We start from the raw sequence: 136391 nt of genomic DNA on the forward strand, positions 1-136391 counted from the left end.
CCTCTAATTATCAGGCAGTGTTTTACAAGGTCAGAATCTGGGAATAGGGGAAGTTAGTTTTCACAGTACTTGTTTAGCGTCCAGAGAGCTCTCTCTGGGTCTGACCATCTAACTATTGACTCTCCCCTGTGGAAGCTCTCAGGCTAGAGCAGGAATCCAGGGACTGGACGTAGGCCGAATAACAGAATACTTTATATGCCTCGATTTTCACAAATAAGCCAACAAAGATATACATATGAGTTGTGTACTCCTCTAGTATCTAAAGATATTCCATTGATGTTGCCATCTTCAAAGTAATTTGGGAAGCCCTCTGAATTGCGTTCTTGAGCTCCTTAACAGTGGTGTAGGGAAAGGAAAATGTCTCCTCTTGGGGTCTAGGCTGGGCCTAAGAATTAAAAGGATATAAAATGGATTAACAGGAGGAAAGCATACAAATTTTAATTAGTAACTTTTCCATGTACTCTAGAGACTTCATTAGAAAAATGAAGACCCAAAGAAGCAGTCAGAATCCAAAGCTTATATTATAGGTTGGACAAACAGTAGTAAATTGTGAAACTATGAGAAAACAAAGGGCTTTGGGTTAGGGCCATTAATCGTGACAAGTGACTAGGAAGATAAGGGTTAGTTTAACAAAGTTGATTTGTACAGATATCTCTTGGCTTTGACTCCCTGTCTCTGGTGATAAGAATATCTTCCTCCTAGTACAGAGAGGGCCCTTTTCACATGGGCATTTTCACCTCCTCCCTTTAAGAAGAAAAAGGAAAATAAGAATGTTCTTCTTGCATCTACAGTTCCTTTTTTTTTTTTTAAAGTGCCTTTGACTCAAAATAATGTTTATGCCAAAGTGGCATATTTTGAGATAGCATATCCTACAGTGGCAAATCATCCTTTAAGAATTGATTGATTTTAGAAATAGTCATTCCAAGTCAACATTTTAGAAGATTGAGATCAAGCTGGGTGAGCCATCTATGATCAAAACCTTTAGAAATGAGGTTCCTGCTGCTTCCACTAAACCTTTCACTTCTTAATTACTTGCAATTTGGTTTTTATTCCTGTCCTCCCCCAAAGAAAAACCATTTTGAAATAACTTTAAAATGAAGATTATGATCCAATTATCAAATCCAATGTCTTCTCCAATAATCGAGATCATCCTTCATCTTCCTGCATCATTTGATCCTGTTAAATTAAATGAGACAGAGATTTGTACCTCAAAGTACCTAACGCTGTCTGGTAATAGATTCTCAAAGGGGAAAAAAAGCATTTTCTCTCTCTTACATGGGATCTCTACTCTTCCTTTTTTGTGACACAGATTCATGGTGAGTTTTCCTTCTTTAAATTAGCACGTTTGTTTAGTCTCACCCTGTTACATGAGATCAAGCCATTTCCACTTGTGTCCCATTGAAGCTTTGATCTCAACAGGGTTTTAAACTCAACTTTTTCCCCCTTCTCAATCCAGACACCTTTTGCTGAATTCCTTTTTTTCAGTTAATGGGAAGATTATTTTTGCAGTCATCAAGGTTCAAAATACTGACATTATCTTTCACTACCTCCCAAGTACCTTGTGATGGTTAATTTTAGGTGTCAACTTGATTGGATTAAAGGATGCCCAGACAGGTGGTAAAGCAGTATTTATGGGTATGCCTGTGAGGGTGTTTCTGGAAGAGATTGGTATTTGAATCAATGACTAAGTAAGGAAGATCTTCCCTCACCCAACGTGGGCAGGCACCATCAAATCAGCTGAGGGCCCCTGGAGACCAAAAAGACAGAGGAAAGGGGAATCTGCTCTCTCTTTTCTGAAGTTAGGACACCCATCTGTTCCTGCTATTGGATATCAGAACTCCAGATTCTCTGGTCTTTGGACTCTGGGACTTGCACCAGCAGCTCCCCAGTTTTTCAGGCCTTCGGACTTGGTCTAAGCTGTGCTGCTAGCTTTCCTGGTTCCCTAGCTTGCAGATGACCTATAGTGGGACTTCTTGACCTCCACAATCATGTGAGCCAATTCCCATGATAAATCTCCTTTCATAGATCTACTCATCTATCTTTTTGTCCATCCTTCCATCCTATTTAGTCTGTTTCTCTGGAGAAACCTGACTAATGCAACCCCCATCCTTTGGATTCTCCTTCAGTGCCAGCTATCTACTTTATCTGTCCTTTCTGTTTCAACTGCTAGATGATTACCCATCATTGAGCTGTTACTCCTTTAACTGGCCTCCTCATCTCCAGTCTTTTTCTTTCTATATTCCTAGATATTGGGTTTACAAAGAGCCTATTTTTGCAAATTGTGACATTCTAACTATGAAGCCCAGGTTTAAAAAAAATGGATAAGTTATAGTTATCTACAAATCCAAAAGTCCATGGCAGCAATCCAGTAATTTTTAAACACACTTGAAATTATGAAATAGCCTGGCAAGTCCAGCATATTATTATAAAAATTGGACATTCCAGGTTATCATTTATATGATAATTCCACTCTTTTGCTCAGATCTTTACTGAATATGTAATAGCAATCAATGAAGTACAAGTTCAACCCGGTATTCTAAACTCTCCCTAACATAGCCTTAACCTTCTACAATGCCACTTTATTTACCACTGTGTGTATATGTGTGTGTGTAGAAATGTGTATCATATATTCTTGACCATTAATTTTTCCCTGAGATTGCTTCATTCCTTCCTAATTACTTACCTTTATCCATGCCATTCCTGCCACCTGGAATGCCACCCTGCCTTTGACTGTCTTCTGCTTCTTGAAATCCTAAGTGCCCATAAAGGACCACTTAAAATGGTCCCCTCTTTTATGAATTATTTTCTGAGGCTTCCCTCTTTTGGACCACTATTTGTTATCTCTTATGACATTTACCATGCTCTGTCCAGTATTACAATTGTCCATGTATTTTTCTTATTTTCCCATACCAGGTTGTAAACTTCATGTTTACGAAGTAAATATATATACTTCATATATATCTCACTCATCTGAGTATATGCTGTGAAGCCACACATATTGAGCATGTGTAGATCTTTGATATAAAGTAATGAAACCATTTCCTTGTTTGATTCCTGTATTGGAATTGAAAATAATTCCAAAGCAATAGTTCTAAAAAGCTTTTGAGCAATGCCAACATTTTTAGAAAAATCATATAGTATGCAAAATCCTAGGAAGGATCACATTTATCTGAATGTATATGTGCTACTGAAGTGAGCACAACACATTTATCTGAATGTTTAAATGTAGGCTGGTTATTGAAAATCAGTTACTTTTCCTCTGTTTGCTTGTGTGTTAGTTTCCAAAAGGCAGAGCTGGGATTAGGGTGAGATGAGTTAGGACAGTACTTAGGGCACAAATTGAATGAGGCACTAACACTTCTGTCAGTGCCCTGCCAATAGGTTGCTAAGAATCCATTAGAGACTGATCAAAATTTTTCTCTCCAAACAAGCTTTTAAGTAGAGAGAAAGAGAATGTGCTCAAACACAGCATTCATTTTCCTACTTACCTGCAGTGAAAATAGGTTCATTAAAATAAGTTCATTAAAATGCATTTTACTCAAAGTGTTTTTAGATTAGATTATGTTGGTCCAATTATGAGCATGTTTCTAAAATATTTGTGTGAGCAACAATTTTCTTGGTCTTCTAGAATTATTATCCAGGATCAGTTTTTTCATTCCATTTCTTCCCTTGATTATATCTTTTTTGTCATTTAATACAGCCTGAAAGTTCCTTCTTTATGAGATTTCATATTTTGTATGTTAAAAAGATTCTTTTTTACCAACTATCTACATTTGAAATTTTATGAATTGTTTTCTTTGAATAAGGAGTGTTTGTATTATAAATGGGAAACATTTATCAACATATATAACCCATAATTTCTCTATATGCTTTCCTTACTGATTTATAAAAACTACTTAAACACCTCAATAGAAAAATGAACAAAGATACGCGATTAGGCGCTTCACAGGAAAGCAAAAACAAGCATTCATAAAAAAAAAATACTACTTAAAAAAATACTATTTATAAGTGGCAAATGTTTGTCTTCACTGATAATGAACAAAATGTAAATTAAAACAATGAGATAGGCAAAGATATAAAAGAACAGCAATATTCACTATTGGTAAAGGCATAAGGAAATAAGTGTTTTCATTATATTGTTGATGTAGCTGAACATTCTAACAACCCTTCTGGGGAGCATTTTTGTGTATACAGTATATCAAAAGCTTAAGATCGTGTGAATCCTTCGATTGTACTGTTTTCCTTCTAGAGATTTATCCTGAAAAAATAATTGAACAAATGTGAAATGATATAGGAACAGTTATTGAGGATTCGCTGACTTATGTTGTAAACCCATTCAATGGACAATGATGGTTAATTCTTGGCTATTGATGTGAAAATATGTCCACAATGTATTAAGTTAAAAAAAAATCTGGTGACAAACAGCATGGTTTTATCTCATTTTTGTTTAAAAATATATTTATTAGGAAAAAAATCTGGAAGGGAATATACCTTAATTTAACAATTTTCTTGGGTGAGGGTGAGGACTAGATCATGGCAATTTTTATATTCTTCTTCATAACTTCTGTACTGTCTAATGTTTTTATAGGGAACATCTATTATTTTTACAATTCAAAAATAAATTATCTCCATTTTGAAAAAAAGAAGACCAAATATAATTTTTTCAATTTTATTCTTAGTCAATACAATAAAATAATATTTTAGGTATAATTACAGAAATATTAGTACATTAAAATATAATCTTGTCAGGGTATAACAATATAAAATAATATATTTTAAATATATTTCATTTGGTTATAGAGTAAATATTAAATTAAGTTTAGTAGCAGTAAGTTACATTTGATACATAGAAAATCTTTGTAAGTTAGCAATAAAATTCAAATTTAAGCATTACTTTAATACTTTTATAAATAAGTTACTTAATAATGTTTATCTTGCAGAAAGACAGACCTCTGAGAAATCTGTTATTTTAGCACACTGTGAAATTCCAAGGTTGAAGCCTCAAATTAAAAAAAAACAAGTTTCTTACATTTTATCGGTAATGTTACATCCTCATAATTTTATAAGCCACTCATAGTTATCTGGAAAGTAATGCACATGAGTGATATTTTAATGCCGAAGTACTTCTAAGTGAAGTCTTAGAAGTATGACCGAACAACCGTTCATATGGCTTCATTGGAATTTAAGGTTTTAGCATCACTTGTCTTCCTCAGAAGGTAAATACTGATGAGGGGGCAAGAGAAGAAGGAAGCCTGGGGACTAGCGGAGGCCAGTCATTTGGCATTAGCACCAATCTAGGGCTTTTACTTATGAGTAAAAGTAGATTATCTTCAGGTCATCTGTGATTCTGGACTTTAAAAAGAGGCAAGGGTGGAGCAATTGTAGCCAGCCCTGCCTGGGAACTGCCTGTAGCGTTTCTTGGGTGTTTGCCTAGAGCAGTTTTTCTCTGTCTCTAGAGAGCATCAGAATCACATGGAAGGGTTGTTAAGACACAGATTTTGGGGCCCTACCCCCAGAGTTTCTGATTCTGTGGCTCTGGAGTAGACTGTGGAATTTGCATTTGTAACAAGTTCCCAGACATTTTGAGAACTACGGCCTGCAGAGGGTGTGTAGAGATTAGCTCTCCCTATATGCCACTGCAGTACAATTGGGACAATTGAACATTTTTACAGGAGAAAAGTTTTAATATTAGGTGAGTCTAAGTAAAATGCCGCACATGTTAGTTTAGATGTAAAAATGACTTGACAGCAATCACATGAGCAGTGAAGAATGTAAACCATGGCCACAGTCTGTGCTGTCTTCTGGCATCATGCATTCACTTACAAAGCAATTGAGATTGAAGCAATAGCCTGAATTTAAATATCAGCACCATCAACTCCACCTAGGTGGATCAAGAAGCATCCTCAAAGCTTTGTCTCATGATGCCTGGCCTCCAAGACTCATCCAATAGTGCTATCATCAAGTATAAATGGTTTTTAATGTTTTGTAGGTCCTTGTTTTCTTAACATTGTTCAGACCTTAGCTTCTTGGATAACTAAGAGAAGCTCGAAGTCCTGGGTTTTCCCTGGGCATAAATCTTATTTTTAAACTTTGACTCAGGCCTGCTGAATTATGATGATAAAATATAAAAACAGAGACAAAGGAAGAAAAAAGGGGAGGAGGGAAGCAACTCACATGTGGGAGATTCTTAGAACAATAAGTCACCTTTTCTGAGTTATTAAATTAGAAACAAGTCTCTTTTTTTCCCTCTCTCTCTCTCTTTGTATCTCTAGAATTTAGCACAGTGCCTGAGACATGGCTTGATGCTGAATAAAATTCCTGTTAAATTGGATTTAGTAACCTTGAGAATGTCTGAACATGAACACACTCAAAATCAAGTTTTAAGACATACAGCTGCCAAGTTATACAATTTGTACCTTAAGATTTTTAAACAGTGGACTCTTTAAATATTGCTTATAAGAATACATAACATAAAAACATGTTCTTTATAAAAGAAGAATTAGAGAAGTAACAAAGGAATATAAATCTGTGAAACCCAGAGTAATGAAATATTTAGAGCAAAGAAAAAATATTCTGAGCCTGATATGCCAAAAAATGCCTGAAGTTCTTTCATGGATTATTGAACTATTCAATTATATAAGGTATGCACCAAGATTTATGGGGATGGGGATAAAGTGCACATCTCATAAGTAATGTCCTTGTTATTTGTATGGGTATGCTGGTAAAAGAGAAGTTAAAGTTGGGATACATTTCATAGTATGTGTATAACAGCAGCCTATTAAAATTAATTCAGTGGGGGAAGATTTTTATCTACTTTGAATACAAGCAGGCTTTATAGCTGCAGTGAAATTAATTCAATAAACAAACAAAAATTTCTTTAAAAAAATACAAAACAAAATCATACAGTATTTCCAAGGCTATTATGGTTCCATTCAGGGACTCCCCCTTTTGCCTTTAGCCTTGGGTGTGTTTGAGAGTCCTGGAAAATCCGTGAACCTCAGTTCAATTCTGTGTTCCCTCAGACCTTCGCTTACTCAACAGGTGTGAGAGTCCAGTTCTATTCGTGATGCCTCAGTATTCCACATGCCCCCATTTGCTTCTCTACCCAGGGTCTAAAGTTTCAGGAAGGGGTGGCTGGGCAATCTAAGACTGATTTAGTCTCCCTGAGTCTCAAAGACTGGAAGAGAAGAGGACCTATGTTGGGGATCCAGTGAACCAAATAGTTCTTAACTTGTCGCATTCAAACTTTATATAGTCACCATTTTGAAAGTGCATTGGATACAAGAGGAATACGCCTTCAATAACATTTTGTGAAAAGTTGCTGCCTTGCTACAAGGAACTTTGAAATAGCACAGATTTAGAGACCAACATCACAGAACTAACTTAAAATAAATGCTTTGTTGTGTGGGGAAACAAATTGAAAATTTGTACTAAGCCATCATAGAGCAATGTTGTTTGATTAGAGAAAAATGTCTAAATAAAAGCATGTTCCGAGTCATTACTTTGTTCTTTTAGGATGAAAAATAGTACGGTTTTGTTGGATTTCTTCAATGTCTTTTCTTCATGCACACCTGACAGCGACTTATTATTTTTTCTAATTCTCCAGCTTTCACAGTGGATGGAATAGGCTTTCTGAAATAAAAACAAACCAGAAAAATCTCATTGATTTATAGATACAAAGGGAATACTTGCTGGGTTTGAGTTTTACTAATCAATATTATAGCTATCCTAAAATTTATTACAGCAATGTCTCCCTTTATGGAAGAGGAGTATCTCTGAAATAGCATATATGTTGGCATCTTATAATTTTACGCATATTTCAGTAGCACTAAAGAAACACAGGCTTTGATGAAAATGTATCATCTTTTTTGTAATAAAGACGACCCCCACCCTTTGAATAATTTAAATAATTTGCATTATTCACAAGTAAATATAGTAAATTAAAATTAGCAGGCCAGGCACAGTGGCTCACATCTGTAATCCTAGCACTCTAGGAGGCTGAGGCGGGAGGATCGCTTGAGCTCAGGAGTTTGAGACCAGCCTGAGCAAGAGCGAGACCCCGTCTCTACTAAAAATAGAAAAATTAGCCAGATGTTGTAGTGCACGCCTGTAGTCTCAGCTGACCGGGAGGCAGAGGCAGGAGGATCACTTCAGCCCAGGAGTTTGAGGTTCTGTGAGCTATGATGATACCACTACTCTCTACCCAGGGCAGCAGAGTGAGACTCTGTCTCAATAAAAAAAAAAAAAAGGGAATTGAACCTGCCTTCTCACTCTCCCCGCTTCTTATTAAAAACAAACAAAAAAGATTAACAGATCATTTCATAGTTTTATTCAGTAACTTACTATAAATTTATATATAAACATTAAGTATGTTTAGTGATGACAAAACACATTTTTTTCCCTTATTGGTACAGTAGTATAAAATCATGGCTACTCGTTAAATTCAAGAACACTTGTAAACTGGGAGTGCCAAGGTAAACAGGATTTTATGGGCATGGGGGATTTTTTAAATATGAGTACACCAACACATAGGTAAAGAAAAGCTAACATAGGCAAACTTGGAATAGTTCTGCAACTGAATCATCACATTAAACTTGACATTGAATAGTTACCTGAACATTCTTTCTGGGTTTAAGGAGGCCAGCCAGAAACTGTAGGAATTTGAATAGTAGTTGCATGTTCCTCTTCCATGACATTCTAGAAATGGACTGGCTCGGAATTCTTCTAAGCAGGAGCCAGGGGATGACAGTGCTTGCCCAGCACCTTCAGAGCCTGCACTTGTGAACTATCACAGTAAAACATATCTGAATAAAAATTCTGTCCATTTGGGGTTCACATTTTCAATTCTCTAGGTTTTTTTTTTGTAATGTAAGACAATAAGAAAATGTTAAAAATCCCAGAAAGCATTAATTAAACTTCTTGTACTTCATTAACCAGATTTGCTAATACTCCAGGTCTTTTCTATGTTGGGGGATAGTCACCAAAAAGGAAGTAAAAGCTGCTGCTTCTGCCTGGCGTAGTCCTCGCCCCCAGATCTGACGGGCTTTCCTGTCCTTCTCAGATCTGCTTCAACGTAACCTCAGAAAGGCTTTCCTTGGCCTTATCCCTGTCACAGTTTCTCATCTTATCTTGCCTTATTTCTTTCACAGTAACCTTCACCACCTGAAATCTTGTTACTGCTATTGTTATTTTGTCTCCTTGCTGCTTGTCCATCTTCCGCACTAGGATATAAGCACAATGAGAATAGGAACCTCGGCTCCTGGTATCCCTAGCACCTAGAACAGTCCCGGCACATGGTAAAGAGTAGCTACTATTCACCTATAATAGATGTCATGCTTTAGAATTTGAATACAATCTCCTCTGGAGAAAATGATTTTTTAAATGCTCTATTGTTTACCAGAAGTAACTGAAAGTAAAAAAAAAGAAAAGAATATTTGCAGATTTTTAAGCAAATGTCTACAGCATATTGTACATACTGATGTCAGCAGCGTCAATCCTGGGGGCCACATTTTACCCAGTAAGATTCCACAGGTAATCTTTACCATAAATTTCTGACTCCCTTTTCTTCTTACCATGATGAAAGAAAATCCTTTCCAGAGAGAAATCCAGCCTTGGGGACATGGAGGAGTATCAGTGGTTTGGCTGTGAACGGCGATGGCAATGGCCGGGCCTTCACAGACAGTGCATCTGTAACATGAAACAAAGACTGTGGCATCATCACCGCTTCCTGCAACACGATGTGCTGCCTGACAGTCCATTACAAGTGAAGCGATTCCCTTGATCCTATTGCAAAACTAAGGGGTTAGATTTTTACCTGCTAATATAAGGTTCGAGGGCCCTGCCAGTAATCGGAGCCATGTCCATTGGCATCAGAGCTGGTGTTGACAGCCAGTATGAATAATCATTTCGAGAGGCGAAACTACATACATTGTTGACATTACAGAATAAAAATGGCATGGTGGTAAATCGCTGCAGGCAGCTGCCAAGAGTTCCTAATAAAACATCAGACTGAGTATCACTTTCAGTGAGTTAAAGTTATGTTCAGGATCATTGCTAGACAGCGGCTAATTAAAACATAACCTGTGGCAAAAACTGGACAAAGACAACACAAAAGAGTTATTTGCAAAATGTAGTATTGAAAAGTTTTCACACTGATAGAAATTAAAGCTCCAATGGGCAAACAAATCCTCTTTCTCCCACCCTTAATACTTCTGTGGCTCTCTCTAATCAGTCTAGAACTTGGGGGCTGGTCTAGGTCAGTTGAGACAAGGCTTTGCTTCAAAGTATCAGTTACTCATATGAACATAATAGCTGATAACCACATAGAGCTTTAGAAAAGATGTTACTTTTAAGATTAAAAAGCAGACAGGTGGTTGAAGTGAAAATTGTTTGCATTGAACAGGATGAGGTAGGCTGGCATTCACTGGCTAGGCTCCTTCCAGCCTTTTTCATTCCAGAATAAAAATTAAGACATTAGGCCAGTGTCGTTTTATTTACTCTCTTTAAAACGTGCTGGAAAATACTCAAGGTTGTTTATACTTAACTTCAGAGGGAAGCACCCCCTGCTATTAAAATTTACAATCCACACATGGAACAACACAACTGGAAACCAGAACTGGGACATTACCAAGGTCTTGTCCATGGGCTCTTTCATTTCCTTGTACAAAAAGAAGGGAAAACCCGCTGTACAGTGGCTCCGTCCCTTCTGGACATGAAGGAATCACTGTTGTTTGACTATGTCGGGTGAAGACAAAGCCTCTCATTGTTGTTCTGGTGGCAGGTGATCCAATTTCTCCAGGTTTTCCTTTCAAACCTGGTAATCCCTCTAATCCAGGCGGTCCTTCAAGAAACAGAGTATGAGTATTGCAACACAAACAAAATATCAAATTTGTGTTCCCAAAGTACTTATTTAAATGTTTTATTTAAATTAGAAAATATAGAAAGGAGTCCTAGAGAAGAGTGGCTTATAAAATGGCCAAACAATATTATTAAATGTGAAGGTGTTTAACACATAGTGCTTATTATAGATATTTGTGTGTACCTTATGAGGTTTTTGAATTCTCCTGTAATGTAAGTCTTATATACATCTTTTATAGATAAATGAATGGATTCTCCTATAATATAATGGAAAAGTAAATCAAGTCAAATGTCTAAAACTTGAAAGTCTATTCAAGTGGGTAATAAAAATTTGCTTATGCTTTTGATAATTTCAAAAACAATCACGGAAAACATTGAAAGTTCTTTCTAAAGGTGTAAACTTCAAGACAGTTTTTAATCAATTTGTAAAAAATAGAAAGAAATTTTAGTTGGACAACTAAAAATATATAGAAAAAATTAGCCAGGCATGGTGGCACATGCCTGTAGTCCCACCTACTCGGGAGGCTAAGGCAGGAGGATTGCTTGAGCCCAGGAGGTTGAGGTTGCTGTGAGCTAGGCTGATGCCACGGCACTCTAGCCTGGGCAACAGAGTGAGACTCTGTCTCAAAAAAGGAAAAAAGAAAAAAAAAAAGTGGTTTATATACTTTGCTTTCTTTTTTTGCAGTTGGATTAGGCTAATCCACATTTGTCACTTTCTAGAGGAGGACCAGTGAGCAGTGAGCTATCCTTTGTCCCTTCCTCCTGATCTTTCCTCTCTTTTTCTTTATCCAACAGGTATTATTTATGATATTGGCATTGGCTACCACCTCCCCATCCCCTACCCATTTCTGCTGCCACTACACCCTGACTACTTCCCCAACTGACTTGGGCCATGGTCCTTTCAGTTCCTAAGGAAGAACAGAGAAGGCAGAGACTGTTAAACCTTTGGCCTACAGTGTCAAGGGAGATATTGTTCTTGCCCACAAACAGCCATGCCATGGGAGTCAGGCAGTGTCGCAGTTTAGTCCTGGCTCAGAAGTCAATACTTTTCACAAAAATTTGTAAAAGCCCCAGTATTATATATTTTTTTCAGTCTTCTCTGAATTCTGCCCACTCTTGTCTTCCCTATGGAACTTGACCTGTTCTTTGAAATTAAAAATAGGCCACATCCAAATTCTTCAAAGTCTCATGTCTCACTTGAAAAGTCCAAAATTGCCATAGTTTTAATACATAGGGGAGACACTCATTCTTAACTTTTTTTAACACCTGCCCTCATTCACAGGGGACCATAACTGGCCCCAAGCAAAAGATGCCTCTGGATCTTTGCACAGGAATTGTAAAGTGATTAGCTGAGCTGGATGGGAACTGGAGGTGAACTTCTATGCAAATGTGTGATATCCCAGGCAGGCTATTCTGCATCTCCAGGAAAGGGGCCGAGGCTATCAGTTTATGCCAGTGCAATCTGACTCCTACATCCCTTTATCATTCTTATGAGGCCTCTATAGCTTTGTACTAACTCTGCCTACCAGCTAATAATCCTCAACATAATTTATTTTGTAGTACACTTACTTGTGCTGTTGCCTCATTCTGAAACCTAGCCTTGGTCATTAAAATTTTTAAATTAATAGAATTATTAATAAGAGTTTTCTCTTTTACCACTTTGAAAAACATATTTTAAGGAAAGTTGAATGATTGCTAGTACTCTAATATGCACTGATGACAATACTAAATCATAAGTAATTATGCAATTAATATTATAATTAATACTATTAGCATCATATTTGAATTTTGAAAAACTTAAGTCTCTAGTCCTTACAGTTTTATTATAGTAGATCTGGGCATATATATGTCAATAAACTGGGAAATCACATTTAGATTTTTTTCAGAGTCAGCAGTCCTAAAAATGTAAGATTTGGACATCCAAGTATTTTCCAGAAAGGATGCTTTGAAACTTTTTGGAGAAGGTAGATTTTGATCCAGATATCAAACTGACACATACAGTTTATATTCAATATGAAACATATTTTAAGTGGCCCCTTTTCAGGACACACACGAATTGTTGACTTGTGTTCAAGAATGGTGTAGTTAAAAGATGGATTTCCTAAGTAAAGATATTAATTCGCTTTTGTATGCATATCAAAGTAATTTTTCCTTGACTCCGATAAGTAGTTATTAACTGAAGAAAATTAAAATATTTCTCCCTTAAATATGTAGAATTGTTGAGTTAAAGACACTAAAAATGTGAGGGGGACTCTCTTCTTGCTGCCCCCCACCTTTTCTACTTGAAGACAGAAATATACATTCATGTGGCTTGCCAGCTCAGAGACAGTGCCAGCTGGGCCAGGGGAATCTGCGGGCAAACTTTACTACTGTTCCATAGTTTCCCCACCTTTAGGAGCCTAATGCTGCTTGCACCTCTTTTTTGTCCCTATGCTAAGATTTATTGTCCTTTGTTGAAACACTATGTACGGCAGAGTTCCAAACCACTGCCTTGGGAGATACTTTTATACTGAGGTTTCTCTCTTGTGATGTACGCTGCATGTGTTAAAATTAATTTGCTTGTTTTTCTCTTGTTAATCTATCTTTGTTTCCGGAGAGTGTCTCAAATACAACCTTATGAGAATTGAGAAAAGATTATGTATTTTCTTCTCATCATAACTAACAACTCCTATAAGTTCTTAAAACAGTGTTAGCCTTTCTGAAAATAGAACACCCGCTAGTTCTATTTGTCCTCAGGCTAAACTCTGCATAAACTAAAGATTTAGAGCACATCTGCCCAGCTAAAAGGTAGGAAGAACAGTGTGTTCCAATAATTGTTGATTTTACATTTTCCAAATAAACATTTGGTCCCTGGCCTTTGTTCTATTATGAACAACACAAACTGGAAGGCCTAGATTACTTGTGCAGTCACCCCCTCAAACAAGATTTCTCAGTCTATTGAAACAGCACTTCTTCAGTGAAGGAAATAAGCTGGCTCTGCATTTACCTTGCTCTCCTTTAGAACCTTTGTTGCCTTTTTCTCCAGCTGGTCCAGGAGTTCCTGGTTTTCCATCCTTGCCTGGTTTACCTCTTGGCCCACAAGGTCCTAGGCAAACACCAACACTGCATTGCATATCATCATAGTGGGTGAAAGGTAAGGTGACCAACCATCTGTTAACCTGAGACTTTTCCAGTTTCAGCAATAAAAGTCCTGCATCCTAGGAAGACCTGGGCAAGCCGGGATGATTGGTCACCCAACTTGTTACCCCTATTTCCCAGAAAAAAAGACCCTCAAAAATGAACTACACTTATATTAAATAGAGCAGTTTAAAATTGTACTGCCATGTTGATTTATGTTCTTCCAGGATTCACTATGCCCATATATTGATCAAACTAATAAATAATATCTTTCTTATCTCCCAGGTGATTCAGACAAACTTAGAGCATAATAATTCAGAAGTTTTTTTATAATATGCTAAGCCTATATAGAGAAGTTAGTTCAATTTCCAAACACCAATATCTTGAAAAGATTTCAAAATCATTTTTTCTAATACTTTGCTGTACAAAGTATTAAAAAAAGTATAAATTCACAGAACTCAGGTATATTCAGGCAATCATTTAGAAATAGTTTTAAATAAAAGGTCTTTTATTTGCTGATTAAGAGTAAAATGAGCTTAATCCTGAAACTGATTATGAAAAGCACTGTAATGTTTAACATTTTCAGTGAGGTTGTATCATTTGCTTCCAAAGCACTTTACAGGTATTTTGTTTCAACCACTTCGTAGTGATCCAAGTCAACGCTGCCAGTCCCACACCTAAGCTTCCAGGTGGCCCTGGTGGCCCAGGTTCTCCTTGCATCCCTGGATCTCCAGGTGGGCCAGGTAGCCCTGGACTTCCTGGAAGGGAGATGATCTTAAGTGTGCCAGGGTCTCCACGTACACCTATTGATGTAAACAAAAGAAGAAGAAGACGGCTTCACTGATGAGCTACCCTGTCTTCATGGAGAGCAATAGTAAAGAAATATATTTACCAGGTGGTCCTTTTGGTCCAATTGGCCCTGGAGGCCCAGTTGATCCAGGAAATCCTGGATTACCTTTCTCTCCTTAAAAAAGAAAAGAAAAGAAAAACAGTGTGATTCCACTTAGAACAATAGGTTTCCTAGCTCTTCGGATTGATGATCAACTGTAAGGATACATACTGGAAGTTATGAGTTCTGTGACAATGGCTACAATTTAATTTTGTTCCTGTGGGTTTTGGCATTTCATTTGGACCCAATCTATCATGTTTAATCAGTCTAAAAATAGCATTACTATACTAAGAATTTGTATTTAGCATTGAAGGGGAAGGGTTCCTAAGAGTTCACTTTTTGAGTTGAGAAACCATTTAATATTTTAGGTAAAATACAAGCTTACCTGAAAACCTATTTTAGCACCTCCTGGTGAATTATATTGCTTGGTTATAGTTATCCCCTTTCTCAGGTTATTATCAGGAATTCTCTTGAGCTCATATAGAATATCTGTTTTGATGTAAGCTAATAAAATGGTAAGATTTCTTTCTCAATCATAGTCTTTGACACAAATAAAATTACCAAGAGCCATTTATTTGGAGAAATACTGTCTTTTAAAGAATCTTGAAATGGTGTAGATATGTTATCTGCTTACTTAGGAAGATTTTAGTACTAAATATGATATTAATAGAAGAAATACAATAAAATAATTGTAGTACCAAAAATTAGCAGGCTACTACACTGTAAATTACCCACTTGATATCAGAACTTGAGGAAGGTATTGATATTTATTTATATACACCAGAAGAAGCCTAAATGTTTTCCCCTTCGAGGATTAAAAATTGCCAAATAAAGTAGTACAAACTTGTCAGTAGTGCCAGCTGATGGTCTTATTCTGAAATCTAAGAGTATAAGTGAATGTGTTCCATGGAACATATGTTAGAAGAACTGATTTTAAGAATCTCCCCTCTGAATACCTCTAAATATGTCACTAGAATGTTTCTTTCTTCAGTGAGCCCCTATAGAGTTTTCAGAGCTTAGGTATTCACATTCTGAGACTTGAGCAAGTGATGGGTGTTATAGATTTTTCCCAGGCAGCCTGCCAGTCAGGATTCACCCACCCAATGTCTCATGAGACTCCTGGGAATCAGTTCTTTGATTTATTCTGAATTTGCTCCTTAAAGAGTCAGTGGTTGAAAGCATTGAAAAAGACCTCTTTTAAGTCCACCTTGTCCTCCTTGAAACCTGGAAAAAGTTTTTCTTCATGAAAATGTGGCTTTGTTCACATTGGTTGCACTTGTTATTTAGCATCTCTATAGTCTGTGATGATAAATTCCAGGCCATACAAAAATAATACCAGAAGAATTAATGAGCTAAGACAATGAATCAAATATTCAAAACTTTACTTAAGGTCATAGCACACTCACAGAAGACTTGAGAACTATGTGCTGAAACCTGAAGTTTGAATTTATGTGTGTGAATATTTTACCTTAAAACCTGCCAAAAATTACAGAGTTTTTCTTTTGGATTAAAAATATAATACAGGTGCCCCATAAAAATAAAAATGCTTATCCATTTTTATTTCTGTATATAAAAATTTAATTACTATCCCCCCACTAACAGTTTGGTGAACGATGTTTTAGACTTTTCAACCTTTTAAAAATTACGAAAGTAACACATGGACATGGTAAAATAAACAACTCAGAGCAATGCTATTAATATTGATGTTGTTTCCCATCCCCCATCCCAACACATATCAATATTCTCAAAGGTAACCATTTTAAATTGTTTCTGTTTTTAGTTTTTCTATAGTTTACATTCTTAAATTATGGTTTTAATTTTTAAGCTGCATGGGATTGGGTGCTGGTGTAGTCTTCCTTCTTCATTCATTTTGAGGTCCTATTTGTACTAACCCCAACTGTCTGTGGTGACTGTAGGAGTTCAGTAAACAGTTTTGTGGCCTAAAATATGAATCATGGTTATTTGCATGTAAAGAACAGTGCACAAAAACAGTACCTTTCATGCCTGGAAACCCATAGAATCCAGGATCACCTCTGAGCCCTGGAAGACCTGGGGTACCTGGTGCTCCCTGTATTTCAAATAAAAAGGAGCAGAACCACAGACAGATTTTAAAAATCACAATATTCATGGCAGTTTATTTGAAAGCAAATAGGATATAATATTCTGTTGGGCGAGAATGAGTTAAAGTTGACAGACATCACTTTTACCTTCCATCAAGTGTTTCAGTTACCTATAACTCCTCTGGCCATTTAAACTTCTCCTTAGGACTATCATAAATAAAATAAAATGAAATATTTAATAAAAAAATAATTTTAAAACTCCCCTTAAGCCCAAGAGCAAACATTCCTTCTAATGTTAGTATATGTTGTTTCAGTATTGGATGCAATTGGGTATTCTGTATCCTAAATGGAGCTGCCCAGTACTTGGAGATTTTTCAAGAATAGGCACCACACTGCCAGAATAAAAATTCTACTTTGTAATTCTTACAAAAGCAACAGAGTTTTTGTTGAGTCATAGCAGCCAAGCATTGTTCTAACTAAGCTGGCAGAACTATAAATTACTCTTGATCAGGGTGCTGGGAGAAGTGAAGTGTCCAGGGATGAGAGTGTAAGGGAGTCATCAGGAAAGTTTTGGCAGGCACATTTGGCGAGGATGCAGTGATCTGAGCCAGGAGGAGGTGTTCCCTTCTCGTGAGGCTCAGATGGGTTGCTCTTGTAGCCATGAGATGTTCAAGCAAAGCCATAGGAGGAGAGGGGAGGAAGCTATATATCAAAATGTATGTTAAATCTCCTCATCTCTTCTTATACTGTCTGTATGAACTGAAGCAATGCTATTACTTGAAACAATGAGCTGAAAGTCATGAAAAATGCCAAGAACAAAGCTGGCCTTTGAACCAGCTATCTTTGGAGCAAGGAGACCAAAGAAGGAACAGTCCTATTGCTTGGATAAGGCAGTATGAAGTTACAAAGGAGAGAGAGTCAGGCATGGGGGCTCATGCCTGTGATCCCAGTGACTTGGAAGGCTGAGGTGGGAAGATCTCTTGAGGCCACGAGTTTAAGACCAGCCTGGGTGACAGAGTGAGACCCCCCATCTCTCTCTCACACACACACACACACACACACACACACAAACTCTCTGGCTTCTGGCATCTGCCTGTTCTCTTGAGGCAAAGGTAAATGTGGAGGAGGCCCCGGTGCCAAGCCCCACCCTGGCACTAGGAGGCAGGTGGTCCATGCAAGGAGAGAGCTGTTAAGGGCACAGGGACAGTTGAGATATCCATCAAGAATTTTCTTTCAAATGCAAATGCAGACGTCTATGAATGACCATGAAAGTACCTGAGGATTTAAATTAGATCGTGTTTCCAAATCAGACTTTCCACATCCCGTGTCCTTGGAAGGACTTTAGATATTCTCATGGATCAGTGTTAGCAACTTTCAAAGAACCATGGAGAACATGAGAAGCATGTACAGACTGGAGATAGGCAAATATGTTATTTTTCAAAATGAATTTTTTAAAATAGTAGATTCTGGAACCAAATACGAAGAGAGCTTGAGAGCTTAACATGATTTTAAATAATAAGTCATGCCAAAGTACCTCATTACCCATCACTAATGGGTTAGTACAGGAGGAAATCAGAGTAACATCATAGGTGTTGTGTATTTATGTATGAACCGTCAAAGCACGGATCTCTCCACCATGTCTCTGTGGACAGCATGGCTGCTACATAGGGGAGTGGGGATGGATTTAAAGCTTGGTGAACTACCAGATCAAAAGGCAGTTCATTAAGGGATTAATTCCAACTTCCAGAGAACTCTGGACGCACACTGCTGCTTTGTAAATGTTTCTCAAATAAATAAATCATGTCCTGCTTCTAAGTCTAGAAAACCAGACCTCCCTGGCTTGACCCTGCTTAGCTCTCCAGCCTCCACCTGACGTTCCCTGCTCACCTCCAGTAACGGAGCTGTGTGTCGTGTCACTCACACACCCGCATCAGAAGGCTCCTTTCCTCCTGGCTCCCCCACCCCTACTTTTCTTGTTTTTCTGGGTAACCCCTGTGCATCTTTCAAAACTCCAGCCAGGCACCATCTCCTCCAAGAGAAACCTTTCCTGGGCACCTTCCCTCCGCAGACTGGATTAAATACTCTTCCTGTGTGTAGCCACGGCCCTTGCCATTCCTCTTCCCGCACAGTGTGGAAATGGCTTATCTCCATGTCTATCTCCTTCACCTTATCGTAGGCTCCTCCAGGGCAAAGGACTGTGCCTTTTTATCTTCTATCCGCTGGCACCAAGTAGACTAAATAATGACCACACTCATCTCTCTAACATGTGTCTCCAAGAATTTGATGTGAACAGGGCAATCGGCTCTGTGACCACACTGCTGAGAGAGAGCTAGGGAAGACGGCCACGGTGCTGAGGGAGAGCGTATGCACTGAGAGATCTCATGCTGGGCGCATGAGCCTGAAGGAACAAGATGTCTAAGAAAGATAAATGTGAAAGTTCTGCCCTTGTGTCACACATAAACAAACATCAACAACAAAAAGCTAGATAAGAAATACTGGAGAAAACTTAGTAGCTGTTCATAACGAAAAGGCACGTGGGCTTTAGCTGACCATAAGCTCAGTGTGGAGACAGGCAAGGCGGCCGGATAGCCCAAGCGGAATTTTAGGTGGGATTCCTAAAATGGTGATGTTCAGGCTGTGGATTCTTCCCTCCTCTAGACACTCGCAGAAGCACTGAGTTCTTGCTTCCGGAGGGTGTTCATCCCAGGGGCTACATTTTTAAGGGAGATATGGACAAACTAGGGTGTATTCAGGATAGAAGCAAACTGATGAATGGTTAAACTGAATTTTATATTTATCCAGGAAGAAAATAACTGGAAATAAATGGCAGCTATTTAGAAACATTGGAAGGTATGTGGTGGGGAGAAAATAAGTAGACCTTTACAGGATGGTACAGATAACTTTGAAAACATGTTAATGGAGGGGAAAAATGACACCATCATTTACAATGATTCTATCACTGGAATTGTTAAGATCCTAAACAAGCAAGGGTCAGGAATGCTGTAGAGGTGAGTCCCACCTAGACCAAAGTTTTAGAGGCCTCTGAGAGGCCAGATCTTTCTAACTCGTAAGACTCTGACTTCCTGACCCTTCTGAACTCTTCAAGCACACTGCACAGATGAATCAAAAATTGTAAATTTTTGCTGCCTCCAGGTACATCTGGTTTATAAGAGTATAATATTCTTGCATATATAATATTAAATCAATATTATTATATTAACAATATGCAATATTAGAACAATTATAATAAGTCAATAATTTTCCATACTCACCGGATGACCTGGTAGCCCTATGTCTCCTACAGTTCCAGGTAGACCTTTTTGGCCAGGCTGGCCCATAAACCCTTTTTCTCCTTTTATGCCTTTTACGTGACTCCCCGGAGGTCCAGGAGGACCTGGCTCACCTGAATTCACAAAAAGCCTGTCAGTATTGTTCGTAAGGGAGCGTAGAAGTTTCTATCAGTGATTCTTTCTATCTAACCAAGTACAAACCCTGCACCTTATCATTACCGAGAACATTCATCCCCTTCCCTTGGGGCATGTGACAGGATTGTGGTAAAGCCAGAGTGAGGTGAGGCCAGAGAAGCACCTGGTGCAAGCGGGAACTGCTTCTCTCTGATAAGGGTCTGTCAGAGCAGGGCTGTGCCCACTGCCCAGAGCCCAGCCTGCTTCCCGATGCAGAGTGGGAGCTGGGTAAATGCAGGTTGCATGGATGCAAATCTGTCTTTTAGGCTTGTTAATCTGGTGACTACTAATCTCTCAGACAGGCCCCGTGTCTCAACACCAGAGTTACTGCACTCTCTGTGGGAGCAGCTGGGTGTGGGAGGAATGGAGAAAATCAGAGGGAAAAAAGAAGGAAGGAGGTAGCGTGAGGAGGAGGTTGAGAACTTCTGAGGTCAAACATGATTTTCATTCTTTTATATTATTTAGAAGTAAGCCCTCTACCTGGGTTTCCTCTTGAGCCTGGCAGACCTCGATTTCCTTTTTGGCCAGGGATGACTGCACCGGGCAACCCTGGCGCCCCTGGGAGTCCTTCGATGCCAGTGGGCCCTGGAGGCCCCACATCTCCCACTGGCCCTTTCCTGCCGGGGGGGCCGGGCAAGCCTGGGACTCCCATGTCTCCTTTGGCTCCTGCGAAGAAGAAGGTTCAGTAAGTTTCTTTAATGTCCCTATAGTTGGAGTTACAGTTTGTGGTTATCTTTAATAAGGTAGCCACCTTTACTTAAAAGTATTAAGACTCAATATATATATTTTAAAAAGAGGCTAGTAAATGAAATACAGGTCTAAAAAACTGAGTTGAGACTCAGTCTGCCTCCAACTAGCCATCTGATCTTGGCAAAGTCACTTCAGATTCAGTTACTATTTTAAGTCTTGGTTTTCTTATTTTAAAAGTGAAGGTAATGCCTATCCTCTTTCAGTTCTACAAAGATCAAGTGAGATAACATACAGACTGAAAAGCATGGTCTGTGTTCTATAAATGTAAACCACTATCATTATTATCTGATGAACTTTAAATACAACAACATTATTTAGTCGCTGATAATTCAATAGAGCATAAAAAGCTAAATTGCATAGCACTGATGTGTGCATTTGAAGTGTGATCTAGTTAAACCCAGACAAAGAAGCAACAAAATTGCAACCCTTATTCTGTCCTCTGGTTAATTCTCTCCCATAACAGGAACACTAGTCTGGGAGGGACAAATGTGGCAGAAAGTTTGGATTTATCAAAGAAAACCCCCAAAAGATCATAACTTAATACTAATATTTTTTATCTAAAAAAAACTTCAAGAAACTGTACTTTGACACTCATGAATGAAAAATGTTGTAGGAATTGAAAACAATCTCTCCCTTCTCTCTCCCATCTCTGTGTTATTCTAGAAAGAGTAAACGGCATGAAAATAGGAGGCAGAAGTGAGGAAGGACAGGGAGAAGTGAGAACGAGGTTGATGGCTCAGGGAAGGGCTTGGGAAGTTACTATGTAGTAAACACTTAGGGTGATGATGAAAATAAAATTGATGAATATTGACTATCTAGCTGTTTGTCTATTCACATATTTTTTTAGCTTTTTAATGCCCGTAATTTATGCTTTTAAAAGAAAGTGTTCAGATGACTTCAGCTCACTCCAAGATCTGTAATGCTGTTTTTGTATGACAGTGACCTGAAGCCCCACCATGTCTTGGGTTATCCATTCCATGTTCACCAAAATGATTGTTTGCTCTGCAATATGATTTCTTTTTAGGATTTGGGAGAATAAACTCATTTAAAGGATTCATACCTTCCAAGTCTCAATGAACTCTTCTCCATATTTAGTTACCCTGGAGGGATTGAGGTGCATAATCATTTACCTACATAATTAGACTATTTGGTATTTTTGAGGCTTTATTAACTAAGATATGAGCATTTTTTATATCACATTTTATTTCCTATTGAAAGCTAGTGTTCCCATTCCAAATGGTTAAACTGCAAGCCTAGCCTAGGAACTTGAACAGCAGCTAGTCTGCTTTTGACAATTCTAAAAGCAGATTGTGGAACAGGAAAAGCCTTTGTGCTTAAGGGGAGGAGGGACTGGGAGACACAGGAACTCTGCTCTCAACCAGAAGGACAATTAGATCTTAAGAAACGAGTGGAAGAGAACAGCTCTTCTCTACTTTCACACTTCCGCTGTTTAGTCAAGAGACAGCTCCGCCCAGCTGATCTCTTAGCAGCATCGGCTACTCTTGGCTGGTTCTCATGAGCATCAGTAACTAGAGACCTTCACCGGGTCTAGGCTTTTTTGCTAACGAAACATTCCCATGCCCAGGACCCACGGCTGAGAGGAGTCAAGAAGAGGTGCAAACAATCTGACCTTTCTTCTGGCAGGTTTCTATACAAAATGGAAAATAGTTAAAAGAAGCTGCTTGTGTTGTAAAATACTGACGTGAGAAATGCAGATTTACAGTCTTGTAAACAAAACACTTGCCTATACTTTGAATGATGTGTTCAGTACATGGCTGTGTCTGAGATGTTGAGAGAGTCACCGGGTGGCCCTTAATAAACAATAGCATGAACCACAACCGGGGCTGGGAGTTGGAGGCAGACCTATAAGACAACAAGGTGGGAAAGGATCCCTCCTGTGTGCAGGACAGCCAGACGGGATGCTCACTGGGAAGGCAGCAATTGCACCTCTCACCTTTCAGGAGGTGATAGATTTGAACCATGCTAACAAGTAAATACATAAGAATCCTTTTTATGTTTAAAGATTTCATAGAAAGAAATTCCAAAATTGGATCATAGTTTCTAATGAGTTCCCTTTGTTGTGATGGTAATAATTAAACATTTTAAATTGATTACTAAGTTGGTAAATATCCTATATTACCACTGGGACTTCTTTAATTCACTAGGTGAAGTTTATTTTATATATCAAGCATATGAAACTGTGTATCATCAAGTCAGGGAAGGACTGCTTACCTCGAGCACCAGGGCTTCCTCTTGGGCCTGGGTGTACCCCCAGTAAGCCTGAAAGAGATAATCTTGGTAAATTAATATTTGGCTAATTTCATTACATTATGTATATACGAAGGAAGTTTAATCATCACACACCAAGAACATGTTAAAGATAATCAGTTCTATCGGAGAAGAATCTTTAGAGCAGGGAAGGATTACAATGTCACTGATGATTCCATCCAAAACAAAACTGGTGGATCAAAGATAATGAGCAAGTTGTACCTGTTTCCCCCTTTTCTCCAGGCCGACCAGGAATTCCATCGTGTCCTTGGCTACCTCTCATACCCACTGGTCCAGGAGATCCGGGGAATCCCGGAAGGCCTGAAAACAGCAAACACCATGGCATACAAAGAGGATTTATTTTCTACCAATGGATTAATGTGAATACCAGGGAGATTTGCGGGATTTTATTAAAGGTGCTAATCTTTTGGAACTGTAGTTATGTGACGCTAAATTCCCATTGAAAAGTATGCACAGATTAATACTATCATGTGGATTATCACTTTGGAATGTTTAGGTTGGCAGAGAGTTTAATTAGATAGAAATATCTAACCCCACTTTTCTGCATTTTTGTCTGAGTATTGAGTAACTGGGAGCTACCTTCCATAGAGCAGCAGGTGTACAGGGATTCTAACCTCAGCAGAAATGTGCCTCTCTCATGAAAAGGACACAGAGAAAGTAAAAAAATGAAACCTGGGAGGCCTTTTATTCCTGGAAGGCCCGGGAAGCCTTTGATTCCTTTATTACCCAAATCACCATCAAGACCCGGCTTTCCTAGAAATGAAGAGAGAGGGAAGGAAGAAAGAACACCTAAAGATAAATGATTACAATGTCCGAAATCATCAGTTCTCACAGTCGCCTGCGCTCAAGCTAGCCTTAAGGAGCCCTCTTTCACAGGTCACCCTAGGCTCTGGACCTGGCTGCTGTCTCCCCAGGGAACCACAGCAGAGATACATTGAATCATTTTCAAAGGTGTGTGCACACTAACCACATGGACCACTCAATATCTGATTTATTATTTTAATTGTGAGTTAACCGCAAATTTATTGACCTTTTCCATGTTTTGAACAGTTAAGTTTAAACACTATCTTTGAGTAACATCCAAAGCTGCAACCCAATAGTTCAGCAGTTGTTTTTAATAAAACAATACAAAAACTTAAACCCAAATAGGAAGCTAATAAGAAAGAAAGCCAAAGTTTAATCCAGAACTATGTCAGAAGAAAAGGTACAGAACACAGGGTTATAGGTTGAGTTTTGTTCCCTGCCCCCAGCAAAATTCATTTATTGAAGTCCTAACTGAGCATGTCCATTCTGAGCACCTCAGAATGTCTCTGTGTTTGGAGACAGGGTTGTTAAAGAAGTAATTAAATTAAATTAAAATGAGGTCGGCAGGGTGGGACTTAGTCCAATATAAGTGATGTCTTCATAAGAAGAGCTTGAGACACAGACACAAGAGGGAAGACACAGGGAGTGACACCAGCCACAAGCCAAGGAGAGGGGCCTCAGAAGAAACCAACAGTGCCAATACCCAGACCTGGGACTTCTTGCCTCCAGAACTGTGAGAAGATAAATGTCTGCAGTGTAAGCCACCAGTCTGTGGTGTTTGTTACGGAAGCTCTAGCAAACTAATACAAACATCATGCAATTGTGCGATGAACCAACATTTCATGTCTTTAGGCTGAATTTGTTGAGGCAGTACTTCAAAAGTTTTTTTTTATGGGAGCAGGTTTTGACATTTCAGTCCACCAAGTGGGCTGATCACAAAATCAGGCTCCTCCTGACTAATTCCCTGTTTGTTAGTGTCTTAGAATTTGAAGTTCAAAGTTGAATCAAAGCAACTACAGCATGAAAGCATAAATCGCTTTCTATTTACTGAGATGATTCCAGGAGGTGAAGGCCCTACTATGAGCAGTGAATGCTTTCAGCTTTCAGGACTGTAAAGCCAAGGCTCACCTGGGTGGCCAGGACTTCCGGGACTTCCAGGGGCTCCCTCAGGTCCAGCAGGCCCCGAATGTCCAGGTGGGCCAGGTGGCCCTCTTTCTCCTTTCTTTCCCATCTCACCTGGCAATCCTGGTTCCCCCTTAAATTTAGTCAGAGACCTTTAAAATTCTCATATAAGCAAGATATGCAATTAGAATTAAGTATAAACTTCATTCATTCATTCATTCATTCATCGATTCCTACTTAGTGTCTGCTATCTGCCAGCACCATGAGAGGAGCTGGGAATACGCTGGCTATGTGGCTCGTGGGGCCCTGCACAAAATGAAAATATGGTTCCCTTTTAAAATATTTTTTAAGAATTTCAAGATGGGAACAGCAAAGCATTAAACCAGGCATGGGGTCCTTCTTAGCATGGGACCTCTGTGACTGCACAAGTTGCATACCCATGAAGCTAGCTCTTACCAGGATGTGATGACCAACATTTACAGATATAGGATATATACAGCCCCTGCCTTCATGGAGCTTCAGAGACAGTAGGGAGATAGGCATTAAACAATGACATAGAGATATAATTACAAATTTTGATGACTAACTGGGGGTAAGAGAGACATAGACTAAATGAATATGTGTCCTACAAATACCATGCATCCAGATAAATGTGTGTCAATCACATGTTAAAAAAACTTTCAATGATTTAATATTTATTAAATCTGTACTTCAGTTTTATGATAAACCAGAACATATGGGTTTGACGGAGACTTAGAAAATTTCTACTGTAGCCAATTAAAATACACTCTTACAGTATAAAATAGACTCTTACTCTGATTTGTTCAATGCACAGTTCTAAAAATTTCTTCTGGTGGTTGCCTATGAAAACCCAAAATCTAAATGAAACTATTAATTAAACTAGATGTGAATTAACTCAACTAGGATTCCTCATCAAGAAAATATCTCAGTGGAAAGAATCTCTTCCTGAGACTCTTAAGTTTCTGAGAACTTAATCTAAATATAAAGAGAAAAGGAATTTGTCTGTACTTCAAGTAATACATGGTTACTTTCTTGTGTCTGTGTGGTGTCTACAATTTTTTCTTTCTTGTTTTAGCAATTACTACTGGAGGACATAGTTGGTGAAAATCTTTAGAAAGGTGATATTTTATTGGCTCAAAAGAGAGGGAGAAGGTTCCCTAAGTAATAATTTTTATGTTTTGGGGTCATATACTCTTGAAAATCTGGTGGAAAATATAGACTCTCCTCTACAAAAACACTTTCAAATATTTTGCATTTAATTTCAAGAGGTTGGTGAGTTTCTTGGGATCCTGTAGATTTTGCTAGGGGTCCATGGAATCCCAGGTTAACAACCTCTGCTTACAGGAATTTCTATTAATTATTCTCTAGTGGTCTATTTTTGGCTTTTAGTGTAACTGCTGTACACAGAAAGGCTGGAAAAAAATACACCTAAAAAGGCAACCAAGTCCCACTGAAACATTTGGTTGATGCTTCATATAATACACTAGCAAGGGCTTTAACATCTAACCTCAACTTGACAGAGCATAAACACCAAGAACACTGAAACAAGATAAAAATATTTTATGAGATGGAATGAAAATACTTAAAGTTCTAAAACATTTAAGAAAGATAAATGTATTTATCTTCAAAATTTGTTCCCTTTCTAATGATGCTCTAAAGTTATTTCATTTTGTATCTTTGTTATGTCTTAATGAGACAAGTGTTTTTGATTATAAAATTTGGAAATTTATTTTTCTAAGTCTGTGTGGGAAGAGTCCATACCAGAGACTGGCCACTTTGTATCACAAGGAAAAAACTCACTGCCCTGTTAAAGTGTCACTGCCCCCTTCTGGCAGCACACGTAAATTGCAGGGACAGTGTGAGAAATTTCTTGGTGGCTGAAAGAGGCTTTCAGAAGTGGACATCTGTGTGATAGTCAGGCATCCTCAGTCGTGGAGATAGGATTAAAAAATCCAAATAACTGCCTGAAAGTACAATAATCGTTTCCATTTTCTCTGCCCATATTGAATCTGGATACTTGTTATTTCAAGGTGCTTAATGTACCACCAAAACATGAATATTTCAGTGGCCTATATATACCGTTTGTCCTGGTGGTCCTGGCCTTGTACCTTCTGAATAACCTGGCTCTCCCTTATCTCCTTGGAGACCGTGAATACCTGGGAGGCCTGGTCTTCCAGCTTGTCCCGGGAATCCCAAAGTTCCTCTTTTTCCTTTAGAACCTGAAATTAGGGGAAAAAAGCAGGTAAAATAAGTAAACTTGGGGATCTTGAAGTGTTCCACTTTTGATCTTTGTGTAAACCACCCTTCTCTCAAGAAGTTGGTTTTTCAGAATCACAAATGCATCTGGTAGTTACAATGGATAATTCTTATATAGCATCAATATTTATTTTGTTCTTACTCATATTCTAGATGCACACAGTACATTTGCCTAAAAGCAAATCTAGTTGTTTTACATAAACTTTCTACCAAGTGGAAAACTAAAACAACATACAACACAGAATATCTAAAATTGCGACCCCATCATGAGCTTGTAGAAGCTCATAAGAGGACCTGATACATTACCTGGTACACCCATGTTCCCCACGCTTCCTGGCATGCCACGTGGTCCTGGTTCTCCAGGACTCCCAATACTGCCCAGATCTCCTCTGGGGCCTTGAGAACAAATAAATAGTCATATACCCTGCATAGGTGCTAGGCACAGTATATGCTCAGTAAATATTTGTTGCTTGCATAAATGAATGAATCCAGAACAGCCAGACCAGCTGGTTCAGGTACTTGTTTAGCTTCCCTTTTGCCTTCAGATAAGGAGGGAAGTGGGGATTCAGAACATGTAAAACTAGAGAAAGGTAGATTCCTGTCGGCAGGCCTGGATTTCAGACATCAAAATCATCATAGGACCAACCCCAGCAGGAAAGATTAGGCTCCTGTGACCATATATTAATATATTTTCAACTGCATGTTGAAGTTTTATTGCCATATTTTGTTACTGAAGTAGTGATGGAGAATAGTGGGCTACTTTAATTATTTAAAAAATTATTTTGCAAACTCAATAACTTGCGTACAAAAAGAGAGAGGCAAATCTGAAAACGTCTAAAGCATTATCTAATTTTTGTCTCTGACATGTGATATTGTGGTAAATTATAATTTATAATACATACCAGCAATTCCAGAATAAAATATTGAGGACAAAAGGGGAACTATGTGTAAGTTAATATTTTTTAGTTAATACATGCCTACTATAAGCACCTTCATTTTTAGTTTAATATTTATTTTTTAGATCTAGGAAAACTTGAGACATGATATTTTTATTCAAGAATCAGCTATACCTGGTGGTCCTGGTGTCCCATGTAGTCCTTTGAGGCCTTTTAAACCTGGCAACCCTGGAATGCCTCTGTTTCCTTTCTCACCTGGATATCCTGTAAATCCTAAAGTTAAAAACCGGGTAGTAAAAATACAGGTTAGAATTTTATCAGACTCATCTACATCCTGGTTTAAACTGATGGGATATGATTGTAAGACAGCGTAGCATATCTGTTAAGAGCACGGGCAGATGTTGGCTTCTGTCTTTTTAAGAAGAGGCTTAAATCAGATTATATGTGCAAAGCATTAGCACAGTGCCTGGCATAAGTTAGTCCTCAGTGAATACTAGCAATTTTCATAATATTTACTCTTTAAAACATTTTAAGAAGTAGCAGCCTAAATACCTCTTTGTTTTTTATATAGTAAAGACAGCACTATCTACTGCCCTGTTCTCATCTAGACTATTCCTTTCTCCATCCATGTATTAAAACTAACATTTATTAAGTATTAGTTAAGTCAAAGGTCTTACCCAAAGTCACACTGTCAATCAGCTATAACACTGGGATTTGAATCCAGTTCTGTATGGCTGGAAAGCTCATAAAAATCAAGGACATCATTCTACTCTCCCTAAAACAGGATTTTGATCATATTTTTCTCCTGCTCATAAATCTCTATCAAATATCTATTACCTACAGAGTAAATTACAAACTCCTCCGGCTGCATGAAGCATTCTACCATCTGCTTGCAGCCTGGCTTTGTGCCTTTTCTCAAGCAGACTCACTTCCTTTCATTGTTTTCCTGCTTATATTCCTATTCATTCATGCACATATGGATTAAGTATCTAATTAATAGACAGGTCTTGTGCTGAGAACTGAAGATATAAATAAATCAAGTCCTCTTTCTCCAACTTTCCAGTGTTTAACTGGGGAGACAGCCAAGTAAACAGCTACTGTCCAGTGAGATGGGTTCTGCAATAGAGCTGGGCACAATATGCTCCAGGGAAGAATTTCTGGAAGAAGGGATATTTTTGAGCTCAGTCTTGCTGACCAAGTGAGAGCTAACTGGGTGGAGAAGGCATGGAATGGGGCAGGATTCCCAGTCAGGAAAAGAGCATGTGCAGAGGAGTAATGAGTGTCAGAGATTAGATTGTTTTGTTTCGCAACCTTTGTTTTTTCCATTTAAGTCATTTATCACAATTTAAAAATAGACATCGTTTAGCATGTTGATTTGCTTCAGTTTTTTCGGGATTGGCAAAATACAGCCTTTGGGCCCAATCTGGCTAGGTTTTGTATGGCTTGAGAGCTAAGGATGGTTTTCACATTTTTAAAGGGTTATAAAAACAAAACAAAACACAAAGAAGAATATGCAACAGAGGCCATAGGTGATCCACAAAGCCTAAGATATTTACTAACTGGCCTACATAGAAAATGTGTACAGATGCATTAATGTCTCCCCCGCCCACCAAATTGTAAGTTTCATCGTGATTAGGAGACTAAGTCTGCTTTGTTCACCTCCGTATTCAAAACATAGTAAAATGCTAGTTCACAGGTACTGAGTAATGATTGTTGAGTACCTACATGTGATGTGGCTGGAGAGCTAAGCAAAGGCCAAGTGGTGAAGAAACTTGTATGCCAGTCTAAGAAGTTTGAATTCTTAAAGCAAAGGGAGCCTTGGAAAGATTTTAAGCCAAGAGTTTTATTTGCTTATCTGAATCCTATTCATAATTTAAGTTCTCTTTCATGGACTCTGACTCTCCTAGTCACTATGTTTTCCGCTTCCCTCAGCTCCCACAGGACTCACCGTCAGTGGGACCCAGCAGCACAGTGACAAGGCCGAGTGTGGGCTTTGGGACCAACCACATCAGTGTGAGGTCCATTGCTACTTCCTATCACAGCGACATGGAGTAAGTAACTTGACCTCTCTATTCCCCATCTGTAGAATGGGATGATAGCAACAACAGGACCTACTCCTAGAGTTGTTGTAAGGGCTAAATGAGTCAATATTTTGTAAAACTTACAACAGTTCCTCCAAGTGGTAAGTGCTACATAGGTCTTTGTTAAATAACGTAACAGTACTAATTTGCACCTTGTGTTATTCATTATCTTTATATATGCCTAAGTTTCCCATGCAGACTCCTTCAGGTCAGGACAATGACTGTGCTTATTTGGACACTCAATATCTCTTCCACATTTGCAGTGAAAATCGTTATGTCCGAAATTCAGATTTAACTAAAATGGAACATACTGAAATTAGAGAGGCCTAGATAATATGTGCTCTTGCTCTCTCTGTCTCGGTCTCTCTATCTCTCTCTTTTTGTTTGGTTCAATCTGTCCTCCTTGGCTATGCATTTGAAAAGCCAAAAGAAAACATATAGAGCAGCCTCGATACATACTGTATTTTGGGTGAGTAAAAGAATTTTGTTAGAAGCATAGAAATAGCATGTGTCCCTCTATAGTTTACAAAAGGAATTCTTTTAATTGTAAATTAGTATTCACTGTGAGAGCCACATTTTTGCCTTAGATAGGCATAGATATACTGTGCATATTTTTTTTCAAAATGTTTCTAACCCTGCTTAAATAACCTAGAATAGTCTAGTGAGGTGGTGTCTGTGCAGACAGTTTATAGGGACTGGAAATCTGTGTATTTTCTTTTTCATATCTTGGCTTAGACCACTTCCAGAAGAGTTTTATAAAATTCATATTCTTTTATTTTTCATTGCTATCCTCTGTCTGCACCAGAACTAAACTATGTCTTCAACACCAGGTTAAATGGGAACTACTCAAAAAGCTTTTCCTTTCTTACTTTCCAGTTAGTCTTTCTAACATGGTCTACAGCACCCTGTACAGAATTTTTAAAGCAAATCTTCACTCAGACTACAAATCCTTAAGTGGCAAGGATATAAATATTTGTGGATTCCAATCTCATTTCTCAAAATTCATTGCAAATTTCTCAAAGCTTGATATGGTTTTGCAATTGCAAACACATTTTTCTTGTATTCCTTCCCTGCTATGAAAGTCTACAGAGGTAACATTTTACCCAGTATTTCTCTGTTTTTCTAAAGTTACTTGGGATTAAATTTGGTCAAGAAGACTGCAAGGGAGGCCTTCTTAAAATCTGGTTTTGTATTGACTATATGATAATCAGAAAAAACACATCCTGGTAGTTAACAGAATAAAGTTGAATTTGGGGTAGAGGTTTCAATTTCAGCTGGAGAAGTTTCTTTTCTTTTCTTTTCTTTTTTTTTTTTTTTTAGAGACCATTGTCTCACTCTGTTGCCCAGGCTAGCCTAGCACTCCTGGCCTCAAGCGATCAATCTCCCAAAGTGCTGGGATTACAGGTGTGAACCACTGTGCCCAGCCTGGTGTTCTGATTCTAAATGTAAGAAATTCTTTACCTTTTAGACCTGGTTCTCCTTTGTCCCCCTTTAAATGGGTTATTTGAGAAGGCCCTGGATTCCCTTTGTCTCCTGGGTCCCCTTTTGCTCCTGGGTGTCCTCTGTTGCCCTTTACTCCTGGAATTCCAGGGCTACCTAACAGACAGGAGTAACAACATCAGGTCCTTGGTTCATAGGGATGCGAAAGTTAACAGTGATATCAATAAAACAGAACAAAACAAACAAACAAAAAGGGCTAACAGTGCTGAGAACTTGACAGTTTGCCCAAACAGGCAGCCACATAAGGGTAGTGGTATCAGTCTTCAGGGAGAAAACGGGATTCCATTTAGATGGGAAAAGGATACAGAAAACAGCAAAATAAAATACCTTGTTCTCTCAGAACTATTTTTTCCCCAAAGAATGAAATGTAACTTATTTTGCTGCTAAATAAATGGACACTGTTGATGCCTCCTGATAGCGGGAAAGACTCCGTCACCTACCCCTGTGCCCTGGGATCCCTGGGTTCCCAGGTGGCCCCGGGGGGCCAGTGGCTCCGGGATAGCCCACCATCCCGACCGCTCCATTTTCACCTGTGGAAACAAATTAACACCCAGCAGCACATGTTGTACAGAATGAGAGAAGCGAAATATTCCATAAAATAAAATAAATTATACTTGGAAAGTGAGACTGGGAGTTGAAAGAATGGTTTCTGTAAATAGGAAAATAACTGTATTTGTCTGGGAGATGAATCAGTAAATGGCCTTTTTTTACCCCATCTATGTGGATGTCACTGGTAGCAAGTCACATTTATGTGAGACTAGATGAGATGAGAATATGTTAAAGTTTTGGAGCATTCTACCCTCCCACTTTCTATATATATATCCCTTTATTTTATTTTCTTCATAGCACTTGTCTCATGTGGAGCTTGGTTTTTAAGTGTATTTTCCTCCACTATGGGCAGGGGAGACTTGTCCACTGATGTGTCCCTAGAGCCTAGAATAGTGCTGGCACATGAAAGTAGCTCAGTAATATGAATGAAAGGAGAATTTGCTGATTAAGTTGTTCTGGGCTCTTCTCTGGAGGGAAGATCAGTGAGGTCCTCATGTTATGAGGAAATTGGTAGAATATTCTTCCCAAACATGTAAACTATAAAAATAGCCATGAAATAAAAAAGGATTATAAAGGAATATTATGAAAAAGTCCATAGTAACAAATTAGATGACTTAGACCAAAGGGACAAATTCCTAGAGAAACACAGATAACCAAAACTGACTCAAGAAGAAATAGAAAGCCTGAAGATACATACAATAAGTAAAGAGACTAAATTTGTAATTTAGAGACTTCCCACAAACAAATGATGAATTCTACCAAATGATTTCCCTGGTAAATTCTACCAAATGTTTAAAAAATATCCATTCTTCACAAACTCTTCCAGAAAATACAAGGGGAGGAAACATTTCCCAGCTTGTCCATAGGGCTGGTATTACCTGGATACCAAAACCAGACAAAGACGTCACAAGAAAAGAAAACTACAGACCAATATCCCTTGTGAATATAAATGCAAAAATTCTCAACAAAATACTAGCAAACATATTATAGTAGTATTATAGTATATAAAAAGGCTTACAGAGCAAAAATAGCCACATCCTGGGTAATCGTGAAGTGTCATCATCCCCCACCACCCCATACTAACTGAAAGAAAAGCATAGAGTCAAAAGCCTACACCTCCGTACAGTTTACAGAGCCACCTTCAGGGGAAAATGTGGAAGAAGACATAAGAAGAAAAATTAAAACACAAAAAAGGATACCTGGTGGCCCTACAAATCCTGGGTTTCCTGGATATCCTTTTTGACCAGGTGGTCCCATCTCGCCTTGATGACCCGGCATTCCTGGTGGTCCAGGTGCTCCAGGAAATCCTGACCTATCCAAGCCTGGAATCCCTGGGTCTCCCTTTGGCCCTGTTTCACCTCTTCTGCCTATATATGGATAAATGGACAAATGGATAAATGAATTAACACACAAGTGCTTTCCCCACCAACTCCAGAAATATTTTACGGCTGTAGATATTTAACTGTGTGATTTTGGGTAAACTGCACATTTTCTATCTCTCTCTCTCTCTCTCTCTCTCTGTATTTATTTATTTATTCAATGTCCCTGTCCGTAAAATTTTTGAGATCCCTTCTGGCTTTTACAGTCTCTGTTTTCAATGACTCATGCAGTAATGAAAGTGTGGTATTTATATCCATTCCCTAATCCTGCAGGCACATTCTGGCACTATACTTTTTGACTGTGGCTCAGTCTTTAACCTGCAGAAGACATACAGAGCCACTCACTTGGAGATAAGCCTCTGGATGTTTCTGGAAACAATAATTGCACTGCTATAACAATTAAGGTCTTGGCCAAAAATTTATTTGTGAACATATAAGCAGTGTGATAGCCTGCAGACATTAACTGAATTCTAAAGAGTTCACTAGGTCTGGTTGAGAGGATCCAAATGACAGAGTAAGTTTCCCATTGTCTGGAACATCTAGCCTCCATCATTTAGATTTATTTTCATGTCCTTTCTTTCAAGTCATGTATAAAGCAATCAGCTACATATTTTAGTTTATATTTTTTAAACTGGTATCTTTGCTCTACATTTACTCTATTTTAATAATAAGGATAAATTGATACTGTACTATACTTATGTAATATTAAAGGTAAAATGTTTTCTGAGAGATTATAAGTATATAAATATATGTAAATACACACCTATCTTCCTCTCTCTCTGTCTCTCTATATATCTCTCTATCTAATCTATCTTCAGTGTTCACACCTTCTTGCATAAAGGCACAAACCAACTCACTATATTAACTTCCTCTATAGATGGTACACACTGCCATGTGCATCAAATCCTTGACAGCAAGGTTTATAATTTTGAAATAACATTTCTCCCTAAACAGTGGTCAGGACTTGTTGCTGGACAGTTCCCATGTTAAGCTGCAAAGTTCAGAGCAGGAGGCCCATGTCACCTGCCCGGCTCGTGACTGGTTTCAAGGCCCTACTCCTACCTTCTTGCCCTTTCAATCCATTTAATCCTGGAAGTCCTGGGTCTCCCCTGGGACCATCTATGCACCTTCCTGGGCGGCCTTTTTCTCCAGGTGGTCCAGGCTGCCCTGGATCTCCTGAAAAAGAGAGTCCAAGTACATACTCAGCTGCATAAACTAAAGGCTCTGGTATTGCTATACCAATCATTCTTCTGTAACGTTTCCCCCCTAAATCAGACCTATATTGGATACTATATTTAATATTATTAATTGTAGAGGGCACTGGTGAAAAAGGAAAGAAGGAAGGAAGAAAGAAAGAAGAAAGAAAGGCAGAGCAGTAACACAGAATGGGAAATTAGGTCCCACAGAGTCTATTGATTGAACTAGAAGTGTATTTGAGAAGAATTCTTCACCCCTAGAGCACCTACACGTTCAGTTTGCTGCATTTTAGCCGAGCTCACAGTGGAGAAAAGTAATCACACTTGCTATTGTACCTCGTGGTCCATCAAGCCCTTCATTTCCTGGAGTTCCAGGGAGACCTGGAAGTCCAGGGAGTCCAATTTCTCCATTTTCCCCAGAATTGCCTCTTTCTCCTGGAAAACCTGGTGTTCCTGGTTCTCCAGGCATGGCTAGTGCTGGTTCTCCCTATAGCACAGAAATTATGTTAGTTTTACTACATAATGCTTCCAAATCCTCATTGATACTGACTCATCTTTAGCGCTATTTACTTGAAAATAACCTCTCTGTTACGGAGGCTCTCAGTCCCTTTTGCACAGACACCACCATTCCATCAACTTGCTTTTTTCAACTGTAGTTGCAGACTTTTCTATAAAATTATGCTTAATAATGCTTCAGGATATGGAGCCTTCATTTTTTTTTCCAGAAGACCGTGGAATTGTGTGTAAATAGAAAAATCTAGATGTCTTTACTTTTGATAGCTTTTCTCATAGCTACCCACATTTCTTTCTAGAGTTCTCCCATTTTAAATACTGTTTATGAAGTTTTTAAGGAAAAAAGAAATGGAAACCTGCTTTCTAACACCTTCTATTTTCCTTTCTAAAAGGGAGGATGCTCCAGAGAAACTTTTAAAAATATTTGGTATCTTCATCAACTGCAAATACACAGATAATTTCTACATGCAGAGTGTCCTATTGTTGGGGGCCTCCTAACTGACCATTTATGGTCACCCCTCCATTCCCCTGTGACAGTCTGAGTTTCAATTCTTGCAGACCTTGGGTCCTGGGGGTCCCGGCTCTCCAGGTAACCCGGGCTCTCCCATTTTTCCAGGAGAACCCAGTGATCCTTTCGTTCCTGGAAATCCTCGGTCTCCTACAGAGAAAAAAACGAATGTTGCAGGTTTAGTCCTATTGAAAGATCCTGAGCAGTAAGTGTTTTATCTCTCAACTAGCCAGAGATATTTTTATGAAAGCTTGAATGATGAGAAAACCAACTGATAAATTAGCAGTTAAAAAAAATCAGTTCCAAGTCAGATTACATTGGTTCCCAATTTTAAAAAAATGACTTTTTTTCTCTATTTTTGTTGTTTAGTACAGCTACAATTTTGGTTCAGCAATTCTTCAAACCACTGATGCTGGCTGACCATCTGACTGGCTTTATTTTACATACAGCATATAGCTAAATGGATTTTTATCTGTGTATTCATGACCCAGACCAAGATATGGAGCTTTTCCAGCACCTCAGGTAGGCTTTCTCAATAGGGGTTGCTCAAGAGAATTAAGTCCCAATGCCCTATAGCATCCATTGTATGTAAGGAATTAACTTCTTCTTATGCATTTATATTAATAGTAATAACAGGATAATTGAGGAAAGAGTCACACATCATATTCTATGCTCTGTGGTTCAGAAGAAGAAACCCTGGTGAAGCAAGGCTACATTCAGAGAGTTCCTTTCTGTCCCTAATTTGACCAATGTTAAATTCACAGTTAGCTCGTGGGATTCATTGGATTCCATTGCGAAATTGTAAATCTCCACTTTGAAGGTGCTCTTAGGCTAGTTCTCATTCCCATAGTCTACACTCTCTTCCAGAGAGTGAACGCATAGAGTTACAAAGCTAGTCACTTATTAATGCAGGGTCCAAGAAGAACTAAGTAAAAATACCAGCTAGGCTCCATTAATTCTCAGATTATTAGGAAGAAATTCAAGACATTGGACTCAAAGACCATATAAGAAATGTGATTATGTTTTCCATTTAAAATACTCATAAACTGAAATCAGTATTCTCATATTTTGGCAGAATTTGTATATAATAAACATTGATGACTTATTAATCCAAGAGATGAAACACCAAAAGTGGATTATATTTTGACAAGCATTTTAAATAATATTGAAACCAACATTAAATTATCATAAAACCTTCAGTTCTGTGTGACAACTCAGGGACTGAGGTTATTCATATGTCATCCTGGGTGGGACTTAGATGTACTTGTCAGTGGGGAGCGTCAGCTCTCAACATCTGGATTTTTTTGGAGAGTTTCCTCTTTGAGAAGAAACAACATTTTTTTTCTAAAGGAAAATAACTTCCGTAATCTATTTGGGAATGTATGAGGAAATCAGCTATTTGTAATTTAAAGTTCCTTTCTTATTAAAAAAAGAAATATATAAAGTGAAGAAATGTATAAATATAAAAAGTGCGGACATTTATTAAGAAGTAACAAAAAAAAAACCTTATGATCTCACAATCAAGAAGAATCACTATTTACCTTTTTGGTGAATTTCCTTCCAGTAGTTTTTTATGCATTTTTATTTTATTTTATTTTTTTTTTTGAGACAGAGTCTCACTCTGTTGCCCAGGCTAGAGTGAGTGCCGTGGCGTCAGCCTAGCTCACAGCAACCTCAAACTCCTGAGCTCAAGCGATCCTACTGCCTCAGCCTCCCGAGTAGCTGGGACTACAGGCATGAGCCACCATGCCCGGCTAATTTTTTTCTATATATATTTTTAGTTGTCCATATATAATTTCTTTCTATTTTTAGTAGAGATGGGGTCTCGCTCTTGCTCAGGCTGGTCTCGAACTCCTGAGCTCAAACGATCCGCCCACCTCGGCCTCCCAGAGTGCTAGGATTACAGGCGTGAGCCACCACGCCCGGCCTATGCATTTTTAAAAATGCAATTGAGATAAGATAGCATAAATCAATGTGAATTCTGCCTTTTCACCTAACATTATTGTAAGATTTTTTTCCCCCTATTTAAAACTTGGAAATATAACATTTTAAAGGATATTATGGATATTTCTTATTTTATTCACTTTATATCATATATTATATTTATATCTTTATATTCTATTTTATTCAATTTATTTATACCTATACCTTCTAAATATCAACAATGAACCTTATGTTTTAAAATTTTTAAATTTACCCTTAGGTCCAGGTGGTCCAGGAAATCCAATTCCTGAAATTCCTGGTTCACCATCAGGCCCAGGAAGACCAGGATCACCACACCTTCCCATGGATCCAGGGATGCCTTAAAAACACAGACACATACCCCTCCGCATCAGCAACTTGCCTGCATCTTTTTTTTTTTTTTATTTCAGCATATGATGGAGGTACAAATGTTTAGGTTGCACTGCATCTTGTTTTAAAAGAAAATGTCTAAGTTCTCTGTGTCTTCCTAGCCCTTCTGGAAAATTAAGGAATAACTTTAATATAACCCCAACTGTATATTCACACCCCTATCCAATGAACTAATCATTAGGAGCTGCAAAGAGTTTTTAAAATATAACTTAATTCCTAAAAGGAAATATTCTAGATATCTTTTACTTTATAAGTCTCCTTCCATGCATGCAAAATTCAGTTTTAGATCATACTGGCAAAGAGATTAAGTTTTCCAATGAAGATGCTATGGGAAATATCCTGATTCATTGCCAATGGGCAGACATTGCTTTCTCCCCTCCCCACGACACTCCATGTAGATTGTTCTCCTCTAGAATTCCTCTTAAGTCATTATATCAGTTCTCCTTCGGAACTTTTATAGCAGAAGCACCAGCAGGAATAATTTGGAGAACCTCAGAGAATGCCAGTAAGCCCCTGCCTGTTTGCTTGTTATCTGGCAGGGCTCTGGCCTCTGCTCTCTTTTGAAAGCAATGAACATAGTTTTAACTTATGGTGGGACAGTATTTTTCCAGGAGAGTCAGGGTACTGTCTGATGTCATGCACGAGACTTGGCAAAGGGGATACTCACCGGGTGGACCTCGGGAGCCGGCACGGCCAGGGGGCCCTGGAGGTCCTGGGGGGCCTGGAACTGGCGTTGACACACTGAAATCTCCCCTAGGACCTTAAGTAAATTTGTGATCATAAGATCAGGGTGCACACTGAAGATTTCCTTAGATGATAGGGGAAAATTTGATTATACGGGGTTTATAAACATATCCCAAGCAAAATAAAAATTAGTCTCTGCTTCCACAGGCTTCGAAGCTAGCTTAAGGATGACCAGCACGGAGAAACTTTCTTAGTCAATTAATAAATATTGTAAGTATATACTATTGTCTAAGCCTTGTTTTAATTAATAGTCCAACATGCTGGTCTAGTGAAAGAAAGCCTATTCCAAAAAACTGATAATATGGAATTAAGTTTAAATGTTAGTGAATACTGATAGGCTATTTATTAGGTGACTAGTTTTCACAGGAAGTCAGCACGATATATTGAACAAAACAGTAAGTTTTGATGTGGTTAAGACCATGTGTGTTTGAATCTTGGCTCTGCTGTAAGATCTGTGAGCTTGGACACTTTTCTTAACCTCTCTGATAAATTCCTCATTCTGTCTTGGAGGAAACAATGTCTACCGCAGCAGGTAAGGATTTTAGATAATGTTCTGACCACAGTGGCCAACAGAAAAACAGTAGCCAACATTAAAAACATATCAGTGGTAAGTATTGTCCATATAGAAAATAAATAGGTTTACAGTGTGTGATGGGAAAAATTTAATGATATATTTCATGACAAGGGGTTCCAAAGAACAGAAGAGCATTTGATGATGGATTAGAACAGGAGTCAATAAACTTTTGCTATAAGGGGCCAGAGAGTAAATAATTTAGGCTTTGTGGTCCACATCTATTCAACTACTCAACTCTGCCACTGTAGCACAAAAGCTGCCAGAGACAACACATAAATAACTAAGTGTGGCTGTGTTCCAGTAAACTTTATTTATGAACACTAATTTGAATTGCATATAACTTTTGTATATTACAAATTATTATTAAATAATTTTTTTCAATTATTCAAAAGTTTAAAAACCATTCATAGCTTGTGGGCCACACAAAAACAGGTCATGGGGTAGACTTGGATTGTGGGCCACCATAGTTTGCTAATCCTGGGATTAGATTTATTTTTCTCTGCAGCCTCCAAAGTAAGATGTAGAGAAAAGTAAATAAATATATATATATTTATTATATATATAGTAAGAGTCATAAAATAAGATTTACAGATATAAAGACAGAAATGATACATACGATTTATAATATGAATAAGATGGGGAAGTACACTCCGGTTTACTGATGAGGGAGATACTAAAAAATGATTTGGTTCATGCCTGTAAGCCTAGCACTCTGGGAAGCTGAGGCAGAAGGATTGCTTGAGGCCAGGAGTTCAAGACCAGCCTGAGCAAGAGCAAGACCCCATCTCTACAAAAAATAGAAAAATTAGATGGGCATGGTGGCGCATGCCTGTAGTCCCAGCTACTTGGGAGGCTGAGGCAGGAGGATTGCTTGAGCCCAGGAGTTTGAGGTTGCTGTGAGTTATAATGATGCCACTGCACTCTAGCCTGAGCAACATAGTGAGCAGAAATTTTTCTTAAGAAAAGAAAAAAATAAAATAAGAAAAAGATAAAAAATGATTTGGATACCACAGATTTATTGGGTCTTACCCTTTGAAATGATTTGAGATGTAAAAAATGATCACAGTGGCATTGTTTGCTTAAACCTGTCGGTATCCTGCTATTCTCATCTCTTTCCATACTTTTGGCCACAGACAAACATTAAGGACCTGATTCCCCTTGAATCCAGAGCTATGTTCAGTTTATGTGCATCTCAAAAGCTACTTGGACTTTCTTTAAAACTATTACCAGACAACTTTGCATCATTTGTCTTAGACATAAATAAAATAAAGTTTTATTTATAACCTGCCTATTGAGTTGTGGACCAAAAAGACCAAATTTGCAACAACACTAGTGGGCTCTTGAGGCCTGGAAGAGGCTCCTCAAGATCAGTTTCGCAGGTTTTTCCCTCCCCTTTCTTCATTATGTTTATCGTAACTGACTTCCTCTCATCACTTAGGATCTGTTCATTCTATGTACTTATATCGGTAATAGAGATAGACTATCCTAGGAAATGTCAGTTGAATTGCCCAGTAACAAGTAAAAATAGATTTTCTCTACCATATCCTATACGTTCTTTCCCAGTGTCGATGAATTGACATTTCTATTTGTTAGAAGCAAGTCTCTATATTTTCATTCGTCTTGGAGGAGCTTCCTTAGCTCTAGGAACCATCAACCCATCCCACAGGAAAACAGGACTGGAAAGAAAACTAACCAACCGGCTTCTCCGGGTGGTCCAGGGGCTCCAGGAAGTCCTTGGGTGCCCTTTGGACCAGGCTCTCCCCGGGGTCCATAGCCAGGTGGTCCAGCTGGTCCAGCTGGTCCTGCAGGTCCTGGGGACCCAGGGGAGCCAGGATGGCCTGGAGGACCCTGGTCTTTCTTCTCACCACGTGGCGCCTGTGACGATAGGAATGTGGATAGTGTTTCATTCCAGCATCTTCTTACAACAGGTTAATCATACCCCAAGCATGAATGCTAGCTAGGATGTCATTGAGAAGAGCTTGAATTAAAAAGCAGTTGGCATTTGATGGGAATTATTATTATTATTATTTTTTTTTTTTGAGACAGAGTCTCACTCTGTTGCCCAGGCTAGAGTGAGTGCCGTGGCGTCAGCCTAGCTCACAGCAACCTCAAACTCCTGAGCTCAAGGGATCCTCCTGTCTCAGCCTCCCGAGTAGCTGGGACTACAGGCATGTGCCACCATGCCCGGCTAATTTTTTCTATGTATATTTTTAGCTGTCCATATAATTTCTTTCTATTTTTAGTAGAGATGGGGTCTCGCTCTTGCTCAGGCTGGTCTCGAACTCCTGAGCTCAAACGATCCGCCCACCTCGGCCTCCCAGAGTGCTAGGATTACAGGCGTGAGCCACCGCGCCCGGCCTGATGGGAATTATTACTAAAATAAGAGCACTGAAGGTTTTATGCTGTTTTATGCCCTTCGGAATTCGAACTTAGGTTTAGTGCCTGTTCTCCTATGGGAGACATGTCATTGCAGGATCTCTCAAGAGGGACTTAAGACAGTTCCAAGTGCATAAATTGTTGCTAAGTTCAAATTGGCCAAGAGTTCAAATGGCTTTAAAGGTGATATTCTTGCTAATGTTACATTTCTAAAATAAAACCTTTATTTGTGTGGTTTTCACCAGACATTTTCATTACAAAGAAGATATTCCACCTGTGTTAGTTTTTTCTCATGAAATATCTACTCTTTTTTTTTTTGAAAAAAATGTATACACTGTAACTTTAAAAATGAGCTATGTATTTTTAAAGAAGTTGAATTTGACAAAATTGAAGCACCTTCTCCCCAACATGCCCCCCAGGACTTGATTCACTGTTCAATATCTTCCTGGCTAGGTGGTGTTTCTCCTTTTTTTTTTTTTTTTATAATGACAGAGTGTAAGAGTCAAAAAATCACCTTCTTTATTTCCTCTCTTTTGCTGTCTAGGTCATCTTTATCAAAACTAATAAAAATTAGTGAGATGCAAATGGGGGCATCATATGAACTCTATTAATAGTAGAAAAACAGAATTCTAACACTGTCCCTTTATAAGCATGACTGTCACAAAGTGAACAGCCTAGGAGTTTGCCAAAGTAGGATCTGAGAAACTGGTCCTGCGATGCTCCCAGCCAAAATGTGTTCTGTCAACAGAAAGGTTTAGGGAAGACTGTGTACCATGTCTACATGTTGACCCTTTTTAATATCACAATTCAGATTCTGATATTAAAGGGTCTGCAAATGAATCTTGAAATTTGTTTACTGAGTTTCCCCAAACCTGTTTGAGGTGGGACACTTTATACTGGATAACACAGATTAACTCTGAGAAAAACTGGCATTTTGTAGAATAGTTTGGGCAGCATGCCTTGCAAACCTCTCATGGATACATTATGATGAGAGGTGTTCAACCTCTTACTTACTCTAGGACCTGTTAAAACAGATCCTGGTAGGTGTTACCTCTCAAACATGTGAGAAATTCTATCCTGTGAAAAGGGATTGGATCTGCAGAAGCTTATATACTTTAAAATTGGTCTCTTTATTTGACTACCATACCCCAAAGCATGCTGTCTTCATGCATTTATTTTTACATAAAAGAATGGACACTACACCCAAAATATTTACTAAAACATTCCATTAGTAGTTTTCTGAATTTCTCCATAAACTCATTTGATACAAATATAAAACTGTAACTTGTGCATAAGACAGGGTCATTATCAATATTGAATTATACTTAGGCTAAATCATTGAATGCTACCTATTTATTTTGTCAAAGTACTTATGAATATTTGCTTGGGTGGTTCCTGCTAATTTGAAGATGCCTCATTCTGCAGTTAGAGTGATAAACTGTGCTGAGTGGCCAACCATTTTTTGAAAGGAAATCACTTTATCTCTTAACTTCAGAGCACTTCACTTCATTTATAGGGAGGGTAATTTGAAAAAAAGCAGCTAAATACCAACCGGTTCGCCTTTAGGTCCTGGTAATCCTTTCACTCCCGGAGTCCCAGGAATTCCGTCCAAGCCCTTTCTCCCGGGATGCCCTCTGAGCCCCGGTTCCCCCAGGGCACCCACTTGTCCCTCAGGCAGAGGAGTTTCACCTTTTTCTCCTTTAAGTCCTGGGTCACCTCGAGCACCTGGGAACCCCTAGGGGAGTACAGAAAAAGACTCTGCATTGAATTATGATAGAGTTCTCCCTCATCAATCTTAGAAACAGTGTCAACAAGGTCTTTTGAACTTTAGGGAACGTGGATTTTTTTTAAACACACTTTCTTTGGCCCACAAATATTATTCCAAGCATTTTGTTTGTTTTGCTTCATTTTTACTTCCAAAACTGGAAAAGGATTCAGTTAGACAGTACAATTCAATGCAACCCACACAATAATATGATTCAATACAATAATCATCAACTCAGATTATGCTTGAATGTTGGTAAATTTTAACAAGCCTCTCTGAATAATTTGAATTAAGAGTATATCACCATGATAATCAAGATTTTAATTTTAACAGACTTACTGACATACAATCTACATGCCATAAAATTCATTCTTTGTAAGAGTAAATTTCAATGATTTTTAGTACATTTGTGGAATCAGGCCACAATCACCACAGTCAGTGGTTAAAGCTTTCCCATTGTTCCCCCAAATCCCCCCAAATCCCCTCAAGTCCAGGGAACAGTTAATCCCTGTTCCCACTCTCAGCCCCAGGCTGTCACTGATCTGGCTCTGATATCATTTTAAATGATTTATAAATTCATTAATTCATTTGCTTAATCATTTGCACATCATTCATTTATTCATTTAGTCAACAAGTATCTATTAAGCACTTACTGTTTGCCAGGCACCTAAGTGTGGTGCAACCATATTTGACAGTTTTTCAAATTGAAGCTAAAGCTTTAAAACCATGAAATCTTACTGGAAATCCTGGAAGACCTGCACTTCCTGGGGACCCCGGGCTTCCTTTCACACCAGCTGCACCTTGCCCTCCTGCAAAGCAATGAATAGTACCTGCTCATAGACACCATATGTGGAACACCGACCCCGAGCAGCCAGGGGAATGCAATGTGTGGAGAAAATTGGGTGTTTTCTTATGAGGAAAGAAAGATGATTTCTATTATAAAACAAACAATGCAATAAGAGAATGGGAGTAAATAACTGGAATAAGTGATAATGTAAAAAATAACTCAAATCTTAGCTTTTTAAAATTCACATCTCTGTAATTTTAAGATTATACATTTATTTTTTCTGAGCATATATTACTTGTAAAAGTAATTTTATAGCACATTTAAAAGTAATTTTAAAGAACATTATACAGAATGAAGAGACTAAAAATCACCCACAAATCTACCACCAGAAGGTAATGTTTGCTAAATTTTAATGTATATTAGTCATACATCTTTATATCCATAAATTCACAAGACTCATATGCACATTATTTTGGAATCATACTATACATATGTCAAAAAGTATAGATTTATAGCTTCATTTTAAATGGCTACATAGTAGTCTATCGTGTGAGGGAACCATCATTTATTAATACTTCCCATGGGTATTTAAAGATCTCTGTAAAGATAATCCCTTTAGACAATCTTTTAGATGGGTCTCCTGTTAGTTCACCAACAAATGTTTATTCAGATTCTATTTTTTGCAAGATATTGAGACTGGATATAGTAATCCAAACCATTTTACTGCTTCTACATCTCCTTTGAGCCATATGTGGATATGCCAAATGTAGAGAAGTTAAGGAAAATACAATAATGCAATTATCAAGCTGGTTCATCAGTATGCCGCTCACCTTGGGCCACAGGTGGACTCGCGGAATGTAGGAAAATAATGGTTTCTTATCTTTTCTTCTTTTTCTGCTTCTTTCCCTCCCTTCTTCCCTTCTTTTTAGTTTTTGTTTTAATAGAATATTTTCCCCAGAGACTTGGGCACTGAATAGGAGCTCGATGAGGAACAGCCACCTCTCTGCCCCTCCTTCCCTCTTAGGGCGTTGAGCAGTGGCAGCGATGGCAAAGCAGCAGAGGCTTTTATAAAGGAGAAGAGGGTGGGATCTGAGATCCCTGCCCAAGTATATGTCCTCCCTTGGTTGGCTGTGGTGCCCACAGCTGCCACCAGTAGCCTTTCTTCTTTGGACTGAGACCCAGCCTCCCAGAAGACCCTGAGCCAATGCAAATATCGACCAGATAGTGATAACATATAACCTCTCCCATCCGGTTGCCAGGTAGACCTTTGCATTAACTCGTCCCAAACAGCAGCCCCTGAGGGGACAAGCAACAGTGCAGCAATCAAGGGCCATCAGCGTGGAGAGCAAGAGCATGTCTCTGGAGGAGAATGTGCAGATTCGAGTCTGAGCTCTGCCATCTATGAGCTAAGTCATCTTATACGCCTCAACCTCCTCATCTGTCCCATGGGGTTGATGATGGCACTTACTTTTAGCCTTGAAGTGAGAACTAAAGGAATGGAGGCACAGAGGACACTTAGTGCCCAGCACACTGGCCAAGGACTCTGTGACTTGAACTCTTGTTAGTTAATGATAAATAACTCCGTGATGGTTTCTTGAGCCCAAGGTACTGATGGCAGAACCAACAGTGCGTGTGGTATCATGGAACCCAACCAATAAATAGAAACTTCTTGTACTTCAGGGTTCAGCCCATGGCCAGTCCTATGACCAAGGAAGGGACAGTTGACAAGCAGAGGCAGTGACAGCCAGGAGCACGGGGTTGGGGTGGAGAGTCCTGGTCTGGCACAGAGTTGTCAAGAGAAGGCCTGTGAGTCATGCTTAATTTAGTCCTCAGAACGTTGGCTATAAAATGTTGTTTCCCTTCAAAAGTTGATTTAATGGCTAACAAAAAAAATCATGAGATTTCAGATAAAAATTCAGATTTCTTTCTTCTCATGAAAAGTTGGAAGATTCATTAACACAGGGCCTGACATGCTGACAAGTAACCATAACCCTGCCGGTCCATCTAATTGTGCCTTCTGCCTGCTGCAGTCCTCACGTGTTGTCCCCAGCACTGAGGATGTTGTGATTTTTTATAGCACTTGTATCCTTAAAGAGAAAGGGAAGTACTGCTTATTCCCATGACTCCATTAAAAGTGGGAACATGAAAAAATGGACTGGGAAGCGTCGTGTCTTTTGAGGAAAAAAGGGAGAGAGTTCATTTCTTTATGGAAGAAAAAAGCGGTGTGTGTTTAGTACGGCTGCTTCACTGCTTTCAGCTACTTGCTGGTTCCCTGTAGGAATCCGTGTCGACAATTCCTGGCTAACACAATACTTTGCTAGAGTTCTGCAACTAAAATGCAACAGGGAAAACTAACAGCTTTTATTGGATTTGGGATGACTTTATGTTAATAGAGTATATGTTTTTGAAACTCTCTCTCCAAGTTCATGTAAACCACATCATGACATCCAGCAATTTAACACCTTTATTTTTTTAAATCTCCCACTATATTGATCCTTTTGTGCTTGCAAAAACACTTGTGTGCAAATTGTCCATACCTGGGATTCCTTTTACACCATGTAGACCTGGCAGTCCTGGGAGGCCGGGAGGCCCTGGGATATAAGGGCACTGTGTGCATGGCAGGCCCAGGTCTCCTGCAACAGAGCACGTTTGTGTTACTTATGAACCCACACTGAGTCCTCAGAAACGACAGATATTTTCCAACCACACAATCATTTATTACATTTAAATGTTTTTTATGCAGAGAAAATCATCTAAGACATTGTGCATATTAGTAATAATTCATCTATTATAGATCCACTTACTTTACTATACTGAACTGTAGAGTTCTGAGGGAGAAAATTCCAAGAGTCTAACATAAAACATTTATTTCAGTGTTTCTTTCCTTGCACCCAGGTGAAAACTCACATTCTAAGGATATCTGATAGTTATTGCATGGGTGCTAAATACGTTATTGATTTACAGATAAATGAATACTTTTAGATAAATTTTTTCGGAAAAGAAGCCATCCCTGACTGGCTATTGTTTGGGAATCATCATTGTTGTCTCATGGGGAAAAAACAGTGATGAAAATGGCTTATTCTACTAGAATAACACCATTGACTGAACCAACCTTTGGGCCCATCAACTCCTGGAATTCCTGGAGCCCCTAGATAGCCTGGCAGTCCCTGATCTCCAGGTGGACCCCTGAGAAAAACGATGTCACCTATAAAAACGCAACACCAAAGACAATGTTTATTTGTGTTTTCTTTTTAATTTATTATGTATTTTAACATATGCATTATTTTATATGCATCTCTCCCATCTTTGCTGAAACTTCAGAAGTTTATTTGCAACTGAGAAGGCTGACGCATGTGGACATGTGGACTGGCTCTTCCCTTCACATTACATAGATGTGTTACTTTCTGAGACCTATGTAGTTGCTTTTGAAATCTCATTATATGATATTTTTGCCACATAATCGTCACATTATCTTATTCAGTTGTTTCCAATTATTCCAAGACAATCTCTTTAGCATCTTGAGGCAAAGAATCAAATCTTATTCCTCTATGTGTTTTGGATACATTGTATATTCCCGATGTATTATAGATAATTAATACATATCAAGTGAAAAAATGGATGCTGACTTATGGTCTCATTTGTTTTCTCCTCATTTTTTGACCATATCAATTGAGTTTGTCACTCCTAAAGCAGCTCTCTAAGAAAGCTGTTTGAAGTCTTCCATGTTATCTGCTACTGAAATATTGCAACGAGCAGCTAATTCTCTTACACTGGTAAATTGTATTCTGTGATCTAAGTTTTGCTCTTGCCATTTTAAATATTAGGTTGAAGGCAATGCTGAGAAAACTAAATATTTAAAAACAGTGCCTATAGCTGCCCCAAATTTCACAGCAACAAGGTAATAGTGGAAATATTTAATTTAATTGGAACATGGTAAGAGTCATATTGTATCTTCTTGACTATGAAAAGAATGACTATCTGGGTTCTAGTTTTCTGTGTCTTTAAGATACCTGGATAGCCATCTCTAAACAGTACAATCTGATGGCAGTTTATTACTTAATGTAGGCCTATATGAATACTTATACATTTATACATTTGTGTGTATACTCAGTACATTTTCATATTCATTTCATGCTTAATTCAACAAATATTTGAGTTCCTACAGTGTTCCAGCCCCCATGCTACACACTGGGCTTAAAATAGTAAAAAAGACACAATCCGTGACCTCAAAGAGCTTTCATTCTTATAGGGAAAACTGAGGAAGACAAGGCAATATGAGGCCCTGCTGTACCTATGCACCAGCACAGAATGCTAAGTAGCTCTGCAGGGAGATGGAAAGGAACAGATGCCTGTGTCAGAACCTCAGGGCACCCTTCAAGTCTTGTGGGCCACAGCCCTGTGGTCTCTGACCCTTTTCCCCTAACAGGCACATTTCTGACTTCCTGCCCTGGGACTTCCTTGCTGATACCAAGGTATGGGCTGTCCTGGGGACCACTCAAACACAGCTTGGGTGTGTGTGTGTGTGTGTGTGTGTGTGTGTGTAGGGGGAATTAGTCCTGTCCTGTGGGGCAAATCTTCGACCCCTTTGGCCCGTGGGAAATGGGAGCTGGTGGATACATTTTTGCCTTTTTCTCCCCTGGAACAGATTATCCCGAGACAGGCTTCTTGGGAGCTATTCTCCAGGGGCTGAACAAGCAGTTGTAGTTGGCCAAAGCCAACTTCACAGCCACCCTGCTTCCCTGCTTCCCTCCCTCGGTCTATCCCTCCCGCTCTGTTCTCTGGAGAACGTGGGGAAGACTTTGCTACATTTGCAAAGTAGTCATTCTACCATAGTTTTCTTTCACAGACAGTTTTAGTGAAAGGAAACGCCATTGGAAAGACAACTCATAAAAACCACACAGACTCGTGGCCAAGCTGTGAGTAGAGTTCATCGGTCCTGATTTGCCCACATCTGTCACTGGGCACTGTACACAAAAGGGGCCCCATTACGAATCTTTACCTGGTGGTCCTGGCGGTCCCGGTGGTCCTGTACGGCCTGGTGAACCAGGACAACCCGGGGACCCTGGAGGCCCCACTACATTCTGTCCTGGGGGACCGCGTTCCCCTTTTCTTCCTTTCAAGCCTGGCCACCCAGGGGTTCCTCTGAGCCCAGGCCTTGATGGTCCTTGGAGAAAATAATAATTTATTGTATTTTAACTTTTTTCCTGACAAATATATATATATATATTTATTTTTTCAAGGGCAATGTGATTTATTCTTATTTTTAAAAGTTACACAATTGAGAGGTACATCAAGCATATAAAATAAAAAGTGAATATCCTTGTTTCCTTTATCTGTGGCCTTGTTAAATAACCACAGTACAGCAAAGCACAGAACACTCCATTCCCACAAGATAATTTATGTAACTTATTGCAAGGAACTGAAACAGAGTTTGAGATGCACTGTAGTCCTTTTATTAAAAGGATTCACCAGGAATGCTTCGATACATGTTTGCTTGGTAGATATGTTTTATTAGAGACTAGAGGATGCCTACCTTTCAGTGCCCTCAATGAGAAAGAGAGAAAGTTGTAATTGGACTTTTTCCCTGCCAATGTCTCAGGTATAAAAGGCCATGCTGGGGGAGGAGGCATCTCCTGGGAGAAGCCAGGCCAGGCAAAACAAAACCCATCCCAATCCTAAAATGGCAAGGATGTGAGGAGGGGGCAGTCTCCGATCTCTGCTTTGCAGATAGTTTAACTATTAAGTACAGAAATGTCACCACCAAAGGGCTGAGAAACCAGCAGGGGTAATATCTGATTATGTCTTATTATTTGAGCATAAAAGCAAATTCTTCTAATTGATATGTTTCAGAGCTTTGTAATTTTTATCTTATTTTATTTTGATACATTATATTCATACATATTTATGGGATACCTGTGGAATTTTGTTACGTATGTAGAATGTACAATGATCGAGTCAGGTATTTAGGGTCTCCATAACCTCAGTATTTATCATTTCTACATATTGGGAACATTTGAAATCCTCTCTTCCAGTTATTTTGAAATACACAATACATTGTTGTTAACTATAGTCACCCTGTTCTGCTATCAAACATTAGAACTTTTTCCTTCTATCTAACTGTACGTTTGTACCCGTTAACCATCTCTCTTCGCCCTTGACTCTCCCCAAAATTCTTGGAACCGATAAACAAATTCAGTAAAGTTGCAAGATACAAAATCAACGTATGAAAATCAGTAGCATTTTTGTACACCAATAATGAACTAGCTGAAAAAGAAATCCAAAAAGCCATCTCATTTACAATAGCCACACGCAAAAATAAAACACCTAGGAATAAATGTAACCAAGAAGGTGAAAGACCTCTACAAGGAAAACTATAAAACACTTACAAAAGAAATTGAAGAGGACACAAAGAAATGGGAAAACATCCCATGTGGATTGGAAGACTCAATATTGTTAAAATGATCATACTACCCAAGGCAAACTACAGATTCAATGCAATCTCTATCAAAATACCAATATTATTTTTCACAAAAATAGAAAAAACAATCCTAAATTTCTTATGGAACCAGAGCTTTGTAATTTTTTACTCATTTGCTTCTTAAAGGAGCCTATTCATTCGTTAGTTAGAGACCTGACAGGGGGAAGGTATTCCTTAATCTTTGCCTTGAAGTCTAAAATATCTTTTTGCCCCATTCCAACTTCAAGAGAATCCACTGTTACCAGTTTGATGTATATTTTTTCCAAGCATATACAGGTACATATGGTACTTATCTATTTCTGTATCTATTTTTTTACAGTGGGATTATATTATTCATAATGGTACTCATATGATTCTGTAATCTGCTTAACTTTAATTCATTTTCAAATTATGAAGTAATTTAATATACAACATTGTACAGAGAAAAATACAATCAATGGCAGGGCACCTGCCACACTGGTTTATCAAATCTTTGCTCTTTTCTCTCTGTCTTGTTTCCTTTAAAAAGAGCACAGAACAGTTACAAGAGATGGGCCCCTGCGGACCCATCCCGGTCTCGGTCTCTTCCCCCTCCTCTCTCAAAAGGTAAACACTCTAATGATTCACGGACTGAAGTTTCAGACTTACAGAAAAAGTATAATCTGGGTATCCTTATGCAACTTGTGATGAAAATTATCATTTTTAACCAACCTAATTACCATAACATTACTGTTTTCTATCTCTGTGCCTCCTCTGTGTTCAAGGCCTCTGCCCACACCCCCAACTGTGAAAATTTCCTGATGATAAGGCATTTATACTTAGTTAAAACTGCTGAAAAGTAAAAAAAGAGCATTTCTATATCACTTTGTATCAATTCTGCTTCCTTTTCCACTGTAGGTTCAAAGATAACCATTAAAAAGCTGGAAACACTTTTAGATCAATTAGGGAAACATTCGTCTTATGTAAATATTGCAAACTTCATAGGCAGCAGTGTATTTTCTTTTGTAATAGCATTTCTATTTGTACCCCAAGAAATATGGACCTACCGGGACTTCCAGGAACTCCGGGGGGACCACTAGGACCTGGGAATACATGATATTAATTAATCGCTCACAAAGATATAAATGCTACCTTATCCACTTTTGAGATCTTGGATGGCCACATCATAATAATTAATAATTCAGAGTTTTCATACTTTTTTCCTACTCTCACACAGATATTAGAAAACTTCACTTATTTAGACAAACTTCCAAGAGGAAACTAATCTTACAAGTCTAACACTCAAAAGTAAATTATGCCACCTTATCATTTTCACATAATTCAGCAGAGATTTACTAAGAGCCTGCTCTGTGTTCAGTATTTTGCTGGGAGTTCAGATGTAAGAAAATCAAACACTGCCAGAAACATCCAGGATTTGTAGTTTGGTCTGGTTTTCTATCTTGGATCACTTCTAAAGGTAACATTCCATTACATTCTAATTCTTTGAGAGAGAGATATATATATATATATATGATTTATAGTAAATATATCATATTTTTAAAAATTTATATCAATGTCTGTATTTATCTGTCATTTTATTCAAATATACTGGGATATTTTATTCTCTTAAGTAAAATTCTTCTTTGAAAATCTTGTTTATATTAATAATTTATCCAGATCAGAGTGGTTCTCAATCCTGGCTGCCCATTGGAACAATCTTGGGAATTTTTACAGTTTACCAGTGTCCAGGGCCTTCACCCGGACTACAAAATCAGAATCACAGCGTGGGACCTTGACAAGGTCATTACTTAGCAGTTCCCAGGGATTCTAATATGTAGCCAGAGATGGGTACTACTGGCCTAGAATGTTCAAATCTTTCAAAAGTGATACAATATAAGTGAATGTGATGTGAATTCATGGTATCAAGGACAGATCATTGTTCCAGGAGTCAGGAAACCAGGGCTTCAGTACCACCTGGTAAGCATCTATATGGATTTGTTCAAGTTACAGCGTTTCAGGGTCTCCATTTTCTCTAATCCCACTGAGACTGCTCATTCCTGATACTCCCTTCTCCTGCCCTCCCATGAGTTTTCTTGCCAGTCTTGAACTTCATGCTTTGCTATTAAGACATACAGATCATTTGATTATCTTCCTGGTAGGCCACTTGCAAAATGAAAATATGAATCAAAAAATCAAGCACATGCTGTTTATTCTTTTGAAAGAAAACCAGAAAAATATTCAGCAAATGCTTTATTCTCACCCTGTGGGCCTCGAGCTCCTCTGGGCCCTGGTGGGCCTGGAATTCCTTTATCTCCCTTTTCCTGGTATGCATCATAATATTCTGTCTTAAAGGAGAAAGAAATGAATAAAGAGAAAGGGTAGCTATTTATCAACAGCTCATCAAATGCAATTACTTCAATTTCTTCATTTTGGCCAAAAAGATACCTTCCTTATTTTCTTGAATTTATAGGTTTATATGTTAGCAGGAATATGGTAGTCATGTATATGTAGATGAATAAATGTAAAGAAAAAGTAGACCTTTCTGGTATCATGATATTATATATCTCACAGGCTTTCAATTAGAAATACATTTTATGATGTGACCCAGGTCACACACCCACATTTACATATGCACGTACAGACACACATACATATCTATGAAAAAAATTAAAGTTTCACAAAAGAGCGGCTTACCATTACACCATAGGACCAACCCTGAAACTTTTTATTCTATACTATTTCACTTTTTAAAAATGCTGGTCCTGATGGACTAAAGGTATTTCCAAGTATGGTGGGACTCACACATCAAAAAATACTGGATTTATTATTTCTTTAAATTCCAGGGCACCACTGACCCTCAAGAATCAAGGAATAATGTTTCCAGCACAGTGGACCTACTGCTGGTCTCCTTGACCATTTACGTCCTAAGCAGAATTTCTTTTGAAGTTAGTTGTAGCTGCAAACAGAGTTATAGGGAATTGAGCATAAGAAAACACACAACAAGTGAGGACGGCTAGTTCCTCTAAAGCGCAGATAGATTTTACTTAGCATTTAGTAGATTTATCTTGAAGGAATGAAGATGGGAGTCCAAAGGTTTTTTTTAAAACTCTTAGCGTTTTGTTTTGTTTTGTTTTGTTTTGTTTGAGACAGAGTCTTGTTCTGTCGCCCAGGCTAGAGTGCAGTGGCATCATCATAGCTCACTGCAACTGCAAACTCCCGGGGCTCAAGCGATCCTCCTGCACTCCCAGAGTGCTAGGATTACAGGCACGAGCCACCGTGCCGGGCCAAAACTCTTGTTTTGTTTTTTCATATGCTGCATGGGCCAACTACTTTGTTGACTTCTTTGAAGATGAGGTAACAAGAGCCTTGTGATTAAGCAATACATATAAAATCACAAAAATTAAAAATAATACATTACATAATAATCTCTACCACAAAGTCTGTAATGATGTGTGTGCACCTGCCAAGTGCTGGCGTTGTGCTAAGTGCTTTCACAAAATAGCCCCTTTAATCTTCCCTGCAACTCTATTAAAGCACTTTGGGACTGCTATGGTTTGAATGTGGCCCCTCCAAAACTCAGGCGCTGCCACTGTGATAGTATTAAGAGGTAGGACCTGTAAGAGGTGATTAGGCTATGAGGACTTCTCCCTTGTTGCTGGGATTAAGGTCATTTTAGAAGAGCAGCCTTGCCTTCCGCCCTCTGCCCAGGGAGAATGCAGCTAAGAAAGCCCTCTCCAGACCAAATGCCAGCATCTTGATTTTGGACTTCTCAGCCTCCAGAACTGCGAGGAATAAATTTCTGTTCTTTATATTAATAAATCACTTAGTCTCAGGTATTCTGTTGTGGCAGCACAAAACATCCTAAAACAGGGGCTGTGTGCATTTGAATCATTTGCTTTTCATGTACAGATTCAGATTTCCAGGCCCCGCCTCCAATTACTGAGTTAAATTACTGAGGCTGGAGGCCTGGGAACTGCATTTTTAACAAGACACCCCTTGCCCCCATGGCAGTTTTGCCACCACGGACCATTCTGTTCAACGTGTGCAGTCATACATGGTACTACTACTCAGCCCACTGAATGTGAGAACCAGTGTCTTTTGAGGAAGGAGATGAACAGATACCAGCATGCAGAGCCTGGGCCCCCTTCTCTCCTCTCCTTCAGCTTCAGAGTCACAGAATATGCAGTCAGGAGCTGACATCAAATCCATGTTCACGCTGGGAAGGGGACCACTACTGCTGCAGTGGCACTTGGGCTGGGATGATTGCTTTTTGCTGACCCTGCATTGAGCCCATGGTGAGCTTCTGCTACGTGAAAGCTCTGGAGTTGTCATACCCAGGCCCACGTGGAGGGAGGAGGAGCTGGCTCCCAGCTGTCCTCCCCAGTGGCCTGCTCCACCCCGAGGGCGCAGGATCACCTGGGGCCAGGTCTGATTAGACAAAGCTTTTCTTGTCCTCCCTATTCCAGGAACCAAATTGAAATATTTTACCCCTTGTCAAATAGAGGAATAATGACAACAGCTATTTTTTGCCCTGATTTGATAAAAAGGTAAATGTTAGGCTCTCTATCACAACAGGTAATGAGAGAAAGTGATTCAAAATTTCCTCCATACATTAAAGCACTTGATCAAACATGGCATTGATACTGTCTTTAACCACACTTACTGGACCACGAAATCCTGGAGGGCCAATGTCCCCTTTCCATCCCTACATGGAAAGACAGTTACAAATTATGTTAACCAAAGGTAGTCACGTATTTGGTATACTTAAAAAGCAAAATGCACAGTTGAACAATAAATTAATGCTAAAAGCAACGTTATTTAGATGTCACGTGCAACCCAAATTAAAGTTAATGAGACACTGACTTTAAATTTCTCCCAGAGAGCCTGTATCTGGGTCAGGAATCCTGTCTACAAGGTTGTAAAGAAGTGGTGGTTGCTTTAGTGGTTCCCCAGGTTTCCTTCATGCCACCACGGTCACAGATGTTCACACGCATCGCACATTCCTGTGTCCTCACACAGGAAAACCAGGCCGTGAGTTGTATGCAATTCTGTATTCCAGCGTTACCAACCCCCTTTCTTTCAAGAGGGCATCTCAGAATTCTACCGGAAGTAAAACTTAGTAAAGGATAAACTTTGACTCTACACATGTATCTACATACAGGGTCATATGCCACATAATGACATTTTAGTCAATGGTGGGCCCATACAATTATAATACTGTATTTACCCTGTATCTTTTCTGTGTTTAGATGTGTTTAGATGCACAAATACTTACCATTGTGTTACAGTTGCCTGTGGTATTCAGTGTAGCGACATGCTGTACAGGTTCATACCCTAAGAGCAATAGGCTACACCGTACAGCCTAAGTGTGTAGTGTGTAGTAGGCTGGACCACCTAGGCTTGGGTAAGGACACTCTATGATGTTTACACGGTGACAAACTCACCTAACCATGCATTTCTCAGAACATGTCCTGTGGTTAAGCAACACATGCCTGCACAAACTGTTTGAAAGACGTCTGCAACGTGTCGTCAGAAATGCAGAAAACAGTTCACAGCTAACGGAGCATAACCTTTCAGTGCGTCATGACGGGTTGAGATCCACGGCGTCCAGCCTATACTTGATCTCAAATGACCAGATGCTTCGTACAATTAGAGGCCTTTTTCATCTCCTCCGCATGGCAAGCTGAAATCTCACTGGGCCTAAGTCAACCAGCTTCAACTGCACAGAGCAAGTTTCATATCGTTCCCTCGAGAACACCGTTCAAATGTGTGTGTAAAGTTGCCACATCTCTCTTTTCTTTTTAACAAATATACTAAGGTATTTAAATGCAGTCTGCGATTTCAGTCCCTGTACTGAGGTCCAGGGTGTGAGAGAAAGGACAAGGACAGGCAAAATCTGACCTATTAAAAAGGCTGTAGGTAGGATGTTCGGAGGGGATTACCTTAATGCCGTCTTCACCCGCTAGCCCGGGGAAGCCCCTGCTGCCCTTGGCTCCCTAAAGAAGAGAACAAAAGGAAACGGGTCAGAAGGCACGCTGATCAATAATAAAAAACGCTGTGCTCAGATGCCCTCTCTTTGCACTGAAGGTGTGACACTATGATTCTCGAGTGTACTTTTCAAAAGCTATAGCTTTTTGTTTGTTTATAACTATGCAGCGACTCTCAAAAATCCGTTTTTGTCTAGGGGGGCTGACACTTTCATTGCATCCATGGGCCAAATCAAGTCTTTACCTCACCGCCAGGGAAGCCTGGGGCTCCATCTTTTCCAGGTTTTCCCTAAAACAAAAACAAAACAAAAATATGGATAATTTTACAAACATGGAAAACTTAAATGATATGATCATCTCCTCTTGACCTCAGGCAAGAAAGCCTGAGTGAGGCTCCCCTACCAGATGTTGGAAGGAAAAATTATTAATCACAGAACTCACAGCATCCCTCCCTTCCCAGGGAGGGCAGAAGCCAGGTAAGGATGGGAAATGAGAGAGTCAAAGGAAGGAAGCAAGGAAATTAACAGCTAAACCTGAACTACAGTTGGTGCTCCCAATCTTCAGCTTGGAAGGAAAATCAACGAGATCCTGAGCTGAGAAGTGAACGAGGAAGACTAGAAAGAGGGGGTGTTCACAGTCAACTTATTTATTTGAAATATGGGTAATTCCCTGAACCCCAGGTGTGTCTATATTTAAACGTAAGTATACAAGAAATACTGTGGTATCTAAGCAGACAGCTTTTGGGTTAACTATTATGGTGTTTACGCTTCCTGATAGAATTAAAAATCATGTTCATTAAACATTTTTTCTTAGGAAAAAGCCCCATACTTTTTCCCAATGTATAATTTTTAGAGTTTTTACACAATGTATGTGTTTAAATCTTTCCAAAATGGATCTGGGTTGGGTAGTGGGCCCCTGTTGCTTCATACTTCTGGGCACACAAGGCCCCATTTCTTTTGGGGAGCTGCTCTTCCCCCACTCCGGGTGGTTCTGGTGGGGCTGTCAATCACAGCCACGGCCCCGCTGGCCTGGCCAGTCATAGCACTTTTTCCAGCTGGACACAGGCATTTTTCCGGAGTGAGACATATGACCCAAGCTGGGCCAATCAGATTAATTCCTTGGGATTTTATATATGGATTCTGTCTTTCTCCTTGGATGCCATTAACCTGCAGTTGCTCTTTCTCCCCGTCTCCCCTGACATCTGCCAAAGGAGAGAATGAGGCTGATACACAGAGAGAAGCAGAAGTGGGATGGAGAGAGAGTCCTGCCTGTGTTTCCAGCTCTGAAGTCCTCGAAACCTGTTTTTAGCCTTGAAGTTCTCAGAACAAATAAATTCCACCTCCCAAACCTTAAAAAAAAATTTTTTTTTTAATCTAAGCTAGTTTGAGTTGGGCATCTTAATCTTGCAACCTAAAGAGTCCTGAATCCTGACTAATAAAGCCTGCACATGACACTGAATTTCCAAATTTACCTGTGGGCCAGGTTCTCCGGGAGCACCCTTTTCAGATCCATACGATTCCCCAGGCGGTCCCTGTATCAATTAGAGCACTGTCAAGTTTTATGAATTATTGATTTTTACTTACATTGCTTTTTACTAATTTGTCCCTGCCTTTTCCTTTCCTTTCCTTTTTTTTTTTTTTGAGACAGAATTTCACTCTGTCACCCTGGCTAGAGCGTAGTGGTGTCATCATAGCTCACAGCAACCTCAAAGTCTTGGGCTCAAGCGATCCTCCTGCCTCAGCCTCCTGAGTAGCTGGGACTACAGGCATGCACCACTGTGCCTGGCTAATTTTTCTATTTTTAGTAGAGATGGGGTCTCGTTCCTGCTCTGGCTGTTCTCAAACTCCTGCCCTCAAGCAATCCTCCCACCTTGGCCTCCCAGAGTGCTAGCATTACAGGCGTGAATCACCGCGCCCAGCCTAATTTGTCCCTTCTGATTATTCTGCTATTTTAAAAAAATGTTTAAATGATGGGTCATCTCAGAGGGAAATTTTAGTTATGCATATTAATTACAGAACAGAAGCTAAAAAAGCAGATGCTGGAGATGCCATAAGTTAAGCAGCACTGGCTGCATGTAAAACAGTAGAAGGATTTGGCTAGAAGTGGCCATAAGATAATTCTGTGGTCAAATGTTACCATGTTTTAGCCAATGTTAAGATTTAGAGGTAAAACATACATCAGAGTGAATACTAAGGTTCTGATTTGTGTGTTGTGGGAATAATATGACTCTGAATGACCTACTGAGGGTCCAGGAGGTCCAGGCTTGCCCATTGCTCCTTTGTCTCCCTTCTCCCCCTTGAGGTCCTGCCAAAAGAAACCAATGCAACATTGTTACTAATGGATCAAATGAGATTTCACTGATTATACTTGGAGAAGTCCCCTCTCTGGTCAATAAGCTGGATTTACAAACTATTAATGTGCCCCATGTTAACACAACCCAATAGACCTTCCTGTTATTCCTATTTCAAATTTTATACCTATGAACTCACTGAAACAATAGGCCAACTTTTTTTTAAAGACTATCTTGTGGATTAACTTGCACTAAACTAATTTCATTCCTCAATTAGTTGTCTATAAGCACAATCAGATCATTTCTCATGTATTTTACTTTCATTTTTAATACACTAAAATTATTTTCACTGGGATGATTTATTTTCTGTTTAAGTGTTATAATGGAGATTTGATTCCTTAATCAGGTTTGTTTGAGCCCTTATCACATTTTATTGATTATATTTTTCCCAAAGTGAGTTTTCTCTTGAGGGCATCATTTTATTCAAACTTGATTATTTTTCCTGGCTCATATCCTCCAGAGCCAGATTTTGTCAATGTAGTTTTTTCTATCATTTTTCAGACAATAAATTTTTAGACTTTATGAATTTTATTTTTGTTGATTGCCTCAGAAAGGTTCAGTTACTTTTCTCAGGCCAATTTTTTCTAATCTTCAATGTAAGTTATTATTTTGGGAATATCAAATTTTACCATGTTTTGTTTTAACTCTTATTAGTTTTGTTTGATCATTTATATCATTAAAAATTAATTACATTGAAGGGTGATGGCTAAGGGGGTTTCTGTTTGGCACGATGAAAATGCTCTAAAATCGCGGCAATGGCTGCATAACCCTGTGAATAAGCTATTAACAAAGGCCATTGAATTGCATGCTAAATGAGAAAATTTTATGGTATGTGCATCATATCTCAATAAAACTGTTGAAAATTAATTATAACTAAGACCTATGAACTGTATACTTTAAAAGGGTACATTTTATGGTATGTGGATTATATCTCAATCAGCTGTTATGTGAAGGAATTAATTATAAGTTTAAACAAGAGGGATAGTTTGTGTTTATTTCTTAGTTAATCCACAAGGAAATTGTTCGCTTCTCCTTCACTTCCTCATTCCCCCTCCCAGACACCCCAGGGTCAATCTGGTGTCTAGGACTGTATATCATACTGTGCGTTCATTCGCTTCTTCTGAGCATTTGGTTCAGTCCCATACCCTGGTGCTCCCGGCTACCCCAAGCTGGGAGCAAAAAGAAAATGTTAATGTCTAAATGACAGGGCCATAGTGTCCTTGGTGAGAAGTGGAGGCCACAGCATTCGTGGGGTTACAATGGCAGGGTGAAAATGTCCCCTGTGATCAGGGTGCCTCTCCAGCCATATATTTAGGTCATTACCATCCAAGTGGATCAGACCCACACACCACTTTGTTATCATTTATTCAAAAATATTCACTGAATACCCACTCTGCATAAGGGACAACGAGGAGACAGGGATGTGAGGGTGAACAAAGTCAGGCTCAGGCTCGGCCTCCAAGAACCTTGGAAGTCACTTGCCTCGGATCTTTCCCACCTGATATTTGCAGGTTTACGAGTGAAGGATGGGGAAGGAATGAATCCTGGAAGTTCAGGCCGGCCGAGGGGCTGGGCTGAGCTGGGCTTAGACCCCAGAGTTTGTGAAAGAGATAAGGGGTTACCAGGACTTCATCCTGGAACGAGGAAGGTGCGACCCTAACAAGACAATCACAGAGTTACCGTTCTGTTTTCTGGGCCAGTAAAGGTCACAATAACTGTTCCTGGCAGTCCAGGGGGTCCCGTTAATCCTTTCACACCCTAAAGACAAATAAACCCAGGAATGAGAAACTAAACATCATCGAAATTTCAACTTTACTATGCTCGAAAGATCTACTTTTCCCCTTTAGATCTTATTCAAGAAGGTAGAGCAGATAAAAACACATTGATTTGAACTTGGCTAGTGAATAAATGGTATAGTATAGGCTGATATGCTCTAGAACTTACAATATTTTGCCCCCTGATAAACCACAGTGTTTAAATTACCCGCTCTCCTTTCTGTCCTATCATGTTGTCACCCATGTGACCCTGTAAGAAAACACAGAAACAAATTATTTAAAAAAAGATAAATATGTGTGAAAAGTCTAAACCCACTGAAGTTCCAAAATTTATAATTGAGCATTTACATTACAATCTTAATTTTAGAATCATAAAAGGTATTTGAGCTATTTCTTAGAGTAGAACATCAATATGTTTCTTTTAAAGGAGGAAATCCTGAGGTGTAGAAAGCTTAAGGGGTTCACTTAACGTGGTGAATGCTGGCACAAGGTTGGGTCAGGTAGGAAAAGGGGCCCAGCTCGGAGCACATTTTTTTCTGGCTCAACCAGTAGCTAGGTTTGGTCCCACTGGCTGGGTACTGAACTTCCTCATGCTCCCATTTTCTCATCTTAAAAATAAGAAGGATGGGTAACTGAACTTCAGGATTCTGAAATTCAAAACTTAATAGAGAATCTAGTAATAGAATTCAAGCTACCTGACTTCACTAGGAATTTACTGACATGAGGTAAGTCTAATGTGAATAGCTTCTCTTCACTGATGATGGCCAATCCATCATTTCAGCCAACATCTTCTTTCTTGCCCTTGAGTATGGACATCTTCCCCTCATTAGCCCAAAAGCTGTAGAGGAATCAAAACACTTTAAACCTCAGCTCTGCCTTTTGCTGCTCATGGACAAGTCACTCAACCTGAACCTCTCCATCTCTGAGAGAGAGAGAGAGAGAGAGAGAGAGTGAGTTGCATGCAGGCATTAATGAAATACAAGTGGAAGCACCTTGGAAAGTACTCTATGTACAAGGCTACCTGGAACTAAGTAAGAGATACCATGGTTAGGACTAATTTCCTGGTGGGGCTCAGCCTCACTTGACATTTTTTATACTTAAACTCACAATTGGCCTTTTTAATGGAAACACATGCAAGACCCTGCTTGATGAGCATGTAAATAATCATCTTTTATTTACTACATAAAATCAGGTTGGTTTTATGATACAGCCCACTAAAAAACTTCATAGGATAAGTATTGGGTGATCAGTAGAATTATCATAAATGGAAAACCTATGGATTAAGAATCCTTACGGGTTTTTCCCTAATAAGGAGCTCCTTATAACTGAACCAAGACTCTTTGTTTCAGAGATCAAGTTAGTGAAATGCAGGGAGAAGAGCGGTAAGAGCTGCTATCCACGCTCCCCTCCCTGCTGGGAACCGTGTGAGTTCTGCAGACGTGCCGGACAGTGACCCACATGAAGCATCAGACCAGGTGTGGCTCTTGGGACTGGTTAGGGTGTTCTAGCTGATACAACATAGGAGCTGTAATCTACCTTAGGTCCTGTAGGTCCCATGGCTCCTGGAAAGCCCTAGAAAAACCCACAAATTAAAATTACAGCAGGAAATGCACCCAGCCACAAAACTCTTTTTAAAACTTTTTTCTATAATTAATCAATTAGTTTACAGAGTCTATAGCAGTGGTAACTTCATACTCACAGTGAATCCTGGGGGACCAGGTGGGCCAACAGGCCCGGGAAAACCTCGAGGACCTGGCAAACCCTTTAAATTAAGAGATGGATAAGAGTGAGTTTAAATTTACTTCTCACCTAAGAACAATGCCCATTAATTAAATGCATCCAAATATTTTAATAAAATCAGAAGAGCACAATGCTCCCTTTTAACTGGCTGCAGTTAATTACAATAAATGCCAAAAAGTGTGTTGCTATGTTTAACCGGCTGCCAGGACCATCCTGATGATAGTTTCCAGGAAAATAACCAGAGCAGTTGCTTTACTTTAGAAGTTTTTGAAATTTTGCTTTTCTCTCTCTTTCTTCCTCTCTCAGTCTCCCTCTCCCTTTCTCTCTCTTTTTGGCCAAGCGTGTTCCTACCTTATGGTTTTCCACCTGCTCTCCTTCTGCAGGTGTCCTCTCTCCCCAGATATCTATACAACTGGCTTCCTCTCCCTTTCCTTATCTACATTCAATTGTCACCCTTTCCACAGGCCTTTCCTGCTTGCCCCAAGTTGTAACACACCTTCCGACCCAGACATTACCTATTCTTCATTCCCTGCATTGTTTTTATCCTTGGCATTGGTTACTAACTAACATACCATAGAGTCACTAATTTACACTTTTTTTCTGTTTTCCCCACAAGAATGTAAGCTCTATGAGGGCAGGAATATTTAAAATAATTTTTGGACTGATTTGTGCCCTGCTGTATACCTAGAGCCTAGAAATAGCTGCGGGCACATAGTTGACATGTGAACAATATTTCTTATATGAATGAATGTCCCAGCATTATATCTTCAGCACTATCACGATGACTAGTACATAGACGACAATCAATATACAGTTAAGGAATGCGCAGAAGTCCTGGATTACTACTAACCCCTTTTCCTGGATACCCTGCCTTTAGCATCTGAACTTGTAACTGTTTCCTAAGCAAAAAATCAAGAGCCATCATATCCTGTATCTTTTCCCAGAAGCTTGCAATGGCTCCTAATTGCATCACTCTGCACTTCTGCAGCTCTTAGTCTGGATTTGCAGCTCATGGTCAGTGGGCATGGCTCACCATACAGGAGTCAGCAACCTCAACTCAAACTCTGACTTACTTAGGTAAATATCCCATCTCTACCCTGGAACTTCCACATATAATTCTGAACTAAGTTAAAGTATTTCTAATTAATTAACCTGTACTTGTGGCTTTGGTCTACCAAAGGGTCATTTTAAATTATAATGTAGAGCACACACAGCCTCAAAAGTAGTTGTGTTTCTTGGTATCCATTCTGAATTACCCTCAGGTGACATGCATATAGATCAGTAAAGCAAACCGTTCAATAGGGGAAAGTTGCATTTAAATAAAACCCTTTTATTTACTATCATGCAAATTTAAAAATAGAGCTGTTATTTAATACTACAATTTAAATGATATTCAATATGTCATACAAATCCAGCCTTAATTTTAACAAATACAGGTTAAGTGCAAAATAACTATTCCCTGCATCCTCCTGAGATTCAGGAAACCTTGTGTAACTGAGAGTTGAGAATAAAAGACATACACAAAATCATCTTTGTAAATCAGCATCATGTAGTTTCTTATAATAAAATGAATGCTAATTTATAAATAGAATAAAATGAAGGTCTATTTAAAATGTTCTCAAAAGAATGAGGAAAACATATGGGAGGAAAGAGAGATGGGAGGATAGAGAGAAGGAGAGAGATTGAGAGTGACAGGGCTCTTCTCTAAAGTGCTGTACCTGGGATCCTGGCATCCCTGGCAACCCCGGGTCACCTTTTGCATTAAGTTCCATTTCTTCTCCTTTAGCAGGAGTGCCCTTGAAAATGAAGAAGTTCATAGAACATTATCAATTTTATTTTTTCATAACCCTTTAAATGCTTATTCAAGGTCATACTGCTTCCAAGATAAAAGTGCTTTCTGGGATATATACTTAGAGAAATGATTTAGGATCCTGTAGCTATTCCGTCATGAAGAATTCAAAGCATTTTCACATTTTCTAAAGTTCAAATTTTACTGTGAAAAAATTTCAAAAGAAGAAAGATGCAGGAATAATAAATCATTTCCCACGACACCAAAATTAGTGGCAATCCCTGATCTAGAATGTGGGGTCCTGAGCATGAGGTCAGTTCCCTTCTCCTCAACCCTATTTCCTTAAATGATGGTACAAAACTTGAATCCTTAAGGCCCATTTATGACAAGAGTCAGAAAGAGCTCTTCAATAGGAATAAATAGCATAGCCCAATTACTACAATTTCTGAATGAATAAGGTCTAGAAGATTATGAGATCCAATTTGTGATGACTTTCATCTCATTATTTGATAGAAATACTTTTCATATGTATAGAGATTTTCAGTCACAATAGTCCACCAATGACTTACCTTTTGTCCTTTCAAACCAGCAGCACCCTGGGAAAACAGCAGCATATTAACAACTGGAGGCAAATCAAATACACACACTCCTACCCTGTCCTTCTCTGTGCTGTTCTGCATCCCTGCCGTACCCTTCCCACTGCCTTTCAAACATGCTCAGGTCTCTCCGATTTAAACAAAGTCTCCCCTCAATCTTTTACCCCCTCCCCAATACCAACCTGTGTCTCCTTCATCTCCCCATCTCTTCCCATTTTGCTCATCTCCCACTCATTCCTTAGTTCCAAATCTGACTCCTGGCTCCATTCTGCCATGGAAGTATCCCTTGATAAGGTCAGAAATGACTTTGATGTTGCTAAAACCAATGCCAACATGTCAGTCTTCATCTTACTGGATTTCTCAGAAGCATCAGGCAGCTGTCTTCCTCCTTGACACTGAAATAGCTCTTTCCTGGATTTCCAGAAAATGATTCACCCTTCTTGGCTTTCTACCAGCAGGGCCGTTCCTCCTTTACAGACTCATTCTCCTTGATCTAGACGTTAACCGCTGACGCTGTGTCTCCCCTTTTCTCCTCACTCTCACTCCTTGAGTCATCACCAGCCCTGGCCTGTCCTCTGGGCAAATCCATGTTGTGTGTGTCCACTTGGATGGGTCAAAGTCTCAAAGTCTAAACCTGAACTCACAATGCCTGTGTTCACCCATTCCCTAACTATTGGTTGAAGGTCTACTATCGTCTGCCTCGGACTTCCCCCAAGTCATGACAGATTTGTGTACATGGCCATATGGAGTCGACTACTCTTATTTATGCTTTATACCTTTGATGGGGAGTTCAAAGTGCAAACCTACCGGGATCCCTGGGTAGCCTGGTATCCCTGGAAGTCCTGGAAACCCTTGCTCACCCTAGAAGACATACAGAGTTTGTCATTATTCTTAGTTGTTCTAGAATAGCCTATTCAGATATTTTCCTTGTTCCTCTCTTCCAGCCTTGCAGTGGTAAATCTAGACAAAGTAACCTAAATTCCTTATGGCTACTGGGTTATGAGGCTGAAGACCACAAAACCATTATCTTAATTAAAAACAGGATTAGAATACTGTTTCTCAAATTGTGCATAAATGGCAAAGTCTAATTACGCCAAGAACTTTTTAATTGCTGTTTCTTTCAAAGTTTAGTAATTAGTTCATTCATAGCCACCATTCTGGGGAAAAGGAGAGCTCAGTTAGAGAACAAAAGGCAGGGAATGAACATTGAAAACATCAGTCATTGCTTTCCAAAGACTAATTTCGCACTCAAGGCTTTAGTGTCTGATTTATATACACAACCCCAGATGAAAATAACCAGTTGAGCCCCCAGTTATCTTTCTGTGGGATAACTTTCTTAAAAGACAATTAGGGAGCAAGGAATAAGAAGAAAGAAAATGGGAAAGTTCCTGGTTCCAAATCATATTGCTGGTCCTGGCTAAAGGAATGTTTCAGGGTAGGCCTATCTCCATCTCATTGCTATTTCACCTTGATTCATTCATTCAGCAAAGCACTTACTAATCATCTTCTGTGCAAAGACTACATACCTTAGAACCATTGCATCCTGGCAACCCGGCAAGTCCATAAGGCCCAGCATGGCCCGGGAGGCCCTGAAAGGAGAACAAGTCCCAGTGAGGAGACATCATCCCAAGGAACAGCACAGAACCCACAGGAACAGATGGGCTAATTTCAATAGCTACTGAAATAGAAATGGTTGTTTAAACAGTTTAGTAGTAAATTTAAATCCTTGTTTTAGATATAATTTCAATACCATAGCAAACAAAACAGGCTGATTAAAATGAAGACTTATCAAGTGAGACGTGGATATTTCTGCTAAAACAAAAGGCCTTTCTACATAAAATGAAGTCCTTGAACATGTTGCGTTAAGCTGAGGAGAAAGAAAGGGGAAAAGAAGAGGGAAGTGTGCACAGAGGTAATTATTTTATTATTCTATGCTATTAAGCAGAATCATTCTGTTCTATTCTATGCTCTCTATTACATTCTATTCTATTCCATTGCATTCTATTCTGTTTTATTCTATTCTATCCTCTTCTATTCTCTTATGCTTATATTTCAGGAAATACAATTTAACTCATATGTCATATAAATCCACACTCTAATATAATATGCAATTTTATGGTACTGGTTTCTTCATGTAACAAATGTGTCAGAACACATTTCCACCAAGACATTGCTACTGTTTTAGGATCTCTATTAAAATGAGCTTACTTTTAATTTTTCCAGCTACATATTTTTCCCATTACTTACTGGAAGTCCAGGAGGACCAGAAAATCCTGGTAATCCAGTTACTCCCTGAAGACAGAAAAGACAAGATACTTTTAAAATGTTCAACCTGTAAACATAAAGTTCCCATTGCAATAATCTCTTCCTGCAACTGTAATTGAGAATGGCTCAAAATGATTGGAAAAACAAGACAAAAAAAAAAAAAGTGTTTAAGAAAATTTCATAAATCTCACATTTATAAGACTTCTAAAAAGAGATCATTTTGGTGTATGGCTTTTTGCATAGATTCCTAAGCTACAATTTGCACAGAGTAAAGTGCTCTTGTCTCCCGTGAACAGCCTAACAAACGTTTACTTATGTGCACCTTCGTATTACCACCATCCCATCAGACACAGTGCATCTCTGTCACTCCGGAAGGTTCCCTCATGCCCTTTCTCGGAGTTAACACCTGCCTTAATGTGGTAACCACTATTTTGACTTCTACCATGACAGATTAGTTTTATTTGTTCTTAAACTTCATCTATAGAACCATACACAATTTTCTCCTTGCTGACATTTGTATAACTCTCATGGTGCAAAGTTGATCTTTTTTTAAAAGAAGAAGAATGATCACCAAACAATCAGGATGGACTGGATGGACTACTAACCCTTGCACCTTTGGAACCAGTGAGTCCTGGAAGTCCTGGAGAGCCCTAGATCCAATTGAAAAAAAAAGAAAAGGTAAACACTGTGAAATTTACTTGGCACTAAGAAACCCATACATTAAAGATCCCAGTCTTATTCACATGCCAAGCTGTTTTGCTCTTGTGATTATTTTGTTGTTTATAAGATTCAGTCACTTGCTTATTTCATTGGAGCTAAAATATTTATCTGAAAAGGCAAAAATTTCATTCAAACCCTTGCTACTCAAAGTGGGGTTTGGGGTCTGCAAACTTAGCATCACCTGGAAGCTTGTTAGACATGCAAATGCAGAATCTCAGATCTCCCTCACCTCCCAGACCTGTTTTGTTCTAATGAGGCATCGCTTGTGCACATTAAAGTCTGCAAAGTGCTGCTGTAAAAGTCCCACATTAGCCAGACAGCTGCTGAGGTCTGATAAGAATGAATGACACAATTACAATGGCAGATGGGAATGGCAGCCAATTTTTCTGTGCACGAGAAACACTTTATTAACCAAATGTGCCTGACATGCACAAGTAAATAAATAACCAGGTAAGAACTGCCTGAACCAGAGATAAACTTGCTTCAGGCACGTAATGAATCCAGTTTTGTGGTGGTTTCGTGGAGAATGACCTTACATGGAGACCGTCTTAGCTAGACCAGTTGGTGTGAAAGTTCCATTGTCCAGAAGTTATTTTCATCATCCCAGAGAGTTTCAGTATGTTTTGGTATTTTTGATTATTTGAGAAAAAGGTTGTTACAGAATCTTCTGAGATTGGACTGTTGAGGTCAAAGTCAGCCTTCCGTGTCTGAGGTGGAATTCCTGGGTGCATGACCACGTCCAAGGCTGCTCCCCTTCTCTGTAGGATGCTGTGTTACGTAGAAAGGAAACGAGTACCTGGCACGTTCTACTTCCCCACTGTAAATTTGTTCATGCAGAAAATATTTAAAATTAAGACAGGAAGCTTATAAATCTGAAAAATCTTTTTGGTCATGTTTTAATACCCTCTAATTGCCTGCCTTTGCTCAAATTATCTTTTGTGGCTACATCTATAAGCTATGCTCTATTAGATGAATCTAAGGCAACATGGCACTCAGAGTTTCTCGATTAATTTTATGGACTACCTGCACGTCATGTAGCCCACACTAAGCACCATGTGTTTACAACTATTATTTTAACGTATTGCTGCATCTCTAAAGAAATGTTGGGGGGAAGCAAGCAGAGGAGGGCATAGAGAGCAAGAGGAAAAGGAAGCAGTTGGCATTAGGCTGATCTATGTGCAGGGCTGAAGCGGCAAATTCATTCTATCAGTGCAATGGAGGAAAACCCAAGCCCATGCCCAGAGGAAGTCAGTGGATGTTCAGACCCTGCCCAGAATCTGAATGGCTTTTTCAAAATTAGGGTCAGAAGAAGGAGACATGGAACAAGAGAACACATAAATGAATACGATAGACATGGAAATGGCAGAATTCCTGGGAAACAGCCAGCTTTTGCTGTAGATGTGGATTCAGTTTCTTTGGCTCCAAAGAGTTGGATTCTGGCATCATATATGTGACATAAATATGTGCACAGAACTTCTGAAATCTTTCTAATTTTCTGAGTGATGGGGGAACAAAAGATCATCTTTTGTTCTAATATTTAGTTTTTGATCTTGGTTCAGAACACAGAGCTCCCAAATCCCTTGGAATTTCCTGGGTGATAGGAGCATCTTTTGTTCTAATGAGGCATCTCTTGGGGGGTTCCCAAATAGGGGCTGGTCACCAGCAAAAGCAAGCTGCGATTGGAAGCTTGGAATTTTCAGCTCTGGTGCCATCCTCCTGTGAGAGGAGAGGAGCCGAAGACTGAATTAATAATAGCTTGTGCCTATGTGTTGAAGCCTCCAGAAAAATCCCTGAAGTATGGAATTCAGAGAGCTTCCCCGTTGGTGAACATCCACATGTCAGGAGGGTGGGACAGATGCTACCAGTGCAATGGAGGAAGACCTGAGCCCCTGCCCAGAGGAAGTCAGTGGATGCTTAGACCCTGCACTGATAGCTCTGTCCATGGGGACAGAAGCTTCTGCGCTTGGGGCTCTTCTGGACCTCACCCTATGTATTAATACCTCTTCACCAGGCTATTCATCTGTATCCTTTATCATATCCTTCATAAGAAACCAGTAAATATAAGTGTTTCCCTGAGTTCTATGAGCCATTGTAGCAAATTATCAAATGTGAGGGGGAGGTTGCAGGAACCCCTGAGTTGTAGCTGATTTGGACAGAAGTGTGGGTAACCTCGGGACCCGCTATTTGTGATTGGCGTCTGAAGTGGGGACAGTCTTGTGGGACTTAGCCCTTAACCCGTGGGGTCTGCATGAACTCCAGGTAGTTAGTGTCATATCTGAATTGTAGGACACCCAGCTGGTGTCCAGAGAGTTGGAGAATAAACCCACACACAATATAAAACTGGGTTTGAGCTTTGATTTTGCCACCTGTTAGCTGCGTGACCCAGGACAAATTACTTATGTGCTCCGAGCGTCAGTTTCCTTATCCCTGAAATGGCGATAATGGGAACTATGCTGTGTGTCACCACAGTCATGATTTATGGGATCCACGTGCGGAGTAAGTGACATACAGTGAGAAAAACATGACTCAGGGGCTGGCACAGAGTAAATATGCAGCATGTTGCCTTCGATTATCATTGAAATACTCTACATAATATTCTAACATATATTTTAACTTTAAAGACTCCGTATAGATCAATTGTAATTATCTTCCATGGTGCATCAGTTAGTCTAGGGCTTGCTGGAGGTCAGTGGCAGGGGAATGCATGCGTGGGTGCGTGAGAAGCCGGGCTTAAGTCTAGCTAATGTCTGCAGCAGGAAAGAGCAATCAGCAAACCCAGCGGTTATGCGGTTATGTAGCAAATCCTCTAGGGTATTTATGGAAACAAAGCCCTTTGCTGTATCACAGACTTTAGGATAAAAACGTGTGATGAGTGTGAAGGGCAGTGGGCTCTGGTAAGAACCCTACAAGCCCCATGTTCAAGGGACCAGGAGAAAAAGAGGACCCCGTGAAAGAAAGGGAGGCTGGGGAGACAGGAAGAGAATCAGGGAAAGGAAAACCCGGAAACAAAAACGGACACGTTTCAAGGAGAAGAGAGCGATTCATCTTATCCGAAACAAAGCAGAAGGGTTCAGGTCAGATAAAGACACAAAAAGCACTTATTGTCACTGGCCATTTGAAGGTCATTGGTGATCTTCACAGGAGTGTTTTCAGAGGAGGGGGCAGAAGGTGAATTATCGCTGGCTAAGGAGTGACTAGGAGGTGAACTACGGGCAGCACATTTAGCTGTTCTTTTAAGGAGTTTGACAGAGAAAGGAGAGACTGGGAAAGATGGCAACCTTTTGGTTACAGGACCTAAGAACATGGAGAGGAAGTTTTGTTTTAGTATGGGAAAATATTTGCATGTTTAAGGGCTGAAAGAGAAAAGCCAACATCAAAAGGAAAGTTAGAATGTATGAGAGAGAGGAGACACCTCATGGAACAAAGTCTCAGCAGGAATCCTAATGACAAGGATACAGGTGGAAGGCTGGGTCTTGAATGGAAGGTGAAAAGAGGTCATCCTTTCATGTAGGGGGAAAAAAACAGTAGGGACAGATGCAGATGTAGAAACTGTGTAGATGGGGAAGGGGAGGGAGTTGAGTAGTGGACTTGAAGCCAATGATGAGCATTTGCAGTAGTCTTGGAATAGGACACTGTTCTGAGTGCCCAGCTAATATTGGAGACCGGGAACTTGTCACGCACCCACAGGTTGGCTAAGAGGGGGATTCTTTCTAGGTTCTCAGCAGTCCAGGGAGGAGGCATGAAGAGGGGTTTGGGGATTTGGTGGGTTGGGGATTTTCCAAGTACAGGATGACCTACCTTGGGTCCCTGTGGTCCAGGGAAGCCTTCAGGACCTGGGAATCCTTTCTGGCCAGGAGAACCGGGGGGTCCGGGAAAACCTCTCTCCCCCTGTTAAAACCAAAACAAGACAAGAAACACTCATAATAGCAACTACCCAACAATAAACGCACCCATAACCATTGTATTCTCTTCTTTATAACTTCATAATGACAGTTTGCAAATTTTTTGGGGGGGTTAAAATCAATAATAATTAGCACTCAGCAGTGAGTACACTACTAGTATACTGGAAAGTTACTAGTTGTTAGTATTGGTCTATAGGCTTGAAAGTGCTGGGCCTTGGTGTTGCAGAAACTTTCTTTTCCCAAAATGGTAGGGCTATGCAGAGAGGAGCTTAAGTAGAAGGAATAAAAAATCAAGGAGAAAGCCCAAATAGAAACACCAGTGTTAGTGGAATGTTTGCTGAGGGATGGGGAGAGAGTGAGGGTAAGGCACAAGAATGTGTTTGGGGAGTGTGCATAATTACTAAGTAGCTTGAAAAGAACAACACCATGCAGGTTATGAGTTTTAGTTCTTTCTTGATTACACAAGAATTAGTAATTTAATCTGCTATTTGTGTAGGAGATTCAGGAGAGATATCAAGGAAGGCATAACCAAAAGTGTGAGCTAAATAATTTTTTAGAAGGAGTCAGATGATATTATGGGAAAGTACCTAGTAAAAGTGAGTCAAATTATTTTAGGTCCAATGCTTGACGTGGTTCTACTATCAAATAATCTTCCTGGATGTGGATCCTGGGATTACATATGTCCCTTGGTATCTGTCAGGGATTGGTTCCAGGATCCCCCGCTCAAACTAAAATCTGCAGATGTTCAAGTCCCTTCTATAAGATGGTGTAAGTCTGGGTGCAGCGGCTCATGCTGGTAATCCCAGCACTTTGGGAGGCTGAGATGGGAGGATCACTTGAGGCCAGGAGTTCAAGACCAGCCTGTTCAAGACCAACATATCAAGACCCTGTTTCTAAAATAAAAACAAAATTAAAATAATAGCCAGGCATGGCAGCACATGCCTGCAGTTCCAGCTACTTAGGAGGCTAAGGCAGGAGGATTGCTTAAGCCCAAGAGTTAAAGGTTGCACCAAGCTATGATGATGATGCCACTGCATTCTAGCCTTGGAAATGGAGCAAAATTCTGTCTCAAAAACATTTTATTTTATTTTATTTACTTTATTTACTCAAAGATAAGTAAATAAAATAAAATGGTATAGTATTTGTATATAACCTACGCACATCTTCCTGTATACTTTACATCATGTCTAGATGACTTATGATACCTAATTCAGTGTAAATGCTATGTAGTTGTTTGACTGTATTGTTTTTTCATTTGTGTTATCATTTATTAGGTAGTGTTATTTTTATTGTTTTTTTCCTGAATATTTTCAACCCACAGTTGGTGGAATCCGAGGATTCGGAACCCAAGGATATGGAGGGCTGACTGTCCTCTGCAACAGTAAAGGCCACTGGTTGATTTGGTCAATTTGGTCAATTTAGTGACACAATTGGCAAATTAAAAATAAACAAACAAAAAAGATCAAGTCAGCCATTTCACATTGTGTGTGTGCACATACTCAATAAGAAGAGAAATAAAAGAATTTGCTAGACCCCTATTACTATTCAGTAGTCATACATCCTAGAAAATAGTATCTTACAAACAATAGGGACTCAATCAATGCTTGTTGAATGCAAGATGAATCACAGAGAGGGGACTTTCCTATGGGGATCTGAATTCTATATTCATGGCTTCAGGAAAAAACCTAAATCAAACTATATGTAAATTATAGAATAATTTAAAATAAACATGATAATAATTATAATTAACATATAAACCACATGTAAGTTGTACAAAGAGCTTAAAATATGTTCTTAAAAATATTTTTATTAATAGTCACCCTTCAATATTGTTAAACAATTAATTAGTGTCTCTGAGGAAAGGGTTTTGTAAACAAAGGAAAAAAACTTAGTTCTGCCTCTGTCTTAATTATCACAAATTGCAAGTTAATGGAGCGAATTAATGAGATTTCACGGTGTTCTTTTTTTTCTTGAATTCTGCAATGGAGCTACTTTCTACTTCCCTCTGCTGAAGTTTTGCCTCATCTAGGGTGCTGCTGCAGGATTCCTCCACCAGGAGGCGCTCTTGCACCAATACTACAGGACAAAAACCTGTGGGTTTCAATGAATCAAGTTGTTTTCAGTTCATCTCTTGTGTTTAGTAACATTGTAAATAGTATATACATACGGAGGTTTCTCATAAACTTTCTTTTTTCCTAACTTGCTACTTATTCTTTACAGACCAAGAGAGCTATAATTTAACTGCCAGTGTTTACACAAGGTATCTGAAGCTTCCTAGACGTTTTTTTAAGGTTAATGTTTACATACGATTACTTTATAATTCGATTTGGGAAATGGAAAAACATACTGCCAATCTTTGTGCTACTGATGAAAGAAAAGTGTGAATTCCTTGATGAGCTTTTTAGAGAAAAGCAGCAGTATTAGGTTTAGTTTTTACCTTCTCTCCCTTGGACCCATCACAGAAGCACCGGCCTTTGTCTTTACAGACACAGCCCTAGAAAGAGGGAAGAGAAAGGGAGTTGTTTAGAAACAGCTTCATAAATCCCAATTGACGGGGCAAAAGCAAACGTATTTTTTTATTCTCTGAGTATTGGACACTATGTATTAGAAGCCACATGACATTGTAGCATCAATAGAAACAGAAGAGAAAAGTGAGAAGATGTCACATATAGGAGAAATGTCAGATGAGTAGACAGCATTTTTATTGTATTTAGGAATTTTAAGTAATTTATTTATGGGAAAGACAAAGTCAGCTATCCTATTTTCAGAATAGCACATAGTTGAACCATAAGAAATTGCTACTGTTGTAGGTAGAAAGTGGTAAAATGCTGACCAATTCTTAGGTTCAACACAATGTTCATATATGTGTATATTTGTTTAATGTATACATGTATATGTACCTTATGTATACAGCAGAACATATATATACAATATTTGTGTTTATTAATATGTAATATACTCTATAGGTGATTATAAGGTTTTCTTTTCCTGCAATAATGTTCAAGACTGAGATAAAATTATCAATACTCACTATGTAGCTTTAAAGAGAACAAACTAATTCATTAAAACGAATATCAAAATGTTCTTTCTTATAAAACAAAAACAAAAATAAAAAATTTAGCTGTGAGCTTAGCAAGACTTATCCTCTTACCTAGTCACTTTGACGCACTTACAAGCCCATCCCTCACACCCATGCACACATCAATTCTAAGGGATGTCAATGTTTAAAAAATTGTCTTTGCTAGCAGAGAAACCAACAGAAAAATAGTTTTAAACAGCGGATTTAAAATGTGTTTTGACACACATTATGTACGTGGTACTATGGTTATATAGTAATCTTTTTCTTTATTTTTTTTTCTTCACGTTAATATTAACTGAAAATGAGTTTGTTTTTCCCAGAAAAAAAGTATTGATAGCAGAGGCAAGGCAAGTCTAGGAGAGATGCTGGCTGGTTAGCAGGCAAAATAAAAAGAAATTGCCTCGGATATTCCTAAACTGGAGAATTCTATTTGTGCAACCTAAACTAACAAACAAACCCACACAAACAAATAAATAACAAATAAAACAAAACAAATATCTTTACTTGAATATATTTCCATAGCCTGGGAAATAGGCTTTGCTGCCATTCAAGGAAGGGGTGTGCCTAGTAATTTTCAGACACTCATCATTGATCCTCATCATATTTGTATACATTGTAATTTATATGAATGAAAAGTAACTGCTTGAGAAGGAAAGTCAATAGTCTGCCAAAAGGTTGGATATTTGGTATTTTTAGAAAACTAAATCTTTCCAATTTTCCTCTTAGATGTTCGGGGTCTTTAAGTCATACCTTGATTTAATTATTTTAGTCTTGTCTTTCTGGATTTTTAAACTTTAATGTTCATTTCACACATGATCACCTATTTAAGTATACTCTACTAAAACAGTGGCTCTCAAAGTGTGGGCTTCCAGACCAGCACCAACATTCCCTGGAAACTTGTCAGAAATGCAAATTATGGGCCCCTCTCCACCTGCTGTGTCAGAAATTCTGGGGGTGGGTCTCTGCTGTCTGTTTTAACAAGCCCCCTGGGGGGTTCTGATGCCTGCCCAAGGTTGGGAACCACTGCTCTGAAGTTTAACACCTCAAATCCCAGTCTCCATAGGGTAGAGCTGATTCTCTAAAGATTTCTGAATACTACATCATTCAGAGAAAGTAATTTGCACAATTTTGTGTGTGTTTGTGCGCGTGTGTGGTGTCTTTTTTTCTGTCATTCCAAGAAAGTAGTCTGACTTGTGTGCTCCCTCACCTTGGGGATGCTTTTGTTGCTGGGCTCAAACCAAAGTTTCCTGAAGACAAGACTCCTCCAGGCTTCTGTAAGTGTAAGTACTCCCGGACAGCTGGTTCAGGGGGTGCAGGGACCAGTGTGCTGCTCCCACACAACATCTGGAGGAGGAAACATCTGGAGGAGGCAGCGGTCTCAGAAAGGAAAGCCTGAGTCCTGTCGCTGAGGGCAGCAGATGCTGAGCAAGGACCTTGGGCCCAAGTGAACATGGAGGTAGCTGTTCGCTGTTTTTGAATGGACAATGAGCATCTCTGATTCTTCCGCCTCCCAGATGCCACTCAACACCTGGATTCTGAGCATCTCTGGGCTCGAGTGAGGAGGGGCAGATTGGCAATTCTCTAACCAAGGTGTGTAGGGACCATGAGACAGGCTTAATTTTACTTCTTGGAGTAAGAGTCACATTCACCACACACTACTGGAAATCTTTCAATCTTAGCTTGAGCAAGTAAGTGTTTGCTGATCTCCAGACTAGGTCAGGCCTCTTTCCTATACACTCCCATGGAATATTGGCAGTTAGATAGCTAGTGCATATTTTCCATGATGACTGCAGGTCCCAGGAGAGAAGGAATTGTACAGTCTTGTTACCATCGGTATCCTTGGCATACAGTGTGTCCTAAACAAATGCTTATGGATTGATTGGATGAGTCACCAAGTGGACGGACAGCTGGTAATTTATTTACATCCAATTTGGACCAGGAATTTTAAGGCATATGAATTATACGGCTGTTACTGGGCTGCCATGATGAAGATATTTTCTACATGTTTGAATTATGAACAACTATGATGGAAATGGCAAAGAATGGAGCTAGAGGCTTTGGCTATTTGAACACATGTTCAAATTAACACAAGTTAATTATTTGTTAATTAACAAATATTTGTTAGTTACTTGGATTACAAGAAATTCTTTTGGAAAATTTTTAAACCCTCAGAAGAGTTGAAAAACATTGCAATATGGGGGTTCCACAGTGTAATGGTTAGCACTCTGGACTTTGACAAACAGTACAACAAACATCTATATCCCCTCTAATCTGGGTTCACCCACTGTTGACGTGTTGTTCTGCCCACTCCATCACTCTCTCTCTCCACACGGACACACACACTCACTTTTCTTTTTTGCCAAATCATTCAAAAGTAGACTGCACATAACATGACACTTTATCCCTAATACTTCTGTATTGATCTGCTCAAAATAAGAGTATATTCTTACCCAATTACAGCATTACTCCCCACATGAAGAAATCAACATTGATGCAATGACTTCATACCTTGAGGTCATACCTCGGTTACTAGTTTTTAAATAAGATCTTCAGCCTGTTATGCAAGGTCCTCTAAGACCATAGAAAATGAAAAGCTATTTAATTTTTAGCAAATCTTTCATTTTTTACCGAAGATTTTGTCTCAATCAGTGCTGTTACCTGTAATCAATACATGAGGTTTGAGCTCAACAAGTAGCTCTCACAGTTGCAAGAACCTTAGGACCCACACAGATGGCACCAGAGGTCAGATGTGGGCTCTGTATTATGTGTGTGAGCTCCTTGTTCCCATGAGTTCCCTCCTGCCTAGCTAGGGTCTTGCTTCCCGTCACTATCTGCCGCAATTTTGGCATCAAAACCATAGTTTTTGATGTTTTTTTCATTATTGTACCTCAGTTTGGATCTCGAGCTTTTAGGGGATACATATTTAGTTTTTTGTTTATATTTGGTTTGTTTTCACCTTAAAGTAGAATCCTTATTTGATAGTTTAGTACCAGCTGCTAGTTTAATTGAAAAATTTAGTTAAAAAATCAAAACCAGATACATGAACACCAGACATTTTATTTTAACTTAACATATATAGATACACACTAATTCTTCAATCTTGTGAGATAGGGTATAGCTTTTGTTCTTTGGGAATGGGTCTGCTGTTTAGAGTTCCATGGCATCATTCCTGTTAAATCCCACCCACAATGCACCATCAGCAAATTACAGATTTAGTTTCTTTGACACAGGACAGTTGCTTAAAGATGCTTGTGGAGCAGTCTCAGTATAGAATCCCTCTAGATATTAATCCACATCATCTTTCTCTAACTTTTAAAACACTATCTCAGCCACACCTAATTGAATAGTGGTTTTTCTATCAATTTTATTTTATCAAATCTTCCAACCTTATTTTCACAGAAATGTTTTTATGCATTCATATTTAATTAATTTGTCACTTAATATTTAACTAAATACTTTGTTACAATAATAAGTTCAACTGGCAGAAAGTAGAGTGGAAACAACTAACTCTTGACCATTATAAAACCCATTGGTGGAGCAGGCATGTGCCAATGTGCCCAAGAGAAGCTGACAGCTCTCAACTGGCCTGCTGTATACAATGTATAGAGAGCCCTGGTCCATCCAGCAGTCAATTAAACAGAAAGTCCTTGTAAGAGGGTCTACTGTACTCTCTAGTCATGTGGTCTGCCCTGTTGACCAGGCTCCAGAGCTAGGTCTAGAGCTATGTTTCTATGCTTGAGTTAATAAAACTGCTCCAAAATTGTTCCAGCTTTAATTTTCAGTGAAATTGGCAAAGCATGGCCTGCCTACGCATCTGCACAGTCAGGCTGACTAGGACTTCAGCGTATGTGACAATTTTGCTGACACCTAGATGCTGCACCTGATTGAATGAACTCGAAATCACAGGGCAGCTCTGTGGTAGTTGCTCAGCTGCTGCTCTAGAAACAAGCCCTGCCTGTGTGATACTGCAGAGAGCCTGGCACAGAGTCACATGGAATACCTTTGGCCCTTCAATACTTTTGGATGGTGATGACAGTTGCCTAAACTCAATGTATCAATTTCTCTTAATATTGCTACTTTTCCTTAAATAAATCTTTTGATTTACAAATATGTTTATGTAATTCAAAAATTCAAATAGATTATTTGACTAAAAGACACAGGGGCCATATTTTCATTCTCATTGATTTTGATCCACCCTTTTTGGATCCATTTTTTGAAACACCATGATTACTTTAATGGAATACAACCCCTTAATTACTAGTCAAGTACTAAATCACTCAAAAACTGGCATGGCCAAAGGCTGACTATTAAGAAAGCATAACTGATGGATATTTCTTAAGCAACATTTTTATGATTTTTCCTCTTCCAACAATAAATTACCTGGTACTTTCTTCATACCTTAATGGTGTAAGAAATCATTTGTCATGAGCAGGAAGCTCTTAATAACGATATTATGGCTTTTCTACCTCCACCATCAGGAAGCGATCCAAGATTACATGAGGTTTTAGCACTTATGAATATGAAATAGTTCAACTTATGAGAATTATTCTTTTCACAGTCACGTTTATTTTTTATGGCCTCACTTAGAATGCAAAGTAAACTTTCATTGTAGATAATCTAAAATGTTTAGAAGTCTAGAAGTCACGGCCATGTGTGTACAGACCTACCCTGTATGTATGATCCGTCTACGTAGGACCTACTCCCAGCTTTGTAGGGACTAACTGGAACTTTGGGAAGTTACTTAGTCCTTCCAAGTTACCACATCTGTAAAGGAAGATACTAAGATCCGTCTCGCAGTGTTTTTGTGAGGAGTTGGGACGCTGGCAACAGGATGCTTGCAGAGCACCATGCGCTCAGTAAGGACTTAGTCAGTGAAGGCCTCCTCTCCCTCCCAGCTTGCTGCAAGATCTCATGCCAAAGGGCATCCATCCATTCTACTCTCTGATCCTTTTATCCCTCAGTCTGAACTGTTCACCTTCCCCCCAGACATTTCCTCTTGAAGTCGATTGTCCAGTGCCGAAGGACTGGTGCTCGTTCTAAGAGCAAGGGCGAGAGACTACACTTATTTTTGTTAAACTACAGATGGATTAACTAGTAGCTGTTACTAGCTAGCATTATTAGAATACACTGAGTATATGAGTTGATTAACCAACTGGTATTTGTACAAGAGCACAGACATACTACAGTTTGTTTTATTTCATAAAATAGTGGTTAGAGACACCAATGGTATTTGATGCTTATAAACGAAAGGTGCCAAATCAAATAAATGATACAGAGACAGCCAGCACTTCCAGGAATGCTGGTCAGTCTGCTCGCACACTCCTCTCTCTGTCTCAACTCTCATAGCACCCATGTGCCACCCATGCATCACCTGCACGTTGCCTTCTGCTGCAGGGCCACCTGCCATAGTGAGGCCCCAGTTCCACAGGCAGACTTTCCGCGTCTAAATCCCAGCACCAAATCACCTGTGTCACATAGGTAAAGCACTTAGAATAGTCCACAGGACACTTCCTGAGGGCTATTACTGTGGGCTATTACCAATTTATCAGCTCACTCGGTGAGCTCCTTCGGTGCTCAAACATTGCAGGCTTATCACTTTCACTGGAGTGCAAGTGGGAACTCTCTCTCTCAATTCTCTAATCCCCCCAGGGCTAGCAGGTAGTAAAAAGTTATCTTTTTACTCTTAAAACTAATAAAGGATCTAATTAAGCACATGCATTTTTATCGTGCATTAAAAGCACTAGGAAATACGCACACGCATTTTTATTTTTCATTAATAGGCCAGAAAACAATTTCCAAGCACTCTTGGCGGTTTCCTCTTTCTGCTCTCAAAGCCCGGTGTGCCTTGTCCTCTGTCCCTTCCTCCTGCCCCACACCCAGCCTGGCCTGGGTTAGCAGGAGGGGAGTTGGCACCGTTTGCAGCTGGTTAACACCCTGCTGAGCAGGTCTGTTGATTTTGCATTATGATTATTGACCTTGCCAGTCCCTCTGCCCAGCCAATAGCCTGAGGCGAACGTTTTTGTGTGTGAAAAGAAGAGCTGACCAAGTACAGGCCACACCGTGCCAGACAGACGCCACGAGCTGTCCTCTGCAGGCCGCCTCCGCCCCGCATCTGCCTTAAGCAGCCGACCGTGTGCCCTGGCAACATGCCCTCCAGGGAAGGAGAATGACACCCAGGAGCTGCTGTCACCACACTGGGGCATCACAGACGTCTCACTGCAGCTGCCACTTCCTATCTCTCAGCTCCCGTCCAGAGCCACGCTGCTCGTCTAGACATCTGAACCAGCCACCCGTTTTGATTTTCTGGATGACATCAAGCATGCAGGTCATTGGCTCTGACAAAGAAAGTGCAGTCAGAGCTCTCTGGTACACTTGGGGATAATCAGTATGGTAAGGAAGTTTTCCCTGTCTTGTGCAATGCAGTGAGTGGTCTGTATACCTATAATCATTAACGCCGGGTTCTTTTTTATTCCCTTTCCTTAGCAGGTTTTGAACGCAGGACTGAGAGGCCTTCACCGTTCACATAAGATACACTCTACAGGGTCCCTTGATCAGGACGCTGGTGGAGATGAACTTCCATCAGCACCACAGTGATACCAGAATGTTCTGGGCACTCTCTCAGCGCTTGCTGCCTTCCATACTGTCTCATTTGGATTTTATAACAATACTGGGAGGGAGGTACTATTACTCCACTGACAGATGAGCAAACTGGGATTTCAAGAGGCTGGAGGTGGTAAGGAACGGAGCTGGGGATCTGAACCCAGATGAGGACAGCTAACCCAGGGCCACGTTCTCAGCACAGTGCTGTGCTCATCTCCAACGGGCTCTGTGGGCCACCATCCTGTCACTGCGCTCCCCGTGATGGGATGCAAAATCCCAGTGATAAACATAACATTGTAGTTCATGAAATTAGCTGTGCCATTCAGGAGTTGGCAAACAACAGCCCATGAGCCAAATCCAGTCCTCTGCCGGTTTCTGTATGGCCTGTGAAATAAGATTGGTTTTTATATTTGACATGGTTGGGAAAAAAAAATCAAAAGAAAAGTAATATTTTGTAACATGTAAAAGTTATATACACTTCAAATTTCAATATCCATAAATAGTTTGTATTTTATCAATAAAAATTTTGTGGATACTTGTTTTCTCTCTTGTTATTAAATATAATATATAGGTATCTATGCAATGTTTGATTTTGCCTTTTGGCTGGCAAAGCCTAAAATATTTACTATCTGGTCCTTTACAGAAAAAACTTGGTGACCTCTGGTGTAAATGGTCTTGATTACAATTTTTCTGTAGCAGTATAAAAGTTGCATTTAAAAAATTAGGATAGAAACATAAAGAAGAGATTAGCTCTGAGCTCCACTGAGAGATTGTCTTCTACCTTGGAACATCAGACAAATCGCTCTCTTCATCCAATCCACTGTTTTCCTTCCCACTCCACTAAAACTTTTGTTCAGGAGTTGGAGGGCACAGGTAACGCAACCTGGGGATTGGAAGAACCCAGCAGATCAATCAAGTCCAAAAGTTCCCAAGGTTTTGCACTTCACAGCACATTAAAATAAATATTTCTTAAAATGAAGACCAGCATAGGATTGTCTTATTTATATTTTTCTATGTAAGGACAATGACCACCTCCAAACACAAACCAACCAACCCACTCTCCCACCCACCAATCAACAGCAAACCTATCATTTACTACCACCACATTCCAGAAGAAAAGAAAATTAAGATACTATAAAAGATGTTCCTTTAAAGTGGAAACAAATAATGTTTACTTCATAAAAATAATCTCTACCCTATTCTTGTTTTTCTCATTTGCTTTGGTCTGGTGAAGCCCTGCACTGGCCAACACAGGTGTGACAACAAGAAATATTAAATTAGCCACAACCTTCTCCCTTCTCCGCAGACTCTTGTCAGCCACTATTTGCTTTGCCACCTACTACTGCAGGGTCTTCTCTCTGAGAGATGAAAGCAAGCTGATCTCACACAGCGGCACACATGCTAATAAGTTAGTTTTTAAAAAAATCTGCCCTGAAACTGACACAGGAACCGATACCTCTTATCAAAAAGAAAAAAAAAAAAAAAACCACCTGCCACCAGTGCCACAAATGGTAGAAAATCCAAACTCCAGGCTGGCAGGTGGAGGCATGTGGAGGACAGACAAGGCCCCCTGAGGTCACATGCCTGCTATGTCTACTTGTATGACCACATCATTCAGAAAACATCTTTGAAAGTGTTATTTTAAAACAATAAAGTTTAGGACAGGCACAGTGGTTCATGCCTGTAATCCCAGCACTTTGGGAGGATCGTTGGAGGCCAGGAGTTCAAGACCAGCCTAGGCAACAGAGCAAGACCCTGTCTCTAAACTTTTTTTTAAAGAAAAGTTTAGTTTGTATACAAACTGTCCCTTTTTCATTTGGCAGTAAATGAAGAATCACTTGATGGGATTTCACTTGCAACTGAAAACTAAAGCAGGTCCTTGTGTTCTTGCTGACTGCGTCAGTCAGATTTCACTTCTTTAGATGGGAGGACACACTAGGTAGGGCCACACCTAGATCTTGTCCACGTGGAGGATGATCACTGCTTCGCTGCTTCCACCAGCTGGTCCTTGGCCAACTACACCCATGGTCAAGAGCAAATACTAAAGTGTCTTTAAAAGTTTTATAGTTTTTGGTCTTGGGGTCTGGGAGAGCTGCTATGAGTTTTTAGAAACCTGGTTTTCAATCACATAAATATAAGACATTTCAAGAAACATCCATTTTTATCTGTGAATCTAGAAGTATGAAAAAAGTGTCAAGATGCTGAGGGTTGCCCATAAGACAGGCCACTTGCCAAACGGCGTCTTCTTTGGAGTCTAGGGGAGATGCTGACGTCAGGTCAGCTGAGAATACGGACTTTGCTGGAGCAGCAGTCTTGTTACGGATAACAAACAGGAAAAAGCTCACTTACGTATGAGTTACTCCAGATGGTTGACTAAATAGTTTTACATGTGTCCTCTCCTTTTGAAAACCACAATAATGTGATAAAGAATAAAAAAATATCAACCTACAAAACAAGGAAAATAGGTAAAAAAGAAGCAAATGAAGTGTCGATTAATTTTTGGAAGATGGACGGGCAAGTGGAAGCTCTGAGTCAACTGGAACAGTAAGTTGGTGAATACTTTGACCCAGTTCCTCTGCTCTAATAAAAGATAAAATGTAAAAACAGAAAATTAAAAAGACACAAACTCAGAATGAAGATAAATGAGCAAACTGGAAGGGAAACACAAAGTAGTGGGGAGGGCCGACACCGCGGGCCACTGGACTGCGGCACCCAGTGTGTAAGACGGAGCATGAGCCAGGACACCACTCAGCACCACCTGAACTAGGGTGCTGGAGGCTTCCCAACAGAAGCGACTCCAGAAAGGTGGGCACACACAGAGGGGAACGAGAGAAAACAAACAACAAAAGCTGGGACATGGGGTTGTGGTAGCGGCTTCCAAGATCCCTTATCCGTATTCATGCCCTTGTGTAGCTCCTTCCATGTGGTACCACGGCTGGTCTGTATGACCAATAGTATAGGGCAGATGTGACGATATGCCACTCCTGAGACTAAGTCACAGACAGTCATTGTGGCTTCTGCTCTCTCACTCTCGGATTACTTGCTCTGGGGGCAGCCAGCTGCCATGCCACGCAGCCTCGGGGAGAGCCCCATGTGCTGAGATGCTGGGGCCTCTGGCTGCCATCCTGTATGTGGGCGATCTTGCCAGCCAATCCTCCGACCCCTTCAACCTCAGAGGACCCGGCCACCAGCTTGAATGCAGCCACACGAGAGACCCTGGGCCGGCGCCACCCAGCTAAGCTGCTCCCTCATGCGACCGTTCAGAAATCCTATCAGTTAACATTTGCTGTTTTAAGCTGCAAAATTTTGGGATACTTTGTGAGGCAGCAATAAATAATACAAGGGCCCAACTAAAATTAAAAGTTTGCTGGATATAGTGGAAGATAAATCCATGAAATCTTCTCAGGAAATAGAAGAAAAAGGAAAGGAGGTGAACAATGAGAAAAAATATAATTACAAAGGTTTGAGATTCAGTCCAGGATGTGCAGAGTCTGACTCATAGGAGTTTCAGAAAACAGAGAAAGGAAACACAGGGGAGGAGAGTATCAAAGAAATAATACAAGGAACAACTTTCTGAAGTGAAGAAAATAAATTTTTGGATAGATAGAGCCCACTAAATATCCTCCTCTTATAAGCACACGCACCCAAGACACACTACCGCACGCTGGGGACAAAGAGAAGACCCTGGCAGTAAATGCCACCACTAACGACAAATAGTGTCATACAAAAAGGACTTGGAATCAAAATGGTGTTGAATGTGTCCCCAGTAGTACCGCAAGGGAGACATGGCAGGAGGCCTTCAGAATTCTACAGGACATCGACTCACCATACAGACTTTACAGACAGTCAAATGGTACATCAAGTTTGAGGAAACACAGAGTTATTTTCAAATACGTAATAAATCAAAAAGCTTACTTTCCAGGCACACTTTCATAGTAAACTACTGGAGGACGTGCTCCACCAAAAATAGGGAATTAGGTCAAGGAAAGGAAGGACAGGGGACCCAGGGGACAGGGTCTCACTCAGAATGACTATCCCAGGATAACAAGATGACCATGGGACAGCCGACCCCCGAACCAGAGGGTGGGGCTGGGGGGGACAATAAAAAACAAAGGGACCGGTTGGTTGTGTGATGAGTGTGACAGTAGAAAATAGTAAAGTGCCCAGGAAAGTTTATAAACATGAAAAGTAGTGGCTCAGGAGTAAATGAAATTTCCATAATCGTACACTGCCGACTTAACCAAAAATTACTATGTCAGCATGTGGGGAAGATTCGAGGGAAAGGAGGAAGGTGAGTCACGTCAGAGTCCTCATCTACCAAACTGCAAGGCAATAGATGATGCTGAAATTGGTAAATTGAAAATAACTCTACAAGTCTGTTTTTCAGAAATGAGGAGGTAAATGAATAAATGGAAGAAATATTAACAGCTACAGGAGTTGAAATTGGTTGGTTCTATGGAGAGGAACTTGGGGAGAGCAGCCAGGAGAAGGATTTTGTTTTTGTTTTCAGCTTTTAATATTGCAAGTATTTTATTATTTGTTTCATGTGCATGTTTGACTTTGCTCAAAACCAACAATAAAAAGACAGTCCACCTAGAATAATTTTCTAAAAATAAAAATTAACAATAAAAAAGAAAGTTCATCCAGAACAATAAAAAAGAAAGTTCATCTCAAAAATAAAAAAATTCCTATTACTTTACATTTGAAGTCTTATCATTTTATTCATTGTTTTCTCAAACTGATAAGCATTCATTTAAAATGATTTTTTTTTTTTTTTCCCCCAATTTGGAAAACTACTAACCTAGTTTTGACTTCCTGGTAGAAAAAAATACAGTACGAGGAAACATAGGAAAATTTTTTTTTTTTTTTTTTTTTTTTTTTTTTTTTTATCATGTGCTTTTTTTTTTATTTAATTTTACAGAATCAAAGAGTCTAACAGTATATCTTGTTAGATACAGTATGTCCTCATAATGTATACATTATTTCTTGTACAATGATATGAAATAATATGGGAAATATTCATGATAAATTATTAAGTGAACAGTGCAAGTTAAAAACAATAGTTTCATATTTTTTCCCCACCCCCCCCTTTCCCGAGTCAGCACCTTCAAGTGTTAAGGAAAATTTTAAAGATAGATGGTTGAGAAATTTGATGAAGAAAGCTTAGAGGTGACAATTCCCTGCAGACACAGGTAAATCCCGGAGGTTAACTGAGCTACTACTCCCTGGTGGTGGGAGCCGTATGCTCTCCATTGTTATAAATTATAGACTATTAAGATCACAAGAGGCCTTCAAGTTCATCTGTCTCATACTCATTCCAAGCTCAGTCTAGATGTTCTTTAAAGCCTGGACCTTCTAATTTTCCCTTGGGCAGATGAGCCGACTGCATTTTGGGGAGATTGTGTGCAAACTTCAAAGCATAGAGGCTCTGCTGCATGTTAACTTTTCTGCCCAGAGCTCTGGCCTGCTTGGGGTCCATGTCTTTGGGCTTTGATTTGGGGAAGCGCACCATAGAGAATAATAACTCATTGTGGCTAAATTGGGCTTTGGCTGGATTCCTGGCTTAGGGTGCTCACTACTGTGCAAAATATCTTCCCCCTAAAAGTGGAGGACAGTAGGTGCTGTGTAATTAGCATTTTGATCTTGGCTGGATATAAGACAATCGATCATGACTATAACTCTCTATAAAGCATAATAAGAGAGTCTGGTACCCTGAATTTGCTTTTCAAAACATATGATATTAGTGTGTGGGATTTTTTTGTTGTTGTTGTTATTGTTATGAGTAACATACTTCGATGACAGGACAAATTCACATTCAAGTTTTGATAATGAAAAATCTTTCCATATAGTTTCACAGTGTTCCAACAGAAAATTAGGACAGCAGTTTTCAAGTTTTAGTATATGTACATTATCTGGTGCCTTTAGTAACCTTGTTTTTTCCTGGGATCCCATCCCCAGGTGGGCAGCCTGGCCTAGAATCTGCACTTAAAACAAGTAGTAGCCAGGGGTGGGGGGTGGGGTGGGGGGTGTGGGGTGGATAGGAGGGGAATTCACTTGCAAGGGTTCCCTAGACCTGCAGTCCCCAGCCCTTGAGCCACACCCAGTACCAGTACCAGTCCGTGGCCTGTTAGGAAACAGGCCATGCATCACCGCCTGAGCCCCATGACCCCCCATGACGCCCCACCCCCCAAGTCCCAGTCTGTGGAAAAATTGTCTTCCATGAAACCAGTCCCTGGTGCCCAAAGTTTGGGGACTGCTGCCCTAGACCACCCTTTAGAACTTCCTTGGCACATCAAGTATTAAAAGGGAACTCAGATTCATCTCAACAACTATTATACTAAACTCTTTGGTATTTATGAAATAATAAAACAGCATTAAACTTTAAAAATATAGGATAGTTGGGATTAATTATCAGCCCTAAATAAAATTCCCCCAATTGGATTATCTCACTGTTTTGATTAAAAGTATTTGCTCGTTGCCTTTGGCCATCACTGTCAAGTCTAAGCTCACTGGCATGATGCAGGAGGCTCTTTGCTTCCTTGTGCCCCAGTGTCCCCAGCCGAGAGGCCACCAGTCCCCACGGAGCTGCCGTGCTATCACTGCCCACTGACACTCTGCACTCTCACATTCCTGTGCTTTTCCACATGGGTTTTTTTAGCCTGAAATGCCCTCTTCTCACTACCCCTTACTTGGCTTGGCTATGTTTTGCTCATTCCAGAGTAGGTCAAAGGTTACCTCTTTCTGGAAGACTACTTCCCTAGATCCTCGAGGTGGTTCGTTGCTCCCACACCTGTTTTGTGCATAACTGCTCTTATAACACATATCTAATTGCACTGTAATTATTTGTTTACGTGACTGGGAAAGGGGCTCACCTGGGAAGGTAACATTTGGAGTAAAGACCTGAAGAAGAAAAGGGAGGGAGGCAGCCACATTCGGCTGCATAGATGCAGGGGGATTTCAGAGGGTTTGTGGTTTTGCTAGATGAGTTCGATCAAGCAAGAGAGCTGAGGACATATGCAAAGGGGTGGTTATGAAGACTCTTTGACCAGGGGATAAAGTCGACAAGGAGGGCAGAGGAGGACAGCAAGAGCATGGGGATAGTGACAAGGTGATAAATAAAGGAATTTTGGATACCAGTGAGGTTGCAGCATTGTTGGATTTGGGGTCTTAAAGGGACAGAGATGGAAAGAAGAGTGGGTGCTCAGAGAGGCACTGTGATTGGTAATGTCAAGGTCAAAGGTAATGTCAAGGTCAACAGTAATGTCATGCAGGGAAACTGGTGACAGAGGTCAAGTAGAAGACACTACTGTAATGGTAATTTCAAGACAGGTACTGGTGTTGATAATTCCTTGTGGTAGGCCAGGCGAAAATGAAAGGGTGATAACTTTAAAATGTGCTTAATGAAAAATTACAGCAATAATATCCATCCACAACTCATTGGGACAAGGCAACCAGCTCCTCAAAGCATCTGACAACTTTTCTGATGACATGAAGATAAGGGGTCATTATTTATGCTCAGTTATAGGACTCTCTAAGATGCATAAAAAAATGTTAAACTATTCTTCATACTTATGGAAAGGTATCAAGAATAATGGAACTAATACGTCTTCCTGCACCTACTACCCAGCCTTGGAGATAGCACACTCCCACTACAGTTGAAGTGCCCTGTGCTGTCTCTGAATCGTCAGTTAAGTTTGTTACATAAAATTGCCTTATTCCTGAGAAATTGAGCAAGAAGCACTTTGTGCCCCTCTGATTCATTAATGGAAGAATAGTTGTGGAAATTGAAATGTTGGTAAGACCCAGTCTTCAGCAAGTACAGGAAATCAGAAGGAGAAGCTACCAAGAAAATGCACATCCCAGGGAATGTGCAGAAGTCTTGGGGCAGAATGTGGATTTCCCACAGATCTGAGATGGTATTCAAGGAATTTCAAGTAGTTTTCAACCTTAAAGGACAGGATACCCCTAGATAGCAGTGGGGTTACAATCGCAAATAGACAAGGCTCAATAAATATTGACTATATGAAAAAATAGTTTATAGGGTGCTAAATAATCTATGATGTAGGTCATAGGTGTAAATTATTTAACCATATAAAATCTACAACTATTATCAAAGCAATAAAAGAAAATTAAAAATAAAACTGGGGAAATGTCAAGAAGAATAAAGTGCTTCATGGCCCTGAAAACAGACTATGGAGAGAGAGCGTGTAAATATAATGAGGAGAGCTGGAGGGAGACGTCATACAAAAATAAATAAGAGAAAGTAAGCTATGTCTCTGGAAAAACAAACATTTGGATATTTTAGACATTTTGATGATTGACTGAATTTTTCTTCTCATCCACATGACTAATACCAAGTAAATAAAATCTTAGAAGCAGGTAGACAAGAAAGCCAGGGGAGAATTATCCAAAGCCCTTAGGATTGGCACTGAGAAAAACAATCTACCAGCTGGCACAGTGTAGCATTATAAATAGGAAGGGCTCTAAGGGAAGAGCAAGAGCAAGGGCTTGAAAGCGCAGTAAGTGGAAAAGGCAAAAACGAGGTAGAAGGAGTGAATCAGAGGACAGAGATTTCGTTCTATGCTATTTTACTACAGGTCCAAAGATGAGACATTCTGCACAATGGTAACATCTGTTTTGTAGGAATACAGAAGGATATTAAAAAAGAATTTTCATTAATTCTGAATTTTAGAACTGAAAATACAAGTAGTAAAATGTAAAATAATTTTAGAAAGCGATGCAATTGAAATTTACGTCGCTAGATTTCCAAACTGTAAGCATCAGATGTCTTCTGGAGCTATCTAAGATGATCATATTTTCACCTTAATATTTGCTTTGCTTTTCTCTTAAGATTAATCATATTTTTCTTATTGTTGCTAACATAGAGTTTGATTGTTCAAGTTGGATCAACAGAGCGGGCATCGAAATAGCTTGCTTCACTGTTAGTTTTGGAAGGAAGACTACAGAAACAACAACAAAAGTGCATTTAAATTAGTTTTCTTAAGACAGAGATGGGATCAGTATCATATCCTAATAAAAAAGGCAGTATTTTTACACGACATCTTTTCAAATGTGCAGTTGTCTTTGGAAAACCTTAAAAGGGGATTTAGCTAGTAAGGCAAATTCAAAATAATTATATAGAAGTGTAGACCTGTAAAATGGTGCAGCTGTCCTTTAATTAGGGTTTGGCAGCCAGGGCAGCTTCTGAGAGCCACTCTGTTGTGGGCTGTGCTATAGTCAGTACAAGTGCTAATATGCAGTCAGATTCAGGTATTTCAAAGGTTATATTAACTCTTGGAGTCTGAATGTGTATTTCAATGGATGAGTGTGGCTATTTCAGCCAGGCTGAGAGTGTCTTCTGCTCTCGAGCAAGCACAATCTTGTTTGCAGAAACATTCTGTGCAATAGAACAAGCCAAACCACGAATGTCCAAAATGATGCTTGACTTTAAGGCCTCCAAATTTTATTACTTTATCTCCAAAGAAAAATATTCAGGTCCCATTGCAGACTATGGTCATTACGGATTCTACATGAGCACATTTTTCTTGAACAATTATCTTTACTATTGAATTCAGTTGCTGAAACCACAAATTTCATTTCTGAATCTTCATATGATACATAAGTGCTAGATGGCATACTGATAATTTTCACAATTTGCAGCTTACCTGGAAAAAGGGAGCGAGATAAACAATCCACCATGATGTAGCCATGGTAGAGCAAGCACTTTTTTTTTTTTTTATGTTCTATATCAGCTTTTTCTATAGCCCAAGTTTATAAACTGTGGCTACTGGCACAAATACCCAAATAAAACAGGACTACAGACAGGAAAATATTATGGCCAAAATCAAGATGAGCTATTGCAAACGTTTAAAACCAGCAAATATCCCTTTGTAATGAGCACACACTGCTGCTTGGTAAATAATATGCTTAACAGTTGCTTGCTTACAAAAGGAGTAAGGCAGTTCTGGTCCATGTACACAGGTAAGTTCACTAAACCATATACAATTGTTAAATAGGAATCTCATTTGGATCCAGGATTTGGGGAAACATGAGATATCCTACGGAAGTGCAGTTTCTAGTTAACTGAAGTTTACCACTGAAAGTGTCCAAACTTAGACCATCTGTCATTGTATTACATGCTCCTTTGCTTTGTAAATAGACTGACAGTGACATAATCCTCCTTTTCTAAACAGTGTTGCTGTCACTGTGAACACTTTTGTGCCCTAATGGGATTCCTGTCACGTAAGTGATGCTTAAGAAATATTTTTTGAGTGATGCTATTGCATGTACAGAGATATTTGCATCCATATAATTTGATTACAGGATGGTATATGGTGTTGGTTGTTAAATATGCATATGCTTTTTTTTTTTTTTTTGGAGGGAGGCTCTTTTTGTAGCATTCTATCTTCCCTTTTTTCTACTGTTGGTTTCTTGCTGATAGCTGTCCATACCTCTTCTGTATTTCTTTTTCTTTTCTTTTTTTTTTTTTTTTGAGACAGAGTCTCACTCTCAGGCTGGAGTGCAGTGGCATCATCATGGCTCACAACAACCTCAAACATCTGAGCTCAAGAGATTCTCTTGCCTCAGCTCCAAAGTAGCTTGGACTATAGGAGCACACCACTATGCCCAGCTAATTTTTCTATTTTTTTGTAGAAACGGGGTCTCGCTCTTGCTCAGGCTAGTCTTGAACTCCTGACCTCAAGCAGTCCTCTCGCCTCAGCCTCCCAGAGTGCTAGGATTCCAGGTGTGAGCCTTTGCGACCGGCCCCCCTTCTATATTTCTAATTGTTTCATATGTGCTACTGATTAAGAAAACAGGCACATACATTATGGCATATCATTACAGTAGACTACTATGGCAACACATAAAAAGCTGAGGCAGATTTATATGATCGCATATTTGTAAGAAATATATGTATACACATGGAAATTCTGGAAGTATATACATAGAATGGTTAAAGATGGTTACTTTGGGGGTGGGATTATGACTTCTATGGGTATTTGACCTTATTTTTTTGATTTATTTAAAAAATTTTGAACATACATTATTTTATAATTAGGAAAAAACAATAACTTTTTCATATTTTTAAGAAAAGAAATGATGATGATGAAAGAATGGTAGGCTGCTGACCTATTTATAAAAATGCAAAATAAAAATGCATTACTGAGAAAAGTTGATGTTTTAGGTTTAGTTTATGTCACTTACTCATTTTTATCCTACATTCTAAGCCAACTAAACAAATCCAATATAAGTTTCAGACATTTGAGAATGAGCCAGTCTGAAGGCAAACATTTTCAGGTACACTTTTCATTTCTGTGGAGTTAGTAAATAGTTCCCGTGGTAGCCTTTAGGTAATGATGTGATAAGAAAGTTCTTGAACCAGACACCCAGACTACAGAGCCCTAGGAGTTTATAAGAAGGCTCCTTAGAGTATGGGACACAAAACAAATGAGAAGGAGGGTAACAATATTTAGCTGACTGTATTTCAAAGGAATGGGTAGCAATTCTCAAGTTCTCCACATACAAATCTTTGAAATACTTTTCACTTTATGTAGCCAGTGCCTATAATTCATACTGAACAAGTATTTAAACAATGGATAGCCAGCTGTATGCCTAGAGATAGCATTAGGATTGTGAAGTGTTTTAATAGGCTCTGGCTTAAGGGATAAAAAATGAAAAAAAGATACACCTCTATAGTGATTTGGATTTCAAGCATGAAATAGAGAAAAGGTCATGACGTTGAGTTTTCATGAAAATGCAACTTCATTTAACGCATTTAAGAGGCAAATGATGCATGTCTAAATCAGAGAATATGCAAATGACAAAATCCACATCAAAGAAGACTTCTCTAGGAGAAAACTGGAAAAATTAATGGCATGTCTGATATATTCACAGTTATTTTTAGGTTTGAAGAAGTTTTTTGAGATAGGATCTTGCTCTGTTGCCAGGGCTAGAGTGTAGTGGCATCAGCATAGCTCACTGCAACCTCAAACTCCTGGGCTCAAGTGATCCTCCTGCTACAGCCTCCCAAGTAGTTGAGACTACATACAGGTGCCTGCCACCATGCCCGGCTAATTTTTCTCATGTCTCACTATGTTGCTTAGGCTGGTCTCAAACTCCTGGCCTCAAGTGATCCTCCTGCCTTGGACTCCCAAAGTGCTAGGATTACAGGAGTGAGCCATGACACCCAGCCCCTTTTAATCTTTAAATGGAGAAGATGTACCCCATATATATTAATAACCCTGTTTTCCCAGAGTGCATATTTAAGGGACTCTTCACAGACATTGCATTTTATCAGATTACTAAGAATTCTCACGTCAGTTACCATTCTTAATTTTGTGATTTGGTACCAAAGAGTCCCTGAGGCATTACAGACTTCTCAATATGTGGAGGATAAAATGAAGCAGGCTCCAATATTTACTCAAGCCATCTTTAGAACTGAATACATACAAACGCAGTGTTAGTTTCTTTCTAGAAGAAAGAACTAGAAAGAACAACTCTCTGGTTGTTCCTAATACGCAATAGAATCATTGTTATATTGGGGCTCTAACATTATTTTCATATGCCTTTTATCACCCAAAAGGCAGAAACAAGAATTTACATCTTTTACTTGTGGTTTGGAGCCTGGATCAAAAACTACAGTCTGCAGGGGAAATCTAATTCACTCACATGTCTTTGTATGACCCTGGAGCTAAGAATGGTTTTACCTCGCTAGATGGAAAAACAATATTGAATATTGGTCTTTACAGGAAAACAGTTGCTGGAGGAATTGAGGAAGTTGCCTCTTGTCCCACAAAGTCTAAGACACTTACTATCTGACTCTCCAGAAAAAGTCTGTCGACCCCTAGTATAGGATATAAAGAATTGGAACTGGATGGACAGCAAAGAGGCTTGAGTCACTATTCAGACTGTGTGACCTTGGGCTAATTAAGTACCCTCTCTGGATCTCCACACTCATGCATGTGGTCTCTTCTAATTTAATTCTAGTTTTTGTTTTAGCCTATACTTAAGCTATTTAAGAAATCCTAAGAAACTTAATTTCTACTGCACCTAAAAATAGCACCATGACCTTGATTTGCTTTGGAGGAAGCCAAGTTGGAGCAGGATGAAAGGAAGTAAACATGGTGTTTACAAGTTCCTAAATGTCAAACCAAAAAGTTTGACCAAAACCAGTTTGTTTATGAATGGTCAAGGCTAGTCTGATTGAGTCGAGAACCACATCTAGTGCAAGGGTCTTGAGTTTTACTTTAACAGGTTTATCGTCTCCAATCAGACAATAAAGGCCATGTTGTGTCTTGACTTTGAAACCTCCCAACAACTTTCATGAAATCCTGGATGTTCACCCTACACTATGGCCTCAGAGTGACAGCTAAGAATGTTCTTTTTGCAGTAAGACAAAGGCGATAATAATATGCACTGGGGATAACCAAGAGCCACAAAAAAATGTAATGCACCATTATAACATGTGTATGGAAGTATAATGGGCCCACAATATCAAAGCATACCTGAGGTTAAGGACTGGAAGGAAGCTTGCCATTCTAGATGTCAGCACTTGCTATATAAAACTATAGTAATCAAGACACTGTGGTGTTGGCATAGAGATGGGCAAATATTCCAATGGAGCAGCACTGAGAAGCTAGGGATAGACATTCCATGTATGGAAACCTTATCTATGGCAGAGCCAGCACTACAGATCCCTGGGAAAGGACGGATTGTTCAATAAATTGGCCCAAGTCAGCTCGTCATCCATATAGAAAACAACGCAAAGTTTCTCCCATTCATACTTGTAAAAGATCAATGACAAACGGACTGAGGACGCAAATGGAAAGGGCAAAATTTTTACACTTTTAGTGTAAAATTTAAGAGGGTATCCTTATGACCTTGAGGTAGGCAAAGATATCATAAACAAGATGCAAAAACATAAAGTAAAAGGTTGATAAATTATACTATCTCCTCCAGGGTGTCTCTGAGGCTTTCTCCTGACCACAGAAGTGGTGACGTAGTATAAGAACGCAGTGTAAGGCCTTTGTAGTAGTTAGGAGTCTTGGGTTTGAATCTCTGCTCCACTACTTTTTAGCTGAGCAGACACACCTATGAGTTTCAGTTTCTTCATCTGGAAAATGAGTTGAGGATAAAGAGTACAGCCTTATGGGTTGGTATGTGGCTTAGCTGAGATGACTTGCAAAACAGCATACTTTTGTGGAAATGGCAAAATGTCAGTGATTGTCATCATTATTATTATCCTGTGATCAAGCCACAAGCTTCTCAAACCTTGATGTACATACAAACAAACCATGGACATCGTTAAAATGCAGATTTTGACTCAGTAGGTCTGGGGCGGAGCCTGGGAGTCTGCATTTCTGACAAGTTCCCAGTTGATCCAAGTTCCCATGGTATGAGTCCATGGACACAGTGTAAAGAATCTAGCCATGGATGTAATAGTGAAAATTCATGAAACTCTTAAGAGAGAATTTTGAACTTAGATTTCAAATAATATTTGTTGAGTTGTATACTTGCAAGAGTTTTAAGCACTGTGGGAAGAAATATAGTACTATCTTTGATAAATGTTTTTGAAGTAATTTACTTGTTTCTGTGTTATTTTAAATTTTAATTGGCAATAATTTCAGTTATAAATAAATATTGTCAAGAAAATGTACATGTCTGGGGTGATTTACAACTATGAAAATAATTTCCAATATACAATATTATAGGTCATTATATTTATCCAATATAAAACATATTAGTAATTCCATAGCTATGACATACAATAAAATCATTATATGTCCCAGGGCATTGAAGACAAATTCTCTCATGATATAAGGAAATACCATAATGGTTGGGCTTTGCAGAGATTACCAATCTAGAACAATAGACTCTTATTGATCTTTATTTTACTTTTTAAAACTGATTTTTTTGGCTGGGCACAGTGGCTCATGCCTGTAATCCTAGCACTCTGAGAGGCCGAGATGGGAAGATTGCTTGAGCTCAGGGCTTCAAGACCAGCCTGCGCAAGGGTGAGAACCCATCTCTACTAAAAACAGAAAAATTATTCCGGTGTGGCAGTGTGTGTCTGTAGTTCCCAGCTACTCGGGAGGCTGAGGCAGCAGAATCACTTGAGCCCAGGAGATTGAGGTTGCAGTGAGCTATGATGATGCCACTGCACTCTAACTGGGTAACAGAGCAAGACTTTGTCTCAGAAAAAATTGATCTTTTTTAATTGACAAAAATCATATATACAGTATTTGTCATGTACAGTATGGTGCTTTGAAATATGTATACATTATAAAATGGCTAAATTGAGCTAAATAACATATGCATACCTCACATCATTTTTTGTAATCTTTATCTTTAATATGTAGGTAAGGTTATTTAGAACTGTGAAATAAAAGAAAATATATTAGTCCTTTGAATTTCAGGATAGCATGTGGAGGTACGCTATTTCTTCTGTAAAGCAACCAAATTTACATTTCTGTCTTTTATTTGGAATATAATTGAATGTTTCCATAATTTTCACTTACACATTATAAAAAATGAACCAAAAGGACATTTGAATCATGTTTTCCATTACTGCTGTTGCACCTGTACTCAGCGTGATGCACTGTGTATACATCCATGCACACGACCAGTCATTAGTCTAATGCGTTGGAAATACTGAAAACTTGTTTGATTTTGAAGATTTGTGACTATGTGTACATGCACATTCACAAACACATTTGACATTACAAGTTTTTGCTCTGAGTATCCAGACATACAGTAAAGGAACATTCTAGGTCTTCTTGATTAAATACAGAAGATACACATGAACAGCTTAAGAGATAAAGTGTGGTTGTGGGAAATCTGGGGATAGAATTTGAAAATCCCTGGCTACCAAGTCCTGTGTCCAGCAAGGCATTTGTTGGGTAATAGGATTAAGCTAAGAAGGAGGCATTCAGAAGGAAAATGCCAACAAGGAATTCTGTTAGCCTGTTTTTAGAATCCCCCAATTTCTGTATCTTTTGAGCCCTCATTTGCATGGGTCCCTTCATGGATGGTGGAGCCGAACCCTGGTATCTCCAGAAACATGAAGTAATGCTTGTGAGCGTCACTGGCAGGATTATTGTAAAGGAGAAGGGGGAAGTATAAACAAAGAAGAAAAAAAATGAGAACATAAGATGGAGAGAGAGAAAAAGATAGAAGGAAGAGAAGAAAAGAGAGCAATAGAGGTAGTACTAAAAGTAATAACTTACATTTATTTATCAAGTACTCATGTGACAGGCATTGTTCTAGGTACACTGTTTCTCATAACTCATTTAATCCTTACAGCATATTACAGATGAGAAAACTGAGGCTCAGAGAGACTAAGTAATTTTCTTAAAGTCACCCAGCTAATAAGTGATGGATCTTGGATTCTTGGATTTAAATCCAGGTAGCTTAGATCTACTGTGAACTATCAAGATGCCACTCAATATTAGGGCTGTAAATTGAATGGAAGCTCCAAACTGCCACGGTTCTTATTATTTTTTCCACTCCTGCATCCTCAGGTTCTATTTAGACTGAATGTTAGTCAATGAATATTTATTAGGCTCTGCTACTGGTCTAGATGCGGGGGATCTAGCAACGAACATTGGACAAAATTCCCATGCTTAAGAGGCTTATGTTTTAGGAGAATGTGCTTGATATGTGGTAAATATTTGTAGAATATTGTTGCTGAAAATAAAATGAACTAGGAGATGAAAATTGACTTTGCTCCTGTAGTATGTCACTTAAAAAAATACCAGCATACCAGCATTATTAGTTCACTACAGACAGCAAACTTTGGGCGCCAAAGAAAGAGAGCCATAGTTACAGAAGTTAGCGCTTCGAGAATCTCATACAGTAGGAAATGGTAACATGTGATGGAAAGGATAGAATGAAACATGAAACAAGACATTGAGAACAGCCACAAGGAAACTATAGACAAGTATAAATTACACAGTTCTATGCACACAGGTGAACAACATACTACAGGCAAGTTGGAACTGGTAGTGCCCTAGTATTGACACCTCACAATGTCACAACAGATTTGAAACAGCAAGTGCCAATGGACCTTTATTTAATAGTATATAAGAACAACAATAATTCTGGAAAGGAATTCTGCACATGGATTTTTGCTAACCAACCTTGAAATCAAACTGCTAAATAGGGCTTAGTGCACTGGCAAATCATTTGAAGTCTTTTTTACCAGCATTCAGGTTAATGGTTAAAGAATGGTATTTAAAGTGTGCTATAGTTTCCATTCAGCACTTTAGTTAATAATACATCATTCCACTGTGTGTGAAAAATAGGTCAAAACAAATAATGGCAAACTAGACCAATGCTTCATTTGGGATTAGGAGGTGCTTATGACAAAATAAATCTGGCTATTCATTTCCAATAGACAAAGGTAATTAATTTTAATAGGAGAAACACATATAATTGGAATGCTTGAGTCCCGTAACTGGTTTTATTCTATCATTTTTTTTAAATTTCAGAATATTATGGAGGTACAAATGTTTTGGTTACGTATTTGCTTTTGTGCATTTTGAGTCAAAGTTATATGTATGTCCATCACCAAGATAGTGTGCATTGTACCCATTAGGTGTGAATTTACCCATAAATCTCTCATTCCATTCCATTCAGAATCTTCTCTGTTTTACAGCTGAAAAGGATTTGGTGGTTTCTGATTGGTGTCTGCAGTAACATCAGGTGTTTCTCAGATTTTAGAATGAGGTATTTGTATCTCTAAACCCACAAACCCACACCTTGAGTTTCACAGTCTATTGAAATCAAGGTCAACTGGAAACTAATACTCTGCTTCCCTTGTTCTTTCTGTGCCTTTAGACTTTAACTAAAACCATTTGGCTGAGAGGACAGCCCCAAATACAAGGTAAGCCTGGGTTGTGACAGATTTGCCTTTCAAACTAAAATACGTTGGGATGTTTGGATTTTGCTTTTTGATTCCACTTAACTATGTCAACTCCTATTAAACTACTGTTAAAATTTTACCAACAAAGGAATTTTTTTTTCCTCCGCAGTGGAAACTTTCATGTCCTAAAACTATTCATGAACTTGTAAATAAGAGCACTTTTCTCAAAGAAAATATTCTCTTGCTCTTTACACAGATGCTAAGTAAATAATGTTCAACTTTTACCTTCTTGGTTCTTTCTTCTTGGGCTGATCGGCTCTAAAAATGAGATTCATCAAGGTAACATCTCAATCTAATTAAAATAGATGTATTTGTTAAAGCAAAACTTTTTAAAGATATTCAAGGCACTTCGTTATTTTTTAGATTAAAATTAAATGTGAAAAATATAATTTCTAATCTAAACTAAATTTAAGGAGAACAATTCTTCCAAGTTTTTTGAGTATTTAAACATTTTCATAACAACATTTTGGGATAAATGCAAAGTAAAACCAAAGAAAAAATAAGCAGAGAGTTGAGGCGATTTGATGTTTGTAATCAAACAACGAATCAAAGGCTTTACTGTGAATTCACATCACATAACTCATGATAGAGACAAGTTTACAGGTACACATTACAGAGAACTAAGATGGCTGCTTTTAGAGTCTATGCATAAGTTTCCAGAATTTACAATTGAGACAAAAAACATTTTAGCCCTGCTTGTGCTGCCAAAGAGTTAGCTATGAATGGTTTTGTGAGTCTGAGCAGTTTTGTGAGCTCTAGCTTTAGTGCATACTAGAAACTTCCACCAGCATCTCCTTTATATTCTAAAATACAGCACCTGTTCAATCTACACGCATTCTTTAGACACCAACTCTGTGCAACATCTGTGCTTGGGATGAAGAAAAATCTCAGTGTGGGCTGGCCCAGGCAGAACAGAAGTGAGACGAGAACCAATAATTAAACAATCAAGAGGTAAAACCCTGTGTAGAACCAGCATTATTTGGGATGATGGGGAGGAGTGAGGTGCTTTGGGCTGCTAGCGTCCAGGAAGGACTTTGTCAATGCAGTGGGGCTTGAAGAATGTTCAAATGGAAAGTAACTGTAGATTAAAGAAAAAAGCCCCTGCTTAGAACTATATATACAAATATACATTATGTAAGGATACAAACTTTGTTTCTGTTCTTTCCTGTCAACTCACATCCAGATCACAAAAAGAAATATCTTAAGATGGTGGGGTGATAGACAGTTGGCCTCTGCCAGAATTTAGCTGTGTACACCTGGAAAGGTTTTAATTTCTCTGCTCTTCAGCTTTCTTAGATTGGGCAAGGCTATCTCTATGGTTTCTTCTACTTCTATAATAGCATTCTGTGATGAGTTCAAACCATGCATATGCCTGCAGAGTGTGGTACTTTCTAGGCTGTGAGTAAACATGTCATATAATTTATGAATTATTGTATAAAATACAAAGATAAGCACTTGTTAAACTTTTCTATTCTTTTAAAAAATCACTGAAGCCACGACCCATCCTTCAGATCAGTTTTCTAACATTTTTCCGTGCACACGAATTACCCAGGGAGCATGTTAAAAACACAAGCCCTTCTGAACTTCCCCTCCCTCCCACAACCTGTCCTCGTTCCAATTGGCTGAATGTGGGCGGGGCCGAAGACATGAATGTTTAATCTGGGCTGGGCCCAGGAATACGAATCTTTAAGAAGTTCTCGCAGGTGATTCTGATGTCTGTGGGACATCATTGAGGACAATTCAGGGACACTGAAGTAAGGGATTAATCCTGACCCGGGGTCATTTCTCCAGCTGAGGACTTTCAGGGACTTTAGGGAAATCTCAAATCAATCTCTTTGGAATGCTTCAGCTTAGAGATAAATCCCTTAGGTCTGTTTGATCCAGTCACAGGTGCAAGCTGAATGAGCCAAAATGTACTACAACAGGGCATTGATTACCTGGTTACATTTAAGTCTCTAAAATACTTCTTTTCTAGGATGATAGTATGCTGGGGCAAGAATTTCCAGAGGTAAAGATCTCCAAGTGGTATCAGTGGTGGAAACAACGCAATCCTGGGGTGGGGGTGGGGGTAGAACAGACAATGAAATTGGTAACTAGCTCTGCTATGAAACTATTGAATTTACAATTACACAGGTAAATCCTCCAGGGGAATGTGGAATTTTTCTCGGGATAAACATCTCATTCAGTGGCTCACTGCACTGCCACACTTACAATCTCCTCTCGATAGTCACGTGCTACTCTGCACCTAACCTGAATGTTTCATTCCTTCATTCAGTTTGCTCCTATTTTGTCTTTAGGAATGCAAACAGCTGTTTGCTCTCCACTGGAAAATAAATCAACAAACAGATGAAAATCTTTTATATACATGGGAAATATTAAAATATCTTGTCAGCTTTGTCATATTGTTTTCAAGCGTTGTAAGCACTATTTTGAGTCCTCTGTGAACATTCTTATACTTTTAGAGAGGGAGGTCCCCTGCCCAAGGTCACATCCCTGCTCTGGACCAGCCTGCATGCAATGATGGGATGATGGAGTGCTTGGGTTCTAAAGTCCTAGGCCCCCTGCCTTGATTCACGTGACTAGGTAGGCCATCTCGGTTTCGCCATTTCTAGTCCATTTACTTCCCTTTCCAGCCATCTTTCACTTCAGACTGCCACTGAGAGGCTCTTTCTAAGATGCAAATCTCTGTTAATTCCCTGATCAAACAAACACAGAAACAAAAACAAAAACAAAAAAACCTTCCCTGGCACCCCATTGCCTTTGATACAAAATTGAAATGCTTTTAAATTGCCAAAAAAAACCTTAAATAAATAAAAGAGGGGCTTTCAGAAATAAGGAATATCTCTTCCTCTCTTTACAGGCACTTCTCTCCCATCTTGTAAAACTTATCTCATTGAAACAGCTTTACAGCTAGTTTTCAAACTTTATTTACAACCATTACGGGAATTCCTTGAGGTTAGAAAATTTTTTTCCTTATTCATTGTCATATCTCCAGCACTAACACATGGCCTAGAGTGTTCATTAAATGAATACTTAAAAAAAAAAAATAATGAAGAAATTATTTGACATGATTGTCTAAGATGTAAAACTCATGTGCTTCATTTGAAGTGGTAACATAAATAACATATTTGTAACAATACGTTCAACTTTATTTGTGTCACTGAAACATAGTTTAGTACTTAATTGGCATGATGTTGTATGCTTTTCATAAATGATACATTATGTCTGAACTTTTAAACAAGCATCGTGACAATTTAAAAAATCAACTTTTGAGATTGAGAACCTAGTTCTAATCAGACTCTGATGGCCATTCACAAATCCAAACTTGGTTAAATCCTGATGCAGGAAACAAACATCTCAGCTCCAGACTCCGGTTTCAGTGCCACCAGTGGTTACAATAATGAATGTAGCTGCCTCCACTATCACTTACAGAAGATGACCCACATAGATAGCTAAGAACTGAATTAAATCTTTTCCAACCAAAAGAAAAACAGTCCTTAGAAAAATGAGACAACAAGTAGGTCCTCACTAATACTCAGGTAAGAGTCAAATAATGACCATTTCCAAGTGATTTGGCATTTTGACTGTTCTTCAACTCTATTTATTCACATTTATATGTGATTTTCACAACTTGCCGAGGGCGTGGGAGAGGCAATACATCTAAGGGGTCACCCCTAGGGTTCTAGAGCCAGACTGCTAGGCTAACATCCCAGTTCCACCAACCCTGAGACCACGCCGTACATTACTTCTCTGGCTGCCATTTCCTCATTAGTAAAATGAGATTATCGTTGTAATCTACCTCATGAGAATGCTAGTGGCATTCTAATTAATACACATGAAATTGTTACCACTGTGCCTGGCCCAGAGTAGGTGGGCTCAGCAAGTATTAACTAACATGATTGTCGTCCTGTTTCCACTTTTCTAAGGGGTATGTGTGTGCGCATGTGTGTGTGTGTGTGTGTGTGTGTGTGTTGTGAGAAATGACTGGAAGTTTCCCCAAATGCTTTCTAGTAACTTTAGGGATAAGGTTATGTTTTTCTCTTTTGACCTAAACATGATCAATTTTATAAACAAAAGTGTTAAATAACTTTGCATTTCTGAAATGGTACTACTTGGTCTTGGTGACTTATTCTTTTATTAAGATACAGTCATATATATGCCAATGAAGATATATTCAGAAATGCGTTGTTAGGCAATTTTGTCATTGTGTGAATATCACAGAGTGTACTTACACAAACCTAGATGTACAGCTTACTGCATACCTAGGCTATACGGTGTAGCCTATTGCTCCTAGGCTACAAACCTGTATAGCATGTTACTGTACTGAATACTGTAGGCAATTATAGCACAATGGTAAGTGTTTATAGATCTAAAAAGAAAAGACACAGTAAAAATATGGCATAAAAGATAAAAAATGGTGCATATATATAGGGCACTTATCATGAATGGAGCTCGCGGGACTGAAGTTGCTCTGGGTGAGTCAGTGAGTGGTGAGTGAATGTGAAGGCCTAGGGCATTATTGTACACTACTGTAAACTTCTTAAACACTGTACACATAGGCTACACTAAATTTATTTAAAAAAATTCTTTCTTCAATAATAAATTTGGCTTACTGTAACTTTTTTGCTTTATAAACTTTTTAATTTTTTAACTTTATGATTCTTTTGTAATAACAGTTTAAAACACATTGTACAGCTGTACAAAAATATTTTCTTTCTTTATATCCCCATTCTATAAGCTTTTTTCTATTTTTTAAATTTTTTATTATTATTGTTTCTAATTTGATTGCATTGTAAATTGATTTTGAGTCTTTCATTACACAAATTTACCTAATCTGTAGAATTCCTTCATATTTCTTTATGGTCAAACTATAGTCAATTTTTATAAATATTCAGTGAGCACTGGAAAAGAACATGTATCCTCATATGTAGGCGATAGACACATAGCAGGTAAAGCTTGTTATTTGCATCATTCACATCCTCTAAGCTAGTGTAACTCAAAGCACAGGTCTTGGTTTCTTACGTGTTTATGACAAGGTAAGCACAGAAATTAAGAGTAAGCATTTAGAAAGTTCAGAGCAATTTGACAGAGCAATTTTATGCTGATTGAGTCTAAAATAAAATATTTGGGCTTATATTTTGTATTTTTAATTCTATTTTCCTATAATTCTTTTTTTAATATATTTTACAAAAGTATTAGCCCATAATAGAATGGAAATTTAAAAAACAAAACAAAACTTCCTTTACTATAGAAAACTTGAGAAATACTGCTCCAAACTCTTATTTTGGTCAACTTAATTTGTCAAGGATTGTTTTTTCACTATTTACTCTCCTTACTCAGAGGACATAGTAAACCAGCCCTAACCTTCTCCACTACCACCACTACCATGAGCACTCACTGAGCAAAGTCCCAGGAAAAGGGACACTCGCAGAGATGGAGGACTGGGGGCACATGAGACTGTCTTGCAGTCTCTCTCCAGTGACTATTGCTGCTGGTTTTGAAGACTTTCAAAGTCCAGATACCAACCCTGTGACAAGCGACCATGTTTATTTATACTACATAATCTGATCCCACAATCAACTGAGATATAAAGAGGGGAGAGCAGAAATCTGAGGCCTGGGGTTAGTTTTCATCCTGCCCTGGTCAGGTTCTGGGGAAAAAATGAAATGAGCGAGTCAAATATGATAGTTTATGCCAAATCACATTTAACATTTCAAAGCATTATGCATGCATGAAGAAATTAAACAAAATGACCTGGGAGAAAGATAACAACCAGACATAAACTTAGCCCTTTTCACAATTCTATAACTGGGTTTGGACAAGCTGTTCAAAGTGAATTAGGCAGTCAGCATCTAGAGTAACAATGTTTTGGATTAATTTACCATCTGTTTTGTAAGTACATTTTGCATCTAAATGGTATAATGTAACTTAACATTTATACTCTGTGCTAAAAGTATGCCTTGCATTTCATCCTATAACCAGAGAGATAAAAATGAATACTTGAATTTAGACCAAATTCTTCCTTTTAAAATATTTGCTTTAGAGAATGAAGAAATTAAGTGTTATGCCTTCATAGTTAGAAAAATTTAAGCAAACACAAATTTCTTTTTTTCCTTCAATGATTTTTTTAAAAAACTCTTCATGACTCTCATTAGTCTGTTTTTGGCAAAGGCGCTGACCTTAAAGGAATTGCCAAATTTATTCCTAGGTCATTGGGTTTTGTAAGAGCATTTGTAATATTCTGCATTCTTACTATTATTAGTGTTTCAGAAATTAATTATGAAAAAAAAATCTTTATTTGTAGTCCTTGTAATTACCAAAATAAGAAAGCTGTTTTCCATTCAAAGTAACCTGAGATTTCACCAGAAGTTGTAAACACAATTGATTTCTGTAGAATTACATTGAAATCTCTTGAAGTTGAAGGCAATAGAGTAAAATTTTAGCTACATCTGTCTCCAAGATGAGTTCTTTGGCAGACGATGAAATCTGATAATTCTGATTTGCTGAGTCACTGCAATCTATCGCACCCTGTTGGCAAGTTCTTGGAATCCTCCATAGGAGGCATGGCCACCAGGGAGCTCCATCAGTGCATCTTGGATGGAGCCATTCAACATTTTTATACGGCTGATGCAGAGTGATTTTGTGGACTGCTTTACAAAACATTTCTTAGCTGAGTGTATTTCCTGCCCCTTCACCCACTTAAATTTTTTTTTGCATAATCTGAATTCAGAAAATGGATCTTTTGTATATATCAAGAGCCTTAAACTTTTGTATACTTCCACACAGGAATTCCATTTCTGGGAATGTGTACAAAGAATATAATTCTAAATCTGGAGAGGAGTGTCATATATAGACATGATCTTAGCAGCATAATTTATAACATTAATAATCAAAAATTTGAAATGCTCTAAATATTCAATAAGACCGAAATGTCCAATAAAGCGTGAATGTCCTAAATGTCCACTAAGAGCAAAGTGGTTGAGAAAGCCCAAATGTTAAAAATTGTTTAAATGATCATAATAAATAAATACTATTGATGTGGTCTGTTTTTGCAAGAGAAAGACATAAAATTATATATATAATACATTTATGCCTGTATTTTAAAAAATCCTATACATAATGAAAGTATTAGAGGAAAATACTAAAAACATTGATATTGTCCTTAAGTAATGAAGCTATCTATGATTGATTTTTTCGTCCTTTTAACTTTTTAGAAGTTTGCACATTTTCTTTAATTAGCACACATTACTTTTATAATTGAAAATCATCAATACATTTTAACTAGTAGTCATGCATCTCAAAGAATACACAAAGTCCCTCATCTGTTATATATTTTGAACAAAAATAATAACCCTGTATATATTTCTAGGTAATAGATGCGACACATTTATCTATTTATGCTTTTGTTTTAGACTGCAGAAGTATTTCTATCTCAGTTTTTTAAGGGATGGGTACAGACTGTCATGAGAAGCATCAGGTTATGTCCATGTTTTAAAAGGGCATCAAAATCTACAAAAGATGAGGTTCAAGGCCTGTTTGCACAGCCAGCAGGGAGAGTAAGAGGGTGTCACGGAGCAGGCAGGCCAGGCTGGCAATAAGGGAGAAGCATTGCTCTCTCGAGTTGCTTCCAGATCTTGAGGGATCTGCACGTGCCTTGATGCAATTAAGATGCAAAAGGAGAGTTGCTGAATGTAGGGGATATTTGCTGTTTTTGTTTTGTTTTTCCACTTGACATCCTTCTTCCTTCCTCTCGGTAGGAGCATATCCATCTGCCTGGTCACTGCAATTGCTTTGGAACAAGTGACTCCAAAATTTTTTCTGAGGATTTCTGGGAAATGAAATTTCCTGATTTTGGTGGGGAGAATTACTGGTGGGGATGGCTTCTCTTCATGGCAGATGTAACACAAATGCAGGAGTATATTGTTGAGACCATGAGGGAAAGCACTCTTAGGATGAAGCAGACATTGGATAAACCCAGTCTTGGATGATGTCACTGAAACACTGGATCCAGCCTCACCTGAAACCCTCATGATGTCTGAACTTTAAAGTCATGGGAGCAAATAAATTTTTTTATTGTTTACTCCATGTTGAATAGAGAGTTTTAGATTACTTAAAATTAACAGCCAGCAAATTAGAACTCTGGGGTATTTAATTCTTTCTTGAAAAAAAGGAATGCATACTAATATTGTAAAATAGACAAACTCTTTACTGATAGTAATTCGTAATCTCAGTATAGCACAAATCCCTACCTGAGTACAGTACTTTGATGCTAGATCTGGGAAGAAGCAGAGCCATCTATCATCACCACACCATGTCGATCAGACTGAAAGAACTCACTGGTCTGCCTGCTTCTCTCTACCTTCTTGGTCACTATCCTCCTTCAGACCACCTCCCCCTCTCACCTGGACCCCCACCACACCTCTGCTTCTCCCTGTTCTCCCTGCCACCTCTGTAGCTCACCTCTAGTCCATTCCCCACACTACAGCCAGGGTGCTCTTTCCTAAGCACAAATTGATCGTGTTTCTGCCCTGCTCAAGACCTTTCTGTGCCCCCACTCCTCTAAGGATCCAGTCCAAGCTCCTTAATATAACCCTGCATGCCGAAGCCCTGCCCGCCTCCCCAGCCTCCTTGCTCCTTCCTCCCCCAGTTCCGTAGCTCCAAACACTCTGGTCTTCTCTCTGGAACTCAAACAGGAAGCCCAGTCCAGCCTGGGCTGTTTTCTCTACCTGGAACATTCTCTCGTCCCATTCTTCCTGGCTGGCTTTCACTTCTCAGGATTTATCACCTCTGGAAAGGGTTTTCTGACACCCTTCTACGTGTTCCTTCGGCAGGCAGTTTCTACCACCACGTTACTGTCCTGTCGTAGGACATTGCAATTGCCTGTTTATTGGTCCCTAACTCTTACTAGACTGGAGGCTCTGTGAGGACAGGTCCGCCTTTCTCACTCTCATGTTTCCAGCTGTAACACAGCACCTGGCACATGATAAGTGCTCTTATAAATATTTGTTGAATGTGTTAATTAGAAAATTATTCATATGGCAAAGCCAACACATAATACCACATACATATCAATGCAAAAAATTATATTCTGCATACACATATGGGTGTCTAAATTAGAAAATTATTTCTTTAGTATTGTAGCACTTTTAAGTGAAAATGGTTCCAGTTTTAAACCAGTTAAAAACATTTCATTTGGGTTTTGATTCCATGAATCACAGAACCTGTGCCAATTTTCTAGGCTAACTGCTGTAACTCTGTTACGTGAGATGGAGTGGGGGAGAAGCGCTTTAAAAATAGCTGACCGGATATCCCTCTCAGTGGCGTGGGTTATGTAAAAGAATTTTGTGTTAAGCCAATGCCTCACAATGGACCGCTGAGCTTTGAAAAGGCTATTTGGGGTCCTTTTTCAGTGTTAAATATCTGCTTATAAATAGGATCAGGCTAAAAATCTCCTAGAGAAAAGGATACAATGTCCAAATAGTTATCACTTTCTAACTCTAGATACTTAAAAATTCCTATGTTAATACCGAAAGTGATTTTTGTTTTTTTTACAAAGTCCTTTAACAACTTAATAAAGAAGCCAGGATTCCTACGAAGAAGAGTAGCTAGATTTGGGCTTAACACAGTTTTCTCCTGGAGTAGAACAATCAGATAATATCTGGAGTTATTAACATTTACTTTAATTTTTAAAAAGGACTAATTTGGGGATATTATTTCTATAAACCTCATAAAAGCAAAGCCATAGATATTGTTGTTTGAGCGTTTATTGTGGACCACATCCTTGGGCACAGCTGACTGGATCAAGGTAGGTGAGACCACTGTGTTGTGACGTATCTTGACTCAAGGGCCCTATCGAAGCAAAGACGAAATGATTAGCTGGACCAATCCGATTCTCTCTGGAAATATGGGGACTTAGGTGCTTAGGAATGGGAGTGGAAGCCGACACAAGTAGGGAGAAGGCAGAGGACAGACACTCTGGCAGGAGGTGTGGATGAGCAGAAACCATGAGATGGAACACACACGGGGGGGGGGGGGGGGGGATGGGCGGGGCTTGGCTGTCTGGGGCAGGAATGGGAGAGGCAGAAATGTCTACTGGGTTGCCATAATTCCTGCTCTTGAATGGACAATGGGGTAATGAGGTGACTAAACCTGAATATTCCTAACATAACTTCCATTATCCATGAGATCTGCCTCAAGATCTAGATTCCTGTTTCTCCTACTGCTGAGTGTGTCGTCAGGAAACTTGATTTCATGAGATACTCGGTCTCTGCTTCTCCCCACCAGAGAAAGTTCATCCAGATATACATGTGCAAACCGGCATGCAGACCCTTTGGGTCCACACAGCTCTTGCAGGCTGCTGTACTTCTCTCCTGGTATGGCCACACTGTCAAAGCCCATTCTTACCGGCAGGCACTCCGGAGCTACCAGTCCCCTCGCAGTTAGAGCAGTGTGATCATCATCCCCCCACCCTCGCTCTCATCCTCCCTCCAGTGTTCTCAGTTGGCAGAAGATCCGATTTAGTAACTCGATAGTCAATATTGCTGGAATCTAGATTCATGAAGAAGATGGAAGATTACTCTGTTATCCTGAGTCAGGTGTTCTAAACTTTTAAAGGCAGCCTGTTGTCTTTTTTTTTTTTTTTTGAGACAGAGCCTCACTCTGTTTCCTGGGCTAGAGTACCATGGTGTCAGCCTAGCTCACAGCAACCTCAGACTCCTGGCTCAAGCAATTCTCCTGCCTTGGCCTCCCAGAACGCTAGGATTACAGGCATGAGCCACCATGCCCAGACCAACAGCAAGTTGTCTTGATCACAAGGACAGAAGCAAAGGATTGCCATGCACCTTCAGTTTTACCAGGTACACTAAAGACACTTAAGATATCTCTAATAAGTAAAGAGAACACCAAGGAGAGAAATTATTCCAGCTAACTAGTTTCTGAGTAGTTGTGAGAATTGAATGAGGTAAGGCACATCACATAACGAGAAGTCAAAGAAACCAAGACAAGTCAAACAACGTTATCTCTTTTGGTGGTGAGACTGATGATGACTGTCCAGCAATGATGATCATGATGACACCACTGTCTTGGCTGTCCTAGTGGGAATCGGGGGAGAATGTGATGCCACCCCCACTCACAAGGCTAGTGTTAATGGTGGTGTCGGTGCCTCTGCACTCCCAAGGCCAGGCTAGTGCAGGGGGCAGCTAATAGTGAGAGCCCCCCAAGGGGAGTTTGAATCTGGTTGATCCAAATTAGAGTTATAAAGTTCAGTCAGTCCTCCTCACAAGGAGGTTCTTCCTCTATGCTGACCTAAAAGGACCCTGAGTTTGGTATTATTAAGGGAGTAAATAGGCTCTACCATCTGTAGGTGTTAATAGGATTGGCATGCCATAGGGGAGAGGGTAGACCATCCATTTTGAGGGGTATTCTATCAAATGAAATGTTCTTGTTTTCCAACACAGCTAAGAATGTAAAAGGTTCTTATCATAGTCCTTCTGGGCTGCTATAACAAATTACCACAGACTAGGTAGCTTATAAACAACAGAAATTTATTTCTCACAGTTCTGGAAGCTGGGAAGTACAATATCAAGGCACTGGCAGATTCAGTGTCTGGTGAGGGCCTGCTTCCTGGTTCATAGATGGCGCCTTCTCACTGTGTGCTCACATGCTAGGAGAGCCGAAGGTGCACCCTTGGGACTATTTGGTGGGGGCACAAATCTTCTTCCTGAAACAACTACTCAGAAAATAGTCAGCTGGAATAATTCCTCTCCTTGATGTTGCCTTCACTTACTAGAGATTTCTCAGGTGTCTTTAGTACACCTGGTAAAATTGAAGGTGCATGGCAATCCTTTGCTTCTGTCCTTGTGATCAAGACAACTTGCTGTTGGTTTGGGCACGGTGGCTCATGCCTATAATCCTAGCGTTCTGGGAGGCAAGGCAGGAGAATTGCTTGAGCCAGGAGTCTGAGGTTGCTGTGAGCTAGGCCGACACTGTGGCACTCTAGCCCAGGAAACAGAGTGAGGCTCTGTCTCAAAAAAAAAAAAAAAAAAATTCTCACAATGCTATGAGAGAGGGTAGGACAGAAGCTTGAACATAGAGTAAAAATCAAACTAAATCAAATAACTTTCTGTTCACTCCTCCCTCCCACCGTCAGGAGAAAAAAACTTTAGAAATAGAAGGAGTAACTAGCACACAACCAGCCATTCTGGTTAAGAAATTACAGTCCACTCCTATTCTGCTAGGTTCTCCCTGCCCATCTCTGAGCAGACTCCCTGTAGGCGATACTGATCCCTTTAATATCTGTGAACTCTTCCAGCAGCCCACAGGTCTGGAATTCCAGGCCCTAGAGGGCAATGCCCAGAGAAAGGCAGGCATTCCATCTTCTCCTTCAGTCTGAGGCAGTGTTTCTACAAGAAAGTTCCAAGGACCATTTGTACCAGATTCAATTGGGATGTTACAAGTGCAGATTTCCAGGCCACGCCATAGACTTACTGAAACAGAATCCCTGGGGACTTTTCCTGGAAAATCTGTATTTTCAAATAAGCTCCCCCAAGGACTATCATATACATATATGTTTAAGAATCACTGGTCTAAGGCTTTTCTTCTGAATTTCAGTTCTCTTTTTACTTTGTCTCTGTTTATTGACAGGGAATATTCACTATCTTCTGCAGGGATCACAATTACTCATGGGGCAGGGCCTCATTCTCTGTTCTCAATAGGGCTGAATGCTTACAAAAGATTAAAGTAGCTACATGGTGATGGGAGTGGGGGAAAATGGGTGCACTATGTAACAAACTAAATGAGATACATACTGCCTTTATATTTGAAGATGAACACACCACCTTAAGCCTATATTTGGCATTGCTTTTCCAGTAGTAAGGACTGGTTTGCATTATATTCCAGAGCGAGAAAAACTTATAAGACCACTCTTTTTCTTGACTTTTTCAGTGTAAAGTCACCGAATCCCTATGGAGATTTTATCTGACCTTGGCACACTGGCTGGCAGCACCACACCTAGGAGCAGCCCTGCGTCAAAGCACCTCAAACCACCCATCCTTCATTTCATCAATAATCCACTAAACCTTGCCCTGAGCCAGAAACTTTTTATTTTTTACAATTTGTTTGACTGAATCTACTTTACAAAAAAAAAAAAAAAAACAAACCAAAAAACAAAGGAAATTCAGCCTAATGTCAAAAGGCCACTGAGGCAGCTATGCAAAGCGGGGGTCAAGAATGTGTATATAAGTTTAGAGAGAATTTTTCCAAAATGTGCCTAATAAAAAAAAAAAAGGTTGGTCTTTATATATACTTAAAATGCTTTATTTGGTTTATCTGGTTCTGGGTATATGTTCAAATTTTGTTGTTGTGTTTTATTAATTTGATGCATCACCATTTCTCATTTGAAGTTATTTAAAGCAGTTAAATAAATTACTGCTGGTGGAAAAGGAAAGGCAAGCTCAATAAAGTAAAAGGATATATATTCGTGCAAATAGACTTGCAAATAAATACAAAAATATAGTCGTGTAGCAAAAATATTAACTAGGTCCTTCTTAGTATAAAAAGTAAGGATCATAACTTCATGAAAAGCATTGAAGAGCAAGGCAGAGGCTGACACCAAGCTGGCACTCAAGGTCACCTCCGAAGGAGCTGCTATTTCACTCATTACCATTTCTTTTCTAAATTGATTGAGTCAATCTTGATTTCACCAAGGCTGACTCCCATATGCACACAAAGCTGAAAGTGCCTCACCATTTGGTGATAAGCAATAATTAGTTTGTAACTCCGTTCTCACATTCCCCAGTCCCTCATGGGCAACCAACAGCCGAGCTTCCTCACAAGGGTTCAGCCATGTGCACTTGCTGGTCTGAATTTGTTACTGCTGAGGGTACTTCTCTCCTCACTTGTTAACATAAGCGGCTTCTTGGCTGGAGTAGCAGGTTGCTGACCCACCAGTTCTGCTGGCCAGACTATTGTCTGGATTTCTGATACCTTGCCAGGGCTTTTAGGTGGCAAGCAACAGAAATGATCTAGGCTAACACAATGATACAAAAGGAATTTGTTGGAATGACATGGGGCAGCACACAGAAATTGAAGAAAAGTTAAATAAACAAGCCTCAGAAAGACCAGCCCCAGGGCTGTTGTGAGAATCAAGGTAGGAGAACTAACAGAAAGTTTTCTGCAGGGCACTGCTGTCAGGACGAATAAGCTCCCTGTGCTTTCAGTTGAAGATTCAAATTCCTGGAAGAGGGCACTTGCCTGGCTTGGCTTAGGTCCTGTGGCCAATCTGTTGACTAAGGGACTGACAAGCAAGGAGGGGAGTGTAGTTCCCTAAAGTAAAATTGATGTGCTACCACCAGAAGTAGGAAAGAATAATTGTCAGGGAAAAATAGCAGCTGTCCACAGCGCTCTGCTCTCTGGTGTCCTGGTTTCCATCTGCCTGCCTATTGGCCTTGGACGTGCTGTCTCATCCTAGCTTGGGGGCCTTCTGGCCAAGCTTGATAACCACCAAGTCCGAGTCAATCTTCTGCCTGCGTGCTTCCCAATTCCTGGTTTGACCTGAAGTCTTAAGTCAAATACAAGTCCAACGAGCCCTGTGATTTGTGTTTGCTTTGTTTCCACCCACTGCCTCGGCCTGGCCTCTACTTCCCGTGTTTGCCCAAACTCTGCACTGCTCCTTAAGAATTTTAGATATTCCTGGGCACCATTTTTTCTTTTTCTTTAAATTGACAGATAAAATTATATATATTTATCATGAACAATATGTTTTACAGATTAGGAAAAAAAAAAAGAGCTCAACAATTTAGCCAGGTCGTGCAGCTGGTTCTTGGTGGAGTGGGTTATGTAATAATGAACTTTCTAAGTATCACTTCAAACAAGTTTGGGTCTGTGAAAAAGTTTTGCATGAAAAAAGGGTCCTCATCTTAAAAATGATGAGAAATGATGGATTCAAAGTTCACGGTGGAAAATGTGATCAGAATTAACCATCCCTTCATTCTATTCTAACGCACAGCTATGCCCACCAGTACTTCTTCCAGGAGGGCCCAGAGCGAGTGTGGGGATCATGTCTTGGAGGCCGTGGTTTGCTATGGTGGCTGTGATGAACATGATCATCTTCAGTTTGCTGACAGAGATAGGAACTACCATTCCAATTTTAGAAACAAAAAATACTGTCCTTCTTCATACTGAATGAACAGGAAAATTAGAAGCCAAGAAGAGCTTATAATGATGACACACAGCCCACTCTATTTAGACCAGTTCAGTGATTTGTCCACTGAAAAAGCACAGCAGTTTCACGTGTAAAAACAAGTCAGACTTTAGGGAAGCATCTCTGACTGCTGCTTTGTGAAGGTGAACATCATCAAAACAGACTCCCAAGTAAATCATTTACAGTATGTTAGTTGGTTGATGTTGGAGTAATTGGTATTACTCTTCTGGTTTTATACCAGAAAATGGTAAACATATTGCACATGCTAATTTGCTTCAATAAAAAGTTCTTGAATTGTATGTGTGATAGTTCAAGAGGAGTCTGACTGATATTTTGTTTCAATAGAGGCAGGTCAAAATTTCCAACATTCTGCCTCAATACAAAATCTTGGGTCTTAAGTATTTATTTCAAATCTGGTTTTTTTCTGCACTATATTTGCTTTTAAAATAATAATGCACTGTAATATTTATCAAGTTACTGCTCAACTTGACATAAGGAAGTCAGTTTAGTTTTAATTTAGATGCATGGTTTAAGCCAGATCATCCTTCAAAAAAAAAAAAAAAAACCTGGAAAAAAGTCTAATAGATTCTATATGCAAATGTCCCCTGCTGGGAGGTCATTAAAAACGAGTGAGAGAATCAGGAGATAGGGATGAGTGGCATGCTATAGGAAAAGAGAAAATTGCTTTGATATACTGATTGGAATGATCTTGAACCAATTCACATGTCCTATGGTGATGGCAAATGTGAGGTCTCTGAATCTACCTCATTCCAGATTCACAGCCATTACGAGTGGGGGAAGGGCACCGAGAAATGGTGGCCCCATTGAAGCCAGTGTCTTTAAACCTACCCAACACTTGGCTGACTCTGGCTCCATAACAAGGAAAATAACTGGTGAACTCCATATTTTATTTGTGGCCATTAACTCTGTACTTCATCATCAGATCTGTGTTCTGAGAAAATCCTGGCTCCCTCTAAAATATTCCTTTGGTTCATTTTTGGGCAGAGCTGAGACAAGTCAATGGGGGATGGGTTGATTATTCTAGAAGTAATGCTGGGGAAATTGGCTATTTGGGGGAAAATTTTAAAATTTAGATCTTTACCTCATAGCAAACCATATTTTGGATTAAATAAGAAAAGAAGATAGAATTTATATCAAAATATTAACACTATATTTATAAGATAGGATGTGGGGTGATTTCACTTTCTTTTTGCTTATCAGTATTAAAGATGTATCTATAATTTGACAAGTAGAACTTGTAGAAGAAAAAAAGAAAAATTTGTACCTATTGCCCTAATTAATAATTTTACTATTAATATATGAATCTATTATAAAAAATCAGATATGTAGGCAAAAAAAAATCATGACAGAATTGTTAAAAATAGGAAAAATTTAGGTTATAGTATATAAACATCATGGAGTATCAAGCATTCATTTTTAAGGGATATTTAATGATGTGAGGACATACTAACAAAATAATGTCCAAAACACAGCATAAAAAATATGCAATATGACATCATTTTTATATGAACATACCAAAATAGTAACACTGGATACCCCTAGGTTCTTATGGTAGGGACAATTTTAATTTTGTTCATTTTTACATTTATCTATACATCTTAAATATTCACAAATGACATGTGTTACATGACTGTTAGGAAAAAATGGTCCATGTATAAAGAATAGTTATGCCCAATTTGATAATTAATTTCAGTGGCTTCATTTTGAAACTTCACAAGGATTCAGCCCCGTTGGAAAGATATGTCAAGAGTTTCCTCAGCACAGAGCACTGCACTGAAGGTGCTCAGCAAATGTGTACTAAATGAATTTACACTGTCAACCCTGTTGCGGCCAATTACACATTAATGGAATTTGAAGGAGACTATATGCCAAAATGGGTTCCATAGCTTCTCTTCTAACTGTATGTCAAAGAACCCTATATTTTAAAAATAAGAAAGGAAGAAACTGTTAATATTAAATGTTACCTAGGAATATCTCTATAATTAACAGTATTTTAGTTAAGATATTTGGTAAAATCACCATGAAAGTGATGAAATCATTGGCTGAGTTTTAGCATCAGTCTTTACAAGTGACAGTGGAAAGTAAATAAACTGTTCATTTTTTAATGGGGACAGTGCTAAGGGAGGATGTCATTTCTGCTGATGTTTCAAATAATGTTATTAGAAAATACCAGCAGTAAAGAATGCACTGAATAATATTTTTGAAAACAAGAAACTCCTTAATACATTCCAGGAAGTTGATACTAGGTCACAAAATAAAAGGAGAATTAAATGAGTATAAGAAACATATTTGGAGACTATTGCTTTTCTGATATTGAAACTCATTCCTGTCTCAGTAATACTTGGCATTTCTGGAATGCTTGACCATGTGCAAAATGTGCAATTGTATTATTTCAGGACATAGGAGGGGAAGATTTTATCTGCCACATTTCGTGACTGAGGATATGAATTTGAATTTGAGTGGCCTTGGAATTTTAGTGACTTGCCCAAAACTGTCAAAACAGTGTCTTTCTTCCGGCCCGTGATGAAGGGCTCTTACTGCGGCTGGACACTGCCCCTCTTGGATCACAGGGTGCCCCAGATGTCCTTGCCTGCATGACTGCCCTCGTCGGGTCTGGGGATGCTGCTCATTCAGGTCACATGGGCTCTGAATGTTCCATCTCTGAAAGGGCTGAGCAGGTCACAGTGAGTCGGAACTCGGAACAGTTCGGTGGGCACAGACCCAGGCACAGACAGTACTCAATAAACCCACCTCCTGGTCTTCTGCCTTTCCTGCAGCAATTAGAGAGTGTTGGCACCTGCGGGACACACAGTCTGGCTTTCAATCAGTAGGAACCTTATCTCATGAGATTTCAGATATGGCATTGTTCTCAGTTTGTATTGCTTTTTGGAAGGGATTGCAAATCTGCTTTTGCCTAAGATGGCAAAATGAGAATCCAGTCCACGTGTGTGACCTCTGAAGCACAGCTAACTAATCACAGACAAGGGCTGGAACTGGGGCATGAGCTAGAAGAAGGTAAAAGCACTGCCCAGGAACCCTGCTTGTTGCTTTCCGAACTCCTTGCCAACATTTTTAAGTACTTTTACTTTGAAGATAAACTATGTTTTTAAGCCACTGAAATTCTACTACATTTTGGCTCTACTGCACTTACATTGTTGCTTAATATAATGCCTACAAGTTCACTGTTTTATAGATTTACCAATATTTATTCTTCCTTCTCAACTTAAAGTTTGCTTCCAAATTTACCCTGTATACAGTTACTGTTATTGTCTGTGTACTTATCTCAGCCCCTCACTTGGTTGCATACTTCATGAAGACAGAAGGGACCACGCTGGTTTTAACTCCCTTTATTTCCAGAGTATATCACTGTACCATCACCTAGTAAGAAGTGGAAAAGTATGTGTTGAATTGTTGAATTAATGAGTGAAGCATTCAATATTTTATCCAAAAATATGTTTTCTTCTTATGCCAAAGGATTAAAGAACTCACAAATTCTTTATAGGCTTTTTAGTTTTAGTGTTTAATAAAATGTTGGTCTAATTCTACAAACATTCATTGAGGACCAGCAATACCAAATGTGATGCTGAGAGTTGGAACCACAAGGATGGATGAGACATGACAACTGTCTTCAAGGAGTTGAGTAGGGCAAGCAACACGGAAATAGGTTAAACTATTTCTAGATTGCAGAGACAAATAATATTTTAGTAAACAAAAGTAATTAATTGGTGATTTTGACCATAAAAGGATTAAGAGTGTTAGAAGTCTTTCATCTTTGATAACCAAAGCATTTTAAAAACTGATCTTATCTCAGATATTACTTAAGTGATAAATATAGTGGCATCTGAAAGTCCTTTTCAATTATGTGAGAAGTTTTGGGTTGGAAAGAGCCCTACCAAATATCCCTAAATAACCCGAACTCCCAATTATAAGCCCACTTCCTCTACTAACTTGATGAATACCTTTGGATCAAACTCTCCTCTGTATATCAGGAATGATATTACTTTGCGGTCTAACTCTCAGAAATGTACAGAATCAGACAATTAGTAAGAAGTTTTCTGCATAGATAATCGTTAAAAAATGTGATTTTAGTAAACATTTATCTCAAAGAGTTCCATTTTAGTATTACAGTAGTCCTCCCTTATTCAAGAGGGATACCTTTCAAGGCTCCCAGTGGATGTCTAAAACCTTGGATAGTACTGAACACGGTATATACTATGCACGAACTTCTTTTCCCTTCTTCACAATTTCACCGGTAGAAGATTTGTTCTTACCATAGATCTCAGCAACCTCAGCAGATGATTTTTTTTCTTTCCTTACTAAGTTAAGAACTTTCACCTTTTCACTTAAAGAAGCACATTACAGCTTCTCTTTGGCACATCCAAATTGCCAATGTTACAACTCTTGCACTTTAGGACCATTATTAAGTAAAATAAGGGCTACGTGAACCAAGCACACAATACCACGCCATTCAATCTGATAACCTGATAGCTACTAAGTGACACATGGGTGGGGACCATAGAGAATGTGGATCCGCTGAACAAAGGGAAGGTTCACATCCCTGGCAGGAGAGAGCAGGATGGCACGAGATTCATCATGCTACCCAGAACAGCATGCAATTAAAAACTTATGAATGGTTTATTTCCGAAATTTTCCATGGAATATTTTCAGACCCATTGACTGCAGATAACTGAAACCTCAGAGAGCAAAACAGCAGAGAAGGGAGGGAACTACTGTATCTCTAAATACATAATTGGAAATGACCAAAATATTCAATAGGAGGTCATTAAGTAAGTTATGGTATCAACCTACAGAAAAGTCCTCTGTAGACATTTAAAAATTATATTTAGAATAATGAATGACACAAACATTTTTACTAGTCTACTGTTAAGCGAAAAAAGCACAGTGAAAAATAAAGTCTGGAAGGGAAAAGATCAAAATGTTAACAGTAATCATCTTTGGGTAATAGGATTATAATTAGTTTAAATTTTTATATTTCTTTTTGTACTTTTAAACATTTTCAAAATTTTACACAACACATACAACTATTTTTAAAAGCCAGCATGCAAACTCATCAGCTTTTCTAATATCATACATAAACAAATGGAATAAAACTATCCTATCATCTTGGTTAAGCAAAGAAAATAAATATCTTGCCTTGTTGCCTTGAGTCTGTCCAGATATACTTTGTCATTTGATATGAAGGGAGATTTCTCAATTTCCCACTTGTGGAACTTTTTCCTTGAGAAGTTCATGTAACAACAAAAATATCCTGGTGGGAAAAAAATCCAGTGACCTGACTGTTTTGTCTACATAATGACAAATCTTCTAATGTTTCTAAATACACTCGAACTCATTTTTAAACATGGAGATCACTTCTCCAAGAAACCAACTTGGAGAGACAATCTAATTAACAAACATGGATTTTAAAAGTTAAAAATGGAAAATTCCTAACTTACCCCAAAACTACTGCCAGAAAAATAAAATATTTTTATATGGCTATTTCAAATAGCTCTGAGATTACATATTTTTAAACCATTATCTCACTGCAATAACTAATACCCAAATGCTGAGAATATATAATATTCTTTAAATAAATGTATGTGCAAATTCATAATTGTATATATGTACCACACACATACAATACCCAGCATGATATGTAGAAATATTTTTGATGGTCTGATATTATGTGTAGAGAGCATTAGAAATGGGCTATGTGTATCTTTCTGTGTTTACATAAATGATTCCCAGATTCACTGCCCTGAATCAATCAACAGGGACTGGTTTTATTCCTTGACAACCCAGGAGTGATAAAATGGGAAGTGTCTTGCCTCCCCTCACCTTTGAGAGGCCCTGGCCTGGACCACATCCCTCACGCCCCCCAAGGCTGTCTCCATGTCCTGCCTTAGCTATGTGCCTATTTTCAGAGAGGTTTCCCGAATACTTCTATCTGCTGTTAGAACATCTCCTTCTCCATAGCCACACCCTGTCCTCTCCTAGCAGCACCGTGGTCTTCACTTACACATTTGTCTGTTTACAGGGCTGTTTTCTGTCTCCCAACTCCATCACAGCTGGGCATTCAGATTGTTTCATTTACCAATGAATCCCCAGCACCTAGCCCAGTGTCTATGTCTTCTGTCCTAGCTTCTGGCTTTTACTAATGATAATAACAGAATAATGCTAGAATATAGAATATAGAATATATATTTACTTTGTACCAGGCACTGTATCAAGCACTTTACCTTCTATAGATATATTGCCATCATTTTCAGATAAGAAAAATAGAGACCTTTTTGGAAATGACTTGGCCAAGTTAACACTAACCCTGTTACCTGGCTGGATTCTAGTGATTATTTGGTTTACAGTTTAAGATGAAAGGCAAGGTGTAGTGAACTGATTTTCAATATATTTTCCCTTGCTCCCATTCCTTTTTCCAATGGTTTGCTGTTTTTGTGATATGTCTTAAATTCTTTATGTGCATAACTTACCCATATTCTGATAATAGGGTCAATACAGGGTCAAATTACAAAGAAAATTTGGGTAGCTTGAAACACTGCAGCCAAGGCTGACTGTCTGAGTTTTCTGAAGAAAAAGTTGCACAGATATTTAGGCACAACTCATCTGATTTGTTGTACTGAATTAAAGTTTGTCATTTTGACAAGATTTTATTCTTAATGGCAAATAATTGTTGTTCCATCCACAGATAGACCTCTGGGCTATATCACCTTTCTCATCTCAATGCCATTTACATAGACCTGTGCTGTCCAGGACAACGGCCACATGTGGCTGTGGACACTTGAAAATGTGTCTTGTCCAAATTGAGGTGTTCTTGAAGTACTAAACACACACCAGGTCTTGCAGAAGTAATATGAAAAAAAGATTGTAAAATATCTCATTCATATTTTCAATAGTGATTACATGTTGAAACAATATTATGCATGTGTTTGTATAAATAAGATATGTTAAAATTAGTTTCATCTATTTTTTAAATGCAGCTACTAAAAAATTTAAAACAACATATGAGGTTTGTAGTTACTGCTCACATTATATTTTGATTGTATGGTATGGACACAGATATTGATTTATCTGAAGTTTTAAAAACGTGTGAAGAAGAATATTACAGAGCCAATATGATGTAATTCAGTCTTGGCTAGAAAATGGACCAGCGGCCTTACTTAGCAGTTCCACGAGGAGCTCCCGGATGCATGGCAAGATTGACAAGGGTGCTTTGAGAAGACAAGAGCCAATGGCTCCATCTTGGGAGGTCAACATGGAACCTGGAGGAAGATGTTTTCTTACCAGATTTATACTTGGTCACCAGAACATGAAGCTTCTAATTTTTTTTTTTTTGCTAAGAAAAGCAAAGAGTTTTCTGTTATACTAGGAGGTTTTTATTAATAGTTCCTCATTCCTACTGATATATAACACTTAAGGATTTTTATTATAGAAACTATGTTATAACTATATTATAACTAAAGTTATAAACTAATTGTCACAGAAGGTTAAGTTTATCCTCCAAGCTTCTTCAACTGCTTCATTTGGTAACTTTGCTCTAACTCATTTTTTTTTGGTTAAAGGCCTTCAAGGTCTTCTTTCTGTTTCTGATAAACCTTGAGACAAGGGGAAGAATGTTATGGACTAAACGTTTATGTGCCCCCAAACTTTTATGTTGAAGCCCTAACCTCTGATGTGATGGTATTTGGAGGTGGGGCCTTTGGAGATAATTAGAGGTGGCACCTTAGATGAGGATGAGGGTGAGCTCTTCATGATGGCATTAGTTCTCTTATAAGCAGAGACCAGAAAGTTAGCTCTCTCTTTCTCCCATGTGAGGCTGCTACAAGAAGTTGTCAGTCTGCAATTCAGAAGGAGGGTCCTTGCCAACACCTGACCCTGTTGGCACCCTGATCTTGGACTTCCCAGTCTCCAGAACTGTGAGATATAAATGCCTGTGTAAGCTACTCAATCTGTGGTATTTTGTTATAGCAGCCCAAGCTGTCTAAGACAGATGCCAGCGAATTTATTCTACAAAACATTGCACATGTGAATTTTTCTCCATCACACACATCAGTTATTTAAGATCTCAAATTTCCTATTTAGAGGTGTTGGCGAACCTATGGGCATGATATGTATGTTTTGGTAGACTTCCACAGGTGACCATCTCCTATGTTAGCTACACTTACACCCTGAGCATGGCACTAGAAGTTTACATACATTATCTCAAAATGTGTGACTCTACATATATAAAGCTCAAAACAGGAAAAACCAAAACATAGCACTTAGAATAAACATTTAGATGACAAAAGTATAAAGAAAAGTAAGGAAGTGATTACTAGAAGTTAGATTCTAGTTTCTTTCGGGGAAGACGAAGAGGGTTGTGTCTGAGGCTGATGCAAGGGTGACTTACGGATGCTGACATGCTCTGTCCCTTGACCTGAATGGTATTCACATGGGTATTCAGTTAATAAGTCATTAAACCCCCCATTTGTTAATGCTCTTTTCTATATTTGTGCCATAATTAACAATAGAACATGTTTTAAGAAGAGACATTATGACTAATTAGGATTTATCCTACAGCAATACAAAGATGGTAAATATTTTAAAAATATATTAATTTACTACATTGACTGACTTAAGAATATATGATTTTCTTAAAAAAGATGCAGACAAAATAAAGGATAACATTAATATCTATTCATTAAATAGAGCAAAAATAGCAATATCAGGAAGATAAGGAAACTGCTTAACCTGATAAGAAGAATCTATTAAAACTCTACAGAAAAAAATCATACTTAATAAAATGTGAGAAGCGTTCCCTTAAACTTAAAAAATGAGATACATTTGTGCGCTATTACGGCTTTTATTTGCAGTAGAAGTGCTGGTCAGCACAGTAATACAAGGAAATAAAAGATGTGAGATTAGAAAGAAAGAAAAATGATTTGCTGACAATATGACTGGCTACATAGAATATCTAAGAGTATCTACCATCTATTAGAAATAATAAGAAAATTCAATAAGATTGCTTGACCCAAGATCAAAAATTAAACATTGATAGCATTTCTATTCACCATGCATGTGTTTATGCACCAAAAATAAGCAGCTAACTTATAAGTTCAATGCAATACCAATCACCACCCCACAGGAATTTTTACTGAAATTTTGACCAACAGATGCTAAAAATTCAGCCAGAGGAGCAAAAAGAAAGAATACCGGTGACAATTTCAAAGAATAATAACAACAGAGATAACTGTTTCTATCTGATACTTGTCCCACCAGACATAGTTTTACTATAAATGCAGTGATCATAAACAGTGTGGTATTGGCATAGAGAAAAAAATTGGATTAATGGAATAGAAAGCTTACAAATAGACCTGCATATAAATGAGTGCTTGGTATACATGTTTGCAGATAAAATACTGCAAAACATTGAGAGAAAGAATATACTATTCAATAAATCATGTTGGGAAACTCTATATGGAAAAAGATAAAATCAGAACGAATAGGTAGAAAACAATTCCAGGATTAAGATATCTAAATGTAAAAGATTTAAACTGTAAACTTTTTTTTTAAAATGTAGGAGAATATTTGTATAATCCCAGGAAGAGATAGAATTTCTTTGATAAGCTGCAAAAGACAAAATATCAAAAAAAAAAAACAACAACAACAGATGTTTGAGATTATAGTGAAAAAAATATTATAATTAAGGTAGAGTAACTAAATGAAAAGATAAACCAAAAATTGGAATAAAAGATTTGCTATACATTTAAGTAACAAAAGACTGGTATCCAGATATATAAATAACTTCTAATTAATTTGCAACAAAAAGGCAAAGTTCACAATAGATAAGTAGGTAGAAAGTTGTACATGCAATTCACACTGAGGGAAATACAGATGACCAATTAAAATATAAAAAGGTTTACATACCCATTAGTCAAAATAGATCTCACTTCACACCCATTAATATCTAAATAGGCCAAGTTTTGCCAAAGAAATGGGGAAACAGGTATTCTGGTACATTGTTGGTGCAACCCTTTTGGAGATCAGTTTGACAATTCATATATAAATTTAAAATATATTTTCTCTATGAAATACCTAGGAATTCAAATTCTAATTGTCACAATGGTACATGTACAAAGATATGCATTGCAACTTTGTAAAATGAAAATGTGAAGACAAACTCTGTTTAGGGGGAGGGAAAAAACATGCTTTATTTATATAACTGGATATTATGCAGAAACTGTTACTACAAATAAATCACATTTATATTACCAACATGGATAAAATCTAAAAACAATATTGAGTGATAAAAAGTGAGCTCCAATAGATATATGTAATGTGAAACTATTTCTTACACTTGAAAAACCACAAAGCAATAATATTTATGTTTTATGAAAGCTACACACACCCAGAGGATAAATACAAAACTGTGCAGGGGAATGATATACATAAACTTTTTGGGATGGAGGAAGGAGTAAAGAATGTGTGTATGACTTCCTCTATTCACATATTTTTTTCCCAAAGGAAGAAATATGAGAGTCAACAAGTCAAAGCTTATCAACATTTGCTTAATCTCGGATAGATAATTGGTGTCTTAATTACTTTTTGTTTGTTTGAAATGTTTTCTAATTCCACTGAATTTTTTTTAAATTTAAAAATGAAATCCAGTGAGAAATCATCCTTCTCTAAATGCAGCTGTTTTTCAGCTGTTGATATTTGCTTCTCAGATCTCTGCCCTGACTGGAATTTTAAGGCAAAAACAGGAAGGATAAACCATGATATCTTAATTCGTGAACCTCACCTTATTCAGAAATCAAAGAGGGGGCATTCTACACTCCTGGGCCAGATCTAGTGCCTGAGGCAAGAGCAGTGTCTCCTATTCTCAAGTGGTTGAGCTGGACCCAGGGGATTTGCTCAATGATCTGAGCCTGCTTGGAACTGGAGCCCTGCTGGAAGCAGCAGAGGTATTTCACTCTGGGTGCTTCCGTACAAACTGTGTGGGCGGACAGTTCCACCCTGTCTAAACTTGGCCTGTAGGGTCAGCACCACTGCTATCTCCCTGTTTTGAGAAATGCTAAAGTAAAACTGGAGAAATTTAGAGCAAAACGTGTCCTTAACTGGTATAGCACAAAGATGATAAATATAATGGCTCAGAGGATAAATTTAGCTCTCATTTATAATTGTTTGGTCCATACTATGTCTTTTGTAAAGTTTTGACTTGGTGGCTGATATTTAGAATGCGAGAAGTTTCTAATGAAAACTGGATTCCCAGTGTCTCTCGTGAAGTGATTCTGGCGTGACTGAGCCTGAAGTCTAGAATGTCAGCAACTGGTTGGGTGTAAACATTGTCCCCACCCCATTGTCTCACTCATCACTTCATCTGCTGGCTCCACAGGGGCTTCAACTTTGTCATTTTACAGATGAGAAAACTGAGACTCAGAGTGGTCAACTGCCTTGCCCAATATCAGAGTTTCTCTGGGAAGGGAGCCACGTTGGCACATGTCACCCAATTATCGGTTAACATGTGATTCCTCTTCTGTATAAGATGAAGGCACATTTCATACTTTTAATGGCATGTTTTCTGTCTAATCCAGCAGGTACGATGAAAATGATAATCTTGAAAACTTTAAAAAAAGACTTATTTCAAGTGATGAGAAAAACAATACAAGTGGATTAGTTGTAGTATCAGCAAGAAGTCACCAAGATTTGGCCAAAGTCAAAACATAAAAATTTACATGTAAAAATAATAAGAGAATAAAAGAATAGAATTGAAAATGGTATAATTAGAGGTTACACAGTCACAGAGCATCACTTTTTTAGGCTGATCATTACATAAGTACTGTTTCCCTACTCTTCCCAATCTCATTCTTCTTCTGAGTCCAGGACAAAATGCAAAGCCTGCACTGAAACTCTTCCCCAGGCCTTCCCACAATGTACAGTCCCTTTAGGATTGTTGCTTTTTTGAATTTATTTATCCCTGGTTAAGACTAGTAAATAATCCACACTGATTTGATGAGTTTTATCCATCATGCCCAGAAGTATTTAGCTACCTGAGCTGGCAAGTACATTTTTTGTTAGAACAAGCTACATGAAGAGATTACGCAGATTACAAAAATTCTTCAGAATGTTAAACACAAAATAACCTAAATGTAAATTGATAGGGGAATGGTTCAATTAACTTTAGCATATTGTAAAAAACTATGCGAGAGAGCAAAAAGAAAAAGAGGTAGATCTGAAATACTGACACGGGCAGATCTGTAGGTTGCAAAAGGATATGGTATAGAGCATGGTATCAGTTATGTTAAAAAACACAAACAAAGACCTGTAAGTTTGTGGTCCATATATGTATGTAAATGCATGGAAAATATCTGGAAAAACATGAAAGTGGTGGGAAGGGATACCTCTTGGAAGACAGGGAAGTGGTGAGAGGTTTGGGGATAGTCAATGAGGGCTTTAGTTTCATCTACAATGTCTATAATGTCTTCATTTAAAGTTTAAATAAAATAGAAAAAAACCTGAATTATATGTGGCCATAGGTTCTAAAACTCTTTTCATGTAACATGTATTTCTGTGACTATTAATTTCCAACCATAGTCTCAGTCATAAAATTTATAAAACATCTGTTCATCCTTGGAAATGAAACGTACTAAACCCTGTCATCACCCAACTTCGTTTTTTAAGTGTAAAAATAACGCAAAACATCTGAAAAGTTAAATTTCACTTTCACAAGTTAAAATCAAGTCAATCAACTCTAGGAGGCACGATAGTTTCCAGGACACTCATCTTTAACGGCAAAGAATAAGAAATATGGGGTGGATTTAAATGAAGCCAGGATCACTAAAATTCCAGGTCAAAATCAAAACAAAGTGACAGATTGCTTAATTTCTCCTGAGTTCTATTTCCAAGGTGCTCCTAATTTTTCAGCGACAGCCTTTGCTTTCCCCAACAATAGCAATGGAACGCCGGAGCACCAGTTTTGACAAGGTGGAAACTGACCCCAGAGAGGTGAGGGCGGAGTGCGAGGTCCTAACTGGGAAGCCTCACACTCGCTGCTCTCAGCCAGCCCCAGCTGCTGGCTCTGATTCACCAACGTGACATCGCGCATCCCCACATCCGGTGTTCTTACGTATCATCCCTGGCGATTATCTGTGTATCTATTTATTTATTTACTGGCCTTTGAAGGCCTTTCTCCCCGTCCCTGATTCCTAGGGAACCGGGCAAGCCCCCTCCTCGCCTGTTCCTCCAGCCCCGCGCATTCCACCTGTTCCTCGGCATCCCGCTTGCTGCCTGCCGCACGCTGCCAGTCCCGGGACCTGCGTGGAGCCCTCAGCCACGCCACTGGCCGGGCAGCGGCTCACGGACAGCGCGTCGTGGTTTGGGCTGGGGCAGGGGGTCCAAGTGCGGGGCGGGGGTCGCGCAGCCGGCACTCACCTTGCTGGCCGCGGGCGCCGCCGCCAGGAGCACCAGCAGGAGCGGCAGCAGGAGCACCGGCGGCCTGCGCGCCGTGCCGGGCCGCATGATGGGCGCCCGCTCGGAGCCCCAGCGTGTCCAGGGACCCGCAGGCTCTCAGGCCACCGCGTCCCCTGCGCAGCGCGGGTTGGGGAGCTCCGGCTGTGGAGCTCGCCTCGCCAGCCGGCCAGGGCGGGTTTTGAAGGGCTCAGCTGCGCGGTCCGTCCCTCCCCACCCAGGCTTTTGGTTGTGGCTCCAAGGGAGGGAAGACGTGCCTCAGGTCCCGCCCTCGTACCCCCTCCCTCCCGACTTACCAGGCAGTGTCCCTTCGACCCGGGCAGCGTGCCCAGGAGGCGAGAAAGGGCTGGGTTCCTGTGGGGCAGGTGGGCGCGGATCCAGGGTAAGCGGTTAAGAAGGTGAAGCTCCCGAGGTCCTAGGACCCAGGTGGGGTAGAGGGGTGCAAGTCGGACGGAGGTGGGGGCTTTTGGGGGAGGCTGTGGGGAGGTGGCCGCACAGGGTGGAGGGAGTGGCCAGCGGCCCTGCCCAGATTAAGCGCGAGGCGCGCGGGGCGTCTGCATTCGCGAGGCCCCTCTTGCTCGCAGCGCCCGCGGCCGCGCCTCTGGGGGCTCTTCCTTTCGCCTCCCCGCCTCCGACCTGCAGTCGCGGGTTAGGCGGTGAGAGCGCGGTGAAGACGCGGCGGATCGCGGGTGGATCTGGGCTAGGCGGAGCCGAGAGGGGCGCGTCCCGCGGGCGGGCGCGGCGGCAGCTCCCGGCGCTGAGGTGTCCCGCCGAGGTAAGGCGCCCGCAGGCCGGGCGACCGCTGCGCCAGGGCCCGGGACACCTGCCTGGGAGGGGGCGGTGGAGGAGGTGTGGTGTTCAGGGGTGGCGGCCGGGCCGGGAGCTGTGGCGGGGGCGGGGGCCACCAGGGGAGAGCTCCTCTGGCTCCCGAGTTTGTGCGCCGGGGTTTGAACTGGGCGCTGTGTTTTGATTAATTTGGAGGCTCGAGTTACCGGCCTGGCAGCCTGGGCACTCTAAAATGCCAAGAGCAGGAGGCAGCTGAGGAGAAAGCAAGCCCTTTCTCCGCTGAGTTGAACCGGATTTTTAGGCTAAATCTTATCTGCGGAAACGCAGGGGAAAACAAGACCGACTCCGGGCAGGGTGTCTCCCTAAGGAGAGTGCTTTTCCTGCGGTGGCCTTGGGTGCAGATACGCAGCTCTGGAGTGTCAGGGCCGTCTTCCAGCGGGCTCTTGCCTTTTCTCGTGCCACGGACTGCTTTGGCTAGGTGAGGCATTTAGACCCCTTCTCTGAGTAATATTGTTAAATGCATAAAATATAATTAAATCAGAATCAGTTTTACTGGAATACAATTATCAAAGTACTAAGTCATGATATAGTAACATAGGTGCGTCATCATTGTTGCTAAATCTAACAGCAGATCTATTAAGTAACTGTGATATCAGAGTAGTGATGACTGCAGATGGGATTTAAAGATAACGGCCCAAATTAAAATGTGACATGGAAATACCGGTGGGTGCAAACTCTCAAGAACTGTGGCTTGTTGCCTCTACTCATAACTGAAGGACACGCGGAATTTTTGTGAAATATTAGTAAATATAAAGGTGTGATTTTTTCCCCCCCATCCAATCCAAATTCACAGATCACTTGAATTCCATCCCCGGGTTAAGAACCCTTGCTTTGGAGCAATGTTGTTGATATCCGAGTTAATTGGTTATTTATTAAACACCAAGTATAAACTATGCAGTTGGTCAACGATTATGGGGAACCACTTTGCTTGCAGTTAGAATGGGGTCTATTGGTATCTTAGACCTTTGTAGCAATGTAGGTAGGCAAAACCCTAACTATGAATGAAGACATACCTTCTCACCCTTCTTCTTTTTTTTTTTTCCTGATTGTAGAGTGAATTTTACAGTCATCGTTCTATCTTTTATGCCAGTGATTTTCAGCTGTGGCTGTGCATTAGAATCTGCTTAGCAGCATCTAAAAAATCTGCTCTCAAGACCATCCCAAGCCAATTATATCAAACCCTCTAGCAGTGGGAGTCAGGCATCACTGTGTTCTTAAGTTCCCAGGGGATTCCGTGGTGCAATCAAGTTTGAGAGCTACTGTTTTCACGCACATTTTGGTTAGCTGCATTGAGTTAGGGTCTCCTCCTAGTAGAATGATAAAAAGGACATACATTAAACTCTTTATTAAGACTTAAGGACACTGTGGAATTTGTGCTCAGACCACAGGTGTTACAATGTAGTGTGTAGTAGCTTCTCCCCATTGGTTGGAAAGATTCTTACGGAACCTTCTGCTACCCTTGCAGAATAGCAGGTGTTTTGTTGGTGAAGTGACAGTATCCCAGAGTACTGAGAGGCACATGATAATCTTTCATGAAATTACTTTCTTAAAGAAAAGTAAAAAACCAAAAAAATCTCAATGCTAATGTCAAATGCTCCTTCTCTTTGCTGAATTTCAGGAGATTTCCCAATTTGAATTTTAGTTGCCTTTTCCTGAACCCAATTAGTTTAATGGAAGACCAGACTTGGCTTTATCAACTTGGAAATAGGAGGCAGCAGTCAGCTGCAAGTCATTTCTGATGCAGTGACAGAGCAGGAAAGAAACTTGTGATGTAAAGACAGTAAGGAAGAAGCAACGGTTGAGAACTTGGTCTCTAGGGTAGACTCTGGATTTTGGAATTATTTCCATGCTTACTAGTGTGACCTAACCTCTCTTGGCTGGAGTCTTCCCTCTTGTAAAATAGAAATAATCATGGTACCCACTTCAGGGAGTTGTAGGAATCTAGTAATTCATCAAAAAACTTTTGTTTAGGGTCTTCATGTAACAATCACATATTGGAATTTGATTCTTCTATTGTACAAAGGAAAATAGGTTGTGCTGATAAGAAATGGTGGCACAAGGTAGAGATGCTCTTCTGTGCTCTGTACTAATGGGGCAAGAGCAAGCACAGCCCATGAGCTCCCTTGAGGTTACTACACTTCCAAGGCTTCTAGAACCTTGCCTAGGCATCCCTTGGGACCAGCAGCTTTGGCTCCTGGGGACCTTGTTAGAAATGCAAAATCTCAGGCCCCACTCTGGATTCACTGAATCAGAGCCTGCATTCTCCAAGATCTCTAGGTGAGTCAGGCACACCTGAGATTTTGAGAAGGGGCTTATCTAAAAGTCAGATTTAACCACCCATTTCCCACCTGCCCACCACACCCCCACCCTCTTCTTTAGTACAATGTTTGGTATGCTCACCAGGTGGTGTTAATTGACCCAAATGCTTGATTTTTAGAAAACTGTCTTGAGGTCAAGAGAGATGATTTTTTTCACAGTTGGTTCTTTAAATGTGAAAAAGCAAAAGGAAAGGAGGATGATTCTTTTTGTACATGCAAAGGACACAGAGATCTCTATTTTTGCCTTTGATACCATCCAGGCGTTTTGAACAAAATATAGATTTTTTTAAATTCCATTTGTCATTTCTGACATTCCCAACTTGTCATAAAGAACCAAATAACCACCTTTGGGTTTCACTGATTTTTCTCTAATGTTTGAATGCTTTCTCCTGCATTGATTTCCTTTTTAACTTTTATTATTTCCTTCCTCTTGCTTCAAGTTTAATTTGTTTTCTTTTCCTAGTTTTCTAAGATAGAAGCTCAGATAATTGATTTTAGATTTTTTTTTCTTTTCTAAGGTGAACATTTATACCTGTAAGTTTTTTTCTGTACTGCGTAAATTACATCCCATAAATTTTGATACGTTATATTTTCGCAATCATTCAGCTCAGACTAGTTTCCAATTTCTTCTTTGACCTGTGGGTTATTTGGAAGTGTCTTGTTTAATTTCCAAATATTTGGGACTTTCCTAGATGGCTTATCACTGAGTTCTAATTTAATGCTGTGCAACATTTCAGTCTTTTGAGATCTGTTGAAACTTGTTTTATACTCTAGCATATGGTCTGTCTCGGTGAATAGTCCATGTCCACTTGAAAAGAATATATATTCTGTAGTTGTTGGGTACAATGTTCTATATATGTATTGACCAGATCAATATGGTTGATAGTGTTCAGATCTTCTGCATCTTGTCTGATATTATGCTTCTATCAATAACCAAGAGAGGAGTGTTAGTTCCCAACTATGTTTCAGTATTTGTCTATTTTTTCCTTTGGCTTTGCAGTTTTTGCTTCATATATTTTGAAGTTCTGTTGTTAAGCAAATATATTTATGGGTATACCTTCCTGTTATATTAATTGTTTAATCATTTGCAAGGTCGCTACCCATCTTGAAGTCTATTTTATGTACTATTAGTACAGCCATTATAGCTGTCTTACGCTAACTGTGTGGTATATCTTTTTCCAGCCTTCTACTTTCATTCTATTTGTGTCTTATTATTTAAAATGTGTATCTTGTAGACAGCAAATAGCTGGCTTTTGCTGTTTTTTTGTTTTTTACTCCAGTCTGACAATCTTTGCCTTTTCCTATGGAAAAATAGCAGCGTTCAGTACATTTTCATTTAAAGTAGTTGATATGGCTACATTTCGATCTGCCATTTTGTCACTTATTTTTTATCTGTCTCATCTGCTTTTTTTTCTTTTCCTGCTTTCCAGCCTTCTTTTGTATTAATTATTTTTTTTATTACTCCATTTTAATCTTTCTGCTGGCTTTCTAGTTATATTTTTTCCATTGTTTTTTAGTGATTACTCCAGGGATTATAAAACGCACCTTTAACTTTTCCCAATCTACTTAAAATAAATGTTAAATTACTTCAGGTATGTCAAATTTTTTTGGTGTTCACAGTGCCTGGCAGGAGAGTTGGCAGAAAATAAAAGGTTGATATATATTTCTTAATAATAATTATAGATGTTTTTGTTGTATTAAAGGTATATGGAGGTGACACCAGAAACAAACTTTTTAGTTAATGTCAAGCTAGTCAGCAGAGAATCACTTTAAATTTTAAACATTATTATAATTTTAATGTTTTGAATTTATAATTTTTTCTTGTAATTTTCATATATAGACTAGATCTATACATTATTTTATTTCCATATACTTGCTTTTTTATTGTCCAAACTTAATGTAGACTTCTTTCCAGCTAAAATGTCTGCAGTTTCATGGAACTCTTTATGTTTTCATGAAAGGTTCAACTATAAATTGTTTTGGCCAGCTGTCCACATGGGACCCTCATGGAAGGCACAGAGCATCCCCTTGGCTTTGCTCAGTTACTTACCAATGTCTAGAGTCCACACTGAGTGTGTTTTTATTGTCCATAGTACATTATGGGATGGGATAGCTCTGAAATCCAGGTTTGAGGGACACCCTTGAATCTGTTATTGGGTTCCAAAGTAACAGAACCATTCCATGCACTATTTGCATTTATAATTGACTCTGTGCTATTCCTGTATTGGAGACTAAAGTTGTTCTTCTCAGAAATGAAGTCCTTGAAATTCACCCATGAATTTTTACGAATTATGAAGCTGTGTAGTGTCGTGGTTAATAAGGAAGGCTTTAGAGTTTGAATCTTGGAAATATCACTTACTGACTGTGAACCTCATTCGTGAAAGAAGGATCATCACATAACTTACCTCACAGGGCTACGGCGAGGATTGAAGATCTGTGTAAAGCCCTTTGCATAGTGTTTAGCATGTCAGTAGCCCTTATAAATGCCGGTAGTATCTTTCCTGGTGGGAATGATGACACTGATGATGATGGAGAAGGAAGAAAAGGAGAAGAAAGAAAAATGAGAGAAAGAGGAGGAGAAGTGGAGGAGGAAAGAGAGGAAGTGAGGGAAGAGGTGGAGATGAGGAGGAGGAGAAGAAGGAGGGAGAAGAAGGAGAAGCAGCAGCAGCAGCAGAAGCAGCAGCCACCATACTGCCACCAGCTTACTGGTTGATAAAACCCAATGCCAATCTTTTCCTCGTGTCCTCTTACAGTGAACTTACGTTACTTTGGTGATTCTACCTAGAATTGTTCTGTATACCTTCTTCTTCTACGCTAACTGAAGATTCATCCCTTGCAATAATTTCTCTCTCCTGATGTTTAAAAGGTACTTTATAAGGTACTATCATAGCTTGCTCCTTCTTTTTCATTTCCCCAGATCTTCCTTCCTTTCTATATCAAGTCTTGCCCCATTCCTGGGGTCTGCCTAAGTGTTCCCCAGTTTTCACTGTTATAACCCTTTCTCAATATATTGTAAGCTCTTTTTGTCTCTATCACAAATTAGGAAGGTTTATCAAGCTGCTCCCACATGCCAGTCTGCCCTAGGGACTAAGTCAGACTCATTTACACTTCTCAGGTATTAATTTTACATACTGAGAAAGCAAGAGCTCAGAGGGATTACCAACTTGCTCAGGATTACATGGCTAGGTGTAATTTTTAATTACATAATTAATCAAATACATGATTGGAGTAATAAAGATCTAAAATCCAACTTTCATCCACTAACCATGAGAGCACAAGGTAGCAAGGGAGGAAGGCACACGGTTTTTAATGGGGAGGGGGGGAGTGGCAACGGAGGTGAGAAGTCATCCAAGGCAAATGCCAGACTCATATTGTAGTTGAGGCTGGGCCTTGCCCGTAGGAATTGCCAGGTGTTACTGCCAGAGTCCACCCCAAAGCCAGCTGTGGGAGGTCTGAAAGGCCCAGAGAATTCAGATGGAGTCTCCAGCCCTATCCAGGAAGGAAACTCATAGACCAAGAGAAACCCGAGGAATTAGTGTTTTTGGCAAGAGACTTGAGAACATTCTGAATTTAGGATGTCATTCTTCTTAACTTGGAGGTAAAGGGCTCCTCTGGTTTTGAAAATTAGTTGTATATTTTTGGAACATGTACCACCTTCATGTGGTTCCCAAGTGGTGACATTATTATGGTTGCTGTCAAATTCTCTGTTGATATTGGGAGGAGACCACAAGGAAAAATGATTTTAAAAAGCCTATATTGCCAGAATGGTGGGTTAGCTGAGATACGGTCCAATTGACCCCGGATTAGCCAACTTAACTCCAGTGTCAGCTGAGGACTCTGCAGCCCTTTCCAACAATTCAACTGAATCTGGAGAGAAGGAGAGGTGAGGGTGGGCTTGGCCATAGTCCAGCAGCCGTCTGGTCAAGTTGGAACTCAGAGTAGTTCTCAAGAATTTACTTGAGTAGCTGTCAAGATTTCCTTGTTGCTTCTCAGAGAACATGAAGCTCCGGCCACGTTCCAGTGGTCCCTGGACCACACAGGCTCATGATCCACTTTAAAAACCTTGTGATATGGGATGTGATTGAGTGTTTTTGCTACAGAGCTCAAATCAACCTGAACTCTTTGGAAGTCTGAAGGTAGAATTAACCCAAAGAAATGGGATTTTAGGAAGAGCCAAACCAAGTAACCAGTTTGTATTCTGGGAAATGGTCCAATTAACTCTTAACAGGTCAAGTGTAGGCCTTGAAAGGAGGTGTCCACCTGGGCCAAGGTGAATAGGACGTGTCATTCTTTTTCTGAGAACATTTTCTGGGACCTGTGAGGCCCTTTGTTTATTTCTCTACAAAAACTGAATGTTTAAGAATTCTATGTTGGAAAGAGAAATATATGTACAAACAGGTGTTCAATCAGAACAATTTATCTTTGGAAAGAGTCTTCAGATAGCTCAGTGTCAGAAGGTCAAAAGGAAAGTACATGTAGTCATTGAGTTAATAGGATATTGTTTTCCTGAAGGAACAAAAAACTATTATTAAACAGAA

At 39.2% G+C, this 136391-nt stretch overlaps 1 protein-coding gene across 1 annotated transcript; it reads right to left on the minus strand.

Moving 5' to 3' along the window:
- Positions 1-7547: 7547 nt before the first annotated feature.
- Positions 7548-110409, minus strand: COL4A3 (collagen type IV alpha 3 chain). The gene is made up of 52 exons (XM_069474076.1): positions 110161-110409; positions 74847-74903; positions 72306-72395; positions 68393-68437; positions 67770-67814; positions 67049-67111; positions 66330-66383; positions 65496-65522; positions 64856-64933; positions 63097-63159; positions 62934-62969; positions 61606-61647; positions 61303-61380; positions 59514-59576; positions 58744-58803; positions 57517-57561; positions 57228-57281; positions 55949-55990; positions 53546-53630; positions 52353-52388; positions 49849-50013; positions 47962-48054; positions 47387-47482; positions 44801-44871; positions 43850-44032; positions 41619-41796; positions 39271-39363; positions 38449-38553; positions 36304-36401; positions 35567-35717; positions 35097-35210; positions 33855-34022; positions 32547-32636; positions 32068-32202; positions 28700-28798; positions 27936-28025; positions 27453-27592; positions 25359-25485; positions 24099-24179; positions 23628-23726; positions 23370-23417; positions 20868-21053; positions 20196-20326; positions 16859-16931; positions 14867-14938; positions 14652-14777; positions 13844-13942; positions 10628-10840; positions 9815-9992; positions 9573-9687; positions 8613-8785; positions 7548-7632 (listed from the first exon to the last, which is right to left on the minus strand). Exons 1-52 carry the CDS (start codon positions 110407-110409, stop codon positions 7548-7550), a joined length of 5187 nt encoding a protein of 1728 aa, XP_069330177.1.
- Between the last annotated feature and the right edge of the window lie 25982 nt (positions 110410-136391).

The sequence above is a fragment of the Eulemur rufifrons genome, chromosome 1 (genome assembly GCF_041146395.1).
Source record: "Eulemur rufifrons isolate Redbay chromosome 1, OSU_ERuf_1, whole genome shotgun sequence".
Classification (NCBI taxonomy): domain Eukaryota; kingdom Metazoa; phylum Chordata; class Mammalia; order Primates; family Lemuridae; genus Eulemur; species Eulemur rufifrons.

Bases quoted from the DNA above. Each gene is read 5' to 3' on its own strand.
- COL4A3 (XM_069474076.1), bottom strand. From the start codon at position 110,409: ATGGGCTTTGACAGTGTGGCCATACCAGGAGAGAAGTACAGCAGCCTG. The intron at 50,014-52,352 runs GTAGGTCCATAT...ATTTTCTCCAAG, and splicing joins CGGAGTTCCTGGAAGTCCCG to GACCATCAAGGCCTGGGCTC. The intron at 25,486-27,452 runs GTATATATAGGC...ACTAAATTTAAG, and splicing joins CAGGACCACCAGGACAAACG to GGGGAACCAGGATTGCCAGG.